Source organism: Neoarius graeffei, chromosome 12, assembly GCF_027579695.1.
Source record: "Neoarius graeffei isolate fNeoGra1 chromosome 12, fNeoGra1.pri, whole genome shotgun sequence".
NCBI lineage: Eukaryota > Metazoa > Chordata > Actinopteri > Siluriformes > Ariidae > Neoarius > Neoarius graeffei.
In genome coordinates this window covers 69,152,818-69,296,996 of record NC_083580.1, presented here as the reverse complement: position 1 = coordinate 69,296,996, position 144,179 = coordinate 69,152,818, and the positions used below count along the sequence as shown (strand labels likewise).

General features: G+C 41.9%; 4 protein-coding genes across 5 annotated transcripts; 3 read left to right on the top strand and 1 right to left on the bottom strand.

The window, feature by feature from the left end:
- The first annotated feature begins 29,432 nt into the window (after positions 1-29,432).
- On the top strand, positions 29,433-32,906 carry si:dkey-175m17.7 (uncharacterized). Its single transcript, XM_060934920.1, has 3 exons — positions 29,433-31,545; positions 32,122-32,427; positions 32,641-32,906. Exons 1-3 carry the CDS (start codon positions 29,433-29,435, stop codon positions 32,904-32,906), a joined length of 2,685 nt encoding a protein of 894 aa, XP_060790903.1.
- A 24,081-nt stretch (positions 32,907-56,987) lies between these two features.
- Positions 56,988-58,316, top strand: si:dkey-175m17.6 (N-acetyllactosaminide beta-1,3-N-acetylglucosaminyltransferase 2). The gene has a single exon (XM_060935196.1). The coding sequence runs from the start codon at positions 56,988-56,990 to the stop codon at positions 58,314-58,316; it is 1,329 nt and encodes a 442-aa protein (XP_060791179.1).
- An 8,050-nt stretch (positions 58,317-66,366) lies between these two features.
- Positions 66,367-123,752, top strand: sart1 (spliceosome associated factor 1, recruiter of U4/U6.U5 tri-snRNP). Of its 2 annotated transcripts, XM_060936318.1 has the most exons (20): positions 66,367-66,861; positions 90,702-90,756; positions 90,828-90,883; positions 90,973-91,099; positions 91,210-91,315; positions 96,354-96,431; positions 96,578-96,677; positions 96,768-96,910; positions 99,301-99,507; positions 101,611-101,723; positions 101,811-101,950; positions 102,045-102,169; positions 108,847-109,014; positions 115,495-115,605; positions 115,755-115,842; positions 115,928-116,018; positions 120,703-120,838; positions 120,930-121,019; positions 121,185-121,306; positions 123,237-123,752. In XM_060936318.1, exons 1-20 carry the CDS (start codon positions 66,612-66,614, stop codon positions 123,253-123,255), a joined length of 2,325 nt encoding a protein of 774 aa, XP_060792301.1. In that variant the 5' UTR covers positions 66,367-66,611; the 3' UTR covers positions 123,256-123,752. The 2 variants fall into 2 exon arrangements, with proteins under 2 accessions (XP_060792301.1, XP_060792302.1); XM_060936319.1 differs by lacking the exon at positions 66,367-66,861 and having other exon boundaries at positions 90,828-90,882; positions 90,971-91,099.
- A 3,369-nt stretch (positions 123,753-127,121) lies between these two features.
- Positions 127,122-141,742, bottom strand: hif1al2 (hypoxia inducible factor 1 subunit alpha, like 2). Its single transcript, XM_060934919.1, has 14 exons — positions 141,655-141,742; positions 137,766-138,007; positions 137,553-137,680; positions 135,414-135,498; positions 135,224-135,300; positions 134,923-135,098; positions 134,599-134,705; positions 131,699-131,846; positions 131,208-131,377; positions 131,061-131,125; positions 128,311-128,507; positions 127,763-127,844; positions 127,588-127,684; positions 127,122-127,481 (listed from the first exon to the last, which is right to left on the bottom strand). The coding sequence occupies exons 2-14, from the start codon at positions 138,004-138,006 to the stop codon at positions 127,207-127,209; spliced, it is 1,848 nt and encodes a 615-aa protein (XP_060790902.1). The 5' UTR covers position 138,007; positions 141,655-141,742; the 3' UTR covers positions 127,122-127,206.
- Positions 141,743-144,179: the final 2,437 nt, after the last annotated feature.

Genomic DNA, 144,179 nt, shown 5'->3' with positions numbered 1-144,179 from the left:
TATATATATATATATATATGTGTGTGTATATATATGTGTGTATATATATATATATATAAACTTGTCAAACTCTTGAGTGGTACTGCATTAAATATTTAGTATTTTAATAAGATAAACCAAACATTTACAGGACGCCATATCAATTCTCATTGGGCGCGTCCTTAAACCCCTTCATAACATAACATAACATAACATAACATGGTGCAAACTCGGCATGAAGCACATTCAACTCAAATACAATCAACATTTACATACTAGTGCGTCTCACAAAATTAGAATACCGTGAAAAAGTTCCTTTTTTTCATAATTTAATTCAAAAAGGTAAACTTTCATATATTCTATATTCATTACATGTAAAGTGAAATATTTAAAGCCTTTTTTTGTTTTAATTTTGATGATTATGGCTTATAGCTCATGAAAATCAGAAATCCAGTATCTCAAATATTCCCTAAGATCAATTAAAAAAAAGGATTTACAATACAGAAATGTCCAACTTCTGAAAAGTACACTACCGTTCAAAAGTTTGGGGTCACCCAGACAATTTTGTGTTTTCCATGAAAAGTCACACTTTTATTTCCCACCATAAGTTGTAAAATGAATAGAAAATATAGTCAAGACATTTTTCTGGCCATTTTGAGCATTTAATCGACCCCACAAATGTGATGCTCCAGAAACTCAATCGGCTCAAAGGAAGGTCAGTTTTATAGCTTCTCTAAAGAGCTAAACTGTTTTCAGCTGTGCTAACATGATTGTACAAGGGTTTTCTAATCATCCATTAGCCTTCTGAGGCAATGAGCAAACACATTGTACCATTAGAACACTGGAGTGATAGTTGCTGGAAATGGGCCTCTATACACCTATGGAGATATTGCACCAAAAAACAGACATTTAGCTAGAATAGTCTCATCTCATCTCATTATCTGTAGCCGCTTTATCCTTCTACAGGGTCACAGGCAAGCTGGAGCCTATCCCAGCTGACTACGAGCGAAAGGCGGGGTACACCCTGGACAAGTCGCCAGGTCATCACAGGGCTGACACATAGACACAGACAACCATTCACACTCACATTCACACCTACGGTCAATTTAGAGTCACCAGTTAACCTAACCTGCATGTCTTTGGACTGTGGGGGAAACCGGAGCACCCGGAGGAAACCCACGCGGACACGGGGAGAACATGCAAACTCCACACAGAAAGGCCCTCGCCGGCCCCGGGGCTCGAACCCAGGACCTTCTTGCTGTGAGGCGACAGCGCTAACCACTACACCACCGTGCCGCCCGCTAGAATAGTCATTTACCACATTAGCAATGTATAGAGTGTATTTCTGATTAGTTTAAAGTGATCTTCATTGAAAAGAACGGTGCTTTTCTTTCAAAAATAAGGACATTTCAAAGTGACCCCAAACTTTTGAACGGTAGTGTATATTCATTTATACATTCAATGCTTGGTTGGGGCTCCTTTACCATGAATTACTGTATCAATGCGGTGTGGCATGGAGGTGATCAGTCTGTGGCACTGCTGAGGTGTTATTGAAGCCCAGGTTGCTTTGATAGTGGCCTTCAGCGTATCTGTATTTTTGGATCGGGTGTTTCTCATCTTCCTCTTGACAATACCCCATAGATTCTCTATGGGGTTCAGGTCAGGCAAGTTGGCTGGCCAATCAAACACAGTAATATCATGGTCAGCAAACCATTTGGTAGTAGTTTTGGCACTGTGGGTAGGTGCTAAGTCCTGCTGGAAAAGGAAATCAGCATCTCCAAAAAGCTCGTCAGCAGATGGAAGCATGAAGTGCTCTAAAATCTTCTGGTAGATGGCTGTGTTGACTTTGGACTTGATAAAATACAGTGGACCAACACTAGCAGATGACATGGCACCCCAAATCATCACAGACTGTGGAAACTTCACACTGGGCTTCAAACACCTTGGATTCTGTGCCTGTCCACTCTTCCTCCAGACTCTAGAACCGTGATTTCCAAATTAAATGCAAAATGTACTTTCATCTGAAAAGAGGACTTTGGACCACTGAGCAACAGTCCATTTCTTTCTCTCCTTAGCCCAGATAAGACACTTCTGACATTGTCTCTGGCTCAGGAGTAGCTTGATATTAGGAATGCGAAAGTTGTATCCCCTTTCTTGAAGATGTCTGTTCGTGATGGGTCTTGGTACACTGACACCAGCCTCAGTCCACTCCTTGTGAAGCTCTCCCAAGTTCTTGAATCAACTTTTCTTGACAATCCTCTCAAGACTGCAGCCATCCCTGTTGCTTGTGCACCTTTTCCAGCCACCCTTTTCAGCAATGACCTTTTGTGGCTTACCCTCCTTGTGGAGGGCATCAGTGATCATCTTCTGGACAACAGTCAAGTCAGCAGTCTTCCCCATGATTGTGGTTGTGTGTACTGAACTAGTCCGAGAGACATACTGTGTTCATACTGTTTTACTCAAACTCGAAATGAAATATTCTAATATTTTGAGATGGGTTTTTTTATGTCTTTGTACTGTATGCCATACTGATTAAAATTAAAATAGAAAAATGCTTGAAACATTTTAGTTTATGTATAATGAGTCTATAATATATAATATTTTCACTTTCTTAAATAACTGATGGAAAATATTGAACTTTTTCACCATATTCTAATTTTTTGAGATGCACTAGTATATTTACCAGAGGTGGACAAAGTACAGATCCCACTGCTCAAATGTTACTCCGATACAAGTGAAAGTTGTCCAGTCAATTTTTTACTGAAGTTAAAGTACTTGCTTTTGAAAATACTTAAGTATTAAAAGTACATTTTCTGTCAACGCATCGTTGTATTATTGCCACAATACTTACAAAACCTAACATCATTACCAAAGACTTCTTCTTCTTCTTCTTCTTGACCTCAAGTGACCAGTCTGTTAAACTCCTGAAATTTGCAGACGACACAACGGTCATTGGTCTCATCTGAGACGGTGACGAGTCTGCATACAGACGGGAGGTTGAACGGCTGGTCTGTTGGTGCGGTCAGAATAATCTGGAGCTGAACACGCTCAAAACTGTGAAGATGACAGTGGACTTTAGGAGGAGCCCCCCCACCCCGCCGCCCATCACCATCACCAACAACATTGTGACTGCTGTTGAAACCTTCAGGTTTCTGGGTTCCACAATCTCCCGGGACCTGAAGTGGGAGACCAACACAGTCACCATCATCAAAAAGGCCCAGCAGAGGTTGTACTTTCTGGCCAGCTCAGGAAGCTCAACCTGTCTAAGGAGCTGCTGACACAATTCTACTCTGCCATCATTCAGTCTTTATTTATTTATTTATTTATTTAACCAGTAACATACACTCAGGTCACTATTGACCTGTTTTTCAGGTAGTCCTGGGATCATCATACACTACAATAAACACTACATAATAACATAAAACAACATCATGACAAAATGAATCGCAATTACAATACCATAAATACACAAAATAATTTGTAAACATAAAAGAATTACAGTGATGCGGATGTGTTACTGGTAATGCTACGTTTAAATGTTTTAAGCTGTAATATATTTTGTTGATTCAGAGGTAGAGTGTTCCATAGTTGAGGACCGTAATACTGTAGGCTGCTATGATATGAAACTACTTAACCAAGGGACAATGAAGCAGGTGGGGATCGTAATCCCTTAACCATTTAGCCTCAATACGTGTTCGGACTCTCAGTGTTGGAGGAGACTTCCATCTGAACAGTGATGACATGTACGACGGTGCCCTTCCACGTACTGACTTGAAAACCGTGGCAAGAGTATTCATTTCTGTCCGTTTAGTCACTGTCTCCAGCCCTGCCTCAGCTCGCAAGATATCAACTGGGACATGTTCTTGAAGTGTGTGTCCAGTGATAAGCCTTGCAGCTCTGTTTAACAGCCTTTCCAGTTGAAATGTTTGTATTTTATTATTACCCACTACTAAACTTGGAAGCCATGCTGTGGCACAGTAGTCCAGATGAGACAATAACAGAGTCTGACACATAATTTGAAGTATTTCCTTTGTAACAAAGGCTCTGGCACGTCCCATGGCACCAAGACCACCAAGGATTTTTTTCGTGATTTTCGCGACATGTGCTGCCCACTGGAGTGATGGATCGAGAGTGATGCCCAAGTAAGTGAACGAGTTAACTTGTTCATAGACGTTCACCCCATCTGTTATGCTGACTGATCTCCCAACGTGCCTCAGTTTCTGTGGAAGTCCGAATAGCATTGATTTGGTCTTTTCCGGGTGGAGTAGCAGTTTGTTTTCATTTAACCGGTCTACGACTCTCTTCATATCCTTAGAGACCGTCTCTTCACACTCCCTCACGGAACCAGCTGAATAGTAGAGAACTGTATCGTCAGCATACATATGAATGCTGCACTTTTCAATGACATTGGGTAAGTTGTTTACATACAAGCAAAATAACAGGGGACCCAGTACACTTCCCTGGGGTACCCCACAGGTAAGAGTCTGTTCTCTGCTCTTCCATCACTGTTTGGTTTGGATCGGTCACCAAACAGGATGAGAACAGACTGCAAAGGACAATAAGGTCTGCAGAGAAAATTATTGGTGTCAGCCTGCCCTTCATCCAAGACCTGTACCTGTCCAGAGTCAGGAAACAGGCAGGTAACATCTCTGCAGACCCATCACACCCTGGTCACAAACTGTTTAAACTTCTCCCCTCTGGGAGACGCTACAGAACACTGTACGCAAAAACAACCAGACACAAGAACAGTTTTTTCCCCTCAGGCTGTCTCGGTGATGAACAGCTAAAACCGGACTCAAATATCAGTAACATCAACTGTGAAATATCTGCACACTCATACCGTCATTCTGTGCACACTGTATATTTATATTTACTAATTCATCCTTGCACTATGCTGTCTATACATACCTTTCTACATGTACATAGCTTTTTGTTTTTTGTTTTGTACTAAGAGAGCTAAGTGAAACTGGACTCAAATTCCTCGTGTGTGTTCACATACCTGGCAAATAAAGTTCCTTTCAGTTTCCTCCGGGTGCTCCGGTTTCCCCCACAGTCCAAAGACATGCAGGTTAGGTTAACTGGTGACTCTAAATTGACCGTAGGTGTGAATGTGAGTGTGAATGGTTGTCTGTGTCTATGTGTCAGCCCTGTGATGACCTGGCGACTTGTCCAGGGTGTACCCCGCCTTTCGCCCGTAGTCAGCTGGGATAGGCTCCAGCTTGCCTGCGACCCTGTAGAAGGATAAAGCGGCTACAGATAATGAGATGAGATCTCAAATGGTACTATTTTTCGAGCTGAGTTGCTAACAATTACAAAGGCTTTGGCACTTCTTATTGATAAACCTCCCTTTCAAAGTGTGATATTTTCTGATTCCTTGTCTGTCTTACAAAAAATTCAAAATAAAGATAATGACATAGAATTATTAGATTTCCGATATCTTATGTACCAGCTTTATCTTATGGGTGGTAAGGTTGTTTTTTGTTGGATTCCAGCTCATGTGGGTATTAAAGGAAATGAAATGGCTGATATAACCATTTCAATAAAACCTATTATGGCATTCATTATCCTTTTACCACTTCTGATATCACAAAACATATCAAAGATGTTATTTTTACAATATGGCAAGACAGTTGGGAAAATTCCCAAACTGGTAGATTCTTGTACCAACTTGAACCAAATATTACAACACATACCACATATTCTGACAAAAACAGAAACAAACAAAGGATAATTACAAGACTTAGATGTGGAAAATGTATACTTAATGATACACAATTTCTTTTTCTTTTTTTTAAATAACCTCCAATCAATGTACAACTTGTGGTGCAAAAGAAAATGTCAAACACCTGCTTCGAGACTGTATCAAGTATCCAAACTTTCATGATAAAATGATTCCAAAAATGAGAAATAAACAATTAGAAATTAATATTAAAAATTTACTTTTACGTAAATAATTTTATGATGACATTTATAAAAGTTTATTATTGAAAAAGAAATAAAAATTTAATTTTGGGAAAAAAAAGAAACTCGTATTTAATGTGTGTGCTTGGTCACAATATGCAAACTCATCATTCCAATCCTTATAGGATGCCAAATCGCTTTGAGTAGGAGCGTCCCTAAAAGAAGCTCAAGCATGGTGCAAACACTCACAGGAGTGGAGCGATGCGACGGTTTATTTTAGATCAATGCAGCGATATAAAAGCCAAGTGGCGATAATGCACTTTTAAGTTGGTTTGCCAACCGCCATAAAACCTTAAAGAAGAAGAAGACTTATTGTCATTCAGTATGCAACAAGGGTACACAGAACGAAATTTCGTTGCAATTTGGCTCAGCACAGTATTAAATATGAAAGTGTATTAAATTATGTAGCAGCCAAAATATTATAATGTGCACTAGTATAAAGTGACCTGTGGAATTAGGAATTGTTCAAGTATAAATTAGCCTAGTAAACTAGACCCACCCGCCTAGCGGCCAAAAATATTTTTTGCCTAGCGAGTGGGTCTAGCCTCGCACCATATAAACAAAAACACCCCGGGTGTCAAATCATGCCCGTCAATCACAATGCAAGGTTTTTGTTTGGATTCTTTGGGCGGGCTTTTGCAGGAGTGATGACAAGGCTGCGCAACGCTGGAGAAAGCGCAACAGGAAAGATGGCTACGGCTAGTGAACAGCGCGCGTTTGACTCCGCTTTGGAATCAGTTTTAGAAGAATTAGACTTGGAGTTTTCGTTGAAACATGAGCAGGAAGAGGCTCTCCGCTCATTCCTTTTCAAGAAGGACGTTTTCGCTGTTTTGCCGACCGGCTATGGCAAAAGTCTGATCTACCAGCTGGCTCCGCTCGTAGCCAAAAGGATGGGGCTAGTTTGTGCAGTACGAAGAATTAATAAACAGCTTTGAAACATTACTTTTTGATTGTTTCTTATTTTCCCGTTATTTTAAATTTAAGGGAAATTATTTCACCAAACACCACTAAATAAAAACTCTCAAAAACAGTTTAAGCAAACCCTTGAAAAACACTTGGAAAAAAATGTGTATGTGGTACAGACTCCAAACTTGTGGTCATTATCTCCAAACTTCTTAATATCTAGAACCTGTTTATTAATTAATACGCATTTTGAAAAATTATTTAATTTCAAGGCCTCCCCCACTGCTTTCTGTCGCTCTGACTACGTCACAGTCACTGTTGCGCTGATTGGTCAGAGCGTTGGCCTATACGCACAGAGACAGTTTGAAAGACAGCGGTTTGTTCCTCCTACCCGCTTCGGAAATGTCTACGGATCGAGGCCAGACTAAATATTCACATTTAGTCTGGCTTGCCAGGCTAGTATAAATAGAAGTTTGGATTTGGAGTTCAGCAGTCTGCTGACCTGGGGGAAAAAGTTGTTACAGAACCTGGTGGTCCTGCACCGAATGCTGCGGAACCTCTTTCCAGAGGCCAGGAGGGAGAACAGTCCATAGTGAGGGTGTGAGGGGTGTCTCGGGCCATGCAGCGCCTAGGTGCAATGTCCTGAATGGAGGGAGGGAAGAGAAGTCCCAATGATTTTCTCCGCTGTCCTCACCACTCTCCTCACAGTCTTCCGGTCAGAGGCACTGCGGCCTCCACACCACACAGAGATGCGGCTGGTCAGAACGCTCTCTATGGTGCTTCTGTAGAATGTAGTGAAGAAGAGGAATATAAAAGGCAACTAATGAAATGATTCCATGCTACATAAAGTTTAACCTCACACTAGAGAATATCTTAGGTAAGGTATTAGGACATATACAGTATAAGGCCAACTAATAACAAACATTTCTAAAAGAAACAGGTGTAATAGAGAAAATTTAGTTTTGTTTTTTCTTTTCTTTCTTTTCCTGCCAATCTTCTGTTCCACACTCCAATCCAGTAGGTAGCGGTAATGCACCTTTAAAGGAGATATGCAGAACCTTTATTTTTAAATACATTTCTGAGTGGATAGTGTCTCCATCCTTGACTCTTGTATGCTGCATAAATGTGAATAAAAATATATATATTTTTGAGAGTTAAAATCGACCGCAAAGTTGGCATTCGAGCCGCCCCGCTGAGCCAGCCAGCCCTGAGTGTGTGACGTCACAGCGGTAACCGGTTTTAAAGGACATGGGACATGAAACATAAATGCACGCTATATCAGTTTCTTTCCATTAAAAATATGAAATAATTGCATCAACAAATACAAAATTATCTATTAAATTCAGCAAAATCGTTATATTCGTGATGATTATATGGCATTTCTGCTCGAGCTCCGATATGCATATTTTACAACCGGAAGAGCCGCTGTCACGTGATCATACGTCACAAAAACTTTCGGGTACAGCACAAGCGGGTAGATGAATATGGAGAAGTGTGACTCGTGATGATGACGAATGCGACAAAATAGTTTTTGTGTCTTGGATGACAAGAAAATTGTTTAGTTTTTAGAGTGTTTAATGTACATTGAACATCATGGTGTATTGCAACCTCCCAGTCAGTCAGACGCGCTGTCACTCCTGTTAGCAATGTAGCTAGGCTCAGCATGGCCAATGGTATTTTTTGGGGCTGTAGTTAGATGCGACCAAACTCTTCCGCGTTTTTCCTGTTTAAATAGGTTTATATGACCAGTGACATGAAACAAAGTTCAGTTACACAAATTGAAACGTGGTGATTTTCTATGCTATGGAAAGTCCGCACTATAATGACAGGCGTACTAACACCTTCTGCGCGCTTCGACAGCGCATTGATACCTTCACTCGGAGTTGTACCATTATTTTTTAGACAGGGAGGACGGACCAGGGCATTCGCCCGCCTGGCCGTGCCCGACGAGGAGTGCTCTCGGCCGGCTTGGGAGGCAGACGGCAGCCCCTCCTGGAAGTGTGGTTTTACCATGGGCCTCATGCGGAAAAATGCCGAGGTGCATTCGCTAAGCGACTGAAAGCCGAGGTAAGGATTAGTATTATAATTTTGGGTGTATCAATTATTGATTATCATAATTCTGACTCGTTTCGCCATTTTGAATGTTTTCATCTCGGACTCTGGAAGCATTGTATCTCAATTAATCTCGAAAAATATCAGCAAAAAAAAACTAGCTTGCAACGGACTTTAGCTAGATCTATGATGAACTTTCAATGTATGATACAAAAATAATACTTCTTTCAACAGATCATTAGCCTTTGAGCAGAATTGTTTTTAACTTACCAGGAAGTGTTATCGAGCCGACCGCTTTCAGTTTCATGGGGATTGAATGAACTCTCACTCTCAGAATCATCCGACCCGTCAGAGTAAAGACAAGCTCCATGTTCATGTGAATTTCCAGCTATCGGTTCGAATTGATAGGGTCTAACTTCACATCTCTGTGAAACATCGGGAATGTCACTGTCGATGGTGTCCATTTCGGTAACCTGTTTACATTAGATACCCAAGCGCTGGCTCCTTGGAAAGTTTTTGTGACGTCACGGGTCACGTGACCACCTAGCTAATTAACGAATCATTGTTTTACGCTGATGTATAAAAAAGTTGAATAATGTGATGATTTTCACATTTTTGACGCCCTGCAGTGATTTAGATGGCATTTCTTATGTCCTTTATACATAATTATACCCAGAAAAAAAATCCATGTCCCATGTCCTTTAAGGCCAAGGCCTTTGACAGCTGTAGATCAAAGTCATATAAATAAAAATTTATGGTGAAAGTAAGAAATACCGTTACTGACTTGCTCAATTAAGACTGATTTGACTTCACTGATTGTGGGTTGACTCTCATTAAAACAGGATAGGTGTTATAACTTATGCAACATACATGGCACGGTGGTGTAGTGGTTAGCACGGTCGTCTCACAGCAAGAAGGTTCTGGATTCGAACCCAGCAGCTGGCGAGGGCCTTTCTGTGTGGAGTTTGCATGTTCTCCCCGTGTTTGTGTGGGTTTCCTCCAGGTGCTCCGGTTTCCCCCAAAGACATGCAGGTTAGGTTAATATGGGACAGCCTTGGGCTGAGGTGCTCTTGAGCTGGGCACCTGGCTCCTGGCTGCTCCCTGGGCGCTGTTGGCGTGGCTTCCCGCTGCTCTGGGTATGTATGTTTACTGCTTCAGATGGGTTAAATGCAGAGAAGAAATTTCACAAGTGTGTGATGAATAAAGTTGTTAAAAAAAATGTACATGCATGCATTTTCACTGATAAAACGTAAAAGGCTAATTAATCAGATGAACTGAGACAATCACACTCTGAAGCAAATTAAATAATCTTATACCGGTAACTTAAACACGCAATACAAGTTACATGTCCATCCATCCATCCATTATCTGTAGCCGCTTTATCCTTCTACAGGGTCACAGGCAAGCTGGAGCCTATCCCAGCTGACTACGGGCAAAAGGCGGGGTACACCCTGGACAAGTCGCCAGGTCATCACAGGGCTGACACAGAGACAAACAACCATTCACACTCACATTCACACCTACGGTCAATTTAGAGCCACCAATTAACCTAACCTGCATGTCTTTGGACTGTGGGGGAATCAGAATCAGAATTACTTTATTAATCCCCGGAGGGAAATTCAAATTTGCTACCAAGCTCCTGAATCAGAGAAGTAAACATGTCTAAAAATAGAAGATAAAATCGTCTGAAAAAAGAATAAAAATAAAATTAATTTAAATAAGTTCAGTAACGGGCAGCACGGTGGTATAGTGGTTAGTGCTGTCGCCTCACAGCAAGAAGGTCCGGGTTCGAGCCCCGTGGTCGGCAAGGGCCTTTCTGTGCAGAGTTTGCATGTTCTCCCCGTGTCCGCGTGGGTTTCCTCCGGGTGCTCCGGTTTCCCCCACAGTCCAAAGACATGCAGGTTAGGTTAACTGGTGACTCTAAATTGACCGTAGGTGTGAATGTGAGTGTGAATGGTTGTCTGTGTCTATGTGTCAGCCCTGTGATGACCTGGCGACTTGTCCAGGGTGTACCCCGCCTTTCGCCCGTAGTCAGCTGGGATAGGCTCCAGCTGGCCTGCAACCCTGTAGAAGGCTAAAGCGGCTAGAGATAATGAGATGAGATGAGAAGTTCAATAACGGGCAGCACGGTGGTGTAGTGGTTAGCGCTGTCACCTCACAGCAAGAAGGTCCGGGTTCGAGCCCCGTGGCCGGCGAGGGCCTTTCTGTGTAAATTGCCCATAATAGGTGTGAACGGGGGTGTGAATGGAATGTGAACGTATGCCCAGTGTTGTTGTCAAGACCACCTAAACAAGTCATGACCAAGACTAGAGTGTATCAAGATCAAGTCAGGCCCATCCTACCTCTACACTTTGAACCTAATCTACTTATGGCAAAACAACATTACTACCAAATCGTATTTCAGGAATAATTAATTGAGTAATAATAACAATACACATTGGGCCGTGTTGTTATGGGAAATTAATCTACTCCAGAGTAGTGTGATACAACCTGACTATGAAAACTTACTGACTCTTACAAATTACTTCCACTCAAGACTCCTTTTACAGTATAAATCTTACATCCAGTAAATGTCTTGTAACAGAAAACTTCTCCATGTCAACAATTGCGTGTTTTTCTTTGTTAAATAGCAACACGGTTTTAAATCCATTGATTATTAGCCTTAGATTATGTAGACTCTCCACTATACAAATCTCCATGAACAAGTTGTTACTTTAGAAACAATAATATACTAGAACGAGTGCACTGATATGAACCTTGCATTTATGGAACAGCTGGTTCCTCTCAGGGTGTTTTCCTCATGTGGTCTCAAGGAGATTTCTTTGCCACTGTCACATCTGGCTTGCTCATTAAGAATCTACATCTATACATCTGGGTTTCTATAAAGCTGCTTTGTAACAATGTGTGTTGTTGAAAGCACTATAACTCTTCCTGCCATGGAAAGAAGCTTTGTAGTCATTGTAAAGGACCGCCAACATAGATTCTCTAAATAAAAGATTTCAGGCATAGTCTAACGCCCAAACCCATTACCTCATTTGACTTATTTAACTGTACCTAAGCCAAAGAGATAATTAACTAATCCAATTTAACTATTATATCTACATAAGGTCAAACTGAAACATGTGAAGACGTTGCAGTTACAGAGTCAACAATTACCAACAAAATAAATAACAATAGATATAAATGAGAATGGGCGGCATGGTGGTGTAGTGGTTAGTGCTGTCGCTTCACAGCAAGAAGGTCCGGGTTCAAGCCCCGTGGCCGGCGAGGACCTTTCTGTGCAGAGTTTGCATGTTCTCCCCGTGTTTGCGTGGGTTTCCTCCGGGTGCTCCGGTTTCCCCCACAGTCCAAAGACATGCAGGTTAGGTTAACTGGTGACTCTAAATTGACCGTAGGTGTGAATGTGAGTGTGAATGGTTGTCTGTGTCTATGTGTTAGCCCTGTGATGACCTGGCGACTTGTCCAGGATGTACCCTGCCTTTCGCCCGTAGTCAGCTGGGATAGGCTCCAGCTTGCCTGTGACCCTGTAGAAGGATAAAGTGGCTAGAGATAATGAGATGAGATGAGATAAATGAGAATTTACTGAGTACAGATATATCCAATATATCAAACTGGATATAAAGCTGTAGAATGATTTGTATGACAAAATTTCCAGAGCCATAGCTTATGTAGATTAATTTAAAGGCTCCAACAGGGAAATATTACATATTACTCCATTTTACAATGGTTATGCACTTCTTCCTGTAACATAAAAGGCTTCTAGCTCCAATATAATCTACCTAAATAAAGGTTAATAGGCGTAGCCTAAACTATTCACTCTGAGTTTTGTTATAAACAATGCCCTGAGTCAGCTCAGTTGTTCTCACTGATTTAGGTATGACAAGTGGAGGACTGAACAACAACAACAACAACAAAAACAAGGAAACACAGTGTCATGATGAGAAGCACCATGGTACATACCATCCCCATGTGTTCTAACACTGACCTCACTCCATTCCTACAGGGTCTGAACACTGACCTTCCTCCCTTCCTGCAGGGCCGAACACCATCCTTACCCCATCCCCATACCAACGTTACCCCGTCCCTGCACACTCCATCACCATCCTTACCCCGTCCCTGCACACTCCATCACCATCCTTACTCCATCCCAACACACTCCATCACCATCCTTACCCTGTACCACAACACTCCATCACCATCCTTACCCCATCCCAACACACTCCATCACCATCCTTACCCTGTACCACAACACTCCATCACCATCCTTACCCCATCCCCACACACTCCATCACCATTCTTACCCCGTCCCCACACGATCCATCACCATCCTTATCCCGTCCCCACACACTCCATCACCATCCTTACCCTGTACCACAACACTCCATCACCATCCTTACCCCATCCCCACATGCTCCATCACCATCCTTATCCCGTCCCCACACACTCCATCACCATCCTTACCCTGTACCACAACACTCCATCACCATCCTTACCCCATCCCCACACACTCCATCACCATTCTTACCCCGTCCCCACACGATCCATCACCATCCTTATCCCGTCCCCACACACTCCATCACCATCCTTACCCTGTACCACAACACTCCATCACCATCCTTACCCCATCCCCACATGCTCCATCACCATCCTTATCCCGTCCCCACACACTCCATCACCATCCTTACCCTGTCCCCACATGCTCCATCACCATCCTTATCCCATCCCCAAATGCTCCATCACCATCCTTACCCCATCCCAACACACTCCATCACCATCCTTACCCTGTACCACAACACTCCATCACCATCCTTACCCCATACCACAACACTCCATCCTTACCCCATCCCCACACACTCCATCACCATCCTTACCTTGTACCCACACACTACATCACCATCCTTACCCCATCCCAACACACATTCTGCCCCAATGTCAGACACATATCATCACCATGCCCACAACATCCCCATACTGTCCCCAAACACTCCATCACAATCCCCACCCCATCCCCACACAAGCCATCACTATCCCTACCCAATATCCCACACACTCCAATATATCCCCATATATTACTGTTATCCCCTCCTAATAAGGTGCCAGTGGCTGTCTCTTATGGAAAAGCCTGTGAAAAGTGAATGAGTGAAGTTCAAGCCAGTTACAACAAGTTTCTTCAACAGTTCTTGATTTCCATTTTCACTCCCCTGTGATTACCAATGTCTAATTGATGATTTGACCTATTTCTTTATCCTCATTAATAAAAGTGTCTGTGGCTTTGGTTTCACAACATACAAAAGTAAGTTGTTTGACTCAAGCAAATCATCTTGTTTATTAGTAAAGCACCACAGATATCAATTTGTATTTTCCCTCATAGTCCACCAGTGGGGCGGCACGGTGGTGTAGTGGTTAGCGCCGTCGCCTCACAGCAAGAAGGTCTGGGTTCGAGCCCCGTGGCCGGCGAGGGCCTTTCTGTGTGGAGTTTGCATGTTCTCCCCGTGTCCACATGGGTTTCCTCCGGGTGCTCCGGTTTCCCCCACAGTCCAAAGACATGCAGGTTAGGTTAACTGGTGACTCTAAATTGACCGTAGGTGTGAATGTGAGTGTGAATGGTTGTCTATGTCTGTGTGTCAGCCCTGTGATGACCTGGCGACTTGTCCAGGGTGTACCCCGCCTTTCGCCCGTAGTCAGCTGGGATAGGCTCCAGCTTGCCTGCGACCCTGTAGATCAGGATAAAGTGGCTAGAGATAATGAGATGAGATGAATCCACCAGTGAAAAATGGACAGTTTGTGTGATTGCAGCTTTAGTTGTTTTATTGGGCTACTTGCATTCAGGGTTATGAAGCATTTGCATTTTGAAACAGTGCGGGTCTCACATTTCCTGCAGCATTGTTTACATTCATCAATACAGTGAGACAGAAGCTTGCCCTCTATGTACTTATAAAAATAGATATAAGTATTTTCTCATCTCCGTAGTGTATATATGGCTTAGTACATAGTTCAGAGCCTTTCTCCAGCTTGGATGGAGGGGCTATTCTTACAGACAGTATCTGATGACTGTCAGTGGCGTTGATCTTCAGGCGCTCTTGTTCTGTAAAATATTTGCGAGCATAGTGGACGAACCAGAAATGTAGGAGCAGTATTAAGAAGAACACAAAAGTCCATCATCATTAACCAGTTTGTTCATTCCTTTTTGCTGTTGTTCATTGTTTCACTGATTGTGCTAACATGATGCACTTGCTGCTCTCTGCTGGTGTGAGCAATATCACATAAAATATTGAAGTATCCACTACAACCTTTTGAACTTGTGGCAGACATAAATACAGATTTGATCAGTTCCTATATCACTGGGCATGTGTTACAGAATGAGAAATCAAACTGGTTAAAAAATTTTTTTTTATTCCTATAACTGTCTGTGGTCACCCTTGAGTTATCTCACTTGGATTCGAATATACAGTCTACAGTACGGGTTTCTTAAAGGGTTCTTTGTATAGTTAAGGGTTAAAACTGAACCTTCTCTGTTAGGGAAACACTTAAAGGGTTCAACCTTTAAGGGTCATATACCTAGAGGGTGCTATATTCTATATCTACCTAGAACTTTTAACCAACCCCCCTGAAGCGTGAACTTGGGTCTTCTGAATAAAGCCTACATAGCCAAAGTTCTGAAACCAGGAACCACTTCCAGTGTAAAATAAAATCGAATAAAATAAACCTACAAACACCTTTATCATTACCTCACAGATTTAATTTAATTTTGAATATCATTTAATGTAAATATTAACATGTTGGCCACATTAGTCAAATCTTTAGGAATCACACAGGAATCATTTATTCGTGCCATTATAACTTTCTAACCAAAACCAGTTGCATGATATTAAAGTTACGAATTAAAAGATTTTGCGTCAAACAGAACATTTTGTAGTTTTATTAAAATGGCTGTCAGATTCATGTTGACATTATTTATTGTTGTTTTATTCAATCTCAACCTATTAAATTCAACAACTAAGCTAATATATAGTATATATCTATACTATATATAATATATTTAGTGTAGTAGCTATATATACACTAACTAGTAATAACTTTGATAGTGATTTCCAACGTAGCTTGAGATACTTAACCTCGAGCTACGTTGTCGTAGCTCGAGGTTACGTATCCTTTCTAAGTTCAAGGTGCTTGAAGAAGCATGTGGTCCATGACCTTGGAGCCTTTCGCTAAGAATTTGTTTAGAGTGGCGATCAGTTCGCAACACTGTTCCACACTGCTTGGCCTGGGAGGATCTTGTTTCATGGCAACACAAGAGAGTGGAGATGATGGGACCCTTTGCAGGTTGCATCCCGCAACCATTCACACACACACACACACACACACACACACACACACACACACACACACACACTCACATGGACAATTTAGAGTAGCCAGTTAACCTAACCACATGTCTTTGGACTATGGGGGAAACCCATGCAGATACAGGAAGAACATGCAAACTCCACACAGAAAAGCCACCATCAGCCATGAGATTCGAACCCAGAACCTTCTTGCTTTGAGGCAACAGTGCTAACTTGAGTTGTTCACTCGAGTTTGTTGATGGTGTAGTGGCTGGCTGCTTTATGTCCCGGGGTGCCCTCATGCCTGTGTTACCTTCTGGTTCTCCCCTTTTAGTTATGCTGTCTAAGGTGGGGTTTACATTAGACCGTATCAGCGGATCATCAGATTAACGTTTTTAAAACGATTAGCATGCACACAGCAACACCAATACACGATTCGCGTGCACACAGCAACACCAATACACGGATACGCTCGGCTCCGCAGGCATCCTGCGCTCCAAATCACTCTGCCCTGAACAGCGAGTGCCCTCTGGAGGGTGCGCACTCCGGCCCTGCGCAGCTCACAGAGCGCGCGAGTGAAGTGCACGAGCAGTGATTCGGGACTGAGCCACTGTGTGTGTGATCCCAGCGCATATCACTTACCACTTGCAAGTGGAAGGATGGCAAGCCTAAAGACAATCATAACTACACAATGGGCAGTATTTGCATCAGTATTTGCAGTATTTTCATACTTTTATACTCTTTAATGAAAGGTGATACAAGGCGGAAGTCCGCGCCATTTTTCAGCAGTCGCGTCACATGACCATCGCCAGCGAATCAGGAAGGTGGATGTCACAGTGACGTTGTCCAATGACGACGCCAGCTAGAGCTCAGCACAGCGTATCCGCGTATCCTCAATGTTTACACAGCACCGGACCAGACACGATCTGGATTGAATACGTGGACCCTGGCGGATTCCCGTTTCCCGGCGTTTCCAGGCGTTTTAATGTAAACGGACAGTGCATCTGCGAAGAAAACGAGACAGATACGATCTAATGTAAACTTGGCCATAGTTAGTTTTGCCGGAGTCCCTGCTTGCACTCAGCGCAAAATGTATACTGTTCCTACTGTTCTATTTCTTTTCTCTGTTTATCTGTAATGATGCTGCTGGAATCTTAATTTCCCTGAGGGAACCCTCCCAAAGGGATCAATAAAGTTTTATCTAATCTAATCTATCTAATCTACTCATCAGGTGACATTAGCATACCTAACAACCTGTGTTTTCACTCTCTTTCTCTCCCCCCCTCTCCCGCCCACCCATCTGTCTTCAATCCTGAGATCGAGATGCTGACCTCTTCTGCTCCTCGGACCTGCCTGATCCATCCTGGTGCCGTGTCTGGTCGGGGTCTCATCGTGTCACTCCTGTGGACAACAGCCCCGTGTGGACTGTTGAAGGTCACGCTTGGAAGACGCTCTGGACACTTACAATAATGCTTTTATGGCTGAGGACTACAGTTGACTTGCTAACTTTAGGACTGGAGTTGTCATGAACTTTGTTGCACTCAAGCTTCCATCAATGAAGAGTTTATAACATCAACGAAACTGACTTCACATTAAAACTGTTAATGTTATAGTCATGTTGTCTGTTGTCACCCAAATGAGGATGGGTTCCCTTTTGAGTCTGATTCCTCTTGAGGTTTCTTCCTCATGTCGTCTGAGGGAGTTTTTCCTTTCCACCGTCGCCACAGGCTTGCTCATTGGGGATAGCTTTACTTACTTAAGCCCATTGCCCGCTGGGGAGCATAGGCCATCAACGACACTTCGCCATCTGACTCAACTCTGGGCTGCCCTTCCCACGCCTGTCCAGTTGGTTCCCATCCTCTGCAGTTCTGCGTCAGTGTCGCGCCTCCAGCTGTTCCTGGGCCGACCCCTCTTCCTCTTCCCTTGCGGGTTCCAGGTTAAGGCTTGGCGTATGATGCTGGATGCTGGCTTCCTGAGGGTGTGTCCAATCCAGCCCCACTTCCTCCTCAGCATCTGGCTGGAAACTGCCTCCTGACCCGCTCTCTGCCACAGCTCCTCGTTCATTGGGGATAGATTAGGGATAAAATTAGCTCATGTTTAAAGTCGTTCAAATTCTGTAATGCGACAATGTCTATTGTGAAAAGCACTATAGAAATAAACTTGACTTGACTAACTGCTGCACCACCCCTTCCACCCCTGTAATGTGAATTAAGGGCAGGACCACTGGCTTGGCATCAGGGAGTGCATTTTGAGAGCCATGGCTTTATTTAACACAAACAATGCATTCAAGTCAAGTCAAGTCAAGTCAAGTTTATTTGTATAGCGCTTTTAACAATAAACATTGTCGCAAAGCAGCTTTACAGAATTTGAACGACTTAAAACATGAGCTAATTTTATCCCTAATCTATCCCCAATGAGCAAGCCCATGGCGACCGTGGCAAGGAAAATCTCCCTCAGACGACATGAGGAAGAAACCTTGAAAGGAACCAGGCTCAAAAGGGAACCCATCCTCATTTGGGCAACAACAGACAACATGACTATAACATTAACAGTTTTAACATGAAGTCAGTTTCGTTGATGTTATAAACTCTTCATTGATGGAAACTTGAGTGCAAAACTGTTCATGACAACTGCAGTCCTAAAATTAAGCTAGTATCTCACTGGGCTGCGACAGCTTGCGACAAATTGCGAATGTCATTCGCGAGAGAGTTTCAAAAGTGTCTTAAAACATTCGCAGGGCTTCTCAATTTCCTCGCATGAGTCGCAAAGTGTCGCTCCTTCGTCGCTCAAATTTTGAACATGTTCAAAAAATTTGTGCGACAAAATTTCTCTCAAAATAGCTGCAAATGCGTCGCTGGTGTCACGAAGCCATCGCGAACCCTTCTCAAGTCAGTTTCTGTGAGACAGGAAGCGCGAGTGTATCTGACTAGGCTGCGACAGCTTGTGACTAATTGGAGACAACAATTGCGAAAATATGCAAATATCAACTCAGTGTGATTCCAAGTGAAAATTGTCGCTATTTCGCGTATTTTATTGCAATTGTTGTGTCTCCAACTAGTCGCAGGCTGTCACAGCCCAATGAGATACTACCCTTAGCAAGTCAACTGTAGTCTTCAGCCATAAAAGCATTACTGTAAGTGTCCAGAGCGTCTTCCAAGTGCGACTTTCAATTGTCCATATGGACATTTCATTCAGTCCATTATTAATGTATTAATGCTTATGTAGCCTATATAAGACATTTATAAGACTTATAGACTTTTTCTGAGCACGTGGTTAACCCGATGAACACGTAGGTTCTTTTTGGAGTCATCATCTATTTGTTTTGTTTTTATCTTGTTCTTCTCCATTGTGAGCATGATATTAGTAGTAACCTTATGTGTAGACATATGGATATACATATATAATTAATTATATGATATAGTCATAGAGAATTGATATCTGAATAGTTGAAGTAACATACAGTGTATGTATGTGTATATATATATATATGTGTGTGTATATGCAGCATGGTGGTGTAGTGGTTAGCGCTGTCGCCTCACAGCAAGAAGGTCCAGGTTCGAGCCCCATGGCCGGCAAGGGCCTTTCTGTGTGGAGTTTGCATGTTCTCCCCGTGTCCGCGTGGGTTTCCTCCAGGTGCTCCGGTTTCCCCCACAGTCCAAAGACATGCAGGTTAGGTTAACTGGTGACTCTAAATTGACCGTAGGTGTGAATGTGAGTGTGAATGGTTGTCTGTGTCTATGTGTCAGCCCTGTGATGACCTGGCGACTTGTCCAGGGTGTACCCCGCCTTTCGCCCGTAGTCAGCTGGGATAGGCTCCAGCTTGCCTGCGACCCTGTAGAACAGGATAAAGCGGCTAGAGATAATGAGATGAGATTTATGGTTTATTTTCTAATTTAGTGTCTTTTTACGTGTTCTTGTTGCAAATGCTGTTTTGCTTTTCTTGTTTTCTGCTTATTTATTCATTGTTTGTTTACATGTTCGAAATAAACTATCATCATCATCATAGGTAGGACCGTAGGGCGGCACGGTGGTAGTGGTTAGCATGGTCGCCTCACAGCAAGAAGGTTCCGGGTTCGAGCCCCGTGGCCGGCGAGGGCCTTTCTGTGCGGAGTTTGCATGTTGTCCGCGCGGGTTTCCTCCGGGTGCTCCGGTTTCCCTCATGCAGTTAGGTTGACGTGGGTGCTTCAGATGGGTTAAATGCAGAGGATGAATTGAAGTGTGCATGTGACGAATAAAGGTTTCTTCTTCGGCTGCTTTTGCGTTCGATGGTCCAAATCTAATCCCCCCCTCCAAAAAAAAAAAAAAAAAAAAAACCCTTTCATTTGTTGTATTTGCTATTGGACCAGAATGATGTCATCTACTTGGAAACCCCGCCTTCGTGCGCGTGCGCACTTGCGCAAGCACACATCCCCAGACACAGAGATGCGCGCACGCACGAGCGCACGCACGTTGCACATGGATGCGCGACTCCAGTGAAATCGCACCGTGAGCTCACACAATCGATTGCGGTGACTGCATGCGTGTGTGCTGTGCAGAAGCAGCCTGTCCTGTCCTACAAGTGCGAAGTGTAAATGAGAGATCTGTATAAACACGGGCCTCGTTACTACGTGTGTGTGTGTGTGTGTGTGTGTGTGTTATTTGAGATCATAAAAGCACGCAGCTTTAGAGTAAGCGCGCATGCATCGGAGCGGAATTATCACAAGAGAAGCTCGAGCGTCAGTGAGAAATAATGACAATACAGCAGCGGACGTAGGTTACCAGTAACGTGAGTATTTCTATTGCTTCTTTTATTTCTATTCCTGCATGGCTGAGCCACGAAAACAGCCGTGGCTCTGTTTTCCTTAAACCGAAAAATGATGGCAGAGAAACATTGACATGTAAAGCCGCATTTACAGGCTGCTGATGATGCTCGTTTATCTCAGAGATTCACATCACATCATCTCAATTATACAGAAGCGCATACGCGCGCAGCTGGAATAGCCTACTCCCAGCCCAGACAGCTGGAATAAATTTTGCAACATCTTGAGGTCGAATATTAATACCTCATAATAACCAGAGAGAGAGAGAGAGAGAGAGAGAGAGAGAAGTCTTATCCTGGATGCACCACAGCATGGCCTAAGTCATTTTGGTTTCCTGGATCCCAGATGATCCATCTTTTGGGCTCAAGTCCAATCAATTCATGTCTTTGACCAGGACGTAGACTTATGGTTGTGAAACTGACCCCAAAGCGTATGGATAAGCTAGATCGAAGCTCCATGCCGGTTTTTGGAGGACATCGAGGCTATAGTAGTTCCAGGAACAAAGGACCATCGCGCACAAAGATGATGAGAGTCATGAGAACAGCTGGTTCTTCAGAGCGCATTGATGGGTAAAAAAGTGCACAGAAAAGATTTCATTCTCTAGTTTCCACTTCATTTAATCGCCGTGCATGTTATCTGGACATGTGTTATGACAAAAGAGTAAGCAAGAACAAAGGCGGAGGATCAAACAGGATGATGTGTAACCTGCAGTTAGAGCATCTGAGTAAATGGATGAGCAGGGACGCTGAGTAGGCCTGAGACTGACGCAGATGTTCCATGAGTGATTGAAGCCTGATGATAAAAAGAAGGAAATTGTAGTGAGTGTTTTTTAAAATTAATGATAATAATAAGTGGCGGCATGGTGGTGTCGTGGTTAGCACCGTCACCTCAGAGCAAGAAGGTTCTGGGTTTGAGCCCAATGGCCGACGAGGGCCTTTCTGTGTGGAGTTTGCATGTTCTCCCCATGTCCACGTGGGTTTCCTCCGGGTGCTCCGGTTTCCCCCACAGTCCAAAGACATGCAGGTTAGGCTAATTGGTGGCTCTAAATTGACCGTAGGTGTGAATGGGAGTGTGAATGGTTGTTTGTGTCTATGTGTTAGCCCTGCGATAACCTGGTGACTTGTCCAGGGTGTACCCCGCCTTTCACCCATAGTCAGCTGGGATAGGCTCCAGCTTGCCTGCAACCCTGAACAGGATAAGCGGCTACAGATAATAGATGGATGGATAATAATAAGTCTTGCCAGGCAAAACGAACCTCGCCCAGTGGCACTTATGATGAATATAAAGGAAGATATTGCGAAAAAAAATAGGTACCCTCTGGGTACGTGTGGCTACTGCTTATAAATAAAATTGTTTTCTGATCCCATGTCCATACAATAAATATAGCATATATATTTACTCTATGAGGCAGTAGCCACAAAAATGAAGCGTAATCCAAAAATGAGCAATTTAAAAATCACAGCAGTAAAACATACCAAGTGTCTGTACTTTATATTATTCTACACTTGCCTCTTACAGTTTTTGAAACTGAAACCTCCAAACCGAGGCTGACATACACACGCTGTCACCATGACCCAAACTCTTATTTCCTGGAAATGGCCCAGCACTAGAGCTCAGTGGTCTCTTTTCGACAACTTCCTGTAACAACTCGGAAGTGCGTCACATCTCCATCACACATGGGACCACTGGCCGAAGAAGGCGAGAAAAGGGGGACAACCTGGAGTATATTTTAAAATAGGAATGCATGCTCCCTCGGTAATAAGCATAAACATGTCTGAAAGTGATTTCTTTAGTCTAGTCCATTTATTTTGAATGGTGAACCGAATTGTATACACTCACCGTCCATTTTAATCGAAACACGTGCCGTTCTGGTGATCCGCATGCGTAGCACGCGATTGTTACACTCTTACATATGAGTGTATGGGGCAGTAGCTACAAAAACCTTGACCGGTTGACCCTCAGAATGTTGGAGGTTCTATTTGAGACCAATGCTCATCTATCCTGAAATTTTCATGAAGATTGGTCCAGCTGTTTTCCCGTAATATCGTTAACAAAGAAACAAACAAACAAACAAACAAACCTGACTGAAAACAATACCTCGCCCCCTGGTAGACTCCATCCTGGGCGAGGTAATAATAATAATAATAATAATAATAATAATAATAATAGTAATAATAATAATTAGCACTGTCGCCTCACAGCAAGAAGGTTCCAGGTTCGAACCTGCCAGCTGATTAGGGCCTTTCTGTGTGGAGTTTGTTCTCCCCGTGCCTGCGTGGGTTTCCTCCGGGTGCTCTGGTTTCCTTACACAGTCCAAAGATGTAGATTAGGTTAACTGGATACTCTAAATTGTGCATATCTGTGAATGCAAGTGTGAGTGGCTGTCTGTCTCCCTGTATTAGCCTAGTAATAAACTGGCGACCTGTCTAGGGTAAACCCCGCCTCTCACCTAATGACAACTGAGACTGGGTCCAGCTCATCCACGACCTGCAATGGATAAGCGATATAGATAATGAATAATAATAATAATAATAATAGAAAAAATGTTACTGTAGAGTGTAATGCAATTTTGTCTTTATTTTCTCCTTCCTTTATTTTTATTCGATAGGTCTATCAGTCAACAGACCAACAGACCTGTCTTCATTTGTTATGAACAAAATGTACTATATTGTATTATTTTCACAATATTTTCAGAAATAGCTAAAGCACACAATTACTCTGCAGCTCAGCGTCCATTTTACTGTAATTCATTGTGAATTCACACTATACAGTCATATATGTGACTTCTAACTGTTATTTGACTGTTAATCCAAAAACCCAACTCGTACAAATGAATCTGAATTTTCAATATTAAATGGACTGAATTTCTTCTATAGGTGACATCAGTTCACGTAGATACAGAATGTCAAGTAGAGGTCTGGTCCAAGAACATACTGTATTTAACAACAATTTTACATTTGTGAACTCTTGAAAACAAAGAAAACATGCCAAAATATACTATAAACAATAAAAATGGGTGGCACGGTGGTGTAGTGGTTAGCACTGTCACCTCACAGCAAGAAGGTCCGGGTTCGAGCCCCGTGTCCGGCGAGGGCCTTTCTGTGCGGAGTTTGCATGTTCTCCCCGTGTCCGCGTGGGTTTCCTCCGGGTGCTCCGGTTTCCCCCACAGTCCAAAGACATGCAGGTTAGGTTAACTGGTGACTCTAAATTGACCGTAGGTGTGAATGTGAGTGTGAATGGTTGTCTGTGTCTATGTGTCAGCCCTGTGATGACCTGGTGACTTGTCCAGGGTGTACCCCGCCTTTCGCCTGTAGTCAGCTGGGATAGGCTCCAGCTTGCCCGCGACCCTGCACAGGATAAGCGGCTACAGATAACGGATGGATGGATGGACAATAAAAATGATAAAATTCCAAAATAGATAGGTCATTACATTTCCTGTGTTTAATATTTAAATAATAATTATCAATCAATCATTCAATCCACACACTTGGTACCTTTATAAATTTTCTCAGACTTTTAATCTGATTTGAAATTACATTTAAAAGTGAATTTCATCTACAGCATTGCCGTATATTGTCTGTTAAATATAAATAGAAAACTGTAATAATAATAATAATAATACATATGCATAAAATTATTTAGCCTTTTTACACTGTGATTTGGTTATCAAACTATAACTTTGTTTTATAAGGAGAAAAGAAATAAGAAATTAAGAAGAAGAAGGCTTTATTTGTCACATGCACACTCAAGCACAGCGAAATTCGTCCTTTGCATTTAACCCATCTGAAGACACACACACGTGAGCAATGAGCACACACACACATGCACATACACCCAGAGCAGTAGGCAGCTATGCTACAGCGCCCAGGGAGCATTTGGGGGTTAGGTGCCTTGCTCAAGGGCACTTCAGCCTTGATACAAAGGGAAGGGAAAGTCCTGTTTATTCACTCAACTGCTTCCCATTTTTCCTAGCAGTCCTGGGAATTGAACTGGCAACCCTTTGGTCCCAAGGCTGCTTCTCTAACCTTCACGCCATGGCTGCCTCCATTTTTATGCATGATAAAGACAATAAAAAAGTCACAGCAAAATAATTGCATTTTAAAATCATTTACCAATTTATGACACAGGATCGTTCTGCCGTCTTTCTCCGGAGCCTTGTACCCAAGCAAGATGAAACACAGTATCTACATCAAGAAATTAGCTTATGCTAGTGTAGTTATCAGAGGTTTACCAGAGGCTCCCAGCAGAATGTCATGAATTTGGGCAGTCTCTTTATTTTTAAGTATTTTTACTAACCCTAACCCTATCACTTCAACAGGAAGTACTGAAGGGAACGGGGTCATGCATAAACTTCTAAATATTCCCATCAAAAGATTTAACTCAACGCATTCAGCAAATATCTCAAGATGCATCCAAGATAGTTTGTGCTTCAAAATCAAAGTACTCCTGTTACATGAGCATGACAAGATATGAGTACATTATATATTATGCATTTGCATTATATTACATATATTACATTGCGTTATTTTTACTAACCTTTACTAGACATATCTGTCCTGCCCGCTTCATTTGAAGAAGCTGCTCAAACAGTAAGCTGGAGGAAGGTAGTAGTCAAACAAATGCTCTTACTTGATGCAAATGTTATCCTCTTGGGCTTTGCCTGTTTCGCAGTAGACATCAATGAGAATCATTTTAAAGTTCTATATCACTATTTAGCCAAAAAAACAAACTTGCTCTTCATATCTCATCTCATTATCTGTAGCCGCTTTATCCTGTTCTACAGGGTCGCAGGCAAGCTGGAGCCTATCCCAGCTGACTACGGGTGAAAGGCGGGGTACACCCTGGACAAGTCGCCAGGTCATCACAGGGCTGACAAATAGACACAGACAACCATTCACACCTACGGTCAATTTAGAGTCACCAGTTAACCTAACCTGCATGTCTTTGGACTGTGGGGGAAACCGGAGCACCCGGAGGAAACCCACGCGGACACGGGGAGAACATGCAAACTCCACACAGAAAGGCCCTCGCCGGCCCCGGGGCTCGAACCCGGACCTTCTTGCTGTGAGGCGACAGCGCTAACCACTACACCACCGTGCCGCCGCTCTTCATATCGATTGTGCATTGTGCTGTGGATAAATGTGCATAAATGAAAATTGCTATAATGTAGTGGAGCTCTAGGTCAGCTAAAAGACCAACACACCAATAGAAACAATACGTTTGGAAAATAAAACACTCCACTAATTTGCACATTGGGCTGCAGTATTAAGAATAACATGCATTAAAGAAAGAAAAGCAGCCCATAAATTGGTCTGTACTAGATTTAAAATCCTATAAACATCTTGTCATTCGCATTTTAAATCATACGGACGCTCAGCAAATATCATTTGATCATTCATTTGCTTTGATTTTCACCTTAAGAAACATTGTCTACCGTGCAACAGATATATTCCACCGTACAAGTCAATGTGTAAGTTGATACTCTAGAAACGGTCGCACATTAGAACAAGCGCGTTAATGTAAACCTTGCGGCTGCGATTGTTATCCGAGCCATGTTGTTAAAGAAAATTAATCAACACCTTCTGATTAATCAGAATAGAGCACTCAACAGCATGATAATGTCAACAGAAGAGTGATAAAAATGCAAAAAAAATCAAGATTAAGATTTAATTTACAAAAAAATCTACTTAGCTATGTAATGGACAAGCATTTAATACTCAGGGTAAAATTTAGCGAGCTAATTAACAGTCATTCCACAAAATCGAGTCGTACGTGAGCTGATAGTCGACGAGTTGGCTATAACCCATGTATGACGAGATCGATTGGAATAACTGTTTTATTCTATCCACATTCACTGGATTTTGAGAAACAGGGCATTTTTATTTTTTGTAAATTCGATAAATAAAACCTTCATATAAAATGTCTGACAAAATTATTTCCGCTTAGAATGCAAACAAACCGGCGAAATGACAGTCGCAATTTGTGAAAAATTCGATAATAATAATAACAATGCTTGAAAAATAAAAAAAGATACGTTCTTACCATCAAATACTTTTATTCCATATTTTGTTGCTTTTTTTTGTATTTTTGGGGGTTTTGTTTTCAAGTAGTTTTTATTTCGTCCTCGGTTGGTTCAGCAACACGCGCCACCATTTTGTTTTTCTCTACTCATGGTATAGAGATCTTGCAGTCATGTGACCGGAAGGTACACAGCCGCCATCTTGTCGGTAAAAAACACCGCTGAATACTGCTGGACTCGTGTACAAAATGGATAAATTTCAACCGACGGACTACACGGCTCATTTTTCTAATGAACAGATAACTAAATATATGTCTAAAATAAACGACCTACAGATTAGTGACCCTTATCGATTACCGGACGTAGTTTTCATGACCGTGTCAGTGGATATTGAACTGCCAGAGGTGGAATACCCAGACGTGTATAATTACCTCATTAACTTTCCCTCGCTGTTCAGTGGTGAAGCACTGCGTGCTTATAAATCTCTGGACAGTTATCTTTACAGAAATTCAGGATTTGTGAGCCGCCCTCAGATGTGGCCTCTTGTAAACAAGAAAATAACAATCCTCATTGGACGGGTAAGTCACTTAAGTATTACTAGTACTGATACTAGATATATCAGTAGTATCTAGTATAGCACTGACCAGCCGATTATAGAATAGAATAGAATAGAATAGAATAAGGTAATTCCAGCTGTAATTCCAAATCGTCCGTCTTGTTTACCATGGATCTGGCGTTGGAGAGGTAGAGGCTTGGCAGTGGAGATTTGAGTGGCTGTTTTCTGAGCTTAGTCAATAGGCCGGCTCTGCCTGCAGCCTCGCTTTTGCTTCCTCTCCTGACGCCGCCTCCTTCCCCTACCAGACCCGATAACAATCCACGGAGACCCCGCTGGTCTCGCTATCTCGTCCGGAATGTTGTGCATGCGATGGAAATCGCTACAAACCGTCATTTTCTGCTGGAAACCAATGTCCAGTAAGTCCATACGGTTGTAGTGGATATTGAAGTCCGGTACAGACGAACAACACGCAAAAATACACACAAAAAAACATAAAAAATGTGCACAGGTAGGGAGAGCTTGTAGCCACAGCCGTTGTAGTAGAATTGTATATAGTAGGGTTTTCCAGAAGAAAAGGTAGACGTAGAAGCAGAAGTAGAACCAGAAGTAGAAGGCGGAAATATGACGTTTGACCGACAAGATGGCGTCTGTTACAATCTGGATCGGCTGTGACGTCACATGCAAGATCTCTATATGAGCTGAGATCCGAGTAGTAGAGTAGCCGATCAGAGCACACGATAGCTCATATCCAGTGAATATGGATAGAATAATGCTAGATGTTGTTAATGCTACCATTAATGGTGCTCATTACTACAAGGCTACACAACTGCAATGCATTAGGTACTTGCCTACTCTTGTATATTATATATTTGGTGTCACACACTACAATACTGACCAGCCAGGTTCCAATTTCACAGCATTTTTTTGTCCTGCCTAGAAGTATCGACAAAGCAGAAGTTGTTTCTATATGGCATATGAAATGTGATACCTGTTAGGAGCTGTTGTGCATACACAGTACCTGGTCAACATCCAGATCCTGCTTTATACTTTCTAAGCAAGCACAAGTGGTTGTGCAAAATTTTGCTCTGTTGTATAAATAATTACCCATTACACATGTACTTTTTGGGTGCTAGTACGTATAAGGTGTGTCATCAAAGTGATACCGTATGTGACATCAGAAAATTTGGGTCAATGTAACCATCACCCCCTTCACCGCAGGCAGAAAAAGGCAATGTTGAAAAAAGAAAGAGGATGAGGATACCATCATCAGGCTCAGTGCGTGGATGGATGCATGTGGGATTAAACGCATGGTGTGATGAATGTGTCCTGGAGTGTATGTGTTTATCTGAAGTACAGTTTTGCATGAATGTCCCTCAGACAAGGTCTGTGGCTGAGTCAACCATGTCATATCTTATATTTGTTCTCCCAGTCCTCCTCCCCTCCCCATCTCTCTCCCATCCACTACAGACCTCTGATATTACATAACGCTGATTGCTAATGGTACTGGTTGCTACTGTTAAAAAAATAATAACATGGTGTGGATTTTAAAAGATAGCATGCTAGTTAACATAATAACATAGATTGTGGGTTTTGTTGTTGTTGTTGTTGTTTTGGTTTGTTTCTTGGGGTCCAATTAACAGGAAGGTTGTGGATGACAAACAGAAGCTAATGCTTAGCTTCTGTGTGGTACTCATGACAATTTGGTAATTATGTCTGGTGTGACTAATATTGATATATTAGTCATGTATAACATAAACTTTCTTCAATATCAGTATTACCAGCCATTTATTTCTCATTTTCTCTCTGATCTTCAAACCTGCAGCTCTGCCTAGCCCCAGATGCCTCCCCTCCCTCTTGACGAGCGCATAGTGGTAATTCAGCGGCCTAAAAGCCTGGGCTTGTGCGTGGCCTCTCCACCAGCCACCTCTCAGTCTTCCTCACGTCTTACCACCCGCAACGAGCCCCCACCCCGTTTATCATACACCCAACCTCCTCTATCCCATCCCCATCTACCCTCCAATTCTTCGTCCCTGGAATGCAGGCACAGGCACTTACCCCATGGGCAAAGAGCCAAGGGCGAGAGAGGCGGCAGTACAGAGGACAGCAGCTGGATCCCTAGTCACTGTCACAGCAATGGGACTGTGACTCTGGCTCCCAGACCTTACGCACACACTCATACCATTGACATTAAAGTATCAGTGGACAAAGGAAGGACATATTCAGACAAAAGGTGCACTAACAGCTTGACTCGAGGTGAAAGTGGCAGAGAGAGCAGAGCCCAGAGGTTGTCTTCGCACTTAGCTCCAGGGCAAAGTGACAGGAAATTCAGAGGAAAGTCTTCAGACACCATTGAGAGGCACCAGATCAAAGCTCAGTATAATAACCACTATCAGAACAACCTCACAGTGTCACCCGGTGGGGTGTTGGAATTTGTTCCAGCCCAAAGACAACAATCTAAATCTAGGTGGACAAAAGAGGAAGAGTTGTTATCAAATCCACGTTTTACAACTGCCAACTACAGGGACGTGCCTTCTGTTGGTAACAAAGAAAACTCCAAACTGGGAAGTGTCCATCAGCCTCCCAAGCCCCACAGTCTATCCCATCACCTTAGCTCTACTCCATCGACCCATGCATCCATCCTAAATACCCACTATCAGGTGACCCCAAACCCTGTCCCCTTCTGGGGCCCATCTTCCTTCCCACAAGTCAGTCAAAACCGGTCCTCACGTATCAGAGAAACACACCCCCCGATCCTCCACAGCTTGCCGTTATCTCCAACCTCTTCACGTGACGGCTTCCCTAGCCCAGATCACACTTGCACTATTGACTTTTCTCGTCCATTCAACTGTGACTGTTGGAGGCTGGTGTGCTGTAGAGGAAGGGGAACTCACTCAGCTGGCTACAAAGGGGGTACTGGAAGTCCATCTTCTTCATTTTCCCGAGGCCAAAGAGTAAATTCAAACAACATAGGTGACGGTGCCATGGGATTGAAGAAATTAGGAGGGTGTCTGTCCACAGGTTCAACCACAAACACCTCTTCATCCAACAGCACTGTCTCAGAATGCCGGACAGGGCTTCTCCCACCCCTGGGCTGTGCATCCTGTTCAGGGGAAGGTGGGGGTTTTGAGAGTCCTGCTGCCTTTCACAAAAAATTGGTTGGTGGTTGTCTACCCTGTGCCCCATTCTCTCCATCTGCTCCTTTGCGTGCTCTGCAAAGTTGTGTCAGTGGCTGCAACCCCAAAGCAAGCCAGGCCGGTAGCTCTACTTGTAGTTACTGCAGTAGTGATCCTATAGTAGTGACTTTTAACCCACACAGAGGGAAACCTCCTGGCTTTTCCCACAATGCTGGGGTGCATACCATGGGAGGTCACCAACACGACGACGATGATTACAGCGTGCGCACAATTTGGCCTGATGAACTTGCAAAAAAGATGACTCACTCTAAAGCCCAAGCTAACCATCATAATGTAGGGATGAGGATGGGAACAGGAAACTCTTACATGGGGCATAACCAGAGTACCAGTAATGGAACCAGTCCAGTCATTCTAGACTGCCGTAATCTTCTCGAGTTTACCCGCTCCCAACTCACTGACCATGCAGGACGACGGCGACTCCAGCAAGGCAAGATGGCAGTTTTGGACTTCATGGGGTCAGGAAACAGGAGAGACCCAGGCCAAGACTCTCTGAAAAGGCTCTTTAACAAGGAAGGTGATGCTGGAATGGGAAATGATGATGGTCTAGATGATATGTTTCCAAGCTCCCCATCCCATCACTCTCTAACTCCTGAGTCTTCATCCTCCTTCTCCCCTCCACCATCAGCCCCTGGCACCCTGATCAAGCCCAAACCAAGAGGAAGAGATTGGGAGGGTGGGCACTCCTTACCATCTGCTCAGTCACTCCATTTGGTCCTTAACTCATTCAATAGAGACCAAGAAGAGGAGAAGAGGAGAGGTAAGAGTTTTTTTTTTTAATTCTTATAAGTACATTGTGATTTTGTTCCCATTTTCCCATGAAAGGAACTCAGCTTCACATTTACATGTTATTGAAATGCATTGCTTTAAAAAAGCCACAGGATAATGACTGATAATCATAGCTGTGGCTAAAAGAAAACAGGAAAAAAGAGAATGGAGCAGCATGATGATGTGAATACAAACATGATTGATCAAAATCAGGAAAATAATATTATATTCTTGCAAAATTCTGTAAATTCATGCAAGAACTATATTTTTTTCCATGTTCCTCTGCTCCACTTTCTCTGTGCTCTAATCCCTTCTGCTGTTTGTATGTCATTACAATTATGTAAGCATAACAGGATGCCCAAAGCCATATTCAGAACTAATGCCATTTCAATATAATGTGCACCATAGATGAAAGTAATAGCACATATTATGGAGTGTCTTTTGGATGATGTTCTCTCTTTTATAACCTCCCACTTGCTTTCCTAATTACTAGCTCACTTGCACAACAGGTGCACTTATTTCACACAGAGGACAAGATAATGAAAAGGGTTCTGTTTTTCTCTGTCAGTGCACCTCTCCCTTCCGCTCTCATCCTCCCTCCCTGCATCTCTGTCGGATGAGAGTGTAATGACTCCAGATGTGGAGAACGCGGTAATCAGCCCCATTCTACCTTTCCTTTTCTTGGGGAATGAAAGAGATGCTCAGGACCTGGACCTGCTGCTGCGACTGAACATCAGTTATGTGGTCAATGTCACCACCCACCTGCCGCTCTATCACCTGGATACGGGTCTGGTACGCTACAAGCGTCTACCTGCGACTGACAACAGCAAGCAGAATCTCAGACAATATTTTGAGGAGGTCTTTGAGTTTATAGGTGAGTCGATTTTTGGATAAACATAATCTGCTTGTTCTACAGTCATCCATCTGCATCTTGTATTTTGTGCCATCTCGGATTTTTGGTGTTTAGGTCTGTGTTTGGCTCTGTGCTTCTTTGGTGTGTCGCTGTTTGTATTTAAGCTGACGAATCCATTGAAATAATCAGTAAATGAATAAATAGCATCTATGTCGATGTGCCATTGTTTTTCAGAGGAGGCTCACCAAAGTGGCCGAGGTGTGTTGATTCACTGCCAAGCAGGCGTGTCTCGTTCGGCGACCATCGTCATTGCTTACTTGATGAAGCACACCCTCATGACCATGACCGATGCTTATAAATACGTGCGGAGTCGCAGACCGGTGGTGTCTCCCAACCTCAACTTCATGGGCCAGCTGCTGGAATTTGAGCGAGATCTCAACTCCGGTGTTACACCTCGAATCCTAACACCCAAGCTGAGTGGCCTGGAAACACAAGTCTAAATGATCTAGGATAATATATTTTATTATCCTAGATAATAAAAAAAGGAAGGAATAGAAAGCATGGATTTACAACATGCTTACTGTGGACGAAAAAAAATTGAATAAATATAATCTATGGAAAATGCAGTAGATAGAATGTGCGAAGGAAATATTGAAAAATGATGTACTTCCACTCTTTTGAGTATTTCTATTGCGTAATTATAGCACCGAAACAGACGTAGGCAAATGGGTGTTTGTATAATCAACCTCACAGTGATACCGTACTGTGCTCATAAAAATGTGCCAAGTTTTATAATGTGATATACTACACAGTAAGACATTATAACTATTATTGTATTCTACATATTATCAACCTGCCCTCACTGACATAACCAATGTATAAAACAGTGAAGGCAGGGAGAAAATGCAATGTAAGGGCAAAAAAAAAAAAAAATACTGTCAAGCACAGAAAAAGACACAAGGTGATGAATTTCTCAGACCCGAAAACTGTAGCAAATTTCTCACGCCTTCTCCACTGTGCACAGAACCTTTCTAGACGTATTATCCAGTAGAGAGTTCAATGCACTTATTTTATTATCCCAGTTAACGCCAAGTTAGCTGCTGACAACTATTACCACACACAAAGGTTTACTTTGCATTTTTTGTCATTTGAGTCATCTGCCACTTGTGTTACTACATTTGTGGTTTGCATTCTTGAAAAAAACAACCTCTGTGTGGGAAATGTGCAATAGACACTTAGATGGACAGTGGAGGAGATGTTGAATTTAATTATTCAGGCTTGGACGCTTCCATAAATGGATATTAGCGATGGAATTTGAGATACTAGATGTGAGTATGAAATCAACACTTTTTTCACGCAACACACACACACACACAGAAACAAAGCACTCAATGAGAGAGAGCGAGTCACAATACTGTGCTTTTAATACACGGTGGACTGAAAAACGCGAATGGATTCTGTAAGATTTTTCTTTTCTAATTGAATTCGTGAACTATTATCTATTTTTTAAATCTCCGCAAGTATGAGGGTGCAAGTATAGATTTTATTTTTCTAAGCACTTTGTATATATTTGTTTTAACGTCTTAAAGGTACTAAATCAAATGGTGTGAGACGAGCAAACCAAGAAGGGACGATCAGAGATGATTAAAAAGTCCATCATTTTACGTTTTAGTACAAGGGAAACAAGCAACAAGGTGAATTGAACCATTGTTTAATTTGCCATGCTGCTTTTTATTCTCAATCAAAATGCTCAGAGCTTGCGTGAATGAGTTTCCTTTTATTTTAAGTTATTTGTACTGTAGGATCTTGATTCTGTTTTTCAGTCAAAACAGCTGACTCAAGCTCAAAACCATTGCCAGTAGATTTCCACTTACAGGCGACTGGCAAAAGTTGAATTCATGGAAATGGTATTGGATTTATACCTACCGGTGAGATGGATGATGGATGGACAATGTGAAGTAGTTCAAGTTAATATAGTTGTATGAATACAGTTATAAATACAGTTATAATAATAATAATAATAATAATAATAATAATAATAATAATAATACAGTATCAGTCAAAAGTTTGGACACCCGTACGCATTCATAGGTTTTTCTGTATTTTTGACTATGTTCGAGATGAAATAACGTATGGAACAGATATGGAATTATGTGGGAAACAAAAAAGTGTTAAAACAACAAAACATTTTATATTTTAGATTCTCCAAAGTAGCCAGCGTTTACCTTGATGACTGTTTGCACACTATTGGCATTATCTTAACCAGCTTCATGAGGTAGTCACCTGGAATGCTTTTCAGTTAACAGATGTGCCTCGTCAAAAGTTAATTAGTGCAATTTCTTGCCTTCTTACCCTATGTCCAAAATCGCTCCCTACTCACTATATAGGGCACTATACCGGTATAGTGAGGACGCCATTTTGTAGTGCCGTCCGAAACAATAGTGAGGATTATTACACCCTATATAGTGCACTCAAAGTATCCCACAATGCATCACGAAAAGTAGTGTACAACCGACAGTCATTAACCAAGCAATATATCCCATCATGCATTGCGGTTGCCCTGAAAGAAATGAAATTAAAAGTCTCAAATTTGATTTAATAAAAGGCAGCGGCAAAGAAGAAAGTATTCAGCCTTGATTTAAAAAAACTGAAAGATGCAGGTACTTTGTATTTATTAATGCAGGAAATACGCTCAGTATAATAACGATTTATCACAAAAATACATGCATGTATTTATTATTTTGAAAACCCACCAGCCGACTGATATGAGACGTTTTAATTGTGTGACAGTAATGACGTGAATACCAGCGCGACAGATTAGTGTCCGAAAGCATTTTTTCATTTTACCAATGAGCTCACTATATAGTCCTCTATATAGTAATTCCCTACATAGGGAGTAGTGAACGAGTGAGCGATTTCGGACACAGGGTTAATGTGTTTGAGATCAAACAGTGAATATTACATATAGGATATTACACAGTTGTGCGAAGATATAAAGTTTATCTTCGGGTGGTGAACACATTCACAAGTGAGCGAAGCGAATGAGTATATTATATGGACACATCCACAAGGAAAAAAATGCAAGTTAATCAAAATAATTTTAATTTTGAACCGGTTCACCATTTTGACAATGTGTGTCTAGTTAGCAGGAAAACACTCGGACTGACGTCATCTGAGTGAAATATTTGTAATTATTATACATACAGGACACTTTTTCGATGGAATAAAAACGTGTTCTAGTCCCTTCTAGAGGGTTTCATTCATTTGGTTTGATAGCATGCAAAATTATTAGCATATCGTTTATCCTACGTGTATTACGTCACTCTACCCAATGGAGAATGAGCGTTGGATATGGTTTACGATATTGCATGGTTGTCAAGACAACATGATGTCACACATCGGAGCTGATGCGAATATCCAAGGAGAAAGTTTTCTGCTATGCATGCGCAAAAGCATTTCTTTGTTTGCCGGGAAAAAGAAAGACATGTTGAACACCCAAATGGCTACCAGAACTTCATTATGGCCCTTTTCCACTACCCTTTTTCAGCTCACTTCAGCTCGCTTCAGCTCACTTCAGCCCGACACGGCTCGCGTTTCGACTATCTCAGAACAGCACGACTCAGCTCGCTTCAGCCCTGCTCAGCCCCCAAAACTCGCACGGTTTTGGAGTGGGGCTGAAGCGAGCCAAACCGAGCTGAGTGAGGCTAGGGGCGTGAGGAGACACTCCCCTGTGCACTGATTGGTGAGGAGGAGTGTCCTCACATGCCCACACACGCCCCGCGAGCACGCTGGGATCTGTAAACACCGTAAACCCGGAAGAAGAAGAATTACGAATTACGAGAATTATGAAGCCTTATGCGCCTCGCCTCATCTATACGCTCTTGCCAGTATCTGTTGGCGTTGTCGGTGACAACAAGCCACAGCACCAAGACCAGCAACACTAACGACTCCATGTCCTCCATGTTTATTGTTTACTCTCCGGGTCGTGAGACTACCGCTTAAAAGGTCACTGATGTCACTGTTTGCGGCGCCTAACGACATCACGTGACGTCCACCCACTTTCGCTAACTCCACCCAATGTGTCCACCCACTTCCAGCCAGCACGGTTCAGCGCGGTTGTAGTCGAAATGCAACTCCAACAGCCCCGCTCAGCTCGACTCAGCCCAACTCAGCACCGCACGGCTCAGCCCAACTCAGCCGCGTTGGTAGTGGAAAAGCGGCATTAGATATTCTTCACGCATATTTACAAGAGAAAAACATACCAACAGACATCGAAAAACTGGAAAAGAGACACATCGGAAACATAAATCTTCCGTACTAGCGAGTGACTGTGACAATTTATAAACGAACATGGCCACCAGGTTATGGATTAAATATGGAAGATTTTGAGAGAATTTTGAAAGAGAAAGACGCATTGAACACTCAAAAGGAATGTGTATGTATAATAATAATAATAATAACAAAATTTTTGTCATAATAATAATAATAATAATAATAATAATATTGGTTGGCTTTTTTTCATGGTATATCAGATATATTCCATTCAGCTACTCGTCTTCGACTCGTTCAGTATCATGCTAGCTGAATGGAATATATCTGATATACCACTCAACGCCAGCCAATATTATTTAAATGTCACTCAGATCCACGATGTATTGCGTATAAAAAAAATGCAAGTTTTGCAATACGAGAAGATAAACTTCATATCTTCATGCCAAAATGTGATGTTCTTTTTATGATATAGACACATTCACAAACAAAAAGTACCCAAATTTATCAAAACAATTCATCAATTTCCTCACGAGTGACATATAGAGATTTATGTCACGGTTTTGGTTCTCCATGTCCCGGATGTAGCTCGTATGAAAAATATGAGTGGCGTATTTCCCAGTAAAACACTTGTGTCCATATAATATTAATAAAAATACAATAAATAGCCCTATTCCACCACTGTAGTAATCCGTATTATATCAAGAACCGCTCAACTAAGTAAAGAGAAACTACATCCATCATTACTTTAAGACATGAAATGCATTTTAATTCATAAAAATAAAGAAAAACCATTTCATCTGAAGGTGTGTCCAAACTTTCGACTGGTCCTACAAGCAACAGCTTTATCTTATTTGCGCTTAATCCAGCCCACACTGCTACTGAAATCAACTTTGCTTATTTGATTCTGATGCCATTCATTTTCATAACATTCATTTGAATAAACCAGGAGAGGAGGCAAACCATTTTGCGTTTGACGATTATCTGTGGAAAATGTCCACCAGTTTAATTCTTCCTTTAATACCCTCGGATCCGTTGTTTACATTCTCTCCTTAGTTTATAGATTTTGAACAGTGCTCTTATGATACTATGCACCATTCTAACTTTTCAAACATGGGCGTGTAATCTGTGAAAAAGACCAGGCTTTGTTCAGTTCACTGTGATAAGCTTTCTTCTTCCTGAATATTGTCTAGTTTTCAGCCTTAGTCCTTGAAGTCTCCCTTCATCTGTCTCGGCGCACAGGGATGGGGGATTTTGTCTGCTGTCTTTGAGCTTTTATCTGCCTGGCTGAAGCAGTGCGCTTTCACCCTCCACTGCCATGTCATGACTAAGCCACTCTCCCCAGAGATTTCCATTTTGCATTCCAGTGCAAATCAGCCGGGCCAAGACATGGAGCCACTAAATATATGAGCAAAAAAACAATGTGAAGTGTACGCTGTGTGCATATAGTATGTATGTACTGTATGTACTGTATGTATGTTTGTATGTATGTATGTATGTATGTATGTATGTATGTATGCCTCAAAATGTTTGATTCTCACAAGCGAACTGAAACGGAAGTGCTTTTGCTTCATGATTTAATAATTTAATGCTTCTTCATTTGGTACAGCCAGGCAAATATTCCTGTTCCCAAAGGAAATTTGTGACGCTTACTGAATGTGTTTGAATGAGTTAAAAGTGCTCTGTGAGATCAGACCAATCTCAGTCCAGACACGGATGCTGCTGATAAACTCAGATATTGAGGCCAACAAAGCATTTTAAACTTGAATATTTGTACTTTGGATAACAGTTCTACAACATCTGTATTGATATTATTTCTTGACATATTCCTTTTAGCACTAATTGTATTATTGTACAGTATGTAATTCTACTTTGCTCATTGTTTGTATTTTTACATACATACATGTACAACTGCAAGTGGTTCCTCCCTGCTTAGGTCAAAACATAAATGCCAGAATACTATAGTGACCTTAGTATTAATTCGTAATATTCTTTTATTCATGCTTAAACATACATGTCAACCTTTGGTCAATCAAACCTGTATAACCAACCTCCAAAATCTGTATTTCCCTTATAAAATCCTTACAAGATGCAAATTAAAATAATTTACCTAAAATTTGAATGATAATTAACAATGATATATCCCAGTTACTTTTTATTCAATATTAAAAACAATAAACCTTCAGAATGAATACAAAGCTCCAATGTTCGACAAAAACACAAAGTGTCACTCTAATGTTCTGAATTGTACTCCATGACAGCTTTTTTAGCAGTCTGCACCAATACCTCACGAGGCTGCATGTCACAGCAAGTGTCTGTATTGATCTTGCCGGAGTGCCCATTCAGAATCTTTTCAGTCGCTAGTGAAAATCGCTCAGGTGGAAATACGCATTTCAAACAAAATGCTACTTCCCGGTTGGCGGGATTCTCGCAATGTGGTGTGCGCACGATCAAAAGTGGAACGAAGTCTTGCTACCACAAGATAACACGCGATTTCATAAGACTCTTTACTGGCTGTCTGTGGTGTACAGTACTGTACGTTTGTAAATGTTATGTGCCCTTTTATCATCGTGGGAATTGATTATAGCTCTAAATAAATATTGAAGTTTTTTTTAAAGAATCCGTATAACTTTATTTGTACGCCCGTACACTACGTTTATTGAATCAAATCTGTATAAAATACGGACATTCCGTATAGGTTGACATGTATGCTTAAAGCTAGACGGCCTTTCGATTTCATAAAATCGGTGAAATTGAGTTCCCTCTGAAATGTGGTCATTGTGATATGTGTTTATTTCTGTAATATCTCAAAAAAAAACCCAGGCCATTCTGTGGCTGGGAAGTAATTTAATTTGAGGGGATTCCCGAGCACATAATGTGCATGAAATTGCTCGCTTCGCTCAGTCAAGCAGACAGAGGAAGTCCGTGTGCGCATGCGCAGATTTGCATTCTTCTTTTGGGTTTTACAGCAGCTGGTATCCACCGTGTTACATTACTGCCATCTACAGGTTTACCTTTGACTGTGCACTGACAGTTACATCATCCTGTCGCTAAACGAACAGCTGATTACACCGAGGTGCTCGCTGACCGCCGATATTTATTAGTTTGATATTTCCTGCGTTTCCTTTCCTTCGTATATAACATAACGTCTTTTCTTCTCGCTTTCCGTTACTGTAGTCGGTCTTCCACGTTTCATTCACACGCTCACGTCCTTCATTTTTCTCTCCTGTTTCAAATTTGTATCCCACAATGCCTTGCGTGAACGGGGAAAGCCCATCACGTCATGCATGACGAAGTATCTTGAATCGGGTCATGGTGAAGCAGGAAAAAATAGCAGAGAATTTAGGGCCACGTGGCCCTAAATTCACTAAACAAAAATAATTGGGTGTCAGGGAAAATGACCTACACGTAAAAAATCTGAAAGGCAGTCTGCCTTTAAGCGAGACAGAAACTTGTAATACCAAGGTAACAGTCAATGCTGCACCTAACAGTGAATTCAAATTCATGTTCAAATTTGTTGACGCAATGCCCACTCGGTCTGTTAGAGACATGACGAGAGATGATGTGGAAAATGTTTCATTCTATTTTTAACTGAAACCCCAACCTTAGGCCAGTGCATTAATTAATCAGTAAAAATATTCAAACTTGGTGGCACAGTGTATCAAGGTTATACATACTGCCACATCACAGCTCTAGGGTCCCAAGTTAGCTTATGAGCTTGTAAGCTTAGGCTACAGTCATGCTACAGCTCGCGATGCTTTGCCATGGGCTATTGACGAAAATGAGCCATTTGGTGGTGATGTTTCCGCAAGCTTCGGGAAGTATTCCCAAACCTATCTGCAAGTATTCACCGCTTAGCTTGCTGACGAAAACATCACCACCATATTTCAATGCATGCACTGGAATTTTGCGCAACAATTTTGGCCACTCACAAGGCAAAAAACAACTCATGTAGCTTGGAGAACATTCGCCGTGCATCGCACGATTGGTGGCGATGATACCAGTTTTTCATCACCAAGTATTTGCAAACCCATCACGAGCTGTAGTGTGAACATAGCCTTCACTACAGTGTTCCTGTCGCTCCAAAGTTTCCCACGTTGTCTTTGTGTTTGCATAGGTTTCCTCTGGATTCTCCAGTTTCCTCCCATGTCTCCAAAACTCTTGGGTATATTGACTACTCTAAATTGGCCCTAGGTGTGTGCATGGTGCCTGGTGATCGATGGACTGGCATCCCATCAAGGGTGTATTCCCAAGTCTTTTGCACTGTTCCTGGGATAGGTGCCATATCCAACATTATTGAAGATGAATGAGTGAAAGAATGAAAGATTCAAACCTTATTATAAATGTGCATTTGTCAATACCACCATACCAGTTGGGCGGCACGGTGGTGTAGTGGTTAGCGCTGTCGCCTCACAGCAAGAAGGTCCGGGTTCGAGCCCCGTAGCTGGCGAGGGCCTTTCTGTGCGGAGTTTGCATGTTCTCCCCGTGTCCGCATGGGTTTCCTCCGGGTGCTCCGGTTTCCCCCACAGTCCAAAGACATGCAGGTTAGGTTAACTGGTGACTCTAAATTGACCGTAGGTGTGAATGTGAGTGTGAATGGTTGTCTGTGTCTATGTGTCAGCCCTGTGATGACCTGGCGACTTGTCCAGGGTGTACCCCGCCTTTCGCCCGTAGTCAGCTGGGATAGGCTCCAGCTTGCCTGCGACCCTGTAGAAGGATAAAGCGGCTAGAGATAATGAGATGAGATGAGATGAGATGAGATGAGATGAGGGACTGAAGACACCAAGTGATGAAGCATTTCAGGTGTTACTTTGTCCCATTCTTCCTGCAAACAGGTCTTAAGTTTGGTTCAAAATTTTCCACACATTCTCTATTGGGGACAGAGGGAACAGGCACCCGCTTCTTCCACAGCCATGCCTATGTAATGTGTGCAGAATGTGGTTTTGCATTGTCTTATTCAAATATCCTTGGAAAGATGTCATCTTGAAGGCAAAATATGTTGCTCCAAAACCTCTGTGTAATTTATACAGTCACAGAAGTGTAAGTAACCTTTGCCAAGGGCACTGGCACACCCTGGTTTTTGGACTTGCTCCTGGTAACAGTCTGGATGGTCCTTTTTTGTCTTTGTTCCAGAGCACACGGTGTCCATTTCTTACAAAAAAGACCTGGAATATTGATTTGTCTGATCACAGTGTATGTTCTCATTGTGTGATGGTCCATCCCAGATGCCTCTGAGCCCAGAGAAGTTGACAGCGCTTCTGGACTCAGCTCCCTTTTTTGCACAGTAAAGTTTTGTTACGTGAGAGGTTATCACAAAAAAAAACCCAACACCGAATTCGGTTATAGAAAAGTTTTACCATTACTCAGAAGTGAAACATGTTCAAACAAAACCCCAACACGTTACACACATAAAACCCTAGACACATAAAACCCTAGGCCTAGGTCACAAAACAAAAGGTTCCCTTTTCAAACCCCATCAAAATACAGACATATTCGTAACATAAAATATAAAGGACACAGAATTTGAGTGTGTATGGTTGTCTGTGTCTATGTGTCAGCCCTGTGATGACCTGGCGACTTGTCCAGGGTGTACCCCGCCTTTCGCCCGTAGTCAGCTGGGATAGGCTCCAGCTTGCCTGTGACCCTGTAGAAGGATAAAGCGGCTAGAGATGATGAGATGAGATGAGATGAGATGAGATGAGATGAGATGAGATGAGATGAGATGAGATGAGATGAGATGAGATGAGACCATACCAGTTTTGCTCTTCCAGTCATTGCGGGGGGGAAAAAAAAGATAGACATTGCAAGCAAATTTCTCAAGAGCAATGCTCATATAGGAACCATTTGAAGTGTACTTTTATTGTGTGTTGATTGATCGCTTACATATGTGTTTGTTAGCACCTAATAATGAATAACCAAATGTAAATTTATGTGTATAATTTACTCAAACTTGTAAGTCAGTGTCTATTTCTGTGAGTTTATATTATTTATTTGTGTATTATGCACTTTTTCTTTCTTTTTCTTTTTTGTTTTTACAATATTGTGCTAAGTATTAAAAAAAAAACCATAAGGTTTGATGAACTAGCAATTTTTGGAGGGCAAAAGGACACCCAGGAGGATAAATGGTGTTCAGTGCTTTCCCATTACTGGGGTCTTACCTTCCCTGCCTCTTTTGATGAAGTATCGTTAGTCCACTTAACCTGACAACAGTGTTGTACTTCATTGCTGTATCTTTATACCGTACATGTAAACTTTCTGCTAAACCGCTAAATAATGATTCTCATGAGACAATGTTCTATTTTCATATGTTGGCGATGTTATTGTTTGATCATTACAATTTTTTTTGGTGACTTTTTTGATAGCGGTATATACAAGTACTTGTGGATGATTGGAGTAATTTGAATGCATGGTGTGCTTTTTCTACATTGCACCTCCATCTCCACCAATGACGACATTGCTACACTATATAGTGTGCAGTAGGATGGTGTGGCGTATTCATTTAGTCCTTGTTGATTTTATCATTGTGAATTTATAGGAAGACTTTTGTTCCTTTTTTTTTTTTTTTTACTCAAGCCTACTGTGACTAAGAGACTGATCTTGTTCTAATGTAACAATGATAATCAGCCATGGACAACTGATTATCACTTGTAAGGACATTGTGGATGATTTACCTCTTTAAGAAAGAGCAGAAAACAGTGTATATTACCACAAAATCGTCCACCTTTATGATGTATTCGGAAATCTCTGGAAAACTAAAATGGTTTGCTGAAATACATTTTTTACAGTAAATCATCAATATGCTGTGTCTGGATTTCTTTTCCAGAGTAGTTTTAACAATGAAATGTGACCGTAGGATGAGGAACCATGGACGTCACTCAAAACATGTTTTATAGACCACGGATTTTACTCCAATAAATATGATAAGTTGTTTTAGAAAATCTGTCTGTCTGTTGCTGTCCTCATAGTTGAGGGTCGGCGATCCAGGAAACTATCATCTAGCTTCACTGAATTCTCTTGGGTGATTATAGCACACCAGAGAGACCCAAACCCTCATCTGGTGGCAGGTACAGTACACATAGACACCTATGGGTAGCCAGTTGACCTAATCCATATGTCTTTGGACTATGGGAAGAAACCCACACAAACACAGGGAGAACATGCAAACTCCACACAGAAAGGTCCCCGTCATCCACTGGACTCGAACCCAGAACCTTCTTGCTGCGAGGCGACAATGCTAACCACTATACCACCGTGCTGCCATTTAGAAAATCTAGGATCTTAACTTTGCAAACGTAACCCTCTTACTCTTCACAGTGAAAGTATGCAAGCAAAGCCAAAAGGTTGTTAATATAGTCAAGTATTACAAAGCTCATCTCATCTCATTATCTCTAGCCGCTTTATCCTTCTACAGGGTCGCAGGCAAGCTGGAGCCTATCCCAGCTGACTACGGGCGAAAGGCGGGGTACACCCTGGACAAGTCGCCAGGTCATCACAGGGCTGACACATAGACACAGGCAACCATTCACACTCACATTCACACCTACGGTCAATTTAGAGTCACCAGTTAACCTAACCTGCATGTCTTTGGACTGTGGGGGAAACCGGAGCACCCGGAGGAAACCCACGCGGACACGGGGAGAACGTGCAAACTCCGCACAGAAAGGCCCTCGCCGGCCACGGGGCTCGAACCCGGACCTTCTTGCTGTGAGGCGACAGCGCTAACCACTACACCACCGTGCCGCCCCAGTATTACGAAGTTCAAAAATAAATGTTTATAACTTATAAAATTAAGCTATACATCCAAAAGTATGTGTATGCCTAACCAGCACACCCCTATGTGCCCATTCCAAAACCATGGACATGAACATAAACAGCATACGATGAACAAAGACATTTTACGATCCCAAATCAGAAAAAGTCAGGATGGTATGTTGAAACTGAAATTAAAACTGATAACAATGATTTGTAAATAATCTTTAACCTGGATTGCACTCAAAACAATACAATAGCACATTATTTGATGTTTTACCTCATGAATCTTATTGTTTTTTCAAAATAAACACATTACAATTTGGATTCTTGCAAAAAATATAGACATTGGAACGGTAAAGCATTTACCACTTTATAATGTTGCCATTCCTTCTCACAACACTTAAAAGATGTTTAGGGACTGAAGACACCAAGTGATGAAGCATTTCAGGTGTTACTTTGTCCCATTCTTCCTGCAAACAGGTCTTAAGTTTGGTTCAAAATTTTCCACACATTCTCTATTGGGGACAGAGGGATCAGGCACCCGCTTCTTCCACAGCCATGCCTATGTAATGTGTGCAGAATGTGGTTTTGCATTGTCTTATTCAAATATCCTTGGAAAGATGTCATCTTGAAGGCAAAATATGTTGCTCCAAAACCTCTGTGTACTTTATACAGTCACAGAAGTGTAAGTAACCTTTGCCAAGGGCACTGGCACACCCTGGTTTTTGGACTTGCTCCTGGTAACAGTCTGGATGGTCCTTTTTTGTCTTTGTTCCAGAGCACACGGTGTCCATTTCTTACAAAAAAGACCTGGAATATTGATTTGTCTGATCACAGTGCATGTTCTCATTGTGTGATGGTCCATCCCAGATGCCTCTGAGCCCAGAGAAGTTGACAGCGCTTCTGGACTCAGCTCCCTTTTTTGCACAGTAAAGTTTTGTTACGTGAGAGGTTATCACAAAAAAAACCCAACACCGAATTCGGTTATAGAAAAGTTTTACCATTACTCAGAAGTGAAACATGTTCAAACAAAACCCCAACACGTTACACACATAAAACCCTAGACACATAAAACCCTAGGCCTAGGTCACAAAACAAAAGGTTCCCTTTTCAAACCCCATCAAAATACAGACATATTCATAACATAAAATATAAAGGACACAGAATTTATCTCACGGTCCCTTTGTGCCTCGCGTTAGGCAAGCGCCGGTCAGCAGGTCCCATTGCCCCAACCGTTGAACTGTTCACAGTCTTTAAATGTCCTCCGAAGTAGCAGTCGTGTTTCCCGAGGCATCTGTGAAGGGAAAAGTCCGAAAAGCATAATCCAACGCAAGGTAAAAATATCCAAAATAGACCAGAGTGCGGGCGGCACGGTGGTGTAGTGGTTAGCGCTGTCGCCTCACAGCAAGAAGGTCCTGGGTTCGAGCCCCGGGGCCAGCGAGGGCCTTTCTGTGTGGAGTTTGCATGTTCTCCCCGTGTCCGCGTGGGTTTCCTCCGGGTGCTCCGGTTTCCCCCACAGTCCAAAGACATGCAGGTTAGGTTAACTGGTGACTCTAAATTGACCATAGGTGTGAATGTGAGTGTGAATGATTGTCTGTGTCTATGTGTCAGCCCTGTGATGACCTGGCGACTTGTCCAGGGTGTACCCCGCCTTTCGCCCGTAGTCAGCTGGGATAGGCTCCAGCTTGTAGAAGGATAAAGCGGCTAGAGATAATGAGATGAGAGATGAGATCAGAGTGCAGGTCCCATTGCCCCGACCATTGAACTGTTCACAGTCTTTAAATGTCCTCCGAAGTAGCAGTGGTGTTTCCAGAGGCATCCGTGAAGGGAAAAGTCCGAAAAGCATACTCCAACGCAAAGGAAAAATATCCAAAATAGACCAGAGTCTCTGGAGCGAGGGCACCGAGAGCTGTCCAGCTGTGTCGAGCGACCTCCGAGAGTGTGTCGCCACAACGTCTCCGCCTGAAGTTGTTCACGTGAACTTTTAATTGACATCAGCCAGGCACTGCGTGGCACCTGCAGCTCGCGGGAATGTCTCCCTCATGCACTTTATCCAAGAGCCAAAATCGAGTGGGGTGGTGTGTAACCTAATGATTATCAGAAATGTCCATCGTGCACAAGTAATCATAGAATAACAGAAAATCACCCCAATAAAATATAGAAATGCTCTTACCATCCAAACCCAGGATATTTACATATTGCAATGGAAATAAATAACTGAATAAATAATAAAAATGAAAAAAAAAACCACTTGTACATCACAGTTTTAACTAGCATTTGTGGATGTGACTCCGTATTGTAGTGCTTGACAAAGGTTTGCCAAAGTAATCCCGAATCCACATGATTATATCAGCTATAGACGAATGATGGTTCTTGATGCAGTGCCATCTGAGGGATCGGAGATCACGGGTGTTCAGCTTAGGCTTGTGCCCTTGCCTTCTACGCACCAAAATTCCTCCAGATTCCTTGAATCATTTCATGATATTATGCACTGTAGAGGGTGAAATATGCAAATCCCTTCCCATCTTTCTTTGAGGAACATTGTTTTTAAACATTTCAATAATTTTCTCATACATTTGTTGGCAAACTGGAGATCTTCAGCCCATTTTCGCTCCTCAAACGCTAGGCCTTTCCTGGATCCTGATTTTGTAATAATCGTGATTATAATCACCTGCTGACATCACCTGTTTCAAATCATTTCATTATTACTTGCTTTACCTTATTACTAGCCATAAATTGGTCCCTGTTCCAGCTTTTTTTGGGATGTGTTGCAGGGCTGAAGCACAGGAATGGATGTATATTAACAAATTAAATGAAGTTGACCAGACAAAACATGAATATCTTGGGTTCATTCTGTCAGCAATGAAATTCAAGTCAAAGTAAATTTAGAAATCACTCACTGCTTTCTTTTTTTATTTGCATTTTCCATACTGTCCCAGATTTTTCTGTTTTGGGGCTTTAGATAACTTTGTGTTTACAACTTTATGGCAACAAACAAAGTTGGGGGAAGAACCACATACCGTATGAGCGTGACGGTTGTGTCCACATACTTTTGGCGAAATAGTGTACAACCCCGATTCCAAAAAAGTTGGGACAAAGTTCAAACTGTAAATAAAAACAGAATGCAATGATGTGGAAGTTTCAAAATTCCATATTTTATTCAGAATATAACATAGATGACATATCAAATGTTTAAACTGAGAAAATGTATCATTTAAAGAGAAAAATTTGGTGATTTTAAATTTCATGACAACAACACATCTCAAAAAAGTTGGGACAAGGCCATGTTTACCACTGTGAGACATCCCCTTTTCTCTTTACAACAGTCTGTAAACGTCTGGGGACTGAGGAGACAAGTTGCTCAAGTTTAGGGATAGGAATGTTAACCCATTCTTGTCTAATGTAGGATTCTAGTTGCTCAACTGTCTTAGGTATGTTGTCATGTTGGAAAATGCAAGGTCTTCCCTGAAAGAGACGTCGTCTGGATGGGAGCATATGTTGCTCTAGAACCTGGATATACCTTTCAGCATTGATGGTGTCTTTCCAGATGTGTAAGCTGCCCATGCCACACGCACTAATGCAACCCCATACCATCAGAGATGCAGGCTTCTGAACTGAGCGCTAATAACAACTCGGGTCGTCCTTCTCCTCTTTAGTCCGAATGACACGGCGTCCCTGATTTCCATAAAGAACTTCAAATTTTGATTCGTCTGACCACAGAACAGTTTTCCACTTTGCCACAGTCCATTTTAAATGAGCCTTGGCCCAGAGAAGACGTCTGCGCTTCTGGATCATGTTTAGATACGGCTTCTTCTTTGAACTATAGAGTTTTAGCTGGCAACGGCAGATGGCACGGTGAATTGTGTTCACAGATAATGTTCTCTGGAAATATTCCTGAGCCCATTTTGTGATTTCCAATACAGAAGCATGCCTGTAAGTAATGCAGTGCCGTCTAAGGGCCCGAAGATCACGGGCACCCAGTATGGTTTTCTGGCCTTGACCCTTACGCACAGAGATTCTTCCAGATTCTCTGACTCTTTTGATGATATTATGCACTGTAGATGATGATATGTTCAAACTCTTTGCAATTTTACACTGTCAAACTCCTTTCTGATATTGCTCCACTATTTGTCGGTGCAGAATTAGGGGGATTGGTGATCCTTTTCCCACCTTTACTTCTGAGAGCTGCTGCCACTCCAGGATGCTCTTTTTATACCCAGTCATGTTAATGACCTATTGCTAATTGACCTAATGAGTTGCAATTTGGTCCTCCAGCTGTTCCTTTTTTGTACCTTTAACTTTTCCAGCCTCTTATTGCCCCTGTCCCAATTTTTATGAGATGTGTTGCTGTCATGAAATTTCAAATGAGCCAATATTTGGCATGAAATTTCAAAATGTCTCACTTTCGACATTTGATATGTTGTCTATGTTCTATTGTGAATACAATATCAGTTTTTGAGATTTGTAAATTACTGCATTCCGTTTTTATTTACAATTTGTACTTTGTCCCAACTTTTTTGGAATCGGGGTTGTAGGTCACAGCAGACAAACTGGCACCATGCTTGATAGTTCTTTCTATGTTGACGAATTTGATTGGATGTTTTTCACTGAAAGGTAAACAAAATTTTAAAAATGCAAATAAAATGCAAATAAAACGTGCTTGAGTCCATTCTACTGTTGCATATATTGTATACTGATGCACTTTGTACAGACATTGGCTGGATGAGAGAAGAAGAAACATATGTTGTGTAATTAGTACTTTGAAGGTAAGGAGTAAAAAATATTTTTCTTGAAAATGGAATTAAGAAAGAGTCCAGGTGTTGGGTACAGGACTCGATTATAAGTTCGTGTCACTATCTCTGTTGAGTTTTGTATGTCCCGATTATGGGTTTTCTCCTTTACTACCACCTCTCAAAAAGGTTCCAGATTGGCACCTAGGTGTGTGTGTGTGTGTGTGTGTGTGTGGTGCTTTGTGATGAATTGGAGTTCCAGAATGTATTAATCTTTTAACACAATATGTTCCATCTGCCTCACACACACTACAAGGTCCTTTTGTTTTCAGTGATCACGCGTCGTCCATCATCGTTGTCCGTCCACAATTTTCAAAAATCACTACTCCTCTTACAGGATTGATCGGATTTCGATCAAACTCACACTCAATGTTCTCCAGGTGGGTGTGCATAAACATTGTCAAGATGGTTGCACCACCTGTCGTATTTATGATTTTATGGTCGTCTGAAATTTTTGGGTGACTTGTCACATTAAACGCTACTCTTTGTAAACTGCTAGGATGTTTTCACTGAAACTCACCCAGAAGACTCTAAAGACATATTCCAACAAGAATTGTTCACCACGTGGTGCCACCTGCCATGGATGCGGCTACACAGGGGTCATATGCAATTTCACAAAAATCGCTACTCCTCCTACAGGATTGATCGGATTTCAAACTCACACACAATAACGGTGGCCAGTATGAGCTACCGTACAGTCTCATTGAGGTAACTTGTTTTTTTCTATCTACATTCTCAGAAAACAAAGTACATTATTGTATCTTTAGGGGTACAATGACTTGTCACTGGAGCAGTACCCTCGAAGGTACTAATTTGTACCTTTTATATACTGATTGGGAATATATATGTACCTTTTAGGCCCTAAAAAGGTACACATAGTTACCTTGAAGACCAATAACGAGGCTCAGGGGGTACATTAGTGTAGATTGTACCTGAGGGGAAAGAAATGGACTCCTACTATACCCCTATTTCTGACAGTGTACAGTTCATGACAAACTATGATCCCTTCGTTAAGTGTACAATATTTCAATCAACTAACATTTGGTTTAAAATGTTTTAATTACCAAAGTTAATATCTCATTCGTAAACACGGCTGATGTTTCAGACATGAATAGCCTGGTCAATGTGGTTTGTCAGATCAGCAGTTTTTCCTGGCCAAATGAAGTCACTGTGGTTACATAAGTGTTCGTGTTAATATGTGATTGCAGTGTGCTGTGTTTAGTGCCCAGAGGGGCTGAAATCAATAGGCTGTAGAGTTCTACTTTAGCATGGCTTTACCATTACAGGGTACCTACTGTAACAGAATGACATTCAGGATCAGCTGTCTTACAGGATCCGAACCCATTTTGGTGGTGGTGAGGACAATCAACTTGGTGAAACTGATTCAGTGCCACAGGAGCTTGTTCTGAATGCCTAGTCACAGGCCACTTCGGTGTTTGAATGACAGAACAGTGCGAGAATGGTAGAGTGCCTGAAAGGGATGTGAAAAACTGGGACAAGAGCTTTTAGGATATGAGAGAGAGAGAGAGAGAGAGAGAGAGAGAGGTATATAAAGCTGTAAATAAGACAATACCTTGCATCTTGTTCTAAACATCAACAGTACTGTGCAAAAGTCTAAGGCACCCTATTATTTTTTTTAATACAAACTTTATTATAAATTTCTATTTGATGACTTTACATTATCGAGTCAGTACAAAAACATTTTAGACTCCAAATGTTCGTTTTCCAGCACAAAAATTAAACGTTACAGAAAAAAATGTGTGTATCCGAGCAGCATATGACATAACAGACCACTTTTCAGATTAAAAAAGAAAACATAATGAAGGCTGCTGGGTTTTGGTGCAAAATGAAGAAGCGAGTGTGACAGTCAAAGTGTCCAGAAGAACTGTGGCTGGTTCTGGAAGATGCTCAGTAAAACCGACAACTCATTTCCTTATCAAACTGCACTCGTTGTACCTGAGACTACTATTTTTTTTTTTTTTTTGAAGCAAAGAGTCTTCTCAGACCAAATACTGACTTTGTTTCATTTATTATGGCTTACTGATTACTGTTTGTAGTATTTTTTCATGTTGAAACATTTCATTGCATTATTTTTAAGCCATTCTTGGTCTACAGCATTTCTTTAGATGTGCCTAGTAGATACTGTATGTGCATAGAATTTATTCTGTGTAAGACAGAACATCTCTTCTAATATTAGTTCACTGAAATATTTTATATTTATATGCTTAACTGATGGCTTTAATGTGCTGCTGGAATATTTGCTTGGGCCTTTACAGAAATGAATTTGCTAAATTGTGTGAACTGAAAGAATCTGCGAATATTGGAAGAGCAGAAATCAATTTCATCGTGAAACCCAAGGCAGTTTTGCTGTACTGTTTCAAGCCATTACATCTTCTTTTTCAGTAATGCAGTGAGAAAGCTATTAACTTGGGAAAAAAATAATAATGGCAGTTCAGTAGGATTTAAACTTAAAATAGACAATGTGTATTTTGTACATTTATAAATGTAATGATATGAGTGAACAATAAATGTAATTTTATTTTTTTATTTAAAGCACTATTTTACTGTGTATAAAGTACCGTGATTTGCCATTACACTACCATTCAAAAGTTTGGGGTCACTTTGAAATTTCCTTATTTTTGAAAGAAAAGCACTGTTCTTTTCAATGAAGATCACTTTAAACTAATCAGAAATCCACTCTATACATTGCTAATGTGGTAAATGACTATTCTAGCTAAATTCTACTAAATGTCTGGTTTTTGGTGCAATATCTCCATAGGTGTATAGAGGCCCATTTCCAGCAACTCTCACTCCAGTGTTCTAATGGTACAATGTGTTTGCTCATTGCCTCAGAAGGCTAATGGATGATTAGAAAACCCTTGTACAATCATGTTAGCACAGCTGAAAACAGTTGAGCTCTTTAGAGAAGCTATAAAACTGACCTTCCTTTGAGCAGATTGAGTTTCTGGAGCATCACATTTGTGGGGTCGATTAAATGCTCAAAATGGCCAGAAAAATGTCTTGACTATATTTTCTATTCATTTTACAACTTATGGTGGGAAATAAAAGTGTGACTTTTCATGGAAAACACAAAATTGTCTGGGTGACCCCAAACTTTTGAACGGTAGTGTATATCTTTAAAAAGTAAAACATATATAATTATAAGGTAGGTGATGAAATGGAAACCGTGACAAAAAAAAAAGCTATCTAAACTGAAATTTAATTCTTTAGCTATGCAAATAATGCCCTTGTCATAACAATGCCAATAGCTAGTGACATGGTTAACCACAAGGTGTGTCATGATGACAAAATAGGGAGGAACAGGCTCCCTAGTCAGGGTAGAAAAGCAAAAGGCATATTGTTCGCACGTGGCCTTCCATCTCCAGTTGTTTGTATAGTGTTTGTGAGTGTTCATGCAAAACTCAACTGATCGACCTTGTCGTTTTGCTTATGAATCAAAGGAAATGTCATCTTTCTTGCTCTTTTCAGGCAGGAAAATTATTAGTGAACTGATGACCAATAACTTCTTATTAACCCTTGAATTTATAATAAACAATGACCTTTGCACAATTACTCTTTTTTTTCATAGAGTACTTCAGTGAGATCATCAATGACGGCGTAGCTCACTTCGGCCCCGTCTAGACCAGAAGGAACGATGTAAAGCCGGCAATAAATGTTGCAAGCTACAGTATATACACTATATACTGTACAAGTTATATATAGAAGCTATATATGCCCTAGGAATACCGACCTATTTGCCAGAAAGAATCCAAAACGGCGAGGAGTTCATGTGACCAAGAAGAAGTGATTTTTGTTGAGCTGCTCATTAAGGCTTAATTAGTCCATAACTTCATTAATAATTGTAATTAAACAAATCTGGGTAGAGGTTATATGCACCCTAGGTCCCCCAACCTTCATGCCAGAAGGAATCAAAATCGATGAAGAACTGAGGGAGAAGAAGCGATTTGTCTGGAAACTGCTCGTTAGGGATTAATTACTCCATATCTTCAGTATTAATTGCAATTATGTAAATCTGGGTAGAAGCTATATGCACCCTAGGCAGACCTAACTTCCTGCCAAAAAGAAAAAAAATTGGTGAAGAATTGAGAGAGAAGAAGTGATTTTCATGAAGACGATGGACGATGGACAACGGACAACACATGGTGGCATAAGCTCATCACCTGTTGGCCGGAGAAGCTAATAATAAGCCAATCCAGCATCACATCAAGCCATCACAGTTTATTTTGACTAGTTAAAGCCTCCTATAATGAAATACTGTGGATACATTTATACATACAGTTGAGTCCAAAGGGATACATACAATTCCATTGAAACTGGAAATAAACAAAGTTTTAAATTCTGAAATATTTCAACAAAGAAAGTTAATATTCAATATTGTGAATATTTAAGATTCATGATTCTGCACTATTTCTAGGTCCTGATTTAAATGTAAACAAATTTGTGATACTGACCACGTTAAGGTCAGATTTTCCTCATCTCAAATCTCATCTATTGAAGCATGTGTTCAGATAACACACCGATAGGTTCGATCTAAAATGGATCAAAAAAGTTTTTGCACAAATTTGCAGAGTCCATGCCAGCTCGAGTGCACACTGTCATTAAAGCGAAACGAGGATACACCAAATACAAAGAAACTCGGAAATCCATGTACAGGTAAATATTTACAAGATTCTACTTTTCACTCAAGTTGTTCACAAGAATATAATTTGTAATCAAAATCAGTGTTGTATTAAATTAAGAAATAAGGCAAAATAGAAGCACTTTTGATCTCAGACTTCTGGACCCCAATTTACACCTAAATACATTCAATAAACATGAGATTATAAATAAATAATGTGTTTAAATGGCACCGTAGCTTGAATTTCTTCTACCCTGAATATAGTGTAACAAAATACTTCACACCGCAATGATCTTACGCACACTAAGACTTCCCTTATGTCTTTCTTTATACAGCAACACCATCATTCAGTTCTAATTCACCTTTTCGATTTTAACCCAAGCCTTTGAAATCACAAGTACACAAGTGCATCTAAAATAGTAAAGCATCTTTGCAGGTCTACACTGTACAGTAACTCTGAGAATCCCAATTATAATAATATAATATAATATAATATAATATAATATAATATAATATAATATAATATAATATAATATAATATAATATAATATAGGCGGCACGGTGGTGTAGTGGTTAGCGCTGTCGCATCACAGCAAGAAGGTCCAGGTTCGAGCCCCGTGGCCGGCGAGGGCCTTTCTGTGCGGAGTTTGCATGTTCTCCCCGTGTCTGCGTGGGTTTCCTCCGGGTGCTCTGGTTTCCCCCACAGTCCAAAGACATGCAGGTTAGGTTAACTGGTGACTTTGGACTGTGGGGGAAACCGGAGCACCCGGAGGAAACCCACGCGGATAGGCTCCAGCTTGCCTGCGACCCTGTAGAACAGGATAAAGCGGCTAGAGATAATGAGATAATATAATATAATATAATATAATATAATATAATATAATATAATATAATTATAGCATCTACAATGTAATGTAAAGACTTGTTGTTAAGGTTTGTTTTATATACCAAATGACCTCATTTAAGTTTCGATTATACTGTATATACAGTACTGTGCAAAAGTCTTAGACGCATGTAAGGAAGTGCTGTAGACCAAGAATGGCTTAAAAATAATGAAATGAAATGTTTCAACATGAAAAAAATACTACAAACGGTAAGCAGTAAGCCATAATAAATGAGTCAGTATTTGGTGTGAGACGACCCTTTACTTTAAAAAAAAAAAAATAGTAGTCTGAGGTACGAGTGCAGTTTTATAAGGAAACGAGCTGTAGGTTTTACTGAGCATCTTCCAGAACCAGCCAAAGTTCTTCTGGACACTTTGACTGTCATACTTGCTTCTTAATTTTGTACCAAAACCCAGTAGCCTTCATTATGTTTTCAAGTTTATTTGTATAGCGCTTTTAACAATAAACATTGTCGCAAAGCAGCTTTACAGAATTTGAACGACTTAAAACATGAGCTAATTTTATCCCTAATCTATCCCCAATGAGCAAGCCTGTGGCGACGGTGGCAAGGAAAAACTCCCTCAGACGACATGAGGAAGAAACCTCGAGAGAAACCAGACCCAAAAGGGAACCCATCCCCACCTGGGCAACAACAGACAGCCCGACTATAATATTAACAGTTTTAACAGGTATAACCTTCAACTGTCCTCATGGGGCCGTCCTTCACAGGAGCGGTGCGATAAAACTCCGACCAGACACAGGGCACCAGGATGGATCAAGCAGGTCCGAGGGGCAGAAGAGGCCAGCATCTCAATCCCAGGATCATGATAGTGCAGAATCATGTTTTCTTTTTTAATCTGAAAAGTGCTGTCTTATGTAATATGCTGCTTGGATACACATATTTTTTTCTGTAATGTTGAATTTTTGTGCTGGAAAATGAACATTTGGACTCTAAAATGTTTTTGTACTGACTCGATAATGTAGAAGTCATCAAATAGAAATTTATAATAAAGTTTGTATGAAAAAAATAGGGTGCCTTAGACTTTTGCACAGTACTCTATCTATCTATCTATCTATCTATCTATCTATCTATCTATCTATCTATCTATCTATCTATCTATCTATCTATCTATCTATCTATGTGTGCTTGAATTAATGATAAAATACATTTCAGAGAAGTTACTAGAATTATGAAGTCCCTTCCACAAAGATTGGCTCACATACTGAACTCCTGAACACGCCTTTCATGTGGGAGGAAACCTGTTAAAGGGATGAGACGAGGCTACAACAGAGAAACCGTGTCCATTTCCAGGAAACATTGACTTAACTTGCCGAAGCTCTTCACATGCTTGCAATTTCAAGGGACAAATTCATTCTTTTGTCTGGGTGAGCTGCATGCAGAGAAAGGATCTGTGCCATGGGAGCTAATAGTAACGCAGGTTTGGTTCTGTCATATTGTGCTCTCTTGAAAACGCAGGCGTCGACATGAGACCACTTTTGAAACTGGTGTATTGTGGAAGAAGGGTGTCAGTGGATATGCAAGAGAGAGACCAAGACAAGGCAAATTCTTCTCCCTGAACGGATCGAAGTGATTGGACCGCACAATTTGGAGGTAACTGGATAGTTAAAAATAAACTTTGATTATACAAAGATGCTATGTGTTTTTGAAAAATGTTTGGGTTCGTTTATCTGTTTTGAGTTTCATGAATATCTGGTTAAAGTGATGGGAATTGAAAATTATGTACCGTAGGATATGTTGGTTTAGAACCACTGCATGAACAACCAAACCCCCAGGCCAGTTCTGAGGACATTGATTGTCCATTTGTCATCTTTTAGCTTTGTGTACCTTTTTAAGTAAAGCAAATGAGAATGTGTAAACAAGGCATTTCCATCTACTGGGTAAATGTGCTCTTGAGGTACATGATGTAAAGGGTTGCAAGGTGCACTAATCTATGCCTAGTCAGGCAGAGATAATGAGCCCTCTGAGGCAACACCATAGAAACGAAATCCCCAAGAGATTTTCTGATAATACTTCTTACTTTGGTACAAACACAAATTTTCAAGGCTAACAGTGGGCACTTGGATTTAAGCTTATCTAGAAGCCTTTGAATTTTCAACATGGAAATGTAATCAACCCACATATACGGTATAAACATGTTCACCTGTCTACTACTTTTTATCTTCCTTTCTGGAATATGCAGCACGTAGTTTTCAAATTCCCTTTTCTCTTGTGTTTGTTCCCAGTCCATGGCACGGTGCAGGTGTAACGGAAGGGCCGTGTGCCTTTGTCTTCTTCCATTTTTGATGATAAGTCATCTGTTGGTGTATGTTATGGTGACCGTATTTGTCGCCATGTCCTACACACCTGAGCCTCAGCCTCTGCCTCTTCATTTCATAGCCCCTGGAGCGTCGTTGAACTCTGGAGCTCTTGCATCACATCCAGTCAATGCCTTCTGGAACCTGCGTTTGGTAGAGGGGGCTTTGTGGAACCGCCTTCAACACCTCAAGGACAGAGAAAACAATCCCATATTGAGAGGAAATACCACAGGAGGCAGGGGTCCAGGCACTGAAAGTACTTACATGAATGGAAATGATGGTTCTCTTCCATGTGGACCTGATCATCATTGGGCATCTCAACTGCCTGATTTTAACACTATGCCTAAGCAGATGAAGGACTTTGTCTTGTCCATGCACTGCCGGAACTACACCCTTTTGATGAACCAGCCTGACATGTGCAATGGACAAGATACTGAGATAGAAGCCCCTATGCTATTTATGGCAATCAAATCGCAGATGGGAAACTTTGAGAACAGGCAGGCCATTAGGGAGACATGGGGGAGGACTGGCTGGGTACAGGAAGAGGCCAGGGGAGAAAGGTGGCAGGTACGTACTGTCTTCCTGCTTGGAAGGCAGGACATAACAACAGGTCCACATCCAGACCTTGATGCGCTTTTACAGCTAGAGAGCATCCTTCATAAGGACATCCTGCAGTGGGATTTCAGAGACACGTTCTTTAACCTCACCTTGAAGGATGTGCTTTTCTGGGACTGGCTCGCCGTTCACTGCCCACAGGCTCACTTCGTCTTCAAAGGAGATGATGATGTTTTTGTTCGGACCGGTGCTCTCTTAGACTACTTAAATGAACATCATTCTCCTCTAAAAGGGACAAATAAGAAAGTAAAGGATGATTTCCTTGTAGGAGATGTGATTACTAATGCTTGGCCCAGTCGCCAGCCAACAGCTAAATATTACATACCTGAGAGCTTTTATAGAGGTGTGTACCCAGCATATGCAGGTGGAGGAGGAGTGGTGTACTCTGCCACTCTGGCCATGCGGCTGCGAGTAGTCTCACACTGGGTCAGTTTGTTCCCCATTGATGATGTGTACATGGGGATGTGTCTCCAGAGACTGGGGGTTTCCCCTATTCATCATCCCGGGATTTTGACCTTCGATCTACCCGAGGCCAAGAGAGAGAAGCCGTGTGCTTACCACAAAGTACTACTGGTGCATAAACGCAGCCCCAAAGAGATGCTTGCACTGTGGAGGGATCTAAAGGCTCCACCTGCTGAGTGCTAGTGCGGAGAGCTTCTCTGATGTTTATACTATATACCACAGATCAAAAGCCATGTCTTTATACATCTCATCTCATCTCATTATCTCTAGCCGCTTTATCCTGTTCAGGGTCACAGGTAAGCTGGAGCCTATCCCAGCTGACTATGGGCGAAAGGCGGGATACACCCTGGACAAGTCGCCAGGTCATCACAGGGTGTCTTTATACATGATAAAGAAAAAAAAGTAAAGTCCGTCCCACGCCATGCAATCAGGCGATGCCAATCTCCGTTTCTATAGCCCTCAGCCATACAGTGAGGGGCTAGTCCTCTGGTAACCGCGAGAGTTTGATTCCCCACTCACATCTGTATTGCAGTGTGCCTTGCCAGACAGCAGTCGGTACCATTTTTATGATGGCCTTTGGTATGACCTAACTGCGAGTAGAACTCGCGATATCCCGATCGAGAGGTGGACACGCTAACCACTAGGCCAACTCGTGGTATGACGACATTATATTACATGGCATTTAGCAGACAATCTTATCCAGAGCGATGTACAACATACCCAGAGCACCCTGGGGAGCAGTTTGGGGTTAGATGTCTTGCTCAAGGGCACTTCAGCCATTCCTGCTGGTCCAGGGAATCAACCGGCAACCTATTGGTACCCAAAACTGCATCACTGACCATTAGACCATGGGTTCTCTTCATTATTTTTTAAAGACAAGCCAAACTCGAATGTCTACCTTCAGGTATTTTCATATCAGTGGAGTGCAAATTTGCATATTTATTATTTGCATAATAAACATGATTTGATTATTCAAGCTGATACTGAAGTCATTATGTATGAGTGCTGTGTTATGATGGAATGAACCATTTGTTTGTTGTCATAGTATGATTTTTTTTGTTTATTGTGATGGTAATGTTTTTTCTTTCTAAAATAAGTAGGATTTGCATTTTATACAGCATGTTATCATAAATTGATCATAAATTATGTAAAATATATTTTTATATTAGACTGCTTTCTGAAAATCATCAAGCACTTTGACCATGTGGACCACTAGCTTAATAAACCTGAGTTGTTGTTGTTTTAAATAATTAATTTTGTCAAAAAGATAACAATAGATCTATGTTATGTTGCTTGTGTTCAGTGATGTTCTCCAAGACTTAGATTTAGTCTGTACAGAGCATCTTAAAATAAAGTTTTATTTCTTCACTGGTTGGTGTTTTTTTTTAATTATTTATTAGTTTTATTTGACAAGAAATGCTGGTTAGTTGTCCTACAGTGGACTGGTGTCCCAGATGTGATGTGTCCCTGCCTTGCACCAAATGAAGTCCATCGTGAACCTGGCCAGGATAAAGCAGTTACTGAAGAATGATGAATGAATGCCTGAATGAAAAAATATGAATTAGTGAGTTCAGAAAATAGTGAGAAATAGTTCATCATTCTCTTTGAGACGTCTTGGTCTCAAGACCAGTTTTTGAAGGTCTTGGCCTTATCTCAGAATCGAGACATGGCCACATTTTTACTCTGTTACAGCTATAGGCATTATTCCCAAAACATAGACAAAAAAACATTCCAAAACCATATAGCCTGCTACAACAAAAATACGTTAAAGAAAGAAAGAAAGAAAGAAAGAAAGAAAGAAAGAAAGAAAGAAAGAAAGAAAGAAAGAAAGAAAGAAAAGCAGAATCCAATGACTTGGATCTAAGAAAATAAATCTACAATAATCCCAAAACGATGTCTGGAAGGTAACGTCATTCTCCTGGGATAATCTGGACAAATTAATGAATGATGAATTCGCTGTGTGTTGCTCATTCAGAGAAGTTTCTGGCAGTGGATAGTGGAAAAGTGTTGAAGTTTTGGGTAGTGGTTAGCAAGTTTCAACACTGTATAAATTAAGGGTAGTAGTTATCTAGTTCCAACTACAACCCCGATTCCAAAAAAGTTGGGACAAAGTTCAAATTGTAAATAAAAACGGAATGCAATGATGTGGAAGTTTCAAAATTCCATATTTTATTCAGAATAGACCATAGATGACATATCAAATGTTTAAACTGAGAAAATATATCATTTAAAGAGAAAAATTAGGTGATTTTAAATTTCATGACAACAACACATCTCAAAAAAGTTGGGACAAGGCCATGTTTACCACTGTGAGACATCCCCTTTTCTCTTTACAACAGTCTGTAAACGTCCCATGCCACACGCCCATGCCACACGCACTAATGCAACCCCATACCATCAGAGATGCAGGCTTCTGAACTGAGCGCTGATAACAACTTGGGTCGTCCTTCTCCTCTTTAAGCCGAATGACACGGCGTTCCTGATTTCCACAAAGAACTTCACATTTTGATTCGTCTGACCACAGAACAGTTTTCCACTTTGCCGCAGTCCATTTTAAATGAGCCTTGGCCCAGAGAAGACGTCTGCGCTTCTGGATCATGTTTAGATACGGCTTCTTCTTTGAACTATAGAGTTTTAGCTGGCAACGGCAGATGGCGCAATGAATTCTGTTCACAGATAATGTTCTCTGGAAATATTCCTGAGCCCATTTTGTGATTTCCAATACAGAAGCGTGCCTGTATGTGATGCAGTGCCGTCTAAGGGCCCGAAAATCACGGGCACCCGGTATGGTTTTCTGGCCTTGACCCTTACGCACAGAGATTCTTCCAGATTCTCTGAATCTTTTGATGATATTATGCACTGTAGATGATGATATGTTCAAACTCTTTGCAATTTTACACTGTCGAACTCCCTTCTGATATTGCTCCACTATTTGTCGGCGCAGAATTAGGGGGATTGGTGATCCTCTTCCCATCTTTACTTCTGAGAGCCGCTGCCACTCCAAGATGCTCTTTTTATACCCAGTCATGTTAATGACCTATTGCCAATTGACCTAATGAGTTGCAATTTGGTCCTCCAGCTGTTCCTTTTTTGTACCTTTAACTTTTCCAGCCTCTTATTGCCCCTGTCCCAACTTTTTTGATATGTGTTGCTGTCATGAAATTTCAAATGAGCCAATATTTGGCATGAAATTTCAAAATGTCTCACTTTCAACATTTGATATGTTGTCTATGTTCTATTGTGAATACAATATCAGTTTTTGAGATTTGTAAATTATTGCATTCCGTTTTTATTTACAATTTGTACTTTGTCCCAACTTTTTTGGAATTGGGGTTGTACATACAATACATATAAGTTTTGGGTTGCAGCAAGCAAGATCCAACACCACAGATAGTTTGGGCTTCATTAAGCTAGGACACATTGTAGTATTTGAGACGGCTTGGTCTCAAGACCACTTTTTGAAGGTCTCGGCCTCATCTCAGAATCGAGACACAACCACGTTTTTACTCTGTCTTGTCTCAGTCTCGGACACAGAGGACTCGAGATTTTATTTCAAGACCACAACTGTGGGGATATCACTAAACTGCCTGTGCATTGTCTGATTTATGTGCTAACATCATTACTGTGATTGGATGTAAAATTTTCTGCTTCAAATGCAACCAATAAAGTGACTCATTGTTACTGTTAACAGTTGTCACCTGTCCCCACACTCTTGCACACGTATTCCAAGAAAGAAAATATAGGAGACAAGAGAAGAGACCATGGAGGATATGTCGGCTAAATCTTCTGCAATAAAATTTGAGAAGTGCCGATGGTTTGCATGTTCCATATTTTATTGTAAGTGTGTCATGCAAGGTGGGACTTGCCCTGGTTTGGTCTGGGTCATGACTTGATTTCAGTTTAGGTGGTCTTGACTACAACACTGGGTATCCTTGACTTGCAAATGACGTCAAAGCAAAATAGAAACCTGGGTGTCGGCCATGATGGTGGATATACAAATGTGGGGTCAAGCGACATTCCATACAAAACATAGTCGTGCGTGCACAACTCTTTTTGTTTTTCCACTGCTTTAAGCGTTCTTTTAGCTATGCCATATCTTTGTGCTGTATATGGTTGTGGTCACAACAGTACTCGTGATCGTGGCACATTCCGATTTTTTAGAATTCCATCCGTCATTCGGAAAGAGGGCGAGGAAACTCTTACCCCTTTTCCACCAAATCAATTCCAGGGCTGGTTCGGAGCCAGTGCTGGTGCTGGTTCACGACTCGTTCAACTTGCGAGCCAGCTGAGAACCAGTTTGCTTTTCCATAGCTCAAGCGGAGCCACGTCATTACGTCGCTCTATACGTCATTACGTCGCTGTATACATCAGTTACGTCGCTGTATGCGTCAGTTACGGCGCTATGTTTACATAAGCCTTGGCGCGAATATCAAAGCAAAAACAACACGGAAGAAGCAGCAGCGGCAACAATAATAATGGATGACTTCGCGTCTGTACAGCTGCCGCTTCTCGTCGCTTAAAAATGGCGATCTTTCACGGTCTTGTTATTGTTGTTGGTCTTAACAACTCCCCCCCCCGCTGACGTAAGCGGTTCTTTCCTCTGGCCCAGCAGAGAGTTGGTGCTAGCCTGGAACCGTTTTTTCTGGTGCCAGAGCCAGTTCTTTGTCAGTGGAAACAGAAAACCCGGTTCCAAACTAAGCACTGGCCCCGAACCAGCCCTGGAACTGCTTTGGTGGAAAAGGGGCATCTGAGGCTTAATACAGAGAGGGGACGAGCACGGCTGAACATCGGCAGGGCTGATCTAACAGAGACTAAAACCAAAACAGCTCGTGTTTGCAGTAAACATTTTATCTCAGGTGAGAGTCAAAAGCTTTCTCAATAATATCGTGGAAGCATTTTATTTCATGTTGCTAGAATTTTGCTAAAAAATGAGTGTCCTCTTGTCGTGGTTCACTCGGTTATTGTTATAATTTTAACACGTGTATTACCATTTTGCTTCTAGGAGCACCAGCAAAATTATACGATAGAAACAATCCAGACTGGGCACCCACTCAGAAAATGGGCTGTGTTTCGTCCAAGGTCAGCCTTGATTCTTTGGCAGCCAAACCAGATAGAATATGATATCTGGGCACTTGATGGTCGGTAGAGGCGTCTTATCTTCAGAAAGGTCCAACTTTTTTAAATAATATAGGTCAAAACCACACATATCTATCTTTTCTTTGCATCGAATCTTGGCTCGACCATTCAAATCGTGCTAATACTGAGAAAATTCGGCATTGTTTACAGACACGCTTTCAGTGGCTGCCATCCTAGTTGCTTTGTATATCCACCATCATAGTGGACGCTCATGACGTAGCACATTTTGATCACGTGGTTGCAAATCATCTATACAGTACATTCACATTCCATTCACAGTCCCATTCACACCTATGGGCAATTTAGAGGAGCCAGTTGCTCTAATCTGCATGTCTTTGGACTGGGGAGGAAACCAGAGCACCCAGAGTAAACCCGCACAGGCACGGTGAGAACATGTGAACTTCTCACAGAAAGGCCAGAACCTCGAACCCAGAACTTCTTGCTATGAGGCGACAGTGCTAACCACTGCGCCACCGTGCAGCCCATGTAAAATATCCATTTTCTTTTAAAACATTGTGAAATAAAAGATACTAGTGTTGACAGACTCGAGTTTGTACTTGAGTTAAGTAGAAATATTCCCAAATTTATAGTACAGTAATGAAGTAGGCTACAACCACAGTACTGATTTTAGTAGTGTGTAGTCAGACACCAGCCCTTGGTTTATGACTAATAAAGTGACAGACGCTAATGCTTTTCTCTATGGGAGCCCGTTTATGCCACTTGGGGAAAAAAAAAAAGAAGCCACATAGTATGTCATAATAATGAGAATGTATCTTGAGATACTACATCGTAATTACGACTTATGTCATAATAATCCGTCCATCCATTATCTGTAGCTGCTTATTCTGTTCTACAGGGTCGCAGACAAGCTAGAGCCTATCCCAGCTGACGATGGGCAAGAGGCAGGGTACACCCTAGACAAGTCACCAGGTTATCACAGGGCTGACACAGAGACAAACAACCATTCACACTCAAGATCAATTTAGAACCACCAATTAACCTAACTTGCATGTCTTTGGGGGAAACCGGAGCACCCAGAGGAAACCCACACAGACACGGGGAGAACATACAAACTCCACATAGAAAGGCCCTTGCCGGCCACTGGGCTCGAACCCAGGACCTTCTTGCTGTGAGGCAACAGTGCTAACACCACTGTGCCGCCATGTCATAATATCCATCCATTCATCCATCCATCCATCATCTGTAGCCACTTATCCTGTTCTACAGAGTCGCAGATGGACTGGAGCCTATCTCAGCTGACTATGGGCGAGAGGCGGGGTACACCCTGGACAAGTCGCCAGGTCATCGCAGGGCTGACATGTCGTAATAACGATTTATTATTTCTTAATAATGAGAAAATTCTCAAAATTATGATTAAATAACTCATTATTATGAGAGGGTGGTGTAGTGGTTAGCACCGTCGCCTCACAGCAAGAAGGTTCTAGGTTCGAGCCCAGTAGCCGGCGACGGCCTTTCTGTGTGGAGTTTGCATGTTCTCCCCCTTGTGCTCCGGTTTCACCCACAGTCCAAAGACATGCAGGTTAGGCTAATTGGTGGCTCTAAATTGACCGTAGGTGTGAATGGTTGTTTGTGTCTATGTGTCGGCCCTGCGATGACCTGGCGACTTGTCCCACCTCTCGCCCATAGTCAGCTAGGATAAGCTCTAGCTTGCCTGTCGAACAGGGTAAGTGGCTACAGACAATGGATGGATTATTATGATAACTTGAGTCATAATTATGACATTGTAAGACATACACTATATTGCCAAAAGTATTTGCTCACCCATCCGAATTATCGGAATCAGGTGTTCCAATCACTTCCATGGCCACAGGTGTATAAAATCAAGCACCTAGGCATGCAGACTGTTTTTACAGTTTGGCGCTGGCCCCTTCCTCTTCCAACATGACTGTGCACCAGTGCACAAAGCAAGGTCCATAAAGACATGGATGACAGAGTCTGGTGTGGATGAACTTGACTGGCCTGCACAGAGTCCTGACCTCAACCCGATAGAACACCTTTGGGATGAATTAGAGCGGAGACTGAGAGCCAGGCCTTCTCGTCCAACGTCAGTGTGTGACCTCACAAATGCGCTTCTGGAAGAATGGTCAAAAATTCCCATAAACACACTCCTAAACCTTGTGGACAGCCTTCCCAGAAGAGTTGAAGCTGTTCTAGCTTTCTAGCTGCAAAGGGTGGACCGACGTCATATTGAACCCTATGGATTAGGAATGGGATGTCACTTAAGCTCATATGTGAGTCAAGGCAGGTGAGCAAATACTTTTGCCAATATATATATATATATATATATATATATATATATATATATATGTGTGTGTGTGTGTGTGTGTGTGTGTGTATGTATATATAATGTGTGCGTGTGTATATGAGTGTTTATACTGTTTATATTGTTTATTTCAATTATTCTATTTTTTATTTATTGCATTGCCTGTTTGCACCGTGGGTCAGAGAGGACTGAAATTTCATCTGTGCTGTATCTCGAGCATGTATAGCATAATATTTGACAATAAACTTGACTTGACTTGAAATATCATGTCAAAATTCTTACTTAAGATCTCATTATGGTAAAATTCTCTCATTATTATGAGAACTGGCGGCACGGTGGTGTAGTGCTTAGCGCTGTCGCCTCACAGCAAGAAGGTCCGGGTTCGAGCCCCGTGGCCGGCGAGGGCCTTTCTGTGTGGAGTTTGCATGTTCTCCCCGTGGGTTTCCTCCGGGTGCTCCGGTTTCCCCCACAGTCCAAAGACATGCAGGTTAGGTTAACTGGTGACTCTAAATTGACCGTAGGTGTGAATGTGAGTGTGAATGGTTGTCTGTGTCTATGTGTCGGCCCTGTGATGACCTGGCGACTTGTCCAGGGTGTGCCCCGCCTCTCGCCCGTAGTCAGCTGGGATAGGCTCCAGCTTGCCTGCGACCCTGTAGAAGGATAAAGCGGCTAGAGATAATGAGATGAGATTTGATAATTATGGAGTCAAAACCATCAACATAATGGCGTCAATACACCTCCTTGACAATAGGGGGCGATACACGTTTAAGATTCATGATGGAGTAGATTTGACCCGGAAGTAGTTACAAAGGTCAAACGCAGCATTCGGTCAACGACTGGTGAACGATGTTTATGCTAGTATAGCTAAATCAGTTAGCTATGCTTCGTGCTTGTTATTTAAACGTAAAATAGATGTATTAGGTGCAAAATGTTCATTTTTAAGTCTTGTTTGATTTCGTAAGGAAGGTTTTATGTAGTTTAGTGGGTGACTAGTTCAGTTAGTTAGCTTTATTCAGCACTCAAACGTCACCAGATACAAACTCGTCCTCAGGTTCAATATGGGCTCGTCGAAAAAACACAAAGAGAAGGATAAGGATCGAGACCCGGAGGAGCGACATCGGGAACATAAAAAGCACCGACATAAGGATCGGGAAAGGGATAAAGAAAAGGAGAAGAGGAAGAGATCTCGGTCCCGGGACAGGAGCAGTCGGGCTGCGGAGAAAGAGAGCAGGAGCAGGGGGGAGAAGAGCAGCGGAGAGCCGCGGGTGAAGAAAGAGAAAGTGGATCCCAGCTGTGAAGAACCTGCAGGTGAGCTTTTCTCGGGTGCTGCAAATCTGGAGCTGTGACAAATTGTCCTACCGAGTTGTACCGCGCATGCGCAGTCAAGTCAAGTTTGTCAAATATGCTATACATGCTCGACGTACAGCACAGATGAAATTTCAGTCCTCTCTGACCCACGGTGCAAACAGGCAATGCAATAAATAATAAATTGAATAATTGAAATAAACACTCTAGATAGGAACTAGACATAGACTAAACACTCAGACAAACAATGTCTCATCTCATTATCTGTAGCCGCTTTATCCTGTTCTACAGGGTCGCAGGCAAGCTGGAGCCTATCCCAGCTGACTACGGGCGAAAGGCGGGGTACACCCTGGACAAGTCGCCAGGTCATCACAGGGCTGACACATAGACACAGACAACCATTCACACTCACATTCACACCTACGGTCAATTTAGAGTCACCAGTTAACCTAACCTGCATGTCTTTGGACTGTGGGGGAAACCGGAGCACCCGGAGGAAACCCACGCGGACACGGGGAGAACATGCAGACTCCGCACAGAAAGGTCCTCGCCGGCCACGGGGCTCGAACCCGGACCTTCTTGCTGTGAGGTGACAGCGCTAACCACTACACCACCGTGCTGCCCCAGACAAGCAATATAAACAGTATAAACACTAAGACAATATAAACAGTGTAAAGACTAGATAAGAACTACACACAGACTAAACACTCAGACAATATGAACAGTATAAACACTCTAGATATGAACTAGACGTAGACTAAACACTCGACATATACACACACACACACACACTACGTTCACACTGCAAGGCTTAATGCTCAATTCCGATTTTTTTTGTGAGGTCGTTCACATTAACAAATATATGCGACTTGTATGTGATCCTCAGTATGAACGAAAAGCGACCTAAAAGTGTTCCGCATGCGCATTGCAGGATACGACGACGTCACACGCAGTGAGCATGGCCAGTGTTTACGGAAGTAACCTAAAGTTTCCTGTGTATGACAGTAGCCAGCATGGAGTACCTGGCGATGATGCAGTTGTTGTTGCGACGGAGCCAGAACATGCACAATAGCCTGATGTTAAGGAGGAGGTTGAGAAGGAAGAGGGCAAGGGTTTTGGCTCAGGCGTTCTGCGGGGTAGTGACTGCAACCTCCGTTCAAAGGAACATCAAAGCCATGTTGTTGTAACTTTTTTTGAGAGACCCGCCGCCTACTTCAGCGCAGAATAGTGACGTTTGTGGCTTGTTGATGACGTGTAAGTCGGATGAATGCGACCTGGCGGTTCAGACTGAAGTCGCATATGAAAAGATCGGATCGGAATTAGGACCACATATCCAAACGGCCTGGGTCGGATTTGAAAAAAATCGGATCTGTGTCGTTCATATTGTCAATAAAAGATCGGATACAGGTCACATATGGGCGAAAAAATCGGATTTGAGTCACTTCAGCCTGCAGTGTGAACGTAGTGATATATAAATTGGTTCAAATAACCAAACAGACAAGGGCGCTTGAGGTATAGCAGGTAAACATGAAATAAGCAGTATAAACAAACTAGCAGCTGTTAAGATGAGGTAGTGCGGAATAGTGTAAATGAGCGAGGTAAAGTGAGATGTGCGGTCCCTGAGTTCAGTGTGTTAATGAACGATGAGATGTATGTGTGTGTGTGTGTGTGTGTGTTTCACCTCCATGAATTAATTCATGCTTCTTGATGCACTCCCTTCCTTTTATGTTCATTTGTCAAGAACTGTTCCCGGGTCAGTTTGACCCGGTGCATGTTTAATTAGATATCCGAAACCAAAAAAAATCCTAACAAGCATTGTTAATATTTCATTACTAACTCCATTACTAACTATTCTATCAATATTTGCCACCAGCCTTTCATCCACTGTGATATTAGGGCCTGGGTTATAGACCCCTTCGCAGTAAACGTCATTCATACGTAAGAGGAAATTGCGCGCGCAGCCTGGACTCAAAGACTCAGCGACGGTCAGACTGACTTTTGGCGACGGTAGAGACGAGAAGAAATATTTGGAAGAAATGCCTAGTTGTTGTGTTGTCGGGTGTCAGAATCGTAGCAGTGATGGGGTTAAAATGTAGAGAATTCCAGCAGGATCTCAGCCATTCCAAAAACATCGCCGACGTCTATGGCTACAAGCCATCAAACATGTAGACTGGGTTGAAAGCACTATCAAAAATGTGCGGGTTTGCAGCGCCCACTTCCTCACAGGTAAGATCAGGCTATTTATTAAATCTTTCTTTTTTATTCTTTCTAGTCTTCGTTTATTGATGCAGCAAAATACTTGGGTAACGTTTGTCTGATTAGCTGGGTCATAGTTGCACAATGTAATGAATATTGTTAGCGTGTTAACTTAGCTTTGCATGCAATTTTGTTTGTAGGAGATTACTTACCCTGCCATACATGTGCAATTGGCTGTCAAAACGTAGCCTTCCAGCTTGTTGTATACCACCCAGGCTTCATACATAGCAACCTTCTGACCTTGACGCTGACTTGGTAAGATTTTTGACTTCAGAGCACAGAAGTTTTCATCAATTTCAGTGTAAAACGCGTTCTGTACATGCCCGCATATAACATAATCATATGCGTCTAAAGACTTGTAGGCACGAAGTTTTTCGTGGGTGTACACTGAAGTCCTGTCAATAAGGTACGAGTATATATCTGGCCATTGTATACCAGGCCAGATATATATATACTCCACTCTTTAATTAAATACGGATCCGGTAGGCGATGTCCACTTCTCTCATCTCATCATCTCTAGCCGCTTTATCCTTCTACAGGGTCGCAGGCAAGCTGGAGCCTATCCCAGCTGACTGCGGGCGAAAGGCGGGGTACACCCTGGACAAGTCGCCAGGTCATCACAGGGCTGACACATAGACACAGACAACCATTCACACCTACGGTCAATTTAGAGTCACCAGTTAACCTAACCTGCATGTCTTTGGACTGTGGGGGAAACCGGAGCACCCGGAGGAAACCCACGCGGACACGGGGAGAACATGCAAACTCCGCACAGAAAGGCCCTCGCCGGCCCCGGGGCTCGAACCCAGGACCTTCTTGCTGTGAGGCGCCAGCGCTCGAAACTAACGGTGTCCCGACGTCCCGGGGACCATAAAAAATGTCATCGGGACACAAAATTATCATATCTGGGACAATCCCGGGACAATGGAAAAAAATAGATCTAGAAAAAAAGTTCTACATTAATATTATTTACAAAGCCGTAACACATACGTAGACATTCACCTAATTTGTCAATTTTAATTTTAAAACGTTAACAGCGAAAAATACATAGTAGCTACACTTTCGATGCACCTGCATCAGTAGGCTACAGAGCAGCGCATTCTGTTCTAGAATCTTCGGCCGGTGTCCGCATTATATGGACTTGGAATGGAATTGCTACCGCACACGCTGCGCCGACTCTTGCCACAACAAAAATGCTGAAGTGGTTGAAGCGGACCGACCGCGGGGAAGAAACTGAAAGCCCAGACATAACGTCTCCGGGACCTTCAGGATCCAAAGTGTCATCGCCTGGTCTGCAGGCAACGCTAGCAACTGAATGAACTTAATGAACACTGTTAGACACGTTATAAAATACAACAGGAATGATGTGGATGATATTGACGGAAGATACCGTTCAACAGAATAAGTGAGTTTTCTTGGTGTCTTTCTAGTTCAGAAAGTTTAGTCAGTCAGCAGCACAACTAGGCTCGGACCTGCCACTATGCTGATGTTGCTAACATTTGCACCCACGTTTCGGCAGCGAAAGTTCATAAAAATGGATAACGGAAAGTTCATAAAAATGGATAACGGAAAGTTCATAAAAATGGATAACGGTAATGGTGAAAATGATAAGTTGGCCTTATAAGTGCCAACAGATATTCAAGGTATAAGTAGATGAAATGAACATAAAAGGGGTCTTATTTTCAACTAAAGTGTGCTGCAGATGTAGGGAGTTGAAACATTTTCTGAATGAGCTAGTTGGCCCCTTTAAATAAACGGGTATCTATTCATACAGTGAGATCGCCAAAGTTTAATAAACTGAAAATGCAATAACTGTAATTTTGAAGTAGATGATGTATAGGACATGTGTCGCTTGTGTCTTGTGACTTATTGTAAAAATGATATAAAGGGTTCAAAATTGCATAGTTACAAATATAATAGTAACTTCATATGATAATATTAACCACTGGTTATTTCAGAGAGGAAAAAAATGGGGACACTATTGCTTCCATTCGGGACAATACAACACAGAATTCGGGACCACTGGGGGGGACAAAGAAAAAAAGTTAATTTCGAGCCCTGGACAGCGCTAACCACTACACCACCATGCCGCCCGCGATGTCCACTTGTTAGAGTTAACTTATTTATGTAGCATTCTCGATCTTGTAACGACAATTGTTTTGCATAATCTGACAGCTCATAATGCCGGTCTATGGGCGGCGCCATTGTTTCTGAGTCCAGGCTGCGCGTGCATCCTAGCAACGGTCGGTTGGTTTACAAACATGCGAAGGGGTCAATAGAGTAGTGGAATTTGCTCTACCCACTTGTCCCACACTGTCCTAATAGCTTGTCTCTGTCCCCAGGGACGTGCACAGGATTATAGAGGGGCAGGGGCTCAAAGTCAGAAAAAGGGCAGCAAGTGCATGATTTTTTTTTTTCCCAGTCCTTTCCAAAATATGGAAATGTAGAATTAAAATTAACGTACTAATAGGAAGGTAAGTACTTAGCTATGTGTCCTGTGTTGGTGAAAGTGATATGCAATTGCCATTTCTTTTGTGTCAGCAAAATTGTCACTCACATTATCATAGGCTTGGAACGTCCAGCAAAAATAGAAACTGACACACAACATTTGTTTTTTTTTTTTCTGAAACATCACCCACATTTGATTTGAGCATGTTGTGGAAGAGGTCGACGACTAGTTATATATACAAGAGGAGAATGTAAGCTTCCCGACGATATATGATACTCGCATGTACGGCTCGGAGCACGGCTGAGGCAATCGATTGTGAACAGTAACAGGTCAGGTCACGTCAGTTAACAAGCAGATTATTAAACTACAGAGACTTAAATAAAGCCTAGGTCACAACCGGACGTACGATTTTTTGGCCGTGCGATTTTTGGCGTTTCCCAAATCGCTGCTTTTTTTTGTTTTTTTTTTTCATGGAGAAAGATGTGCGTTGGCCGCAAGTTTGTCTTGCAACCTGAAAACAACGTAAGCACCCGTAGAGTTTGTTTGACATGACAAAGAACCTCTGCGGCCGGTCTGCGGCTCGAAAATCAGCACGTCACACGCGCGTTCTCCGTGCGTTTCTTGCGTTTTTTGCACGTAGACCGAGTTGTGACCGAGGCTTTACTCGCACAAATGTCAGTAGCCCTACAAACGCCCAAATGTCATGTACATACAGTTTGAAAGGGCTAACTGTTAGACCATAACTCACATGTTCAAGCTGCCTCACTGTCACGTCTCCTCTGTTATCGTTGTGGCAGCGCAGCGGCTTCTTCCCTCTCACTCACGCCCGCGCGGGCGCCCCCTCTCTCTGGCCGCACTCGAGCGGAGCAGCAATGGACAGAGAAGCGGCAGGCTCAACGCACACAACGACCCCGTATTACAAGAAAATTGGTAGATTGCCGTGGAGTTTTTGTACCGCCGTTGTTTTCAACTTCTAACAGGACTGTATTATTTGTTATTAGGATTATTGTTATTTTAAAAGGGCAACATTTAATTCGAGGCAAAAAGGGCAGGGGCTCAAGCACCCCTAAAGCCCTGTGTGTGCACGTGCCTGTCTCTCCCGTCTACTAGCCCCTGTCTCTCGATTATCAAATCGGATTACTCTGGAGAAAATGTGAAAAGTCTCTAGAGACATTGTGGCTCTAAATATAGCCCTGCCTGTCTCTGCATCCCACAGACTGGCTGTCGATTCATCCTTCGACTTACGGTATAGACCCCAGCCAGGATGAGGAGCCCCAAATACGCATCTAAATATGTTTTGTCCAGCTCCTTCCAGTTCTCCCCAAAAACACGCCTCCCTTCTAGATTAGTCATTTCCAGAATGATTTTCTGTATTGAATCTGGCATGACCAGCTCAAAAGCTGACTTGATGTCAGTCACACGAGTCACTGCCGTCCTAGTGGGCCCTGGCACTGTCTTTTATTATGTTTTCTGCAGACAGTTTTGCCTGACACATATTTGGGGATGAAGACCACTGTATTTCACCATTTTTTGACATGAATGTCATGCTTGGAGGAATAGGAATAGCAATTCCCCTCATCTGGTTCAAAATCAGAATCATTAGAATCAGAATTTACCTCAAGATACAGGCTTTCGTCTAAACCGGGGAACAGGGGCGCTGCGCCCTCTTACCGAAATGCCGATTGAACCCCAAGTCACACTTAGGCCATGCACTTGTATGCTACTGCACAACATGCAATCTTTCTCAAAACGATCTTTTCTCCGTGAAAACATCCCAGCAACACCACGTGACTGTGTCTGATCATCAAATACGTTATAATTACTCCAAAAATATTCCAATCATAGTAGATACACCGCCAGACGGTGCAAAAACAATCCGAATTGGCGTTTTCCAGACTGAGGCGCCATGTTGTTTACTTGTCGCGGCTGCTTTCGCGAGATTTGACATGGGTTACATACAAGGTCAGCTGACTTGTAGAGCGAGATTTCTCGAGACTGAATGACCTTTCACCCACTGGCGCGGGAGCTTTTGACAGAAGTAGTTCGCGAGTTGTTTTTGTTGACACTTGGGCATTTAAAGATGTCATCCCGCGGCACGAAACGGAAGAAAGCCAAAGACTGTCCGGGACAGAAGATGATTACTTTTCTTTTTAAATGTTGACAATTTGTTACAATTTCCCTCTCAGATAGCCTCAGAATGTCCCATTGTAGCCTCAATTTTTCAAAGGCTTTGCACGGCAGAGGGGGGGGATGGACAACCGGCACCATCCCCCCGGTCGCTTCGCTCCCCTGCCATGGTGAGCACCCTTATACTAAATTTTTCTAGAAAAACCCCTGAGATAGTCTTCATCTTCAGACACATCCTCCTCTATTTCACTGTCATGATCAATGATTACTTCCAGAGCCTCCTGGACTGTCATCCTTTTGCTTCTGCTGCTCATTTTGTAAAGGTCTGCCTGACGGAGTGTCATGTTGGTAGGACTCCCATGCAGAGAATCTTTTATATGTTTTGCCCCTCCCCTGTTGAGTGTCCACTGAATGTGGGTGGCGTTTTCCTGCGAGGACATAAATGGTTCCCGTCAAAAGTCATAACACCTGCACGTGTGTGTGTGTGTGTGTGTGTGTGTGTGTGTGTGTGTGTCTCTCTGTTGCCCCTTTTCCACCAAAGCGGTTCCAGGGCTGGTTCGGGGCCAGTGCTTAGTTTGGAACTGGGTTTTCTGTTTCCACTGAACAAAGAACTGGCTCTGGGGCCAGAAAAACTGGTTCCAGGCTAGCACCAACTCTTTGCTGGGCCAGAGGAAAGAACCGCTTACGTCAGCGGGGGGGGGGGGGGGGGGGAGTTGTTAAGACCAACAATAACAAGACCGCGAAAGATTGCCATTTTTAAGCGACGAGAAGCAGCAGCTGTACAAACGCGAAGTCATCCATTATTATTATTGCTGCCGCTGCTGCTTCCGTGTTTTTGCTTCGATATTCGCGCCAAGGTTTATGCAAACGTAGCGATGTAACTGACGTATACAGTGACGTAACTGACGTGTCTCCTCTTAGCACCACGAGCTATGGAAAAGCAAACTGGTTCTCAACTGGCTCGCGAGTTGAACGAGTTGTGAACCAGCCCTGAAACTGATTTGGTGGAAAAGGGGTATCATTGTTCACGTCCTTCAAGGAGGAAGGTCAAGAAACTGTCAATCATGGCTACAGAAGAAAGGTCAAGGAACAGGTCATAGGAGTTGTCAAACTAGGCAAGAAAATGTCAACAAGTCTGAAACGCTAGACTTTTCGTCTGGGTGTCATGGGCGTCCTAGATGCCATATTGCTGTTTTTCGATTACGCCACACTACAAGTCCTGTTCGTCGTTCAAAATTTGACGCCCAAGTCTGGAAATGAGTGACCATGTCATGAAAACTGAATTTGCATCATCTGATCCTAACATTATATAAACCTTCAGAACGATGTGCATGTTTCATTTTCACCATTCATTTGTGTTTTTAAAATGCTCCCTTAATACCGTGATCTTCCTCGACTCGGTTATCATATCGTGAACATTTCAAACCCTAACCCCAGGCGTTTATCTAGTTTATTACTGCGACCTAAAATCAAAATGGCGACCTGGTTTTATATATGATCAGAAAACGCCTCCAGCATTAAAACCCTCCTATTATGTTATGGGTCAAATTGACCCGTTTTAAAGATTGAAGATCTAGGAAAAATAGTTAAAAGTATTTTTTCAGTATGAAACTTCTTCTGCTTGCCTTAATTAGTGTAATCAACATATAATATGAAAATGGGTCATCTCACATATTTGCAATCACCCCCTGCATGTTTATATCACATAGATACTGTTCGGGTCAATTTGACCCAGCAGTCAAACTGGAGGTAAAAGGGTGTCAGAAGTGTCAGACTGTTTCTTTCTTTGCAACTGTAAGACATGTTTCATCCCAATCACACACAGATACCCCTTTTCCACCAAATCCGTTCCAGGGCTGGTTCGGAGCCAGTGCTGGTGCTGGTTCACAACTCATTCAACTTGCGAGCCAGCTGAGAACCAGTTTGCTTTTCCGTAGCTCGTGGTGCTAAGGGGAGCCACATCATTACGTCGCTGTATACGTCAGTTACGTCGCTGCGTTTGCATAAACCTTGGCGCGAACATCGAAGCAACAACAACACGGAGAAGAAGAAGCAGCAACAACAACAATAATAATGGAGGACTTCGCGTTTGTACAGCTGCTGCTTCTCCGTGAAAGGTCGCCATTTTTAAGCGACGAGAAGCAGCAGCTGTACAAATGCGAAGTCCTCCATTATTATTGTTGTTGTTGCTGCTTCTTCTTCTCCGGGTTTTTCTGGTCCCAGAGCCAGTTCTTTGCCAGTGGAAACAGAAAACCCGGTTCCAAACTAAGCACTGGCCCCGAACCAGCCCTGGAACCGCTTTGGTGGAAAAGGGGCATGATTGGTCAGAGTCAAACTTGTTGTGTTTCCAGTCTCCCGACCAAGACACAGGAAGAATTTATGGCACTATGATCGACCATCCATCCATTCATTCATCCATCCATCCATTATCCATAACCGCTTATCCTGTGCAGGGTCATGGGCAAGCTGGAGCCTATCCCAGCTGACTATACACCCTGGACAAGTTGCCAGATTATTGCAGGGCTGACACATGGAGACAAAAACACACTCGCATTCACACCTACGGTCAATTTAGAGTCGCCAGTTAACCTACCCTGCATGTCTTTGGACTGTGGGGGAAACCGGAGCACCCGGAGGAACCCCACACAGACACGGGGAGAACATGCAAACTCCACACAGAAAGGCCCTCGCCGGCCACGGGGCTCGAACCCAGAATCTTCTTGCTGTGAGGCGACAGTGCTAACCACTACACCACCGTGCCGCTCATGATGACTCTCGTGAAAGACAAAAATATAATGTACTCTAATCCTGGCATAACAAAAACCAAAAGGAAACAAATCCACTTTTTTTTTTTTAAATGTACACTCTCTGGCCACTTTTAATAGGAACCTGTTCTTGATTCTAAGATTCCTGCTCTTGGCTGCAGGAGTGGAACCCAGTGTGGTGTTCTGCTGTTGCATGTTGAGATGCTTTTCTGCTCACCACGGTTGTAAAGAGTTGCTATGAGTTACTATATCCTTCCTGGCAAAAAAAAAAAAAAGCTCGAACCAATCTGTCCGTTTTCCTCTGATCTCTCTTAACAAGGCGTTTGTTTCCACCCACAGAACTGTCGCTCGCTCAACTCAATGTTTTTTGTTTTTTGCACCATTCTGCGTAAACTTTAGAGACTGTTGTGTGTAAAAACCTCCGGGGATACCGCAGTGGTTTCTGAAAAGCCAACACCCAATGCCGCAGTGAAAGTCACACTTTGAGATCATGATATTTCCCATTCTGATGTTTGAAGTGAACATGAACTGGATCTGCATGATTTGATGCATTGTGCTGCTGTCAAGGGATTGGTTAAAGGGCACATCTTGGGTATATTCAGGAGCAAGATCAATGTAATTCTCTTATTTTATATTAAACTTTGGTCAAATGTCTGTCACATTTTGCATTTTGTGCTATTATTTTTTTTTTACCTTGCGCAATACCAGAAAAATTCAGTTGAAATCAAGCCATTTGAGGTGAATTGGTCCGCCTCTGAAAAAACTTGGCGTTTGGATTTCCCGACAAACATTGATTTTCGTGACGTCGCGTGCGGGACGCCTCCTTCTGAATCCTACATCAGCGCTGGTTTGTTTATGAGAAGAAAACCTGGTGGTTTTCTGCAAATTTCTTCAATGTTATCACGTAATTATTAAAATGGTTAACAGATGTATCGTAGGAGGGTGTAGCAACATCAATCATGATGGGATTAGTACTCATTGTTTTCCAAAAGACCGGACAATGAGAGAGAAATGGGAGTGCTTCGTGCGAGGCACCCGGAAAAACTGGCAACAGACCACAGCATCATATGCGGGGCTCACTTCATAAAGCCTGACGACTTTGAGAACTATTTGCAGTGGAAAATGGGCTTCAAGAAGCAACTTGATCTGAAAAAAGACGCAGTTCCATCTGTTAGAACGCCCAAAGCAACACCATCTCCATCTGTGTCAGCGTCACCAAAGGAGCCAGCCGCGTTCGTCTCCCCTGACAGAAGGCGAAGTGCCGCATCCACTGAGGCCCTCGAAGCCGAGGACCAAGCAGAGCCGAGAAAAAGACCAAGAAAATCGGCAATTCACAAGTTGACTGTTGCCAGGGTAAGAAATAAGAGAGACTATACTCTAAATTAGGTGTTCCTGTGTTTGTCTCTCAGCCTGCTGCCGGATCCGCATGTGACGTCACGAATCTTGATCAATCTGGCTCCAGACTCCCTTGGGATTTTTCCAGATGCGTTTTGTTATTTTATGTTTTTTCTGCTGTAGACAGATGGCCTTGTGCAGAATTACCCTTCTGGATGAGTGTGTAAAAGGACATTCATTTAAAAAAACAACAACACTAAATTGGTCCAGGATATGCCCTTTAAGTAGATAACTACATAAAACAGCAGGTGGATATATGGGTGTTCTTAATAAAGTGGCCAGTGAGTGTAGAAAGACATTTTCGAGGATGACTTTTCCATAAAATCTCTTACAATGGGCTTTGGTTATCAGATTCATGAGCAAACTGTTCAAACAAGATTTTACGGCCAAGGTAACCTAAAGAATGTCAACGTCAACTTCAAATCATATAATTTGTACTGATTTACTGCACTTCTATATACGGCATATACTGTCAAGTTTAAATTGCTTATTATTATTAGTATTATTATTAAGTTTAGAGCATTTAGACGATGCTCTTATTATATTTAGCCGACTTCTAGAAGTGCTTTAGGGTCTCTAAACATAAATTTTCATGCTAGTTCACTAGAACAAGGACTAAGAATATCATAAATTAAGACAAATTAAAACCAGGCTGTAAAGAAATGCCTTAGTTGATGGAATATTTAGTGTGCTAATGTTATAATAATAATACTTAATAATAATAATATTACCTCCCCTGGGATGGAGTCCACTAGAAGACGAGGTATTGTTTTCGCTGTTTTTTTTGTTTTGTTTTTTTTTGTTTTTTTTTTTGTTAACAATATTACGGGAAAATGGCTGGACCAACCTTCATGAAACTTTCAGGATACAGTGGCATGCAAAAGTTTGGGCACCCTTGCTGAAAATGTCTGTTACTGTGAATAGTTAAGTGAGCCGAAGATGAACTGATCACCAAAAGGCATAAAGGTAAAGACGACATTTCTTTTCAGCGTCTTCTGCAAGATTTGTGTATTATTTTTTGTTTTGTACAATTGGAGAGTGAAAGAAGAAAATGGAACACCATGTGAAAATTTGGGCGCCCCGATACATTTGAGTTCTCAGGTAACTTTTGCCAAGGCTCCAGACCTTCATTAGCTTATTGAGCTGTGGCTTGTTCAAATTCTTCGTTAGGAAAGGTCAGATGATGCAGATTTCAAAGCTGTATACATTCTCTGACTCTTCAAACTTGTCCCTAAAATCAACAGCCATGGGCTCCTCGAAGCAACTCTGTCACATTCTGAATAATAAAATAATTGACGCTCACAAAGCAGGAGAAGGCTACAAGAACGTAGCAAAGTGTTTTCAGGTAGCTGTTTCCTCAGATCGTAATGTTAAGGAATGGCAGTTAACAGAAACAGTGGAGATCAAGGTGAGGTCTGGAAGATGAAGAAAACTTTCTGAAAGAACTGCTTGTTGGATTGCTAGAAAGGCAAATAAAAACCCCTGTTTGACTGCAAAAGACCTTCAGAAAGATTTAGCAGACCCTGGAGTGGTGATGCACTGTTCTACTATGCAGCGACACCTGAACAAATATGACCTTCATGGGAGAGTCATCAGAAGAAAACCGTTCCTGCGTCCTAGCCACAAAATTCAGCGTCTGTAGTTTGCAAATGTACATCTAAATAAGCCTGGTGCATTTTGGAAACAAGTCCTGTGGACTGATGAAATCAAAATAGAACTTTTTAGCCACAATGTGCAAAGGTATGTTTGGAGAAAAAAGGGTGCCAAATTCCAGGAAAAGAACACGTCTCCGTCTCTGAAGCATGGGTGTGGATCGATCATGCTTTGGGGTTGTGTTGCAGCCAGTGGCACAGGGCACATTTCACTGGTCGAGGGAAGCATGGATTCGAATAAATACCAGCAAACTCTGGAAGCAAACATCACACCATCTGTAAAAAAGTTGAAGTTAAAAAGAGGATGGGTCCTACAATAAGACGATGATCCAAAACACACCTCAAAATCTACAATGGAATACCTCAAGAGGCCCAAGCTGAAGGTTTTGCCCTGGCCCTCACAGTCCCTGACCTAAACACCATTGAAAATCTGTGGATAGTTCTCAAAAGAGCAGTGCATGCAAGACAGCCCAAGAAACTTGTAGAACTGGAAGCCTTTTGCAAGGACGAATGTGTGAAAATCCCCCAGGTAAGAACTGAAAGATTATTAGCCGGCTACAAAAAGTGTTTACAAGCTGTGATACTTGCCAAAGGGGGTGTTACTAGGTACTAACCATGCAGGGTGCCCAAACTTTTGCTTCGGGCCCTTTTTTGTCATTTTGAAAATGTAAAGGATGAAAATAAAAAAATTGTTTTTGCTTAAAATATAAAGGGAATGAGTTATCATTAACTTTATGCCTTCAGCCTTGACCCTCATCATTTATTTTTGTGCTCCCAGCTCTCTGTGCACTTGATCTAAATGCAAATGAGCTGTGTCAGGAACACAGTTGCACGTTACGGGTGATCAACATCCACAAACGAGTCTGTAGGAAATGGTATCGGATTACAGACAGTTTTCAGTGCGGTGCCACATCCCCGGTCATGGTTTTCCCCAAAGTGATTTAGCGTATCGAGCCAGATACGCTTGCTCTGCCTACCGAAGTGTTTTGCTTCAGGCCCTTTTCCCTTTTTTTGTCATTTTGAAAATGTAAAGGATGAAAATAAATTGTTTATGCTTAAAATATAAAGGGAATGAGTCATCATTAACTTTATGCCTTTTGGAGATCATTTCATCTTCAACTTGCTTAACTGTTCACAGTAACAGCAATTTTGACCAGGGGTGCTCAAACTTTTGCATACCACTGTAGATGGGCATTGGTCTCAAATGCCGCTTTTCCACTACAAACGCGGCTGAGCCGTGCCGTGCCGAGTCGAGCTGAGCGGGGCTGTTGGAGTTGCATTTCGACTACAACCGCGCTGAACCGTGCTGGCTGGAAGTGGGTGGACACATTGGGTGGAGTTAGTGAAAGTGGGTGGACGTCACGTGATGTCGTTAAGCAGCGCAAACAGTGACATCAGTGACAGTGGCGGAACAAGTCAGAGCCGGGCCGGGGGCGGGGCAAATGACCGGGCCCTTTATTAAAGCTTATCATAACATCATTTTAGGCTACAAAATGTCCGCAACTGCGGTGATTACCAATTTCAACACTACCGGGTGCAACTATATGTTATTTAGTAGTACATCAAGTCCTTCAAACGAACATGTAACTCAGAAACAAAAAAACATTAGGCGACATACTGTACATGGCTCATAATAAAACATCAATAGCCTACTGCGCGCATTATTTGAAGGGCATATGACGAGCCTTGCGCTCCGCGAACTCGTCCACGATGCTCTGTATGTCACTGATTCAGTGATCTTTTAAGCGGTAGTCTCACGACCCGAATAGTAAACAATAAACATGGAGGACATGGAGTCGTTAGTGTTGCTGGTCTTGGTGCTGTGGCTTGTTGTCACCGACAACGCCAACAGATACTGGCAAGAGCGTATAGATGAGGTGAGGCGCATAAGGCTTCAGAAATTCTCGTAATTCGTAATTCTCCTTCTTCCGGGTTTGCGGTGTTTATCCCAGCGTGTTCGCGGGGCGTGTGTGGGCATGTGAGGACACGCCTCCTCACCAATCAGTGCACAGGGGAGTGTCTGCTCACGCCCCCAACCTCACTCGGCACGGCTTGGCTCGCTTCAGCCCCACTCCAAAACGGTGCGAGTTTTAGGGGCTAAGCAGGGCTGAAACGAGCTGAGTCGTGCTGGTTTTTGGTAGTCGAAACGCGAGCCGTGTCGGGCTGAAGCGAGCTGAAAAAGGGTAGTGGAAAAGGGCCAAAATAGAACCTCCACCATTTTGGGGGTCATCCGGTCAAGGTTTTTGTGGCTACTGCTTCATATAGAGACGGTAGCCACTTTGTCATCGTGCTGTAAGCGTGTAACAATCGCGCAGTACGGTGTGTTCTGATTGGCTGAGAGCAGTAAGCAGCAGAGAATCAGAATCAAGAACATTGGCTAAGTATGTTCACACACAAGGTCAAGGTCACCAAAAAGGTCAAAATCGTGTTTTTTGCGATATCTTCCTTCATAGTCGTCATAAGTGCTACCGGGTGAGGTTTGTTTTGCCTGGCAACACTTGTTCTGATTCTGTTTCTCCTCCGACTGATTCTGGTTCCGACTGTAATGCTGTCTTTCACAAACGTACAATTCTGATTCAAAACGTAAACCTGGGGTGCTCTCTCTGTAATATGCAGTAATAATATACAGTATATAATTTTTTAAAAATTCTTATTTTACTGTCACCTGACAGCTGATGATTGAGAAATATTACCATTATCAATATATTGACCCCTTCGCATGTTTGTAAACCAACCGACCGTTGCCAGGATGCGCGCGCAGCCTGGACTCAGAAACAATGGCGCTGCCCATAGACCGGCATTATGAGCTGTCAGATTATGCAAAACAATTGTCGTTACAAGATCGAGAATGCTACATAAATAAGTTAACTCTAACAAGTGGAGATCGCCTACCGGATCCGTAATTAAAGAGTGGACGGACGATGTTAGTAAGTTCCCTGGTATACAATGGGCAGATATATACTTGCATGGATTAAAGTTTTCCGTCGTGTGACGGATTTCCGTCAACTGAACTCTCCCAAGGCCAAATGTGAGGTCGGTGCTGATCCGAGGAGAATTAAAATGACGGGTGGTTGGGTAGAGATTGGGTTATAACACTGATGTGTTGCAACACCATCAACTATCAGCAGGGTTTATTTAACTTTTTTGTTTTTGAGCCATGCTTTGTGTCGTTCATTTCCTATGTTTGATCATGTTTAAACGTTCGCTGTCTACGGTGCGGCATTAAAAAAACATGCGCTGTCAAAATTGGCAAAATACATTCCCATGTGCTTGGCGTGCTTGTGTCTGACCATTTCTGTTTTGTGTTAAATTAAATCTTGCCAAAATGACTTAGTTCAAACTTGGACATATAGAAATAGAGCATGTTAAAAAAAAAAACGAAAAAATAAACCCCGGAAAGCCCGCTCCTCTGCTTCAGCCAGACTTGAAGACCCGACGGTGCAATGCTTGCAGACTGTCAGAAGTAATCAGACCTAAATTTATAGCTAACAAATCAGCAGACGCCCCAACAATTATTATTTTCATTAGGCCAGTGTGTAAGGTATGTTAGAACCGTGCCTTCTAGCCTACGTTATATCCCAATTTAAAGGACGTTTGAGGAGTTGGAGGCTGCGAGCGCAATGATGTTCCGACATGCGCTAAACTTTATTCCCTGAAAATCATACACCAGCGTTCAATGCCCCAAACAGTCAAAATGTCTAGAAGACGACGGTTAAATAATAATCATAGCCTACTAAGTTAAATTACGTCAAAACATCTGTTTCTGGCCTATGAAATGATGGAGGAAAATGAGAACGAACGCAAAGTAGCAGCCAACTTCACGCGATCTTTTAGGTAACTTAACACTCGTGTTGGCCACAATATTTCTCTTAATAAAATCTTGAATTGTTTTTGAAGTCGTATTCAACACAAAGTAAGGTCAAATTATAATTTTAATTTAATGTAAGCGAAGATCCAAACTTTTTTCTATATTGACGTCGAGCGTAGAGGAGCATGTCATTCTGCTTTCGGTTTCGGCAGCATGGATGCGCTTTACATGAAAGAAGGCACTGATGTGTCTGCCATCGATAAAGGTGTAAAACAAGTGGAGGTGGGCTTGGCTGTACGAAATGGGTGAAAACGGAAAGCCATTTAGTTCATGGTGCAAAAAACTAAACATTCCAGGCGCTTGCATTTGTGTGGTTTGCCACAAAAAAAAAATATACGGAAGCAATAGAAAGAAAGTGCAATAAATTGAATGAATATATTAATCCATTAATTAATTGATAAAGTTATCAGTTGTAAGTTAATCATTCTCAGAATTTCATCGAAATCCACCCATAACCCCCCCCCAGCCCCCGTAAATTTTCAGTTTTTTATATATATATATATATATATATATATATATATATATATATTTTTTTTTTTTTGCTTTAATCCATGTACTCGTACCTTATTGACAAGACTTGGCATGAAAGGAATGATAGTGTAAAGAGTGCAGCTAAGAGAAATCAGAGCTGCGTAAAAAGCGAGAGGCAGAGAGCAGAAATGAAACTGAACGGGGCGGGAGCTAGGTTAGAGCAGTCAACGTAAGTTGGCATTTAGAGTGAGGGCACACAATTTTTCCTTTCCATCCTTGCTTTAAAATTGTGATTTTCGGCATACACAAATAATGATGGCACAAAATCTGGACTGCTTGAGTCAAGCGAGAGCTCTCCTCCAAACAAAATTGCATGCAAAGCTAAGTTAACATGCTAACAATATTCATTACATTGTGTAACTATGACCCAGCGAATCAGACAAACGTTACCAAAGTATTTTGCTACATCAATAAACGAAGACTAGAAAGAATAAAAAAGAAAGATTTAATAAATAGCCTGATCTTACCTGTGATGAAGTGGGCGCTGCAAACCCGCGCATTTTTGATGGTGCTTTCATCCCAGTCTACACGTTTGATGGCTTGTAGTCATAGACGTCGGCGTTTTTTTTTTTTTGGAATGGGTGAGATCCTGCTGGAATTCTGTACATTTTAACCCCATCACTGCTACAATTCTGACACCCGAAAACACAACTAGGTATTTCTTCCAAATATTTCTTCTCGTCTCTACCATCGCTGAGTCTTTTTTGGGTCCAGGCTGCGCGCGTAATTTCCTCTTACGTATGAATGACGTTTACTGCGAAGGGGTCTATAGGCATAAAATAAGTGCTGCCGGGCGAGGTTTGTTTTGCCTGGCAACACTTGTTGATCTAGAAGTGAGTCAGAAATCCTTCAGCTTCTGTTTTTCAGCCTTGACCCTCATCATTTATTTTGTGCTCCCAGCTCTCTGTGCACTTGATCTAAATGCAAATGAGCTGTGTCAGGAACACAATTGCACGTTACGGGTGATCAACATCCACAAACGAGTCTGTAGGAAATGGTATCGGATTGCACGCAGTTTTCAGTGCGGTGCCACATCCCCCGTCATGGTTTTCCCCAAAGCGTTTTAGCGTTTCGGGCCCGATACGCTTGCTCTGCCTGCCGATACGCTTAGTCGTTTTAGTTAGAATCTGATGCACTTAGATTTATACTGATTATATGTTAAATTTCCTACCCACAAGTAACTAGATACATAGGAGAGCAAATAACAGATCCATTTACATATTGACAGAGATGCCGATCACTACGATTCGTGCGTAGTCACTACGTTTTTGACAGTAGCACTACGAGGCTACGACCGTCTGTTCAGTTTATATGGGATTCATACGATTTTAGCATGGATGCGGTTCGAAACGCGTGAATCTATAAGGGCTCACGATATTTTGCTGGTGTTCGGTACATTTGAGGCCAATTATCGCTTGATAATTCAATATTTTGACTGTAATATTTATGGTCAAAGTTTGCGTCGATGGGCGCCGCCATCTTTGTTGACAAGCGTTCTGCGCACGCGCGAATTAATTATCGATGCCGCGATGGAATGTCGAGCAGCCCATGTCACTAGGTATTGAGGGGCTGTCGGGGTGTTGTAACCTCACAAACCATCGCTCAAAACATGAAATCAGGGTTGTCATCCACCCAAAACACCATGTTCCGAATATGCAATGAACATTTCACGGTATATTTGCCAAAAGAAACGAAACACTGTTGGAACTGAAACAGTCATCTTCTGAAGTAAATCAATCAGAACTGAATAAGTAATCTGACTTGATATTGATGAGATTAAAAGTGAAAGGAAGTTGATAAAAATTAAAAGTAATCAAAGTGACTTGACATTAATCATGGGAATAAAAAGGAAATAGACATGTTCCAGTACAACTATTTGAGTATTGCTAATTGAGTGTTCCAGCATATTCTCTATAAACAGTCAGTGCGTTTACATGCACATCCAAATCGAGCTACTGTCGGTAATCGAGCTAAGGGTCCCAGCAGGGGTGCCAGAGAAATCCAATCCTACATGCACACAAGGAAATCGAGCTATTGTGTGAGGTACATTGTGCACCCGAGCCACAGGTGGCGCTACACGCCCCATCGTGTTGGTACACTTCCGGTTGTCGTCATGAAGAGCAGCTATTCAAGAGTATAAACAAAGTTATCAGTTCTGTGTTCACAAGAAGAACGACGACAAGGATAGCAACATCGAGAGATGTTCCTCCTGACCTCTTCTGCTGCTCGCTGCTACTACTACTGTTGTCATGCCGACCGAGGCTGTTGTGTTTCCCGCTTGTGGTCTCGTCACTTGTCACTTCCGGAAGGGGCAGCGCTGAAGTACCGTATTTTCCGGACTATACGTCGCTCCGGAGTTTAAGTCGCATCAGCCAAAAAAATGCATTATGAAGACGAAAAAAAACATATATACGTCGCACCGGACTATAAGTCGCACTTTTTTGAAGGGTTATTCTATCCATAGAATCTGTGATTCTGTCTGATAAGCGGCGCGTGGTTACTGCGCGACTGCATTGTTTATTTAATAAACGAACAGCTGAGCAGTGATAACGCGCCCTTTGCCCTGTAAGTAGCCTAGTCTGATTATTTTAAATATCTACTACTATCTTTAATACTATCACTATCGTTATTACTAATAGCCTATAGTATTATTATTATAACTAATATTAGTAGCCTATTACTGATGCATTAATCAGTTTGCTTTTAGAATATTTTTCCCGGTAGGGCTTATTATCGCCCCATGGCTCTTTCATCTGTGTTATTAAAGCTGGAGTCATCATCGAGGAGAGTCATTCTTCATTTTTGTCGAATTTTATTTCATTAAATCAGAGGTCAAGTAGGCTATAGGTATATCATCTCCAAAGACAACCGTCTAGTGAAAAAAAAACAACAACCGCTTTTAAATCCCCTACTTAAATCCTTAAAAAGAGTAATTTAACTCATGTCTTGTGTGATCTGATCTCCAATGGTGAAATAAACCGGTTGTGATATGAGTAGTCTGTTATTTTAGAAGATAAATTTAATATATAATTTAATATATAGCCTAATAAAAATAACATTTTATAACATATCACGACATATTACTGTCTGTAACTGTTCGTCACTAAAGCGTTTTCTAAGATCATAATGTCTGATATTATTATTATTTTTTTACACACACAATAAGCGCGTGTGCGTAAAGTTATAGTAAACCACCCCCCACCTTTTTTTTTTTTTTTTTTTTGAGTCGCCGGACCCACCCACCTCCTGCGTTCCGGGACCTCCCACTTCACAAATTAAGCACTGCCTAAAATCATTACATAACTTATTTAAATAACTATAGGCCTATCATTAATAAAACACAGGTCAATCAAGTTTAGCAAGCTGGCGATTTCACTCCAAATCAGCAAATCCATTGAATTCCTCATCCTCGGTGTCGCTTCTGAACAACTCTGCCTCCAGCGGCAGACGAAGCCCCGTTTCCTCTTCTTCTGCGTGGCTGTCGTCAGACTCGGCATCAGCTCCAGTTATTCCGCGGTGAAAAAAAAACAAAAAAACGTATATACGTCGCACCGGAGTATAAGTCGCATGGCTAGCTGAACCATGAAAAAAAGTGCGACTTATAGTCCGAAAAATACGGTAAGTAGCTCGACTCCGTAGCTCGATAGGGTTTACATGCACTAAGTAGCTCGGCTACAATCGCATAATCTAGGTCGCGTAGCTCGATTACGAGAAATCCAGTTCGTTTCGATTTCAGCCGAGCTAAGGTGTTTCCATGGCATTTAGAACTTCGATTTCAGTCGAGCTACGGCAGAAATTCGATTTTCTCTATGTGCATGTAAACGCACTGAGTGACTTCACACTGCCAAATATGCTCATCGTTATTATTTGAAATTATGCTACATTTGACACTTAACACATTCATGAAGATAATTTGTTAATAAGTACGTCCTCTTTCTGCAAACTTAAATGTATGAATTAAGTTTTCTTTTCCTTTAAATATGTTTTAATCTCATCCATTTAATAAAGTGCCAAAATTTCAACTTTATAATATGCAGTTGCCTTACTTTTCTTTTCAGTGTCTCTTAGTTATACATGTATTACGGTAATTGCATCGGAAGCATTCTAAATCATTACAGTTATAGAAATACAGCAACTTATTTTAAGGTGGCAGTTCTTAGGTTCACATCCCTTTGTGATCAACAGGAGGTCATGATGATCGATTCTCTTCTTTGGATTGCGTAAGACGGAGCAAACCACTGTTCATATTTTCATGCACGCTTTTGTTACAACACTACTTGGTCATAGATAATTAAGGGATCCCCGTAGATTTTCAATCTATCATAGACCTCAGTAATCTAGAACAAAACAGTTTAACTTGGAGTATGTCCCTTTACACACTCATCCAGAAGGGTAATTTTGCACAAGGCCATCCGTCTACAGCAGAAAAAAATAAAATAAAACGCGTCTGGAAAAATCCCAAGGGAGTCTGGAGCCAGATTCGTGACTTTACCTGCGGAAGCGCCAGCAGGCTGCGAGAGCTTTGCACGGTTTCAGTGCACAGCCTGTGTAGTCCAAACGCTCCCATTTCTCTCTCATTGTCCGGTCTTTTGGAAAACGATGAGTACTAATCCCATCATGATTGGTGTTGCTACACCCTCCTACGATGCATCTGTTAACCATTTTAATCATTACGTGATAACGTTGAAGAAATTTGCAGAAAACCACCAGGTTGTTTTCTCATAAACAAACCAGCGCTGACGTAGGATTCAGAAGGAGGCGTCCCGCACGCGACGCCACGAAAATCAATGTTTCCCGGGAAATCCAAATGCCAAGTTTTTTCAGAGGCGGACCAATTCGCCTCAAATGGCTTGATTTCAACTGAATTTTTCTGGTATTGCGCAAGGTAAAAAAAAAAATGTGAAATTTCAAATGTGTATACATTAATACTATTTTGGTCAGAAATCATTGAAACACTGGTAAAATCTATCCTATAATCATGTATCTAAAACCTCTCAGAGACCCTGAAAATGCACCCGAGAGCATCTATTTTCAAAAAATTTTCCAGGGGTGCATGCCTCCGGACCCCCCTAGTTTTGCTTCGTGCCTTCGGCGGTCGCTTTCATGCCGTTGGCGCTCAATTGTCCGTGTATTATCATGCCAGAATTTAGGGCTTTAATTTTTTTTCTGTCTGTGTTGAGAAACGGAGGTACTTGTGTTATTGTTTTACAACAACGTGTTAGGACAAATTGTTAGAAAAGCTTTATCACTTACTCTCTCTTGCCCCTTTTCCACCAAAGCAGTTCCAGGGCTGGTTCGGGGCCAGTGCTTAGTTTGGAACCAGGTTTTCTGTTTCCACTGACAAAGAACTGGCTCTGGGGCCAGAAAAACCGGTTCCAGCCAGGCTAGCACCAGCTCTCTGCTGGGCCAGAGGAAAGAACCGCTTACATCAGCGGGGGGGGCGGAGTTGTTAAGACCGACAACAATAACAAGACCGCGAAAGATCGCCATTTTTAAGCAACGAGAAGCAGCAGCTGTACAAACACGAAGTCATCCATTATTATTATTATTGTTGTTGCTGCTGCTGCTGCTTCCGTGTTGTTTTTGCTTCGATATTCGCACCAAGGTTTATGCAAACGTAGCGACGTTAATGACGTATACAGCAACGTACTGACGTAGCTTCCCTTATGGCCCGGTCACACCGCCCGAACTTTGCTGGAGCGTTCCTGGAGCGGTGAAAAAAATTCATCACCGCTCGTAACCGTTCACCACCGTTTAACAAAAGTTGGCCCCCGTTAAAGCAACGCCGTATACGCTCGGCCACCGCTGATGTTTCTCGAGGGGCCCTCCTACCGCTCCGAAAGTTTTGAGCTGCACAAAATATTGCGAGCGGTGAGGAGGGGGCAATTTTCCGCCCCGGCAAAGTTCACCCCCGCTCCACCAACGCCCAGTCAAAGTTTGGCACTGCTAGACGCAAGTTCGTGGCTTGGGTCCGCTAGGCCAACGCAGAAATCTTGAATGCTGGACCACCGCTGCTTCGCCAGCGTTGCCCGGGCGGCGATTAAACGTTGCACAAACTTTGGTGGAGCGGTTGTAAGCGTTTTACGAGCGGACACGGGGTTGCTGGAACGGTGTCGGGCGTTGAAGCAGCTATCCATGGCGGCGATGAACTTTGGTTTGGAGTTGGTATAGAGGTGTCGGAGTGGGACCAGAATTTGGCTATAAATATGGGGAGAAATGGACCAGGAGCTCATTTGGAATCGAGCTGCCGTTGAGTTCAGACCTCATCTATATCGAATTTGCTCAAAGTTACAGTAAAACTGTATCACCATGGATGCTGAGAGACTTGCTATGATTGGTGCTAAACCAACTTTATACCCCCGCCGAGCCAAAGCCCGCATGCGCAGAACGCCGCTATACCAACGCTCGCTACCGCTAAACCAACGCTAAAGCAACGCCGGCTTCAGTGGTGCACCGCTAAGCCAATGCCCATGTTTTCGATTTTTTTTCCCATTTTGTGCACGGTGACGAGCGTTGTCGAAATTCGGCGCCCCCCCCCCGTTCAAGGAACGCTCCAGCAAAGTTCGGGCGGTGTGACCGGGCCATTAGCACCGCGAGCTATGGAAAAGCAAACTGGTTCTCAGCTGGCTCGCAAGTTGAACGAGTTGTGAACCAGCACCAGCACTGGCCCCGAACCAGCCCTGGAACTGATTTGGTGGAAAAGGGGTATAAGACTACTGCTGCTGTTAGTTTAATCATAAAAACCCTTTCCTTCAGCGAAATAAATCGTGCCTTTATTGGTTTCTTCATCTTTTTTGCAGATGCAGGACCGAAATCAGCAGCTGGTGATGCTTCACTCAGCATCGAAGAGACCAAGTACGTCACTAAAATATCTTTTTGCGTACAAAAACGTCAGAAATCTCATTCCTGTTGTCCCTCTTTTTCAGTAAGCTGAGAGCTAAACTGGGTCTGAAGCCACTTGAGCTGAATGAGCCCAAAAAAGGTGAGAAATGGGTCACTGAAGTGACTTTGCGTTAATAAATCTTTGTTTTGAAAATGCATTTTGTTCTCACACGCTTTGTAATCCCTCAGAACTTGGCACAAAGGAGGAGCCTCTGCTGGCTGAAGTGATCAACCCTGTACAGATCAGACAGCAGAATGAGATCAGAGAGAAGCTGGCTGCTCTTAAAGAGAAACGTCTGCTCAATCAGAAACTCGGGTATGAAATGAAGTTCAGAATTCTGATCTTAAATACAGGTCATTAAAGAGCTTCTTTGATTTTATATTTGAAGACTTGAGTATCCCGTGATGTTCGTTTCTCTTTTTCAGGAAAGTCAAGACGCTCGCAGATGACGATCCGTGGCTTGATGATACTGTAGCCTGGGTAGAGAAGAGTCGCAAACTTGCGAAAGAGAAGGAGATGGCAGAGAAGAGGGTAAGGCAAAGGACATGTCGTTCATAAAGGTTTTTTAATTTTTTTTATTTTTGTGCTTCAACGTGGTGTACTTAGGAGAACATGGTAATGCATCAGCCTGAGTTTGATGGCTTTGACTGTATGATGTCCGTACAAGCGACAAACGTGTACCACCACATGAAACCCGACTGTAAGTACACGGTAACGTCTCTCATAAACACTTGACCACCGGACAACGAAATTTATATCTTTATTTCCATAAGATAAATTTGTTTTTATCCAGCGTTTTATTTTGAATTTACTTTTTTAAAAAAAATAACTGGCGGCACGGTGGTGTAGTGGGTAGCACTGTCGCCTCACAGCAAGAAGGTCCGGGTTCGAGCCCCGTGGCCGGCGAGGGCCTTTCTGTGCGGAGTTTGCATGTTCTCCCCGTGTCTGCTTGGGTTTCCTCCGGATGCTCCGGTTTCCCCCACAGTCCAAAGACATGCAGGTTAGGTTAACTGGTGACTCTAAATTGACCGTAGGTGTGAGTGTGAATGGTTGTCTGTGTCTATGTGTCAGCCCTGTGATGACCTGGCGACTTGTCCAGGGTGTACCCCGCCTTTCGCCCGTAGTCAGCTGGGATAGGCTCCAGTTTGCCTGCGACCCTGTAGAAGGATAAAGCGGCTAGAGATAATATGAGATGAAAAAAAAATAACTTGGGATTATTTACTAACACATTTTACAGATACGTAGTGGATGTTCATTATGTCTAACTATTACAAATATTTTAAGTTCGTTTCTTAGACAACGATATTTTTTAAACTTGTTACCTCGTTAACAGTTTCGGCAAGAATCTCCCGCCTTCTTCAGAAACAGTCCTGTAACTGTTTCTGAAAGCAGTCCAGAAACTGTTTCTGAAGAAGGCGGGAGATTCTCGCCGAAACTGTTAACGAGGTAACAAGTTTAAAAAATATCGTTGTCTAAGAAACGAACTTAAAATATTTACATTTTACAGATAATATTCACAACAGTTTCATTAAAAACCAAGTGTTGCCAGGCAAAACAAACCTCGCTGGTAGCACTTAGGATGAACATGAAGGAAGATATCGCGAAAAAATAATTTTGACCTTTTTGGTGACCTTGACCTTGATTTTGACCTTGTGTGTGAACATGCTTGGTCAATAAACATGGTTCTGATTCTCATTTGCACACGGGACTGCTCTCAGCCAATTGGATCACACACCATACTGCTCTTAGCCAATCAGAACGAATATGAAGGAAGATATCGCAAAAAAACGATTTTGACCGTTTTGGTGACGCTGACCCTCAAAATGTTGGAGGTTCTATTTGAGACCAATGCCCATCTATCCTGAAAGTTTCATGAAGATTGGTCCAGCCGTTTTCCTGTAATATCATTAACAAAGAAACAAACAAGAAAACAATACCTTGCCCCCTGGTGGACTCCGTCCCAGGTGAGGTAACTAGTTAAAGTAGTTCTATTAGTCCACTAGCTTGTTGGACAGTTGAGTCTGTCATGTAAGCGTGGTAGATGGATATAATCGCAGGAAGTGTTTTACTGAAAACATGCTCGCAAACAGATCTAAAACATTGAAAAACAGGCAATGGTTGAGTGAGGCCCAGACAGGATATCGGAGGGAATATGTTACTCACAGTCCAAAAACACATCCGGGGTCAAAACCAGAAAAGTGATACAAAATACAAGGCTTCCGCAAAGTCTGTGTGTTACCGAGAGTCCTTATATGTGTATGCTGTGATTGAGCTCTAATCAGGAACAGGTGCATGGTAATTAGTCCTAATGGTGTTCATGTGAAAGATATAACCAGACAGCTATTTGACAGATCAAGTCTAGGGGTGTTCAGACGGCACATATTTGCATCGATGCTGCACCGATGTATTTTGTTGCGATATATCTTACACCGGTGTAAATTTTGTGGAGCGTTCACACGTCACAAACCTGCTTACTAGAGAGAAGCGTGTTAGCACCGGTGCAGCCCCACTTGCGTTCACACTGCAGTTTTTGCGACCATGCGATACGATAGTAATAATGCGGAAATGAAATATGTGCATGCGTGAAAATGTACTTCCTTTTCCCGGTTGTCATGGCATCACCAAGCGCCGGGAAAACAACGTGGATGAAGACACGCAGTTCTGTTGTTGTTGATTCTGGAAGCGCAAAATACCAGGATGCAAATTATGCAATGCCCGTATGTAATCAACTCTCCTCACGCGTAGCGAGTCTACCCCTGTAGCGTTCAGACGTCCCATTTTATATCGGTGCTGCCCCGCAAACTAGCATTTACTCCAGAGTAAATTTCTTAAACCACCTCCCGAGCAGGGTTAGATTTGCACCGGTTTAATCAGCTTTCAGGGGCTACACCGGTATAACTTTGTACCGTGTGAACGCTCTACCGGGGCAGCCCCGGTGCTACACCGGAGTAAAAGTTGCCGTGTGAACACCCCTTCTGATATTGGGTGGTAACTATATAGTAAAGTGAAGGCGCTGGTTCGCTGCTGTCTAGCAGAGTCGCACCATAATTAATGCCATGGTGTTGTTTCTGGTGCATTACATGCAGTGTTAAAGGACATGGGACATGGATTTTTTTCTGGGTATAATTATGTATAAAGGACATAAGAAATGCCATCTAAATCACTGCAGGGCGTCAAAAATGTGAAAATCATCACATTCAACTTTTTTATACATCAGCGTAAAACAATGATTCGTTAATGAGCTAGGTGGTCACGTGACCCGTGACGTCACAAAAACTTTCCAAGGAGCCAGCGCTTGGGTATCTAATGTAAACAGGTTACCGAAATGGACACCATCGACAGTGACATTCCCGATGTTTCACAGAGATGTGAAGTTAGACCCTATCAATTCGAACCGATAGCTGGAAATTCACATGAACATGGATCTTGTCTTTACTCTGATGGGTCAGATGATTCTGAGAGTGAGAGTTCATTCAATCCCCATGAAACTGAAAGCGGTCGGCTCGATAACACTTCCTGGTAAGTTAAAAACAATTCTGCTCAAAGGCTAATGATCTGTTGAAAGAAGTATTATTTTTTTGTATCATACATTGAAAGTTCATCATAGATCTAGCTAAAGTCCGTTGCAAGCTAGTTTTTTTTTTTTTTTTTTGCTGATATTTTTCGAGATTGATTGAGATACAATGCTTCCAGAGTCCGAGATGAAAACATTCAAAATGGCGAAACGAGTCAGAATTATGATAATCAATAATTGATACACCCAAAATTATAATACTAATCCTTACCGCATGAGGCCCATGGTAAAACCACACTTCCAGGAGGGGCTGCCGTCTGCCTCCCAAGCCGGCCGAGAGCACTCCTCGTCGGGCACGGCCAGGCGGGCGAATGCCCTGGTCCGTCCGCCCTGTCTAAAAAAATAATGGTACAACTCCGAGTGAAGGTATCAATGCGCTGTCGAAGCACGCAGAAGGTGTTAGTACGCCTGTCATTATAGTGCGGACTTTCCATAGCATAGAAAATCGCCACGTTTCAATTTGTGTAACTGAACTTTGTTTCATGTCACTGGTCATATAAACCTATGTAAACAGGAAAAACGTGGAAGAGTTTGGTCGCATCTAACTACAGCCCCAAAAAATACCATTGGCCATGCTGAGCCTAGCTACGTTGCTAACAGGAGTGACCGCGCGTCTGACTGACTGGGAGGTCGCAATACACCATGATGTTCAATGTACGTTAAACACTCTAAAAACGAAACAGTTTTCTTGTCATCCAAGACACAAAAACTATTTTGTCGCATTCGTCATCATCACGATTCACACTTCTCCATATTCATCTACCCGCTTGTGCTGTACCCGAAAGTTTTTGTGATGTATGATCACGTGACAGCGGCTCTTCCGATTGTAAAATATGCATATCGGAGCTCGAGCAGAAATGCCATATAATCATCACGAATATAACGATTTTGCTGAATTTCGTCTCGTCTCGTCTTCTTCTGCTTATCCGGGACCGGGTCGCGGAGGCAGCAGTCTAAGCATGGAAGCCCAAACTTCCCTTTCCCCAGACACCTCGGCCAGCTCCTCGGGAAGAACACCGAGGCGTTCCCAGGCCAGCCGAGAGACATAGTCCCTCCAGCGTGTCCTGGGTCTTCCCCGGGGCCTCTTCCCGGGAGGACATGCCTGGAACACCTCCCCAGGGAGGTGTCCAGGAGGCATCCGAAAAAGATGCCCGAGCCACCTCAGCTGATTCCTCTCGATGTGGAGCAGCAGCGGCTCTACTCCGAGCTCCTCCCGAGTGACTGTGCTCCTCACCCTATCTCTAAGGGAGCGCCCAGCCACCCTGCGAAGGAAACTCATTTCGGCCGCTTGTATCCGCGATCTTGTTCTTTTGGTCATTACCCAAAGCTCATGACCATAGGTGAGCGTCGGAACGTAGATCGACCGGTAAATTGAGAGCTTCGCCTTTTGGCTCAGCTCCTTCTTCACCACGACGGACCGGTAAAGCGACCGCATCACTGCGGAGGCTGCACCGATCCGCCTGTCGATCTCACGCTCCATCCTTCCCTCACTCGTGAACAAGATCCCGAGATACTTAAACTCCTCCACTTGAGGCAGGACTTCTCCACCAACCTGGAGAGGGCAAGCCACCCTTTTCTGGTCGAGAACCATGGCCTCGGACTTGGAGGTACTGATTCTCATCCCAGCCGCTTCACACTCGACTGCAAACCGCCCCATTTTTTGCTGAATTTAATAGATAATTTTGTATTTGTTGATGCAATTATTTCATATTTTTAATGGAAAGAAACTGATATAGCATGCTTTTATGTTTCATGTCCCATGTCCTTTAAAGAAAGGAATAAATATGTACTCGTAACTGCGATGCGCATCTTATTAGGATCGCCGTCGCAAGCCGATACAGCAATTTATTGACGCAAAATACACAACACTACACAATTGGATGGTTCATGTCCGATAATATTCTATTCAGGTTGATTTTGTGCCCTTGCAAATATTTTCCTTATACGCTCCTCAGGCTTACACTTCTGTATTAGCTCTTAATTGATCTTTTGTAGGCCAAGCTGCTGGAAGAGATGGATGAAGAGTTCGGTGTCAGCAACTTGGTTGAACAAGAGTTTGCACAAAGCAAAAAGGTTGGTAAACTCAGCCTAAAATTCGATTATAGCTAATAACCATTATTCACAATTTGAATTGGTGCAACAAATAGAATGCAAACTATGATGAGGGCTTTTTTTTTTTTTTTGCTTGGTGAACCCAAGATCTTGTTCTTGTTTTTTAGGAGGCTTACAGTTCGAGGGATCTTAAAGGTCTTACCGTTCAGCACAAAATGGAGTCCTTTAAAGAGGGCGAGGTGGTTGTTTTGACGCTACAAGACAAAGGTGTGGGGCAATTTTATTTTATTTTATTCATTTTTAAGAGTGAAATATGCCGAAGCACACAGCCTGTTTTACTGTATGCTCACGTTCCAGGTGTTCTGGAGGAGAAGGAGGATGTGCTGGTGAACGTAAACATGGTGGATCAAGAGAAAGCAGAGAAGAACGTGGAGCTTAAGAAGAAGAAACCTGATTACAAACCTTACGATGAGGAGGAGAGCGTGGACGACATGGTCACGGTCAGTTCACTGTTGATTCACAGATCATATTTCTACATTACCAGCCAAAATCTTGGACATCTTCGAGTTCAATAGTTTTTCTTTTATTAATTAAAAGATGCTTCATGTCTTAACAGTAATGATGGATGTCGTTTCTCTTTACTTAGTTGAGCATAATACTGTATGGATTACTACGGTTGTGGAATAGGGCTATTTACTGTACTTTTACTGTTTACTCTTTGATCTCAAACACATTAAAAAGGCAAGAAATTGCACAAATGAACTTTTGACGAGGCACAACTGTTAATTGAAAAGCATTCCAGGTGACTACCTTAGGAAGCTGGTTAAGATAATGCCAATAGTGTGCAAAGCATCAAGGTAAATGGTGGATACTATGAAGAATCTAAAATATGAGACATGTTTTTAACACTGTTTACCACATAATTCCATTTACTTTTTTCGTGGTCCAGTTTCCATCAAATCCTGCACTCTGATTGGCTGGCGAGCGGGTTTGTATCCTACGATATGGACCTCTGGCGACTTGCTAGTTCAAGATTCAAGATTTTTTTATTTGTCATATACACAATAACAGAAACAATGGTTTAGTATTGGGTAATGAAATTCTCATTTTGCAACTGCCCGACCAAACTACGCTTACCAATATAAATATATATATATATATATATATATATATATATATATATATATATATAAAATATGAAATATAAAGTGCATATGGAATGCAAAATATAAAGGTAGAGTGAAAAATGAAGATAACATTTAAAAAAAAAAAAAGGAGAGGCAAACAGTGTGCAAATATAGAGGTAGATATACTGTGCAATGTCTTGTGCAAAATTGCTAATATAATCCGTGGTTCAAAGCCTGGTGGATCACAACAACAACAAACATGGTAGAATTTTTTTGTCAGCTTTTTTTTTTTTTTTTTAATAAGATTTATTTACAAGATTATCAAAAATCTTTTATAAATTTTTGCCAGCATTTCTCAGCATAATAGCATTAATTTTACATCATGGATAGCGATAACGACAGTCTTCACAGCGAAAGCGAGTTTTACTACCCTGAGGAAGAAGAAATAAAAGAAAACATTTCAGGAGAAAGCTAAAAACCTGGAATTGTTGCTAACGCCAAGCAAAAACATGGCAATTTTGTATAAATAGGGGACTACATAGGCAGCAAAATGAAGGTTTTTTTTTTTTTTTTTTCCCTGCCATGGAAGTGCACTTATATACCGAGGAGGAAGCCATTTGCATTACAGCCGTGAATGAGGATTCAAAATGGCAGCTCTGCTCGGTTTTCCCTTTCGGGTGCTCTCGTTTTCTGTTAGAATTTGGTAAAGAAAAAAATATATTATTTACCAGCTTAAGGTCGGTCCGTATAGGGAAATACCGTGACCTCGGCCTTGAATACTGACCTCGGCACAGAGGGTCTCGGTCAGTACTTTCAAGACTTCGGTCACGGTATTTCACGATACGGACCTTCCAGCTGGTAAATAACACACATTTTATTTATTTATATATATATATATATATATATATATATATATATATATATATATATATATATAAATGTGTATGTTTCAGATGTTATTTCATAGTTTTGATGTCTTCAGTATTGTTTGACAATGTAGAAAATAGTCAAAATATAGAAGAAAAAAAAAAACGAACGAGCTGGTTTGTCCAGACCTGTGACTGGTAATGTATATCGGGTTAAAACTTTCTTTTTTACATGATGTCGATTGCCCATGTCAGGATCACAGGGTTTGCACTCAAGCGTTTTAAAATTGCAGATTTCTTTAAGTTATAGTTATATAGAAATGTTCATTTTGAATAAAAAAAGCTTGATTAAACAAGTATGAAAAGAAAAAAGCGTTTCATACCGTAGATTTTGTATATTGTGCTCCCACTGAGCCAAAGAAGTTCTTTCAAGAGCTTATGTTTTCTGCGATCTAAGGAACCTCTTTTAGTTGTTACAGATGCTGTCTATAAGCATTAAATGCTTGCTAACATTACAGTATTCCTGGCTGACAGTTCGGCATGGATTTGGAAATTTCCAGTCGGTCCGAAAATGCTTCTGGATGCAAACGTGCACTAACCCCACTCCTTGTTGACTGTGCTATATTTATTATCTATTATTAGTTTATCCACCTCAATAGTGCAATAATATAGATGCAGTATGCACTTTGTTACTTTTTAAATGCATGTTGTTCTGGGTACTGTTTTATTTTGTGTGTGTGTTTTTTTTTTTTTTTTTTTTTCCTGTTTTTATGTGGTCTTGAACTTTCAGGTTAGCTTTTAATTTCGTTGTACTCTGTACAATGATTCTGATTCTGAATGAATGATTTTGCCCGTGCCACAATTTTAACACTTGTCCTATTTTCACCATCTCTTCAGTTCAAGCCAAAGTCTGTCCTGTCGAAGTACGACGAGGAGATTGAGGGTGAGAAGAAGAAGAGCTTCCGGCTGAGTGCTGGCGGCTTTGCTGCAGGGGAGAGAGAGCGCGAGCTGCAGGCCATCAGGGAGACGCTGCGCAGTCAGGCCCAGTCCTTGGACATGCCAGCTCTTGCTGTGGCCTCAGAGTTTTACACCCCACAGGAGATGGTGAGTCAGCCTGTCTCTCACACAGGTCCTCAAAACATCTACAAGCTCTCACACTGTGACGATGTCGGGAGGCGACAGGTGACGAAGGCTGCAGGACGGTTTTATTTTTATTTTTTTTTCCACATGAATGCCTGTTGTGATGACTGACTGCTGTGAAGCGTCCAGCTTTGTGAAAGGTTAATAGGCAAAGCATGTACAGTTGAGTCACGGGTGCTCCCCCCCCCAAACAGCTGTCTTTTCATATCACAGCAACATTCCTTGGCTATTCTTCCCAGAATGCATGGCAGTATGAACAGAGAGGCTGTATTCTGAAAATTGGCTTTGTTTTATATTTTTATAGAGTTGTAGCACTGAGAAAATCTGAACTTTTTCAGTGCAAACTTTTAACACGCTGTTCAAAATCACAGATTTTTATAGTGGACATCAGCCGAGGTACATTAGCATAATCACTGTGATGGCTGACACTGGGTGTTAGAGCCCTGCACTCCCACAGGAGTCCCGCGGGACCCGACACAAAGCAGTGCGGCGCAGGACAAATTTTGAAAGCTCATTGCGGGCACGGGCGGGAGGGGGAGTGCACAATGCGGGAGCGGGCGGGAGAGGTGATAAGCTGCAGTCCCGCTAACTAAAAACATGTTTAAAATAAAATTTATAAATTATTAATTTATGTCTATCATATATAATTTGTGCTGGATATTTTATTTGGCATTAATAAAAACATTTTAAGATGCCTAAATTTGCGGATGTGGTCTAATCTCGCGTACGTTTCCGAATGGGTATCTCTGTAAAGCCTCAGCTGCGCATGCCGCCTGGCAACGCGCACCCTCGCTACGTGCGCTAGGTGAAGGATCGGTCAGTGGAGAGATCAGCATGTTTAATTCCCCAAACCAATGACAAGAACTTTCGTGAGAACTAACGCGAACGTCTGCATCATGCGGGATTTGCGGGCGGGAGCGGGACAAAATATGGCAGGCGCGGGTGGGAGCAGGACTGAAAATCATAATTATTTGCGGGATCGGGCGGGAGCGGGACTGAAAATTCTGTCCCGCGCAGACCTCTACTGGGTGTGTTACTGGAGTTGAGCTTAACACTGAATATACTAGGGCTGTAACGATATGCGTATCGAAATCGCGATACGCAGAGCCACGATCCGTATCGCGATACAAGAAGGCAGAATCGCGGTACACCCTTTCAAACTTCTCCTCAGCCCAAAAACAGAGGCGCTTCCAAACTTCAATTTATGAATACTTTACTTTTTATTTAAATTACATTTTAAACTTACTTAAATTACTTTTTTTTTTTATATCTATTAGTAAGTCGTTTTTTCGCCGACCTGCGACAATCTTCTGCGAGTCACGCAACGTCCACACTCGCCACTGGCAGAGCATTCATTTCTTTTAAGCGGTCGCCATTCTGGTTGCGACGCGGGGAGCGAATCTGTAAACAAGCAGCTCATTGGCTGGCTAGGTGTGCCACAAGCCAATCACAATCACTTGACCGGAAAGGCATGCAGTGTTGCCAAATTGGGCAGGTTTAGGTGCTTTTTGGCTGGTTTTGAACATATTTTGGGGTGGAAAACGTTACCAATATCTGGCAACACTGAAGGCATGTCTGCTTGGGCGGAAGCCTTCTGCGGCAGTTACATTTTGGCACTCGAAAAAAAATCTTAACGGATTTACACGATTTGGAAAAATGACATTTTCAGAACCGAAAAAAACAGAGCTTCCGGCTCAACAGTATTATTTTTGAAATAAAACAATCTTTGGATATACATTTGTTCATTTTTGCATACATATTACTCATTCTCTGCAGTGGTCTGAATTATTTGTTATTAAATAGTTAATGTAAGTAAGTAAATGTTAATAAGTCAAATTTACTACTTTAAAAAACATTAAAAAAAAAAATCGTGGGCGTATCGAATCGTGGGTCAAAAATCGCGATACGAATCGAATCGTGAGTTGGGTGTATCGTTACAGCCCTAGAATATACTGTATAAATGTCTGAAATGATTATATTAATAAAGTCAAGGTAATTGTGGTGTTTTTTAAATAAATCCTTAGCTTCTGCTGTGTCTTTTAAGTGTGATTATGGTTCTGCTTCCAGGTGGGTTTTAAGAAAACCAAACGGCGTGTGAAGAAGATCAGGAAGAAGGAGAAACCCCTCAAGGCTGCTGACCTCCTCACAGACGACTCCCGCAGCACAGATTTCGGCTCCAGGTTACACACCTTCCTCATCCTCAGCGAGCTGTTTTTGTGTCTGTCTGACTTGATTTCTACTTGATTGTCCTCAATGCCGTTGCTCAGGTCACGAGGCCAAGGCAGGAGGCAGGTGGAAGGAGACGAAGAGATGGAAGACTCTCTGGAGGATGCAAGCAGCAGTAAAACAGACGCGCTGCAGCAGTCTGATGACATCCGGACAGCCGACATGGACATCAGCGACGATGGTGAGGAAATATTATAAATCGGAGAGAAAATGCAACTTTGTTTTTTTGTGTGTGTGTGTTCTAGTTTGTATCATGGCATGTTTCACTCTCTCAGATGATTTTATCCCACCTGAGCCTGAAGTGATCGAAGAGGACGAGGCTGAGCTGGAGCTACAGAAACAACTAGAGAAACAGAGGAAGCTGAAACAGAAGCAGCTGCTGAAAGACTCCGGGGAAAAGGTCAGCATGTTCCCTTCGTTCACCGTAAACCGTATGCATTCTGGGTTTCATGATTAAATGCTTATGAGGGAATTAATTTGAAATCTCTTTGGCATTGTTATGGAACAAGTACAGGTCATGTAAGGTTCATATTCCTAGAGTGCAAATGTAGGCGTGTTCCTTCTGCATTTTTGGAATAATCATGTCAAGCAATTAATTTATTCGATATATTGGAAAAAATGATCGACAAAATAGTTTTGTTTGACGACTGTTTTCGTCACCTAATTAATTTGAGTTCTTTTCTTTTGAACACTCCTCCTTAAAAGTAGACGGCCTTTCGATTTCATAAAACCGGTGAAATTTAGTTCCCTCTGAAATTTGGTCGTTGTGATTTTTATTTATATATATATATATATATATATATATATATATATATATATATATATATATATACACACTGGAGATCAAAATTAGAGAACAACTTATAAAAACTTGAATAATTTTGAAATAATACCATCTTCACTGCTCAACAGTTAAATGACATTTTATTGTGTCCATATCATGGTTCAACAACATTTTTTTCACAAAATGACTAAAGGCATTTCACAAAAAAAAATATTTTTCAGAAAACGCACTGATCAAAATTAGAGAACACACTGATCAAAATTAGAGAACAACACTCTGGAACAAAAATCTGAAGGTTACAACAGTCAGCAATTAGTAAGAAGTGTACAGGCCTCTGCTGTTAATGACTTCAGCACATCTGCGGCCACAGGATAGCACTAGTCTCTCACACTGCTCTGGTGTGATTTTGGTCCATTCTTCTTCCAGCCTCCTCCACAGTTCGGTGATTGTAGAGGGTTTCTTGACCATAACTTTGTCACCAAGGATTTTCCAGAGGTTCTCTATTGGGTTGAGATCAGGACTCTGGGCAGGCCATGCCATTAATTCAATGTTTTCACCTTCAAGGAAATTCTTTACCCGTTTTGCTGTGTGACATGGAGCATTGTCCTGCATAAAGACTGCAGGCTGATTGGGCGATGAACGCAAGTAAGGAACCATGTGCTGTTGAAGAAGGTTCTGATACACATTTGCATTCACTCGGCCATGTAGCTGTACAAGAGGCCCAACTCCCGCAGCAGAAAACATGCCCCAAACCATGACACTTCCTCCTCCACCTTTCACTGACTTCTTTACACACTTTGGGTTTAGTCTTTCTCCAATGTGTCGCCGAACATAATGCTTCCCATCAGACCCAAATAAATTAAATTTGCTTTCATCACTGAAGTGAACCCTGGACCAGTTCTCCTCTGTCCACACAACATGCTCCTCAGCAAAGCTCAGTCTAGCTTTTTGATTTTTTTTGCTAATGAGAGGTTTGGTCACTGCAGTGTGGGCCTTCAGTCCAAATGCTCTTAAACGGCGAGCCACTGTATGGCGAGACAGATCCTTACCATGTTCAGCACTGAACTGGCGAGCAATTCCACCTGCAGTATGGAAACGATTACCCATTGACATCCTTCGCAGTGACCTGTCCTCTCTTGCATTTGTCTTCCGTGGACGACCAGCCTTCTTGGGCAACTTGAATGAGTTTGTAGTTTTGTAAAGATTCAATATTCTTGAAATCACAGATTTGGAACGATCAACTTGTCTTGCTATGGCTGATAGGGTCATCCCCTTGGTTTTCATCTGGACAACCTGCTGCTGGAGGCTTTCAGTCACTTTAGAACGACCCACCATCTTGCAAAGTCAATGAAACTGGCAGTTAGAATGCCACTTAAATAGGGGTTGACTGATAATCAAGGAAATTAGCACCATGTGCTAGATTAGCACCATTAAGTGGGAGGCACCTGAAAGTGTTCTCTAATTTTGATCAGTGCATTTTTTGCAAAATGCAGGTTTTTTGTTGAAATGCGTTATCCATTTTGTGAAAAAGTGTTGTTGTAGCATGGTATAGACACAACAAAATGTCCTTAAACTGTTGAGCAGTGAAGATGGTATTATTTCAAAATTATTCAAGTTTTTATAAGTTGTTCTCTAATTTTGATCTCCAGTGTATGTGTGTGTATGTGTATATATATATATATATATATATATATATATATATATATATATATATATATATAAAAAACCCAAAAAACAGGCCATTCTGTGGCTGGGAAGTTATTTAATTTGAGGGGATTCTTGAGCAAATAATGTGCATGAAATCACTTGCTTCGCGCAGGCAAGCAGTCCGAGGAAGTCTGGTGTGCACATGTGCAGGTTTACCTCCGGAAGCCGCGAGAGGCCCTTCATGTAATCTTTTTTTTATTCACCTTGTTATCCTGAGATAACGACATAATTAATTCAGGATCTCGAGAAAACAACACAACTAATTCGAGATCTCGAGAAAACAAAACTGTTATTCCGAGATAACGACACAATTAATTCAGGATGTCGAGAAAACAACCCAACTAATTCGAGATCTCAAGAAAACAAAACAATTATTCCGTGATCTCGAGAAAACAAGACAATTATTCCGTGATCTCGAAAAAACAAAACAATTATTTCATGATCTCGAGAATACAGCTGAGATTTCTAGCAGAGCTGAGACGAAGCCGGGCCAGTCTTCTGCGGAGGTGCCGCGGACTAATTTTGAAATGATCCCTTATTAAAAGACTTAATGCAATCTCTCCCTGTGTCAACCCCTGAGCAAAATATTGCCTTATTAGTAGAGGTCTGCGCGGGTCGGATTTTTCAGTCCCGCTCCCGCCCGCATTGTGCAGTCCCACTCCCGCCCGCGCCCGCAAAGAATTATGATTTTCAGTCCCGCCCGCGCCCACAAAAAAATTATGATTTTCAGTCCCGTTCCCGCCCGCGCCTGCCATATTTTATCCCGCTCCCGCCCGCAAATCCCGCATGATGCAGACGTTCGCGTTATTTCTCAGGAAAGTTCTTGTCTTGACACAGCGTGATGGTGCCCCGCCCCCTACTTTGAGTGGATTTGAGCATAAATATCTACAGCTCACGTTTGTTATTGTTTACCTTGTTTCTGAATTCAGCATGTAGTATCTCTAATAATAATTAGTGCTGTCAAACGATTAAAATATTTAATCGCAAATCACACATTTTTATCACATGAGAAACCATTGTGATTCTCTGATCAGCATAAAAAAGTGAATGGGCTTGCTTTGTACCAATGTTTTTTTTGTTTTTTTATTGCAAAGCAGAGCTAGTAAAAGAAATGAATTGATTTACTGCTTGCGTTAGTCTACAACTTTAATCAGAGAGACAGGTTACACAGTGACGGTAGGCTTGACTCAATGCTATTCCAGAAATCCTTCCTGTAATATGCAAATTTGGCCGCCTCTGATTGGACAGCCAAATTTGCATATTACAGGAAGGATTTCTGGGATAGCATTGAGTCAAGCCTACCGTCACTGTGTAACATGTCTCTCTGGTTAAAGTTGTAGACTAACGCAACAAGTAAATCAATTCACTCATGGTTCTCTTACTAGCTGGGTGTGAACTGCGAGTCATTAGAGTGATCAAAGAATTTCCCCTTAGGGTGATCAATGGCAAGTTTAAAATGCTATTTCTCACTCAATCCGGCAGTCTGACTTTCTATGCAAATTTAGGCATCTTAAAATGTTTTTATTAATGCCAAATAAAATATCCAGCACAAATTATATATGATAGACATAAATTAATAATTTATAAATTTTATTTCAAGCACGTTTTTAGTTAGCGGGACTGCAGCTTATCACCGCTCCCACCCGCGCGCGCATATGTGCACTTCCGCTCCCGCCCGCGTGTGCATATGTGCACTTCCGGTCCCGCCCACGCCCGCAATGAGCTTTCAAAATTTGTCCCGCGCCGCACTGCTTTGCGGTGGGTCCCGCGGGACTCCCGCGGGAGTGCTGGGCTCTACTTATTAGGTGATCAATTATTCCAGACATTCTAATGACCAAAGTTGCATCTATACAGAATGAGAAATAGCCCCAAAGTCAGCATATCACAAGTCTCTTCGCGCACCTGAATGAACCATTTCTCAGCTGTTTACTCGAGATCATGAAATAATTGTTTTGTTTTCTCGAGATCTCGAAATAACGGTTTTGTTTTCTCGAGATCTCGAATTAGTTGTGTTGTTTTCTCGAGATCCTGAATTAATTATGTCGTTATCTCGGGATAACAAGGTGAATAAAAAAAAAAAGGATTATATGAAGAGCCTCTATCGGCTTCCGTATTTACCTTTCGGTGTCGTAGTCTTTTGGGTTTTTATGGCAGCTGGCATCCGGTGTTGCCTTACTGCCATCTACAGGTTTACCTTAACCGTGCACTGACAGTTGCATCATTCTGCTGCTAAACGAACAGCTGATCACACCGAGGTGCTCGCTGACCGCTGATATTCATTAGTTTGATATTTCCTGCGTTTCCTTTTCTTCATCTTTTCTTCTCGCTTTCCGTTATTATAGTCTGTCTTTGACATTTCATTCGCGTCCTCCATTTTTCTCTCCTGTTTCAAATTTGAATCCCATGATGCCATGCGCGAACGGGGAAAGCCCACCACGTGATGCATGACGTAGTATCTTGAATTGGGTCATGGTGAAGCAAGAACTAATAGCAGGGAATTTAGGGCCGCGTGGCCTAGCCTGGGCCCGCCCATCCTAAGCGTGACGCAACACGAGGGCCTGTTCCAAGCTTAGTCTGGCCAGGCAGGCTATCTACAGCATTTCCAAGCTCCTGAAAAATCGGGAACCAATCAACTTTGAGCATCTCCAACGGCCCTGGGTAGAGGCGTGTTCAAGGCAGTGACGTAGTAGAACTGCGACCGGAAGCCATAGATTGTTTACAGAATCTATGCCGGAAGCGCTTCATTCACATCACGAACATGGAGCAGCGGCAAGCCTTTAACACCGCGGTAGATGCTGTATTGAAAGCATTCAACGGGAAGTTCTCATTGAAAACGGAGCAAAGAGCAGCCCTGGAGGTATTTATTGAAAGGAAGGACGTTTTCGCCTTGCTCCCGACCGGCTTCGGTAAGAGTTTAATCTACCAGTTAGCCTCGTCGCGTCACATACGTCAGAGGAAAGAGTGATGTGATTGTTTTAAGCTTCGTCACAGCCTTTACTGGCTTCGACCAGTAGCAAACTGAGGCATTTCAGGGAGGCGGGTCAACCACGGGCTCTGGGAAACGGTTTGGCTTAATAGCTTGGCCAGACCAAATGCTCGGAGAGCTTTGAAGTCGCGTTAGCCAGGCTACGCGTGGCCCTAAATTAATTAGTTCTATTTTAAATAAATAAATAAATGCGAATCGTAAATGTGTGCGGGGGCACCTCGTAGCCGATTTCATCGGTTCTCAGTTGCTCGGTTCAGATCAAACTGGTCTTGATATTTTCGGACGCGATCTCCTCGTACGCAACACAATCGGTAGCGTGTGCGTTGTTACTACAATCTCATCGGTTATGATCATTTTAAACAACCAATTGGAGTGCCAGGATTGATCACACGTGGACTGCAGACCGGGAAGCACAACTTGTGTCACTTTGGGAAGCGTCCACCTGTCTTTCTGACATTAGTTCACCTGATTACAGCAACCGGGAAAAGAGGAACGAGGCTATGGCTGTAATCGTGTCGGCTTTAAAAATGCCTGGTAAAGTATTATAGCATTGTCAGTGGTACAGAAATCGCTCGTCCGGAATCCCAGAACAAGTTGAATTTTAAGAACGACTGAACAAATTAGAATCAATTCTTATTATCGGTTTGTCTAGTTGGGATTATCCCTTTTTGATTCTAATATTCAAAATTTAATACTTCTGTCTCTGATGCCCCTTTTCCACCAAATCAGTTCCAGGGCTGGTTCAGGGTCAGTGCTGGTGCTGGTTCACAACTCGTTCAACTTGCGAGTCAGCTGAGAACCAGTTTGCTTTTCCATAGCTCGTGGTGCGAAGAGAAGCCACGTCATTACGCCGCTGTATACGTCAGTTACGCCGCTGTATACATCAGTTACGTCGCTGTATACGTCAGTTACGTTGCTACGTTTGCATAAACCTTGGCGCGAATATCGAAGCAAAAACAACACGGAAGCAGCAGCAGCAACAACAATAATAATAATAATAATGGATGACTTCGCGTTTGTACAGCTGCTGCTTCTCGTCGCTTAAAAATGGCAATCTTTCGCGGTCTTGTTATTGTTGTTGGTCTTAACAACTCCGCCCCCCCCCGCGCTGACGTAAGCGGTTCTTTCCTCTGGCCCAGCAGAGAGTTGGTGCTAGCCTGGAACCGGTTTTTCTGGCCCCAGAGCCAGTTCTTTGCCAGTGGAAACAGAAAACCCGGTTCCAAACTAAGCACTGGCCCCGAACCAGCCCTGGAACTGCTTTGGTGGAACAGGGGCAAGAGTGTGTGTGTGTGTGTGTGTGTGTGTGTGTGTGTGTGTGAGACATATATATATATTTTGTACTATCACGTGATCTCTTGAACACATGACCATCTTTTCAGGCTGAACGTGTACAATGTCTCACAAACGTGTGCGGGGAATTTTTGAACCGGTCAAATCAGGCCCGTATACTCGTAACCGATCGCCCGACACACGAAGTCTTGATGAAATCGGGAAGGTGTGCACTGGGCTTAAGCAAAAATAATTGGGTGTCAGGGAAAATTCTTTGTATGACCTAAATCTGAAAGGCAGTCTACCTCTCTTTTATGTAAATCAATTCCAGGTGGTGGAACACCTGCAAGTGCTGGGGAGAGTTAACGAAGATGGCGCCGATGACCCAGACAAGAAAAACAGCATTGTCTTTAACGCCACGTCCGAGTTCTGTCGAACCCTGGGAGACATTCCTACCTACGGCTTGTCAGGAAACCGAGAAGACCAGGAGGACATCATGGTAAATACTAGACACGTATTGTGTTCGAGCCAGTGTTGTCTGGATTGTTCTTGGATCTGGTTTGAAATGAAAAGTGTTTTGTGACTGACTTGAATGCTGAAGCCAAGTTTTCCGCTCGACCCTGGGAGCATCTCCGTGGTTTTGCTCTATGACAGTTGGGTGGGTTCGAGGGAGAGGTGAAACGTGACATTTTTTGTTTTTTTGTTTATTATGCAATGACCGTCAAAAAGCAGAAGCTGTTTTAAGTGGCTATTACATGCTGTACGTACACAAGCTTGCCTTGGGTGTACTCTAGTTATAATTTTAAAAAAAAGTATATCCCTTGGAAATTATAGACTTTTCTCAACAATCAAACATTTCATCCTTTTGATCCAGTGCCTACAGATAAAGGTGATGAACAAAACAAGGAAAATGAGCTCCTTAGAGATTTCTTTGAGCATCAAATGGTCTAATCTTGGACTGAGTTTGCTGTAGTGGTAAGTCCTGGACGAATTGGCAGTCATCTGAAATTTACTCCACTTGTAGATGCCTTCCCCCCTTTTAGTGGAATGATTTATTTCTTGTAATTTAGATCTTTATAAATCCCTTGCCAGATTCCTGGGCGTCCACAACCTTAGCGCCTTAGCGAGCTCTTGAGACTTTGGTATGATGACGCCACACGCTTCAGTAGCAAAGAGAACACCAGACCCGAGATGTGAGGTTTAAATAAGACGGGTTCCACCTCCATCTGCAGGAGGTTCTAATCGGTGGCACCTAATCTGGGACACCTGATTCTAAGTTTATGGACTTGAAAGTGTGATTAAATGTCATGGTGTACGTACTTTTTTTTTTTAAATATTTAAATACAGAAAATGACTACAAAATGTCAGTTTTATGTGGTGTTTATTGGAGTACATCACCTTTATCTGTAGGCACTGTATCAAAGATATGTATGAAATGTTTGCTTGTTTAAAGTGCAGATCATGGGTAAATTCAGGAGCAAGATCAACATAATTCTCCTATTTTATATTAAACTTTGGTCAAATATCTGTCACATTCTGCGTTCTCTGCAATTTTTTTTTTACCTTGCGCAATACCAGAAAAATTCACTTGAAATTTGAGGCGAATTGGTCCGCCTCTGAAAAAACTTGGCATTTGGATTTCCCGGGAAACATTGATTTTCGTGACGTCGCGTGCGGGACGCCTCCTTCTGAATCCTACGTCAGCACTGGTTTGTTTATGAGAAAACGACCTGGTGGTTTTCTGCAAATTTCTTCAACGTTATCGCGTAATTATTAAAATGGTTAACAGATGTATCGTAGGAGGGTGTAGCGACACCAGTCATGATGGGATTAGTACTCATCGTTTTCCAAAAGACCGGACAACAAGAGAGAAATGGGAGCGCTTGGTGTACACAGGCTGTGCACTGAAACTGCGCAAGCTCGCACCTTGCTTCCGTAGGTGACGTCACGAATCTGGCTCCAGACTCCCTTGGGATTTTTCCAGACGTGTTTTGGTTTTTTTTTTTTCTGCTGTAGACAGATGGCCTTGTGCAAAATTACCCTTCTGGATGAGTGTGTAAAGGGACATTCTTTCATATTTAAAAAAAAAAAAACAAAAACGAAATTGGTCCAGAATATGCACTTTTAAATGTGTCGAGAAAAGTCAACAGTTTCCATGGGATGTACTTATTTTTTTCACATGACTATGTCTTGCCAGAACAGTGAGACTTGTACAGTGATACTATAGTTTTTTTTTTTCTGCGACTCACCCCCAGACGTCTGGGTGACACGAGGGGACTGATCTCGAGATGGTGAGGGCCAGAGGTGAAAAAAACCCTAACATACAGAAAAACACATTACGTCCGTTAAGAAACGGTAATTTTACAATGTGTAGAGGAAGGAACCATTTATAGCCCTTCAGCAAATCCTTCATCACTCTGTACAGAATCATGTATTCAGCCAGGCTTATCGTACTCGAGTCCAGGACTCGTGCCCTAATTTTAAGGACTCCTGCGTTAACCGCATTAGGACTTGTAAATTTTCCTTATTTTTTGTAACATGCCATAATAATTTGGCATAAGATATATATATATTTATATCTACATGAATTTTTGCACTAATTTCATACAAGACTGTCACCCTGCCTACCTAGGTCGGCTCTGGTATCAAATGACGCTTTTCCACTACCAACGCGGCTGAGTTGGGCTGAGCCGTGCCGTGCTGAGTTGGGCTGAGTCGAGCTGAGTGGGGCTGTTGGGGTTGCATTTCGACTACAACCGCGCTGAACTGTGCTGGCTGGAAGTGGGTGGACACATTGGGTGGAGTTAGCGAAAGTGGGTGGACGTCACGTGATGTCGCAAACCGTGACATCAGTGACCTTTTAAGCGGTAGTCTCACGACCCGGATAGTAAACAATAAACATGGAGTCGTTAGTGTTGCTGGTCTTGGTGCTGTGGCTTGTTGTCACCGACAACGCCAACAGATGCTGGCAAGAGCGTATAAATGAGGCGAGGCGCATAAGGCTTCAGAAATTCTCGTAATTCGTAATTCTTCTTCTTCCGGGTTTATGGTGTTTACAGATCCCAGCGTGCTCGCGGGGCGTGTGTGGGCATGTGAGGACACTCCTCCTCACCAATCAGTGCACAGGGGAGTGTCTGCTCACGCCCCTAGCCCCACTCGGCTCAGTTTGGCTCGCTTCAGCCCCACTCCAAAACCGTGCGAGTTTTAATAAATCAGGTCTGCTTGTCTTATCCTTAGGTTTGTACAGGAGGACTGCGGTAGTGAATACTTATTACTGTATTAAGCCGTTCCAACCCACGATAACGCGTACACCAATCAGGTTATAGAAAAAGGGTTCTGTATTATAGAAAATATGATGCAAGTCAATGCATGTCAATTCAGTGTGTATAAAACAAAATAAAAATGAGTGTTGTATGATGTAAAACTAAACTGAAATCATGCTTATCAACTGCGTGTATTATGTACCTTCAATACTATCCTTTAAACAGGTAATGTGTAATATGAAATATTAATGCAGGTCATTAAAGTTCTCTTGAACCATATAGAACGGGTTCACTACAATATGAAATACCAATGCAGATTATGTAAGTTCGTCCTTAACTATAGACAAGTGCAGCAATAATATGAAATACCAATGCAGATCAAGGAAAGTCTGCACAACTGCATAGAACAGACACAGTAGGCCTGTAATATGAAATATCAATGTAGATCATTAAACCAATAACCCTACGTTGGATCCGACAACCCAAAAGGTAAAAAGAAGAAATGTGTAAGGCCTTAAAAATTGAGATCTCAAATGGAAAAATGTGTTAAAAGGGTTTAGTCGAAAAAATGTGCGCGCACAAAAAAAAATAGTTCCGTGTTCCAATTCGAACGTTCACAATGTTCCAATCATACCACTCCCTTGACGGTAATCAATCGGTCCTTGGAAGACGTAGGATGATGTGGCAGCAACGGCAGTGGAATCCACAGCACAGCGATGCACAGCACTCGAACGGGGTGGGGAGAAAAAAAAACCAGCCTGCACACACGTGTTCAAAGCGATTAGCAAGACTAGGTTACAAAACTACGCAGTTCATCGGTACTTTCGGCTAAATATCATATATTTTCCATGTCAGTTCCTAACATGAAAATACAACAACTGTGTGTACTGAACAGACGTGTACATTGAATATTTTTATCGAATATGTCTGCTAGCTTATCCAGCCAGAAAAACTAGCCATGCGGCTAACATAGCTAACCCAGCATCTCACAGTCATGCACATTACATCGTAACAACATGATGCTTTCGACTTCATGTCCAATTACGCATACCAAAACAAAACCATATCCTGACTGGTTCATTTTCCATTTCCTGTGCATTCTGAATAAGATAGTTACGTGTTCACATAGTATAGACCCTTTTCAGTCACGTGACCTTCGTAAACGCGACCGCCATTTTGGACATGTAGTGGACTTCGGCTCGAATCGGTTTGAATGCGAGGAAGGCAACAAACATAAAAGAAAAAGGAGCGAGATGCAGAAAACTGTATTTACTAGTTTACTGTAATTATGATCTGGCAGCTATTTACACCGGATCCAGTGTAAATAGCTGCCGGAGCCAACGTCCGAGCTTGCCGGAGCGCGCTCCGGCTGGCCGCGAGCTAGCGCGCTCCGGAACCTCGGACGTTGGCTCCGGCAGCTATTTACACTGGATCCGGTGTAAATAGCTGCCAGATCATAATTACAGTAAACTAGAATGGAATGTTAACAGCAATGTAATGCCTTTTCTGGCTAATTTTATTCGTCTTACCTCCAACAAAGTGGTCACTACACAAGCGTTGGTATGCCGCTATCTGTCTTCTCCGTCGGTCAGCATCTACCGGGATCCGATAAAATGATAACCCTTGCCTTGTTTGTTGATGGTTACTACATCCAGGTGCACAACAATATAGTGGCATGATGGAAGTCTTGCTATAAAACAAACACTTTCTTTGCTGCCGTTCCTCAATGTTGGCTGTGGTAAACTACTGGTAGTACATGTCCAAAATGGCGGCCGCGTTTGTCGTGACGTCACGTGAAAAGGGTCCGTAGTTGATTAGCTTACAACTCGCCAGGATATCTTCAAATCAAAAACAACTCTTCAAAAGAAATCACAACTTCTCAGGAAAAAAGGTAAAGGAAAAAAGTATCGTTCTCCTTTTGGGGGGGTCGTATCTGCCAATATCCCAACTACCACTAACATGAATGTAACATTAGGGGACTCTTCACTATGGGGGAATGAATGAAAGTAGTCAGTGTGTGAATGTAATGCAGTAAAAACCAGTGTGTGAGTGTAGTGCAGTGATTTATAAGGGTTACACGTGCATCAGATAGACTCTTGGGCGCACTTCGGACAGCGTGTGCCGTGAACAACTCGCACCTGCACAGGATTGTGGCAGCGGGGGCGTGGTCAAGCGTTGGTCTGTGACCGGAGGGCAGAGTCAGGGAAGGCAAGTGGCAGAATCACTGCACCTGATGTTAATGTGTTTGTGTGTCTTCCCCAGTGACCGCGCCCTATTTAAGGAGAGAGAGCGAGAGCAGAGGGAGCTCTCTCCCCAACCAGACGACTAAATGTGTGTGCGTGTGTCTGAGTGTCTGGGAGAGTGTACGCTGAAAAGTGTCACAATAAATTTAAAAAAAAAAAGAGTTTTGTGAACTCAGTTCTAGCCTGCCGTCCTTCTGTGCTCGTCCCGGGTTTCGGCAGCACTGTGGCAGTTCGTAAGGGTGGGTGGAGCACAGAAGGACGGCAGGCCAGAACAGAGTTCACAAAACTCCTTTTTTTTTTTTTTTTTTTTTTATTGTGACACTTTTCAGCGTACACTCTCTCAGACACACGCGCACACATTTTAGTCGTCTGGTTGGGGAGAGAGCTCCCTCTGCTCTTGCTCTCTCTCCTTAAATAGGGCGCGGTCACTGGGGAAGACACACAAACACATTAATTAACATCAGGTGCAGTGATTCTGCCACTTACCTTCCCTGATTCCGCCCTCCGGTCACAGATCGACACTTGACCACGCCCCCGCTGCCACAGATTAAAGCGCAAACAGTGTGCCTTTTATAAAAACTGTGTTGGGCGTGTCGTGGCTCAGGTGGATAAGGCGCCATACCATAAATCCGGGGACCCGGGTTCGATTCCGGCCCGAGGTCATTTCCCGATCCCTTCCTGTTTCTCTCTCCCGCTCATTTCCTGTCTCTACACTGTCCTATCCAATAAAAAGGTGCAAAAAGCCAAAAAAAAAAAACTGTGAAAACACACTCGCTTTGCGAAGTATTGAGTCGTGTTGCTGACGTTACCGAACCTTATTTCCTTGTTTGCTTTCCTGATCCCTGATTTCCTGTTTCTTGTCTTTGATTCTGCCGAATCTACGCTAGCCTGTTTGTGCCTCACTCGACCTATTGCCTGTTTTACGATTTTGCCTGCCGTTCTGGATTGTTTACCTGTCTTGACTTGTATTAATAAACGCACCTTCTGCACTTACATCCGTCTCCCAACCATCTCTGATAGAATACTTCACACTCCCTGATAAAGAGAAGCACATTCACCTGTTCATACGTAATGTTCAGGAGCAAACTAACGTTAATGGCGCTGAAACAGCCGCCGTCACATGGTGCGGTTGGAGTCTTGTTCTCGGACTCGACTCGGATCAGTAGTGGACTTGACTCGAGTTTTTATTTTTGTTTTATTTTTTTTTTTAAATGACTTGGACTTGACTCGGACTCGAGGTTTAATGACTCGACTACAACACTGTATTCAGCTATGTCGGCTTCGAATACATGTACCGTTTCTATGGGATACATGACCCAAATCAATAGTATATTTTATATCAAAAATTAACACCTGCAGCTTCATATTTCTGGGACTCATTCACGTGACCCGAAATATCCTCAGTTCTCTTTGGGATATCTTCTATCTTTGCTGATTTACTTGACTAGCTTTTGTCTGGTGGGGTTTGTGCAGGACTTTCAGCAGGAGGAAGAGCGAGATGGAGCTGGAGGCTCCGGTTCAGACATGGACGATAACGTGGGCTGGAGCACAGTCAATCTGGACGAGGAGCAGAAGCAGCAGGATGTGAGCTTTTCCTACATATTGCCAATGTTTTTTTATTTCAAACATCGTAAATTTAACCGAAGTTTGTTGCTGCTGTTGTCAGTCTTCTGAATCTCTGAGAGATTATACGTTTTTGTCTTTTAATTATAGCATTTTAATTTTTTATATAGTTTGCCACTGCGTCAACCACCATTCTGGATGAAGAGCCCATTGTTAACTCTGGCCTCGCGGCTGCTTTGCTTCTCTGCAAGAACAAAGGTGAGTGCTGACCCTGACTGTGAAGGTTAACACTAATATCGATTTTAATAGATTTAGCTTGATTAACTGTGTTTGTTTTTCACAGGGCTGTTGGATACGCAAGTGCAGAAGGTGGCTCGGGTGCGTGCTCCGAAAGGAGCTCTGCCAAATGACAACTACTGCATTGAAGATAAGATGTGAGCAAATGTTGATTTACATCTAAATATCATTCCCTTACGATTTAATACATATTATTCTATCCATATTCACTGGATATGCGCAATCGCGCGCTCTGATTGGCTGCTCTACTACTAGGATCTACTATGAGTAGAGAAAAACAAAATGGTGGTGCTCATCGTCAGATGTATCATTTTATCGAGTATTTAAAAGAATCAGAAATGGCTAAAAGAATATAGCCCCCCCACCACCCCAAAAATAATCTACTGTTCCACACTCCAGCCCAGTTGGTGGCAGTAATGCACCCTTAAGTTGGTTTGCCAACTGCCAAAAAAAACTCTAGAGAAGAAAAAGAAAATGGCAGAATGTGTTGCTGAACCAACCGAGGACGAAATAAAAACTCCACTTGAAAATCCCCACGACACACGCACAAAAGCAACAAAATATGGAATAAAAGTATATGCATATATATATATATATATATATATATATATATATATATATATATATATATATATATTTTTTTTTTTTTTTTTCCCCAAGAATTATTGTAGAGTTTTTATGCCTCCGCCACCGTAAGGTGCAGGAGGCATTGTTTTCGGGGCGTGCGTGCGTGCGTCTGTCCTGAAACCTTGTGAACGCGATATCTCAAAGGCTAATGAAAGGAATTTCACCAAACTTTCACCATTTGTGCGAGGTCAAGGCCGAGGTCACGGTATTTCACCATACGGGCCGACCTTAAGCTGGTAAATGATATATTTATTTTTTTCTTTCCCAAATTCTAACAGGACACGAGAGTGCCCGAAAGGGAAAACCAAGCCGAGCCGCCATTTTGAATCCTCATTCACGGCTGTAATGCAAATTGCTTCCTCCTCAGTATACAAGTGCAGTTCCATGGCAGGAAAAAAACTACATTTTGCCGCCTATGTAGTCCCTTATTTATACAAATAGAAGTCATTCAGGATTCAGCCATGTTTTTGCTCTGCGTCAGCAGGTTGGAGGTTTTTAGCTTTCTCCTGAAATGTTTTATTTTGTTTCCTCTTCCTCAGGGTAGTAAAACGCGCTTTCGCTTTGAACACTGTCGTTATCACTATCCATGATGTAAAATTAATGCTATTCTCCTGAGAAATGCTGGCAAAAATTTATAAGATTTTTGATAATCTTATAAATAAATCTTATAAAAAGGATAAGTGTTGACAAAAATTCCCACTATGTTTGTTGTTGTGAATGAGCGAGTCGCCAGAGGTCCGTACCGTAGGGTCCGTAACTGGGGTCCGTACCGTAGGATACGGACCCACTCGCCAGCCAATTAGAGCACAGGATTTGATGGAAACCAGACCGCGAAAAAAATGTTGTTCCACTCAGTCTCATCGTACAACCCCGATTCCAAAAAAGTTGGGACAAAGTATAAATTGTAAATAAAAACGGAATGTAATAATTTACAAATCTCAAAAACTGATATTGTATTCACAATAGAACATAGACAACATATCAAATGTCGAAAGTGAGACATTTTGAAATTTCATGCCAACTATTGGCTCATTTGAAATTTCATGACAGCAACACATCTCAAAGTTGGGACAGGGGCAATAAGAGGCTGGAAAAGTTAAAGGTACAAAAAAGGAACAGCTGGAGGACCAAATTGCAACTCATTAGGTCAATTGGCAATAGGTCATTAACATGACTGGGTATAAAAAGAGCATCTTGGAGTGGCAGCGGCTCTCAGAAGTAAAGATGGGAAGAGGATCACCAATCCCCCTAATTCTGCGCCGACAAATAGTGGAGCAATATCAGAAAGGAGTTCGACAGTGTAAAATTGCAAAGAGTTTGAACATCATCTACAGCGCATAATATCATCAAAAGATCCAGAGAATCTGGAAGAATCTCTGTGCGCAAGGGTCAAGGCCGGAAAACCATACTGGGTGCCCGTGATCTTCGGGCCCTTAGACGGCACTGCATCACATACAGGCATGCTTCTGTATTGGAAATCACAAAATGGGCTCAGGAATATTTCCAGAGAACATTATCTGTGAACACAATTCACCGTGCCATCCGCCGTTGCTAGCTAAAACTCTAGAGTTCAAAGAAGCAGCCGTATCTAAACATGATCCAGAAGCGCAGACGTCTTCTCTGGGCCGAGGCTCATTTAAAATGGACTGTGGCAAAGTGGAAAACTGTTCTGTGGTCAGACGAATCAAAATGTGAAGTTCTTTATGGAAATCAGGGACGCCGTGTCATTCGGACTAAAGAGGAGAAGGACGACCCAAGTTGTTATCAGCGCTCAGTTCAGAAGCCTGCATCTCTGATGGTATGGGGTTGCATTAGTGCGTGTGGCATGGGCAGCTTACACATCTGGAAAGACACCATCAATGCTGAAAGGTATATCCAGGTTCTAGAGCAACATATGCTCCCATCCAGACGACGTCTCTTTCAGGGAAGACCTTGCATTTTCCAACATGACAATGCCAAACCACATACTGCATCAATTACAGCATCATGGCTGCGTAGAAGAAGGGTCCGGGTATTGAACTGGCCAGCCTGCAATCCAGATCTTTCACCCATAGAAAACATTTGGCGCATCATAAAACGGAAGATACGACAAAAAAGACCTGAGACAGTTGAGCAACTAGAATCCTACATTAGACAAGAATGGGTTAACATTCCTATCCCTAAACTTGAGCAACTTGTCTCCTCAGTCCCCAGACGTTTACAGACTGTTGTAAAGAGAAAAGGGGATGTCTCACAGTGGGAAACATGGCCTTGTCCCAACTTTTTTGAGATGTGGTGTTGTCATGAAATTGAAAATCACCTAATTTTTCTCTTTAAATTATACATTTTCTCAGTTTAAGCATTTGATATGTCATCTATGTTCTATTCTGAATAAAATATGGAATTTTGAAACGTCCACATTATTGCATTCCGTTTTTATTTACAATTTGTACTTTGTCCCAACTTTTTTGGAATTGGGGTTGTACATGGCTTATAGTCAACTTGGTGCTACGCGCCTCGTCGGCTATCCACTCATGTACGACTCGATTTCATGGAATAACTGTTTAATATACAGTTGCAATCAGAAATATTCGACCCCCTCACCTCAAAAGACATTATAGTGATGTGGATGAAAGATAATGACGACAGATGACAAACTTCATTAAACAAAAATATTTATTGATGCATATTTGTTATTTTGACAACAGAAGTTGTCTTAACTTTGAAGTTCAAATGAAAATGTAAATCTTTTAACACACGTGCGTGTGCACTATTATTCAGCCCCCTGCTTCAGTACTTTGTGGTGCATCCTTTAGCTTTTTTATACCTTCTAAAAAACGTTTTCGGTAAGTGCTGACAAGCTTCTTACACCTCTCAATTGGAATCTTTGCCCATTCTTCACGTGCAAAAGCCTCTAGTTCAGTGATGTTTGATGGCTTCCGTGCTGCAACTGTCTTCTTTAAATCCCACCAAAGATTTTCAATCAGATTTAAATCTGGTGACTGAGAAGGCCACTCCAGGACGTTCCAGGATCTTTTTCTCAACCAAGCTTTGGTTGACTTGGAGGTGGGATCATCGTCTTGTTGGAAAATCCATTGATCTCCAATGTTTAATTTTTCAACAGAAGGCATCACGTTCCTCTTTAAAATGGCCTGGTATTTCTGGGAATCCATGATGCCAGGTACATGATCAAGATTGCCAATTCCTGCCACCAAAAAACAGCCCCACATCAATGACCCACCTCCATGCTTGACTGTAGGGATGGTCGTCTTCTGGTCATAAGCCTGGCCTTTCACACGCCAGACATACCGCTGGTCCATATGTCCTAAACAGTTCCAGTTTGGTTTCATCAGTCCATAGAACTGTCTCCCAAAACTCTGTAGTCTTATCCAAATTCCTCCTGGCATATTCTAGTCGACTTTTGATGTTCCTTGTGGTCAAGAGTGGAGTGCATCGTGGAGTCCGGCCGTGAAATCCTTGTTTATTCAAGTGCACGTCTTATAGTTGCCACTGAAGCACTTGTACCAGCCTTCATCATGTCATCCTGTAGGTGTCTCGCCCTCACATGGGGGTTTTTCTTAGTTGTCCTGACTAAGTGGCTAAGGGCCCTTGATGAAATTTTGGGCTTTCTTCCACGGCCAGGCAGGTTTGCAGCTGTTTCACAAGTTTTAAACTTCCTTATCATGCTCCCAGTGGTGTCTTTTGGAAATCATCTTTATACCCAAGGCCGTTTAGGTGTGATGAAATAATCTCCTCTCTCGCCTTTTGTGGAAGCTCCTTTGTCTTTCCCATGATTACGACTGACCTTAAATACTTTCATGGGTGGGGTTTATATATGCATCACAGCTAAAGCAAATGAAGCATAATTATAGAGTTCCCAAAGGCTTAATTATGTTTCAACTCCACTTTAGGCCATAAAAACTGTCAAAGCTTTAAAAACAGCATTATTATATGGGGTTGAATAATTGTGACATGGCTGTCTTAACGAAATGTACTGTTGCACACAAATACTACATCATGCATTTTCTGTGTTGATTTTATGCATCACTTAACTCATAAAGAAGGTCATCCAAAGCAGAATCTTGCTCTTTGAAAAAACTTTAATTGGTAAATCCTTAAAATCTTTGGGGGGGGGTTGAAATATTTTTGATTGCAATTGTATTTCCGTGGTGTTTTTTTTTTTTTTTTAATTCGCTGTATCTGTCCTCTGTTCAGGGCTATTGATGACAAATACAGCAGAAGAGAGGAATACAGGGGCTTCACACAGGACTTCAAAGAGAAAGAGGGCTACAAGCCAGATGTTAAGATTGAATATGTGGATGAGTCTGGGCGCAGGCTTACCCCGAAAGAGGTCAGTCTATACCGTACAGTTATTGCACAGTCGCTCGAACAAATGTCTTGATTATTACATATAATGTGCCTATTGTTCTTTCTCCATCTAGGCTTTCAGACAACTATCCCATCGTTTCCATGGCAAAGGGTCTGGAAAGATGAAAACTGAGAAAAGAATGAAAAAACTGGAGGAGGAGGCGGTATGTTCTTTCAGACACCTACCAAGCAGTTTGGACTTAAATCTGCTGTGTTTAGTACTATAACTGAATCTTGCCAGTAGAAGAAGTGGTGGATTCGGGGTTGATGTACTTGTTTGGTATTTATGCTGTGATTATACTGACTGAAGTCTGGGTCTCACCCTACAGTTGCTGAAGAAGATGAGCAGCAGTGACACTCCTCTAGGTACTGTGGCCCTGCTACAGGAGAAACAGAAGTCCCAGAAAACTCCCTACATCGTCCTCAGTGGTAGTGGGAAGAGCATGAATGCGTAAGTGATTGTAGTGGGTTAAAATATATATAACCTATACAGTGCACCTAATATTTGGTTAAATGACCCTTAGCAAGTTTTTCACCTTGACTGCATGCTTTTGCTAGCAAAAAAAAAAAACAAGCTCTGCCGGAATTCTGGTTGGACATTTGTCCACTCTTCTTGATAGAGTTCAATTAAATTTGTGTGTTTCCTGGCATGGACCTGACTTTTAAGCCCAGTCCACATATTTTCAATAAGGTTGACATCAGGCATTGTTTTAAGCTTAATGTTTGCCTTCTTTAGCCATTCTACCACCAGCTTTGATCCATGTTTGGGGTTATTGTCCTGTTAGAGCACCCAGTTGTGTTGAACTGATGGTTTGAGGTTCTGCTGAAGAATTCTGAGGTTCTTCACTATCCTTTTTTGTGCAATACTCCAGTTCCACTGGCAGCAAAACAGCCCCAGAGCACAATGCTACCACCACCATGCTTCACAGTTGGTACAGTGTTCCTCTGTGCCCCTGGTCATTGCAAACCTGGCCAGAAAACTCAATCTTTGTCTCATCTGACTCTAAAACCTTTCTTCAGAAGGCTTTTTTCTTTGTCCATGTGGTCATCTGCAAGCATTGGTCAAGCTTGAAGGTGTTGATTTTCGAGGAGGGGCTTCTTTCTTGGATGGCAGCCTCTCAATCTATGGCCATGTAAAACTTGCTTGATTGTTGGTGTTCCAGTAGCTTCCAGTTCATGGCAGGCCTGTGTCTTGGTGGTTCCTGGGTTGTTCTTGACCATCAAAACCAGTTTCGTCTCAGCTGAGGGTGATGGTTTAGGTCTTCTTCCAGCAAAGTGCCTACACCTGCCAATAACTTGTACTTGCATACTGATGATATTGGAATCTGCAGTTGTTGAGAAATGGTTCCAAGAGATTATGTAAATCTATGATCCTCTTTCTCAGATCTACACTGAGCTCCTTGGACTTTCCCATTGGTCTATGCAACGAGTGCTGTCAAACCCTTTTTATGTTGGCACAGAAAAGCTCCCAGCTGTAGTCAGTCATGATCATGACACTGACGCGGTAGTGATGGTTTGTTACCGCAGTCATCAACTGATAGATAACAGTTCAGATGCAGACCTGGCAGAGTATTTCAGTGGACCGAACCAAGTACTTGGGAGGGAAAAAAAATATTGTAGCAGACAGAGCTGATAAAAGTATGGGGGGGGAGCCTGTAGTTCAGTGACTCCAGTTTTCACGGTTTGTCTAAAAGATCCTCAGGTGCAGCTTGTCCAATCACATGCCTTCATGTAAATTTATTTAGCTTTAGGAAGTGGAACAGGGCGGCACGGTGGTGTAGTGGTTAGCGCTGTCGCCTCACAGCAAGAAGGTCCGGGTTCGAGCCCCGTGGCCGGCGAGGGCCTTTCTGTGCGGAGTTTGCATGTTCTCCCCGTGTCCGCATGGGTTTCCTCCGGGTGCTCCGGTTTCCCCAACAGTCCAAAGACATGCAGGTTAGGTTAACTGGTGACTCTAAATTGACCGTAGGTGTGAATGTGAGTGTGAATGGTTGTCTGTGTCTATGTGTCAGCCCTGTGATGACCTGGCGGCTTGTCCAGGGTGTACCCCGCCTTTCGCCCGTAGTCAGCTGGGATAGGCTCCAGCTTGCCTGCGACCCTGTAGAACAGGATAAAGCGGCTAGAGATGATGAGATGAGATGAGGAAGTGGAACAGATTCGAGACTCGCTGCAGGGCTGGAGATATTGGGACAGAAAGGGATGAGTTTTCACAGACTCATTTTTATTTGCGCTCTCTGGTCTGATTACCAAACTGCAACATGCATTGTTTGGCGGGGGTGAGGAGTAAAAAGTACATGAAGAAAACAAGGTTTAAAAATGTGATTGGAGAGAAGTATTTATTGTAATGTAGTAATTATTTTTGACACATATTTTTATTTTCACAGGAATACCATTACCAAGTAGAAGCATCCTATGATAAACATTCTTGTACAGTGGATCATCTGGAAAAAAAAAAAATCTTCAGCAAATAAATCGTCGCACAGTGGCGTGTGTATGTATATACAGACATAGGACAATGTTTAAATCTCATGCTTTAAAAAAATTTCCCCTTTGTCTCAGTTTTTTCTATTAAAGGCTACTGCTCTAAATTGGACTTCATGAAGTATTATTGACTTGGATGAAGTGTCAAGAGTGGGATTTTTTTTTTTTTTTTAAATGTGACTATAAATAAAAGTTGTTTGAATCAAATGTCATAAAGTGTCCACTGAAACAAAATCTCTGGGGGGGGAGTGTACCTCTGTGTTCGCCTTCGTGATGTAAGCGTGCATGTATCCTGTGTATGTGTTTGTTTGTTTTTCCTCACTGACTGGGAAACACTGTTGTACGTAATCCCAGGTTGCAGGTGTACTACACTTTTAGTATATAGATACTTCTATAAATAAATACTGTATCTGCTGTCACCGTATACTCTATCTAGCACTTAAGATCATGAGTTCACAAGACTATCAAACGTCATTTGTTTGACACTCCTTAATTTTCATGTTCACGTTCAAAAGACCCTCCAGCTAAAATCAAAAATCTTGGTATGGAAGGATGGTATGGCCTGTCGCTCATAGTCAGCTGGGATAGGCTCCAGCTTGCCTGCGACCCTGTAGAACAGGATAAGCGGCTACAGATGATGGATGGATGGTATGGAAGGATTCCAAGCGCTCTGGGATGGATACCTTCGCTTGAGCGATATCCCACTCCAGCTAACTAGCAGCACTAATGTATTTATGAGGGTATTCCCAATTACTTGCATGGCATATTTGTATAATGCGTGTTGGGTGTTATATTCTGACTAAGTGGATGGGTTTTAAACACCAATGTAAAATTGAATTCTTAAAAAAAATACACCAATATTCTATGGAATACTGTACAATATGACGACACTAAATGCAACCATTAAACACTACTTGTATTCTCTAATGTGAATATATATGCCAAACATTTTACAAGACTGGTTAAAGAAAAGAAAATAAGACAAAAATAAGAGTTTTATAAAATACAGAATGTATGTTTGATTCCATTTAGTGCTTGAAATTTGTAAAAAAACATTCAAAGCTTTTTCCATTTTTCAACACTTACATTGAAACTAACAGGGTTGAGGATATATATAAATTTTTTTTCATTCATTCACTGGATGTGAGCAATCGCGTGCTCTGATTGGTTACTCTACTACTAGGATATCAGCTCATATACTGTGAGTAGAGAAAAACAAAATGGCAGTGCATGTTACTGAACCAACCGAGGACGAAATAAAAAGTCTACTTGGAAACAAAAAAGCAAAAAAATATGGAATAAAAGTATTTGATGGTAAAAAATCTACAACCCCGATTCCAAAAAAGTTGGGAAAAAGTACAAATTGTAAATAAAAACAGAGTGCAATGATGTGGAAGTTTCAAAATTCCATATTCAATTCAGAATAGAATGTAGATGACATATCAAATGTTTAAACTGAGAAAATGTATCATTTAAAGAGAAAAATTAGGTGATTTTAAATTTCATGACAACACATCTCAAAAAAGTTGGGACAAGGCCATGTTTACCACTGTGAGACATCCCCTTTTCTCTTTACAACAGTCTGTAAACGTCTGGGGACTGAGGAGACAAGTTGCTCAAGTTTAGGGATAGGAATGTTAACCCATTCTTGTCTAATGTAGGATTCTAGTTGCTCAACTGTCTTAGGTCTTCTTTGTCATATCTTCCATTTTATGATGCGCCAAATGTTTTCTATGGGTGAAAGATCTGGACTGCAGGCTGGCCAGTTCAGTACCCGGACCCTTCTTCTACGCAGCCATGATGCTGTAATTGATGCAGTATGTGGTTTGGCATTGTCATGTTGGAAAATGCAAGGTCTTCCCTGAAAGAGACGTCGTCTGGATGGGAGCATATGTTGCTCTAGAACCTGGATATACCTTTCAGCATTGATGGGGTCTTTCCAGATGTGTAAGCTGTCCATGCCACACGCACTAATGCAACCCCATACCATCAGAGATGCAGACTTCTGAACTGAGCGCTGATAACAACTTGGGTCGTCCTTCTCCTCTTTAGTCCGAATGACACGGCGTCCCTGATTTCCATAAAGAACTTCAAATTTTGATTCGTCTGACCACAGAACAGTTTTCCACTTTGCCACAGTCCATTTTAAATGAGCCTTGGCCCAGAGAAGACGTCTGCGCTTCTGGATCATGTTTAGATACGGCTTCTTCTTTGAACTATAGAGTTTTAGCTGGCAACGGCGGATCGCACAGTGAATTGTGTTCACAGATAATGTTCTCTGGAAATATTCCTGAGCCCATTTTGTGATTTCCAATACAGAAGCATGCCTGTATGTGATGCAGTGCCGTCTAAGGGCCCGAAGATCACGGGCACCCAGTATGGTTTTCCGGCCTTGACCCTTACGCACAGAGATTCTTCCAGATTCTCTGAATCTTTTGATGATATTATGCACTGTAGATGATGTTCAAACTCTTTGCAATTTTACACTGTCGAACTCCTTTCTGATATTGCTCCACTATTTGTCGGCGCAGAATTAGGGGGATTGGTGATCCTCTTCCCATCTTTACTTCTGAGAGCCGCTGCCACTCCAAGATGCTCTTTTTATACCCAGTCATGTTAATGACCTATTGCCAGTTGACCTAATGAGTTGCAATTTGGTCCTCCAGCTGTTCCTTTTTTGTACCTTTAACTTTTCCAGCCTCTTATTGCCCCTGTCCCAACTTTTTTGAGATGTGTTGCTGTCATGAAATTTCAAATGAGCCAATATTTGGCATGAAATTTCAAAATGTCTCACTTTCGACATTTGATATGTTGTCTATGTTCTATTGTGAATACAATATCAGTTTTTGAGATTTGTAAATTATTGTATTCCGTTTTTATTTACAATTTGTACTTTGTCCCAACTTTTTTGGAATCGGGGTTGTATTTTTTTTTCAACAATTATACCATTTTTCACAAATTGCTACTGTCATTTCATCGGGTAGTTTACATTCTAAACGGAAATGATTTTGTCGGACGTTTTGTATAAAGTTTTAAAGAATTTATCGAATTTGCAAAAAATAAAAATGCTCTGTTTCTCAAAATCCAGTGAATGTGGATAGAATAAACCAGTTATTCCACTCGATCCCATCATACGTGGTTTATAGCGCCGACGAGGCGTGCTCAATGAGGAGCTCAAGTACAACTCGATTTTATGGAATAACTGTTAAATATACATAATTTTTTAAAAGCAAATATAGAAAACATGTTTAACTAGCATCCATGCAAATTGTATTCAAGCATTAAGGACACTTTAATGATTTTTCAGTTATTTTCATTCAATCTGTAATTTATGTAACAAGGTTTGTACTTTCAGAAGACCTCATCAGTCAATATCTCAGTATCACAAGGTCATTGGAAATAATAATTAAAAAAAAAAGAATGGAAGAACTTCATTTTCTCATGACCGTCAGGAAATTTGAATGATGCAGCTTTCTGTTGAACGTTTGACTTGTGGAATATTCCAACTATTTCATCAGGTTGAATGTGTTCAGTTAGCAGGGACAAAAATGTTGATGTTTCATAACCTATAACGGTTCATGACTCGTGGAGCATGAGATGTTAAATGGATTTGTGCATTAATGCAGAATAGTTCTGAAGTATTTACAGATTGCATTTCAAGTGTAATTTTAGTGAGCTGGGGAGGGCGATGCTCCTTCCTAAGTGCTATAGACGCAAGTTATATGTCTGCGTATGAATTCTCCTTTATGTTTCGATACGTATTTGTAAATGGAACATCAGTGGGACACAACTGGCACTTCCATTGTGGAATCAGCCTTAATGTGAAAATGTAAGCACATTTAGACTTTCCTGCAGGCTCCTGCGTTGCCGTCATTAGTACCATGCCCCTGAAGCAACCTGATCCAGGACGTTGGTGAGTTCAGTCCCTTGAAGCAAGTGTGAAGTGGGTCCCAGAGGCGCGTTCACTTCACATTCCCACCTGCTTAGTACAGGCAAGTTAACTAACCCTGAGGGCATTTTTTCTTCTGTGTTTTGGTCGCTATGTTGCGATGAAGATCCCGGAGGACACCATGAAAGCTCGGCATATTTGTAGGCCAAATGCACTGGCTCTATGTAACTCTGGCTGTAATTCCAGACTGTTCTTCCATCTGATAGAATGAAGGAGATATGATGGAAATGTTTATATTATGGAAATTAAAGATGACATTCTATAGCGTTACTGTACTGTATGTCTAAGTTTGATGTTTGTCTTACCAAAGATTTCCGAGATAGATTTAGTCAGATGTTCAGAGACGTCTCTCCAGTGATTGGTGTTTTTTTCAGGAATGGAGATTTGTCTCTTAAATTGCTCCTAACTCAGTAAAATGTTTAATTGACAATTAGTTATCCAGTCAGATTACATGCAAAATCATAATTATAGCTATATTACCTGTTGGTTTTTATGCATTGTGTGTGCTCTCTCATGCCTCTGGCTTGATGAAATGAATATAGGGTTCTTGTTCATGTTTAGCCTGCATTTAAGAAAAAAAAAGGAAAGAAGTGATGGAAAAGAAGAGGATAAATCCAACACATTGCAAACAGGGCGGCACGGTGGTGTAGTGGTTAGAGCTGTCGCCTCACAGCAAGAAGGTCCGGGTTCGAGCCCCGTGGCCGGCGAGGGCCTTTCTGTGTGGAGTTTGCATGTTCTCCCCGTGTCCGCGTGGGTTTCCTCCGGGTGCTCCGGTTTCCCCCACAGTCCAAAGACATGCAGGTTAGGTTAACTGGTGACTCTAAATTGACCGTAGGTGTGAATGGTTGTCTGTGTCTATGTGTCAGCCCTGTGATGACCTGGCGACTTGTCCAGGGTGTACCCCGCCTTTCGCCCGTAGTCAGCTGGGATAGGCTCCAGCTTGCCTGCGACCCTGTAGGACAGGATAAAGCGGCTAGAGATAATGAGATGAAATGAGACATTGAAAACAGTTTCTAATAGAAACATACCGGTGGAAACGGACTGCTTCCGAATCTGCGGGCAGCTTTTGGTCCCGAGTTAACCATGTCTCACTGAGAGAGGGTGGTTGTCTGTTTAGTACTGAATCACTTGCCGCTCCATCTAATGTAGGAGTTAAATGGAAGTCTTCCTCGTGTGTGGGAATGTACGGGGCTAGACTATCCAAATCCAGGTCACACATGTCCTTCTGGAAAAAAAAAATGAGCAAATTGTTTTCACACAATGATAAATTGGTTATTTAAATCATAAGTTTTTGCTCAATTTAGACTCCAAGATCCTCTCCACCCAACTCAAAGTCCAATATCAAAGCTGACATTACTCTACTGCTAGAACATCAAACCTTACTGAATGAAAATTAAGACACTGCCATCTTTTACCACAGTGAAGTGTGTGAGTGATGCTAGCTCATTGCGAGGTGAAAGAACAGAGCACTAATGGGCAAAATATTATAGCCAAAGACATGCTTCTGTTAGGTTTTGTTCAACCTTATTTGGATAAATCAAATACAGGGTTAGTCAAAATTATGTTAACACTTAAATGGTAGAAACCATTTATTCACAAAACATACATCATATGTGCAAGATGATTTACAGGACGGTCTCAACCTGTTCGCCGTCGTGTTCAACACACAAAAACCAGCGAGCAACAGGACCATTTAATCTTTCACCCATGGCGTACGTCTATCTGCCGGAGAAAAATAATCCATTAGTGTTAATATAATTTTGACTAACCCTGTATTTACCAAATTAATATTTATTTGAGGGTGGCACAGTAGTTTGCACTGCCGCCTCACAGCAAGAAGGTCCGGGTGCGAGCCCCGTGGCCGACGAGGGCCTTTCTGTGCGGAGTTTGCATGTTCTCCCCGTGTCCATGTGGGTTTCCTCCGGGTGCTCCGGTTTCCCCCACAGTCCAAAGACATGCAGGTTAGACTAATTGGTGGCTCTAAATTGACCGTAGGTGTGAATGTGAGTGTGAATGGTTGTTTGTCTCTATGTGTCGGCCCTGTGATGACCTGATGACTTGTCCAGGGTGTACCCCGCCTCTCGCCCGTAGCCAGCTGGGATAGGCTCCAGCTTGCCCACGACCCTGTACAGGATAAGCGGCTACAGATGATGGATGGATGGATGAATTTTCTTGCATCTGATAATTAGTAAAAATGTTTTCATTCCATTTTGGCCCATATTTGAATTTTCAAAGCTGTTGAAATATTAAGCATGAAATTTAAACACCATTCAGTTCATAGCACTGAAATCTCATCTCATTATCTAGCCGCTTTATCCTGTTCTACAGGGTCGCAGGCAAGCTGGAGCCTATCCCAGCTGACTACGGGCGAAAGGCGGGGTACACCCTGGACAAGTCGCCAGGTCATCACAGGGCTGACACATAGACACAGACAACCATTCACACTCACATTCACACCTACGGTCAATTTAGAGTCACCAGTTAACCTAACCTGCATGTCTTTGGACTGTGGGGGAAACCGGAGCACCCGGAGGAAACCCATGCGGACACGGGTAGAACATGCAAACTCCGCACAAAAAGGCCCTCGCCGGCCACGGGGCTCGAACCCGGACCTTCTTGCTGTGAGGCGACAGCGCTAACCACTACACCACCATGCTGCCCATAGCACTGAAATATCTTACTTAAATGCAAACTGACATCTGATTGTATTTGTTTTGAATGAATCTATTTGAAATCCGTGTGGTATGGTGGTGTAGTGGTTTAACACTGTTCCCTCACAGCAAGAAGGTTCTGGGTTTGAGCCAAGTGGCTGATTGGGGGGGACTTTCTGTATGAAGTTTGCATGGGTTTCCTCTGGTTTCTTTCTTCTGGGTGCTCCGGTTTCGTCCCACAGTCCAAAGACATGCAGTTAGGTTAACTCATCTCATTATCATCTCATTATCTCTAGCCGCTTTATCCTTCTACAGGGTCGCAGGCAAGCTGGAGCCTATCCCAGCTGACTACGGGCGAAAGGCGGGGTACACCCTGGACAAGTCGCCAGGTCATCACAGGGCTGACACATAGACACAGACAACCACTCACACCTACGGTCAATTTAGTCACCAGTTAACCTAACCTGCATGTCTTTTGGACTGTGGGGGAAACCAGAGCACCCGGAGGAAACCCACGCAGACACGGAGAGAACATGCAAACTCCGCACAGAAAGGCCCTCGCCGGCCACGGGGCTCGAACCTGGACCTTCTTGCTGTGAGGCGACAGCGCTAACCACTACACCACCGTGCCGCCGTTAGGTTAACTGGCTACTCTAAGTTACCCATAGGTGTGAGTGTGCAGAAAGGAACTGGCCACCCTACTGCTGCAATTCTGGCCAAGTCAACCAAAAACATGGTTTGCTTTCGGTTCGGCAGTGACGATGACGAAATCCAAAGTGTTTATTTCAGTTTTTGGACATTCATATTTCTAATTTCATGCTTTCAAAAAATCAGGTATCAATATGTAGCTAGAGTATAATTAAATAAGTGTTCACAAATTGATATTTGGTAATTAAGTTTACAGATTCATTCATTCATGTCAAATTCAGTTAAAAAAAAAAAAACCACAATAATGTATCCAGGCTACCTAGGAATGGGCAAAGCCAATTAGGAGGACAGTTCATTCCAGGCTTAATTATTAACAAATCATTGGCATATAAAATTCATATATTCCATATAGCTGCCATGCTCCATTTGTACCATGTGACTTCGAAAGCCCTTAATGTTATTGTTGTACATATACTCACATTGGAAAGTGAGCCCCACAAAGCAGCCCCATGCAAAATCTCCGTACAACTGTTGGTTGGTTGGTCTGGGGGAAAAAATGGATCAACAATGAGTCTTTTTTAATCATGAAGCTGATTGATGGGATCTGATCATGTCTGATGGTTTACCTCGGTCATAGGGAGAGGCCACAAAGCTGGCGTCCTTGTCAGTAGTTGTAGATGTTGCCTGATTGGTCTCATTAGGTGTTATTGTAGTATACCGGTATGGTGCATGGAAGGCATTCAGCAGGCACTCTGTCTGTTCTAGTGAAAGCACCACATCTGGAAGCTCCACTCCACTGGAGTTCAAGACAGACAGAGGGAGATTACTGGATGTGATAACCGAAACAATGGTTAAGTAGTGATCCTTTTGTTGATGTGATATGTGTGATGGTTTGGGAAAACCCACTGGATGGCTGAAATTGCACTGATGTCCAATTTTTAACCAAATTTCAAAATGCTAGATGGTTACTTGTGATTGAGAACCGTGCAAAAGAATCTGATTTCAAACATATAGTTTTTAGAATGTAGTAGAAAAGAGCAGTCGAAAATTCACCATATGATGGGTTTTCCCAGGCCGCCACAACTATAAAGCTACAAATCCGCGTTCAAAGTCAGACCTTAGAATATAGTTGATGCACACGATTCTCTCTGGTTTCCCTGTGCGAACGCTATACACAACCGTGGCATCTGTCTCTGCCCAAACATAGCCGCCGTGCTTCTGTAGGAGCCGATACTTCCCAGTATACACCTGGCCCTTTGAGAACACTATCCAATACACATAAACACCTTTAACAACTGTCCAGTATTTATAAAGCACCTACAAACGATGTATCATAATTCCTAAAATGATAGAAATACACAAAAGATAGCTAGCATCAGATGCAATCCAAAATCATATTCGCAAATTATGACAGATCTTGAAGATAGAGAATTATTATACATACAGGACACTTTTTGATGGAATAAAAACATGTATTCTATTCCCTTTTAGCGGGCTGCATTCATTTGGTTCGATAGCATACAATATTGTTAGCATATCGCTTATCCTACGTGTATTACGTCACTCTACCCAATGGAGAATGAGCATTGAATATGGTTTACGATATTGCATGGTTGTCAAGACATGATGTCACACGTCAGGGCTGATGCGAATATCCAATGAGAGAGTTTTCTGCTGTGCATGCGCAGAAACATTTCTTTGTTCGCTGGGAAAGAGAAAGATGCATTGAACACCTGAAAGGCTACCAAAACTTCATTAGATGTTCTTCATGCATATTTACAAGAGAAAAACATACCAACGGACATTGAAAAACTGGAAAAGAGACACGGAGATGTAAAACTTCCACGCTAGGAGCGACTGTGCCAATTTGTAAACAAACATGGCCACCAGGTTTGTTTCGTTAAATACAGTAGATTTTGAGAGAATTTTGAAAGAGAAAGACGCATTGAAGACCTGAAAGGAATGTGTATGTATAATAATAATAATAATATTGGCTGGCTTTTTGTGGTCTATCAGATATATTTCATTCAGCTCATCTTTGACTCGTTTAATATCATGCTAGCTGAATGGAATATATCTGATATACAGTGCTCAGCGTAAATGAGTCCACCCCCTTTGAAAAGTAACATTTTAAACAATATCTCAATGAACACAAACAATTTCCAAAATGTTGAAAAGACAAAGTTTAATATAACATCTGTTTAACTTACAACGTGAAAGTAAGGTTAATAATATAACAGATTACACATTTTTCAGTTTTACTCAAATTAGGGTGGTACAAAAATGAGTACACCCCACAACAAAAACTACTACATCTAGTACTTTGTATGGCCTCCATGATTTTTAATGACAGCACCAAGTCTTCTAGGCATGGAATGAACAAGTTGGCGACATTTTGCAACATCAATCTTTTTCCATTCTTCAACAATGACCTCTTTTAGTGACTGGATGCTGGATGGAGAGTGATGCTCAACTTGTCTCTTCAGAATTCCCCATAGGTGTTCGATTGGGTTCAGATCAGGAGACATACTTGGCCACTGAATCACTTTCACCCTGTTCTTCTTCAGAAATCCAACAGAGGCCTTAGATGTGTGTTTAGGATCATTGTCATGTTGGAAAAGTGCACGACAACCAAGGGCACGGCATGATGGTAGCATCTTCTCTTTCAGTATAGAGCAATACGTCTGTGAATTCATGATGCCATCAATGAAATGCAGCTCCCTGACACCAGCAGTGTTTCACTGTAGGCACCATGCATTTTTCTTTGTATTCCTCGCCTTTGCGACGCCATACAGTTTTGAAGACATCGGTTCCCAAAACATTTATCTTGGTCTCATCACTCCAGAGTATAGAGTCCCAGTAGTCTTCATTTTTGTCAGCATGGGCCTTGGCAATCTCTAGGTGGGCTTTTTTGTGCCTGGGCTTTAGGAGAGGGTTCTTTCGTGGACGGCATCCATGCATGCCGTTCCTCTGCAGTGTACGCCGGATTGTGTCACGGGAAATAGTCACCCCAGTTTGGCTTTCTACTTCTTTAGATAACTGCAGTGAACTTGCATACCGATTTTCTTCAACCCTTCTCATCAGAAGGCGCTCCTGTCGAGGTGTTAACTTCCGTGGACAACCTGGATATGTCTGTGAGATGGTTGCAGTTCCATCTTTCTTAAATTTTTGTACCACTTTTGTTACAGTATTCTGACTGATAAGTAAAGCTTTGCTGATCTTCTTGTAGCCTTCACCTTTGTGGTGTAAAGAAATTATTTTCTTTGGGGAATTCTGAAGAGACAAGTTGAGCATCACTCTCCATCCAGCATCCAGTCACTAAAAGAGGTCATTGTTGAAGAATGGAAAAAGATTGATGTTGCAAAATGTCGCCAACTTGTTCATTCCATGCCTAGAAGACTTGGTGCTGTCATTAAAAATCATGGAGGCCATACAAAGTACTAGATGTAGTAGTTTTTGTTGTGGGGTGTACTCATTTTTGTACCACCCTAATTTGAGTAAAACTGAAAAATGTGTAATCTAAGTTTATATTATTAACCTTACTTTCACGTTGTAAGTTAAACAGATGTTATATTAAACTTTGTCTTGTCAACATTTTGGAAATTGTTTGTGTTCATTGAGATATTGTTTAAAATGTTACTTTTCAAAGGGGGTGCACTCATTTACGCTCAGCACTGTACCACTCAACACCAGCCGATATTATATAAATATGATATGTTTCATATTGGGATCATTATAAAACACAGCTAAGAATATTAAAACTATTTCAAGATATTTAAAAATTGAAAATTAAATAGTCTTTTTTTTATTGGCAGAGAATGTGGCATAATTCAAGTATTTCTAGAAAGGACTACACCTATCTACTAATGGAACTTTCAAGCTTAATGTTCGTAAAATGTCTGGAAAATAGGCTTAATAATCTTATACTTGAATGTTTGATTGATAATAATCAGAAATTGACAAGACATTTCCATGTGCTATGTTTTTTTTTTTTTACTGTATATTCAGATGACTCACAACAGAGGTGTGCCTTGAAGATATGCTGGCAATCCGATGGATGATAGTACTGGTACACAGACTGACCATACAGCTCAATGGCACTAAAGCCAGTCAGTTCCAAGACCCTACACATGGGAAACCAAAGAAGCACTATGAAAGAAGTGCACGTTGAAGAAGTGACTATGAAGATTCTCAATCATCCAGGTCATAGTAAACTGTGGGTGGTAGAAATGGGCAACTGGATTTCAAGAATTTTCAAGCAAGTCCAGTTGCCCATTTCTACCACCCACAGTTGAAAAAGTAAGTATAAAGAATAGTGAACTTGGCTGCTATATGGTGTACCCAGAGTGGCAGTAGGTGAACTTCATATCTGGCTCATGGATGCTCAAGAATGTTTTGAAATTCAGATGAGCCTCCATCTCAAGGACGTCTTGCACAGGTAATGATCTGCACAGGAGGAGCAGATAGCTGGATCCTGGAATAGATGATGACTTTTTCTTTCCAGTGCAGTGAATCACCTGTGGACACCAAGACAAGTCAAATGTTAAAAACAAGGAGTGAAGAATGAGCTTTCTTCATTTTGCTGTCAGGAAAAATAACAATATTTACCTTTTGGATCTAATAGGCAGGGAAAGAGGGTTACCTGCCAGGGAGTCAGCATGTTTTTGACTGCACCTTTGATTCGGAAGAAAACCTCACACTTCTGCTGGCCTTCACTCCCTCAAGTTGCAGAACGATTTGTAGTTTGATTAGCAACGTGAAATCTAATTTCATTTCGCCATTTTATCATTGTATATTAGATGGGAAAGAAAAAGACTTAATAGCATGCCTACCTATTATTCTTGTAAGAATCTCTTTGATTTCCTTGTGATCAGAGGGATGAATGAAATCAAACAAACTCCGGCCAATCAGATCCATCTGAAATGATGAAATAAACCGTCTCTAAAATCATGTGATAAGGAACATGCCACAAGATTGAATCTGACATCAGTTGATCCTAAAATTTGGAATATATCACATCAGGAATGTCACCAATGGCTCGCTCTTCTTTGGTACACCTGCCATGTAAACACTTTATACCAGTATACGAGGGCACTTCAAAAAGTTCTCGGCCTCACCCAGAAACTATCACAGGAGAAAGATTGTTCTTGCATTATTTTTCAGCATATTCTCCTTTAACTTCAATGCACTTGGTCCACTGATGTTCAAGTTTCTCCAACCCTTCACGGGAGAAGGTCACATCATGAGCCTCCAGATCCTCCTCAACAGCATGGATGACTTCATCATCACTCTGAAAATGGTGACCACGTGAATGGAATTTCATTTTTGGAAACAGATACAAGTCAGACAGTGCCAGGTTAGGTGAGTAAGGTGCATGGGGCAAGAGTTCAAAGCCACATTTGGCTGCTTCTGCCACTGGCACCTGTGCTGCGTGGACAGACGCATTGTCCTCAAGCAACAGCATGCCAGCTTGAAGCTTTCCACTCCTTTTTTCTTTGATTGCTTCTTTCATTTGAGTTTTTGTGGACAGTGATATAAGACTTTATAGGATACAGTTGGGCAGCATGGTGGTGCAGTGGTTAGCACTGTCGCCTCACAGCAAGAAGGTTCTGGGTTCAAGCCCAGTGGCTGATGGGGACCTTTCTGTGTGGAGTTTGCATGTTCTCCCTGCATTTGCGTGGGGGTGCTCTGTTTTCCCCCACAGTCCAAAGTCATGTGGTTAGGTTAACTGGCTACTTGAAATTGTTCATAGGTGTGTGAATGGTTGAGAAGAGAAAACCTCTATAATAATCCAGTAGAAGGCAAAACAAAATTATTACTGTAATTCTTCCCCAGAAACTTTGATGGCTGAAGCTGTCAGAGCGGACCTGCCATCAGGCAGAACACTAAAGAAGAAGAAGAGGATACAGTTATGCCCCAAAATGAGAGTTAGGCCCCTTGTTTCTGGGTGAGGCCAAGAACTTTTTGAAGTACCATTGTAGTTACTGATTGTAACCTATTTGCTGAAGTATACAATTCCTCAGCAGCCTTCTACCTCATTCATCTGTGTAAAGGGATTGCCACAAGACGACAGCTGATCAGACATTTTTGGGTGGTGGACCATCATCGGGTTGTGGGTGTGATGTTGGTATGAGTTTATCAGGCACTCCAGCATTGTTTTTTCCTGTTGTAAAATCTAACTTGGTCTCACCAACTACCAGCTGCCAAAACACAAGCCAAGCTGATCAAACTGGTAGACCATCATTACCAACTGAAAAGCTATTTTCCAGCTTCCATATTACTTGACAAAACTGTTCAATGTATTTGAGATTTCTAATTGCCTTCCTGTTGTTGTTGCTTTTGTTGTTGCCATTGTTTTTCAACCAACTTGTCTACAGTGGGGCATTAATAGAGGTAATTCAGAAACGTTTTGTGAGCAAAGATGGTCTGTAAGCTTGGAACTAGTGGCTGGTCAGACTTAGCTGGATTTTTTGCACTTTTTTTTTCAAAGGTTATGGTAAGCAGGGTGAGCAGAAAAGCATCTGAGAACACCTCAAACCTTGAGGTAGATGGGCTAAATCCACAGAAGACCATATTGGGTTCCACTTCTGTCAGCAAAGACCATGAATCTGAGGGTACAGTGGGTACAAGTTCACTGAAACTGGGCAGTTGAAGATTGGAAAAAGACCAGGAAAGGTTTTTTCGAACCTTCATCTGTCCAGTTTTGGCCAACCTGTGCCCACTGGAACCTCATATTCATGTTAAAGGTGTGGTCAAATTCACTGCAATCAAATTTTGTACCTCATTCGAATATTTGATGCTGAAGCTTTTGACCTGTTCATCTTCATGATTTGATGCATTGTACTACCACCACATCATTGGCTGATTGCATGAACATGCAGGTGAACAAATGAGCCAAAAAAGTTGCCAGTGAGCGTATACATCTCCATGCATAATAACATTGTTATATATTGCATTCAAGCTTATTTCACCTGTTTGATTCCTATATGAGAGACGACATCCTTTGTGATGAAGATAATCTTGCCACACAAGGACAATAAGAGCAGGAATCCTTCAAGTGTTTCTCGAAACCACGTCTCGATTGATTCTTGCAGCTCCCCTGCAAAACACTTGGCATTGTGAACTCCTGACTTCTAAAAAAAAAAAAAGCTGTTATCTGCCCAAACAGCAGCTTCTCTACTTACCCTGACTTGTTGAGGCAGGATGCATCATAGCTTGTGCTGTTGTGGAGTCAGGAATATCCAGTAGAGCTCTGAGGTGCAGGTAGGAGATTGTGACTCTAATGACAGAGGCTTTATCCAGATGATCTGCCTCATACGGGGTCAGCGGCAGCAGGGCCGCTAACTCTCGAAACAGCTGGCTTTCTTTCTCCCGTCTGCTCTGAGCTGCCACACGAGACCGAGCTTTCTTACACTCTAAACACATTCTGCAAAAAGAAAACCCTAAAAGCTCAAGACAACTGTGACAAAAGCATGAACACATTTTTTTTTACATTCTTTCCAATTTTCTCTCCAAGTTAGTCACCTGTCAGTGCTCACACACCAGCCCTATTATATGACAGCATGAATGCTAACACCTGCTTCCTTTGAGACATGTGATGCCAATCAATTGGGCCACACTCTGAGAAAATGCTATCTACCCTCTTCCACATACATGAACTCATAGATGCTATTGGCTAGTTTTAGTGTGATTGACAGGGAATCGTAATGCCATCCCTTCCACACAGATAGCATGACCAATTTTGCTTCCTTGGAGCCCAGCCAAGGATGGCAGTAGCATTGTGTCAAGATTCAGAGACACAGTAATATTCTGACTCCTAACTGGAGTGCTGGAATGTTCTTATTCCTAAAATGTCCAACTACGCAACACATTAGGCTGTAGCTGACATTATTTGTCTTTGAGTTATTGATGTTTGGATTAAACACATTCAGTTCAAGTGACCAGTCAACTGCAGTCTCAGAAAACAAAGTACATCGTTGTACCGTACGTACCGCACTATCATGAGGCATGCAGTGTGACCCCTGGGCTACCAAGGCGCATATAATCCCTGCCGTTTTCCCTTCACATACCGTACATAAATCACCTGTCAGATCTGTTGAATTAATTTTTAATTATATTGACATTGTGCTGTAACCGATGAGTAATTTAATTTCTATTAGGATTTCTCAGTGTGGTTGGCAGCTGCAGCAGTGTTGCGCTTCTTTCAGAAAACATATTCAAACTAGCTGTATGAGCGCATTAAAATCTTATGGCTTTTTAACTCACGGTGAAAGTCCTCCGGGTTGAATTAACTAACTGAAATCAGCTGTTCTCAGCGTTTGATAAACCTGCTTTGTGAAATGGACAATCATTGTTTCTCCCTGTGGAAAAATGAGGGATAGCAGCTGGTTTTCACACAAGCTGCTTAGGGGCGTCACCAGTCAGGACTGCATTGACTACGTCATTGTGTCTGCCAATCGGCAGACAGTCAAGAACCAGTCAAGAACCAGTCAGGGGACGGCCAAGGGCCTGCAGAGGGCCAGTCATGGAAACGTGGAAAAAATTCAATGGCTGTTACCGTACCTTTAGGGGTACAATGGCTTGTCACTGGGGCAGGACCCTCTAAGGTACTTATTTGTACCTTTTATATAATTATTGGGAACACATGTACCTTTTGGCCCTAAAAAGGTACCCATAGTTACCTTGAAGTCCAGTAATGAGCCCTAGGTGGTACATCAGTGTGGACAGAAATGGACTCCTACTCTGTACCCCTATTTCTACAGTGTGGGTGTGTGTATATAAAAAACACATTCACTGGATATGAGCAATTGCACACTCTGATTGGCTACTCTACTACTGGATATCAGTTCGTATACTGTGAGTAGAGAAAAACAAAATGGCAGAGCGTGTTGCTGAACCAACCAAGGACGAAATTAAAAATCTACTTGAAAACAAAACTCCCCAAGATACAAAAAAAGCAACAAAATATGGAATAAAAGTATTTGATGGTAAGAACGTATCTTTTTTTTTATTTTTCAAGAATTATTATTATAGCATTTTTCACAAATTGATACTGCCATTTTGCCAATTTGTTTACATTCTAAGCGGAAATGATTTTGTCGGACATTTTGTATAAAGTTTTTATTTATCGAATTTGCAAAAAATTTAAATAAAAATGCTCTGTTTCTCAAAATCTAGTGAATGTGGCTAGAATAAAATGGTTATTGCGCTCAATCTCGTCATTCATGGCTTATAGCCAATTCGATGCTACGTGCCTCGTCAGCTATCAGCTCATGTGCGACTCGATTTTGTGGAATAATTGCTTATATATATATATATATATATATATATATATATATATATATATATATATATAAATTCAGAAATAAATAAAATATAAAAATATAAAAAGGATGAAGAAAAAGATAATGTTGGATTGTGATTTCCACCATTTTATCAAAGTAAAAGAAAGAAAATCACAGATCTCCTGATTATTCTTCATAGACCCCAGGAATCCCTTGGCTCACATTTTGAGAACCACTGCTTTATGACATTAACTAATATAATACAGTCATCCATAGTGGATACATGTGGCGATAAAGGTCTAATGTACAATATTATGTACATACAAATTATGTCAAAGTCCTTCATTTAAGTTATGGTATTCAACAATGCACTATACATTAATTCCAGTTGAAATTCTTGTAGTATTTTGTAAATTCTGTCAACAGCTACATCACAGATTCAAAATGCTTTAAGAAAGTTAGTGGGAACCACTGGAGAATTTTAAGTAGAGAATTGGGAGCACTCATTAACCATGTTAATGAGAGGAGAAACTAAGTTACTACACGGCTCATTTTGCGTGCGAATGCTTGCTTTGGGACGTCAGAGTTGCATCACTTTGTCTTATCATGTCCCACACTGGGGACCTGCGTTCCCTGATTACGCATTAAGCCTCATACAACGTGTAGCTTCGCTAAGGGGTGTGTGTCTACTGTCATTCTGAAATAATATCATATATTATTTAATATATTATTTAATATTTAATATATATATATATTATAATATTATATATATAATATTATTTTATATATATATATATATATATATATATATATATATATATATATATATATATATATATATATATATAAAATACAACATGTTCATATTTAATAGTGTTCCATACTAACATTCATATAACCTGAAGCAAACCATGCTTGAATATATTAATATGAGTATAGAAAAACTGGACATGTATTTTGTCATGTTTTGTGTATTATTAAAAAAAATCATAATAACCAACTTAGGGATGATTAATAAGGCAATCTTTGGAGTGCAAGTGGATGGTCCACCACTAAAATATCTGATTTCATAAAATATAATCAGTGCTGGAAAGTGCTTCGTTAATTATAATTTGTACAATATCCAGTATGTAAGATTTTCATTTTTATACCTTTAAAAAAATTATATATATATATATATATATATATATATATATATATATATATATATATATATATATATATATGAAAACACCCATACAGGAAATGCACAAACCCTTTTTAACCCTTTATTTATCTTTTTATATCAAATAACATTTTATCCAGACACTTACAAGTACTTATTGCAAATATCAAACATCATGATCTCATTGTCTTTTCTTTGTTCTGCGATCCAGTCAGTCTCATTTCCGTGCATTCAGCTTTATCGATTAACTCTATTTACAACAAATCTATATCCTTTTGCATGGCTACTACAACCAATCATCTTCGCACGAGGACAATTTATTAATCTCAGTTGCTCTTCTTAAATTAAACAAATAGAAAAAAACCCTCAAAATTTGAAATACTTGAGTACATTTGAATGGTCTACACTTTTTAATTTTCATTTGTTTTTACTTACTATTTCCATTTTTAATTCAAATTTGGATGTAAATTTTCACTTATTTTCATTTAAGCAATTTTTTCTTTATTATTTGCACCCCTCAGTATGCACTGGTAATGTACAAATACTTTCAATGTGGGCCATAATTCTGAGTATTTAACCATATTAAAAAAGTTATTTTTTGGCAAACAAATCATAAATACTTACGTCACCCTCTTCTGCTTACTGATTTTCTGCGTCTAACGTCCCTTGCTATGTGTCAGAAAAATCCCTCAGAACTGCTTCAGGTTGTACCTCTACATTATGACTTCTGACTTGTCTTGAAACTTGAAGAGTAAAAATATGAAGGCTTTCATCTGGCAGACCAGTAATGTGGTTAACCAATCAGCATATTTATGTTCACACCCATTTCTGACGTGGGGTCTTCGAGCTCCCCATCTACAGACTGTTGCCCTGAGGCATTTGTAAAAAAAAAAAAAGTAAACAAGTGAACTGGAACTATGTATATACAGTAAGTTTCCATCTTTTAACTCCCAACATTCAATTCATGAAACCTGCATTAAGTAGCTAAGTGGGTTAAATTATGTAGAAGGCTAAACTCGCCTATAATTCTGCAGTGCTGTGGCTCTCCAGGAATGGCATCTGACACTCCAGGCTCGTTTTCAGGAACTGCTTTAGCAAGACAACCAATATATATCCACAAACGATGATCATTGGATTCTGAACCCTCCTTTGCAAGTGGCAAATTTGTATAAGGTTACATAGTATACTAGAAGCTTAGATAGATAGGCATACCATTGAAGTTTGGTGATGAGGGTGGCAATGATTTTCATCCAATCAAGTACAGACTAACAGATTGATGTAACAAACAAAATTTTGGCTCAAAATTGACAAACGTTTAGAAAGAAATGTTTATTTGAGTGTTAAAGCCATGGCCATCACTAGCTATGAGGAGACTCTGGCTTGGTCATTGGTAGTGTCTGAATCCCACAAAGCATGTCAAGTCAAGTCAAAGTCCCTCTCACGCCAGAATCTGGTCTTCCCAGGCAGTCTCCTGTCCCAGACCTAACCAACTCTTTAAGGCATATGGGTGCTGCGCCAATCTCCGTTTTGATAGCCCTCGGCCTCTCGCCTATACAGCTAGGGTTACAGCAGGGGGCTAGCCCTCGAGTAACCGCGAGAGTTTGACTTCCCCACTCACATCCGTATTGCACAATGCCTTGCCAGGCAGTAGTAGGTACCATTTTTTACGATGGTCTTTGGTATGACCTGACTGTGAGTAGAACTCACGATTTCCTGATCGAGAGGCGGACACGCTAACCACTAGGCCAGCTTGCAGGCCACAAAGCATGTCCAGTCGTCAAATTCGATATAACACTGTTTCTACTATGTAGTCAACTATGTGGAAAAATGTACATTCCATTACCCAGTCAGCAGTGTATTACGTCCTCAACTGACCTAAGAGCAGCTGAACTTATGCTTACCTTTTGTTAAGAGATATGCAGTGCACATACAGTATTATAGGCTTATAAGGCAAATTATTAAAATCTGATAAAAATGTTTTAGTTTATAAGAGAACATATTATAAAAATATGAGTGTTTGAGGGTAAATGGTAGTTGATGAAATGCAAACTACTCATAATGCTAGCAAAATTAGCTTGCTAGTTGTAGTAAGCTGATCGCAGTTACACTATGGGTTATGGCATTTTAATGAAAGCTTTTGCAGTAATCAGTGAGGAGAAGCAAGAAAGAAAAAGAGCATGAGGACATGCACAGTGATAATTGTGAATCAAAACCATTAAAGGAAAACTCTGGGATTTTTAACTGGGGCTCTATTTTCCCATCTCTTTAGGTCATAATATGTACTATGAACAAAAACGAAAGGAGATCGGTCCAGTATTGAATTAGAAAGCTCTAACAGGCAATTGTAAAGCAGCTATACAATCATAATGTAATTGTATGCGCCAATCTCCGTTTTGATAGCCCTCGGCCTCTCGCCTATACAGCTAGGGTTACAGCAGGGGGCTAGCCCTCGAGTAACCGCGAGAGTTTGACTTCCCCACTCACATCCGTATTGCACAATGCCTTGCCAGGCAGTAGTAGGTACCATCCACGTCAAAGTAAACTCCTTGCTTTTGCCACTGACAGGCTCATAATGTAATTATAAGTGTCTAACAACATGGAAAGGATCCCTACAGAGATACACCTGCATCTGTTTACCTCAATAACTATAAAGAAACTGTGGAAAGTGACTTTCTACAACCCCGATTCCAAAAAAAGTTGGGACAAAGTACAAATTGTAAATAAAAACGGAATGCAATGATGTGGAAGTTTCAAAATTCCATATTTTATTCAGAATAGAACATAGATGACATATCAAATGTTTAAACTGAGAAAATGTATCATTTAAAGAGAAAAATTAGGTGATTTTCAATTTCATGACAACAACACATCTCAAAAAAGTTGGGACAAGGCCATGTTTACCACTGTGAGACATCCCCTTTTCTCTTTACAACAGTCTGTAAACGTCTGGGGACTGTCTAGGATTCTAGTTGCTCAACTGTCTTAGGTCTTTTTTGTCGTATCTTCTGTTTTATGATGCGCCAAATGTTTTTTATGGGTGAAAGATCTGGACTGCAGGCTGGCCAGTTCAGTACCCGGACCCTTCTTCTACACAGCCATGATGCTGTAATTGATGCAGTATGTGGTTTGGCATTGTCATGTTGGAAAAT

Coding starts and splice junctions, on each gene's coding strand:
- sart1 (XM_060936318.1), top strand. CDS start 66,612: ATGGGCTCGTCGAAAAAACACAAAGAGAAGGATAAGGATCGAGACCCG. Junction 99,508..101,610: donor TTTACACCCCACAGGAGATG/GTGAGTCAGCCT, acceptor TTCTGCTTCCAG/GTGGGTTTTAAGAAAACCAA. Junction 115,843..115,927: donor GCTTCTCTGCAAGAACAAAG/GTGAGTGCTGAC, acceptor TGTTTTTCACAG/GGCTGTTGGATACGCAAGTG.
- si:dkey-175m17.6 (XM_060935196.1), top strand. CDS start 56,988: ATGGCACGGTGCAGGTGTAACGGAAGGGCCGTGTGCCTTTGTCTTCTT.
- si:dkey-175m17.7 (XM_060934920.1), top strand. CDS start 29,433: ATGCCTCCCCTCCCTCTTGACGAGCGCATAGTGGTAATTCAGCGGCCT. Junction 31,546..32,121: donor AGAAGAGGAGAAGAGGAGAG/GTAAGAGTTTTT, acceptor TTTCTCTGTCAG/TGCACCTCTCCCTTCCGCTC. Junction 32,428..32,640: donor GGAGGTCTTTGAGTTTATAG/GTGAGTCGATTT, acceptor ATTGTTTTTCAG/AGGAGGCTCACCAAAGTGGC.
- hif1al2 (XM_060934919.1), bottom strand. CDS start 138,006: ATGTGTTTAGAGTGTAAGAAAGCTCGGTCTCGTGTGGCAGCTCAGAGC. Junction 135,301..135,413: donor GATTCTTACAAGAATAATAG/GTAGGCATGCTA, acceptor CTGCAACTTGAG/GGAGTGAAGGCCAGCAGAAG. Junction 127,845..128,310: donor GAAGCAGTCCGTTTCCACCG/GTATGTTTCTAT, acceptor TCTTAAATGCAG/GCTAAACATGAACAAGAACC.